Raw genomic sequence first — 144179 nt, forward strand, 5'->3', positions numbered from 1 at the left:
GAGGATGAGTCTAGTGATGATGATGAGATAGATTACTCATGCTTATTCAAGGGATTAGATAGAACCAAGGTAGACAAAATTAATGAATTGATTGATGCCTTGAATGATAGGAATATACTTTTAGAAAAGCAAGAGGATTTGTTGTATGAAGAACATGATAAATTTGTAGAAGCTCAGAAATCTCTTGCTCTAGAAATTAAGAGAAATGAAATGCTCTCTAGTGAACTATCTTCTTGTCATGAAACTATTGCTAAGTTAAAGAGTTTTAATGATGATTTAAATGCTAGACTAGAAGTGGCTAGTAAATCTAACTCTTGTGTAGAACATGTTATGGTTTGCACTAGGTGTAAAGATTTTAATGTTGATGCTTGTAGTGAACACCTAGTTTCAATTTCTAAATTGAATGATGAAGTGGCTAGTCTTAATGCCCAACTTAAGACTAGCAAAAGCGAATTTGATAAATTAAAATTTGCAAGGGATGCCTATACGATTGGTAGACATCCCTCAATTAAGGATGGACTTGGCTTCAAGAGGGAAGCCAAGAACTTAACAAGCCATAAGGCTCCCATTTCCGCCAAGGAGAAAGGGAAGGCCCCTATGGCTGGTAGTGCTAAAAACAACCATGCTTTTATGTATCATGATAGGAGACATACTAGAAATGCAAATAGAAGTTATAATGTTTTTGATTCATATGTTCATCATGACATGGTTGCTTCTAGTTCTTTCTATGAGCATGATAGGAATGTTGATCATAATATGCCTAGGAGAAATGTTGTTAATGTTCCTAGGAAAGTTAATGAGCCTTCTACAATATATCATGCTTTGAATGCTTCCTTTGCAATTTGTAGAAAGAATAGAAAGGTGATTGCTAGGAAGTTAGGGGCAAAATGCAAGGGTGATAAAACTTGCATTTGGATCCCTAAGGAAATTGTGACTAACCTTGTAGGACCCAACAAGAGTTGGGTACCTAAGTCCCAAGTCTAAATTTGCCTTGCAGGTTTATGCATCCGGGGGTTCAAGCTGGATTATTGACAGCGGATGCACAAACCATATGACGGGGGAGAAGAAGATGTTCACCTCCTACGTCAAGAATAAAGATTCCCAAGATTCAATAATATTCGGTGATGGGAATCAAGGCAAGGTAAAAGGGTTAGGTAAAATTGCAATCTCAAATGAGCACTCTATCTCTAATGTGTTTTAGTAGAGTCTCTTGGATATAATTTGCTATCTGTTAGTCAATTATGCAATATGGGATATAACTGTTTGTTTACAAATGTAGATGTGTCTGTCTTTAGAAGAAGTGATGGTTCACTAGCTTTTAAGGGTGTATTAGACGGCAAGCTTTACTTAGTTGATTTTGCAAAAGAAGAGGCCGGTCTAGATGCATGCTTAATTGCTAAGACTAGCATGGGCTGGCTGTGGCATCGCCGCTTAGCACATGTGGGGATGAAGAACCTTCACAAGCTTCTAAAGGGAGAACACGTGATAGGTTTGACTAACGTACAATTCGAAAAAGATAGACCTTGTGCAGCTTGTCAAGCAGGTAAACAGGTGGGAGGAGCGCATCACAGCAAGAATGTGATGACCTCTTCAAGACCTCTGGAGCTGCTGCATATGGACCTCTTCGGACCCGTCGCCTATCTAAGCATAGGAGGAAGTAAGTATGGTCTAGTTATCGTTGATGACTTTTCCCGCTTCACTTGGGTGTTCTTTTTGCAGGATAAGTCTGAAACCCAAGGGACCCTCAAGCGCTTCCTCAGGAGAGCTCAAAATGAGTTTGAGCTCAAGGTGAAGAAGATAAGGAGCGACAATGGGTCCGAGTTCAAGAACCTTCAAGTGGAGGAGTTCCTTGAGGAGGAAGGGATCAAGCACGAGTTCTCCGCTCCCTACACACCACAGCAAAATGGTGTGGTAGAGAGGAAGAACAGGACGCTAATCGATATGGCGAGGACGATGCTTGGAGAATTCAAGACCCCCGAGCGTTTTTGGTTGGAAGCCGTGAACACGGCTTGCCACGCCATCAACCGGGTCTACCTTCATCGTCTCCTCAAGAAGACTTCGTATGAGCTACTAATCGGTAACAAACCCAATGTATCTTACTTTCGTGTATTTGGGAGCAGGTGCTACATTCTAGTGAAGGGTAGAAATTCTAAATTTGCTCCCAAAGCTGTAGAAGGGTTTTTGTTAGGTTATGACTCAAATACAAAGGCGTATAGAGTCTTCAACAAATCATCGGGTTTGGTTGAAGTCTCTAGCGACGTTGTATTTGATGAGACTAATGGCTCTCCAAGAGAGCAAGTTGTTGATTGTGATGATATAGATGAAGAAGATGTTCCGACGGCCGCTATACGAACCATGGCGATTGGAGAAGTGCGACCACAGGAACAAGATGAACGAGATCAACCTTCTTCCTCAACAACGGTGCATCCCCCACCTCAAGATGATGAACAGGTTCATCAAAAGGAGGCGTGTGATCAAGGGGGAGCACAAGATGTTCACGTGATGGAGGAAGAAGCGCAACCGGCACCTCCAACCCAAGTTCGAGCGATGATTCAAAGGGATCATCCCGTCGACCAAATTCTGGGTGACATTAGCAAGGGAGTAACTACTCGATCTCGATTAGTTAATTTTTGTGAGCATTACTCCTTTGTCTCTTCTATTGAGCCTTTCAGGGTAGAGGAGGCCTTGCTAGATCCGGATTGGGTATTGGCCATGCAGGAGGAACTCAACCACTTCAAGCGCAATGAAGTTTGGACACTGGTGCCTCGTCCCAAGCAAAATGTTGTGGGAACCAAGTGGGTGTTCCGCAACAAACAGGACGAGCACGGGGTGGTGACGAGGAACAAGGCTCGACTTGTGGCAAAAGGTTATGCCCAAGTCGCAGGTTTGGACTTTGAGGAGACGTTTGCTCCTGTGGCTAGGCTAGAATCAATTCGTATCTTGCTAGCATATGCCGCTCACCATTCTTTCAGGTTGTACCAAATGGATGTGAAGAGCGCTTTCCTCAACGGGCCAATCAAGGAGGAGGTGTACGTAGAGCAACCCCCTGGCTTCGAGGATGAACGGTACCCCGACCACGTGTGTAAGCTCTCTAAGGCGCTCTATGGACTTAAGCAAGCCCCAAGAGCATGGTATGAATGCCTTAGAGACTTTCTAATTGTTAATGCTTTCAAGGTTGGAAAAGCCGATCCAACTCTTTTCACTAAGACTTGTGACGGTGATCTTTTTGTGTGCCAAATTTATGTCGATGACATAATATTTGGTTCTACTAACCAAAAGTCTTGTGAAGAGTTCAGCAGGGTAATGACGCAGAAATTCGAGATGTCGATGATGGGCGAGTTGAACTACTTCCTTGGGTTCCAAGTGAAGCAACTCAAGGATGGCACTTTCATCTCCCAAACGAAGTACACACAAGATCTGCTAAAGCGGTTTGGGATGAAGGACGCCAAGCCCGCAAAGACTCCGATGGGGACCGACGGACACACCGACCTCAACAAAGGAGGTAAGTCCGTTGATCAAAAAGCATACCGGTCAATGATAGGGTCTTTACTTTATTTATGTGCTAGTAGACCGGACATTATGCTTAGCGTATGCATGTGTGCTAGATTTCAATCCGATCCTAAGGAGTGTCACTTAGTGGCGGTGAAGCGAATTCTTAGATATTTGGTTGCTACGCCTTGCTTCGGGCTCTGGTATCCAAAGGGTCTACCTTTGACTTAGTTGGATACTCAGACTCCGACTATGCTGGATGTAAGGTCGATAGGAAAAGTACATCGGGGACGTGCCAATTCTTAGGAAGGTCCCTGGTGTCATGGAACTCTAAGAAACAAACCTTCGTTGCCCTATCCACCGCTGAGGCCGAATACGTTGCCGCAGGACAGTGTTGCGCGCAACTGCTTTGGATGAGGCAAACCCTCCGGGACTTTGGCTACAATCTGAGCAAAGTCCCACTCCTATGTGATAATGAGAGTGCTATCCGCATGGCGGAGAATCCTGTTGAGCACAGCCGCACAAAGCACATAGACATCCGGCATCACTTTTTGAGAGACCACCAGCAAAAGGGAGAAATCGAAGTGTTTCATGTTACCACCGAGAACCAGCTAGCCGATATCTTTACCAAGCCTCTAGATGAGAAGACCTTTTGCAGGCTGCGTAGTGAGCTAAATGTCTTAGATTCGCGGAACTTGGATTGAATTGTAGCATACATGTATTTATGCTTTTGATCATGTTCCTTTTTGCATTTTGTTGCTTATTATGGTGCTCAAGTTGTACAAACACTCCCTAGACCTCACAAGTCCGTTGCAAAGTGATGCACATGTTTAGGGGGAGATGTGTTACAACTTGATCTTTTGAGACTAACCATGCGCTTGAGTTTGATGATTTAGTCTCGAAGGAGGATTGAAAGGGAAAAGGTGGACTTGGACCATGAAAGACTTCCACTGCACTCCGATGAGAGGGTAACTTATTCCAAGTTCATCTCATGAACTCTTATTGCCATTTGATCTTAATTGAAGACTTTGGTGAGGCAATGGGGTTATAGGGCCAAGATTGATCTCGTTTTGGTGCTTGATGCCAAAGGGGGAGAAAATAAAGGCCAAACCAATAAATGGATCAGCTACCACTTGAGAAACTTTGAAAACAGTAGGATAGAGCTTTTGGTTTGTCAAAACTCTTGCATTGTCTCTTTCGTCAAAAGTTGGCCTCTTGTGGGGAGAAGTGTTGATTATGGGAAAAAGGGGGTTTGTCAAAACTCTTGCATTGTCTCTTTCGTCAAAAGTTGGCTTCTTGTGGGGAGAAGTGTTGATTATGGGAAAAAGGGGGAGTTTTTGGAATCTTGACTCAAATTTCTTTGGAAAACCTCTCTTTATGTCTCTACAAGTGCATTTGACTTAAAGATAGGATTTTGAGTTTGATTTGCAAAAACAAACCAAGTGGTGGCAAAGGATGATCCATATATGCCAAAATTGAATCAAAATAAATTTGAGTTTTTATTTGAAGTGATATTGCACTTGTTCTAGTTGCTTTATGTTGTGTTGGCATAAATCACCAAAAAGGGGGAGATTGAAAGGGAAATGTGCCCTTGGGCCATTTCTAAGTATTTTGGTGATTGAGTGCAAACACAAGTGCTTAAATGTGAATCTATGCCCATGGATGAACAAAGTGCAAATCAAGAGCAAAGGTATGTTTCTAAGTTTTAGTACATTTGTTTTGTGTACTAATATACTTGTCTAAGTATCAGAAACAGAAAGAAGAAGAGAAGAGAAGAGTTGGCTGTGTACAGCCAAGAGGCTGTTTCGGTCTGGTGCACCGGACGGTGTCCGGTGGTGCACCGGACAGTGTCCGGTGCGCCAGGCTGGCTCGAGCGAAGTGGCCGCTCTCGGGAATTCGCCGACGACGTACGGCTAAAATTCACCGGACTGTCCGGTGTGCACCGGACTGTCCGGTGAGCCAACGGTCGGCCGGGCCAACGGTCGGCCGCGCGATCTGCGCGGGACACGTGGCCGAGCCAACGGTCGGAAGGGGGCACCGGACTGTCCTGTGTGCACCGGACATGTCCGGTGCGCCAACGGCTCCCGCATCTGCAACGGTCGGCTTCGCCATTTAAGGAAGGGAATCGGGCACCGGACAGTGTCCGGTGTGCACCGGACTGTCCGGTGCGCCCGACGACAGAAGGCAAGGATGGCCTTCCAGATTTGTTCTCAACGGCTCCTAGCTGCCTTGGGGATATAAAAGGGACCCCTAGGCGCATGGAGGAGTACACCAAGCAACCTTAGAGCATTCTTGATCATCCACACTCAGTCTTTGCGCATTCGTTTATCATTCTCAGTGATTCGAGCTCCGTTCTAGTGAGAACTTTGTGATAGTCTTTTGAGCTCGTTTCTTGGCCGTGTGTGTGCGCATTTTGCTGTGGATTTGTGTGTGTTGCTTCCCTCCCTTACTCTGTGCTTCTTTGTGAACTTTAAGTGTAAGGGCGAGAGACTCCAATTTGTGGAGATTCCTCGCAAGTGGGATAAAGATAAGCAAAGCAAAACACTGTGGTATTCAAGTTAATCATTGGATCACTTGAGAGGAGTTGAGTGCAACTCTCGTCCGTTGGGACGCCACAACGTGGAGTAGGCAAGTTTTGTACTTGGCCGAACCACGGGATAAATCACTGTGTCTTCTCTGTGTTGAATTCTTTGTGATTATCGTATTGTGCAAGACCTTCTCTCTAGCCACTTGGCAATTATTGTGCTAACACTTAACAAGATTTTGTGGCCATAAGTTTAAGTTTCACAGGATCACCTATTCACCCCCCCCTCTAGGTGCTCTCAATTACGCTCCGGCGGCCCGAACCACTCTAAAATCCTCGCGTGTTCATCACTACCGGAAACGGGCGCTTTGCCAAGTGCCCGAAGCACTCGGCAAAGCCTTAAAAACACTCGGCAAAGAAGGCTCGGCAAACAGTGCATCGGCAAAGCCTTCTTTGCCGAGTACTTTTTCTCGGGCACTCGGCAAAAGGTTTGCCGAGTGCCAGGGAGCACTCGGCAAAGAAAAGCGGCCGTTACGGTGACGGGTGATGGAGACGGCGTCTTTGCAGAGTGTCACGGATGACACTCAGCAAAGGAGTTACCTTTGACGAGTGCCTTCTGGGACACTCGGCAAAGAGCCCACCAGGGAGGGTCCCCATGTCAGGCTCTTTGCCGAGTGCTCTGTGCGGCACTCGGCAAAGCCTGCCTCTTTGCCGAGTGCCAGCGACATAACACTCGGCAAAGTCCCTAAACCAGTGCCCAGGTTTTTGCTCTTTGCCGAGTTTTATGACCCTGACACTCGGCAAAGCGCCTCTTTGCCGAGTGTTACACTCGGCAAAGTGACTAGTATATACCTTTTTTATTTGTTTTTTGTATTCCATCCACATAAACAAAAGATATCACATATATATCACATATATACATCACAGATATCATCACAAACATAAATAGCCAACACAAACATAAAACCGTCACCACAAACATAAATATCCATCACAAACATAAGTGTTCAACACAAGTATCAAACACAAACATAAGTCTCAAACGTCGCAAGCTCTCACATAAGTATCAAACACAAACATAAGTATTATACACAAGTTCTGAAGTCTAAAACAATGAAAACACAACACTCATGGAGGTGGGCGGTTTGACCGGGGCTGTGTTGGGTTGAACCCTTCCGGAGGGTTGTTGGATGCCGCCCCAGATTGGCCTTGCACAGAGAAGAGATTGCATGTGTTATACCAGATGCATTACAAACATCTAACTATAATTTTGATACTCACAGGAGTGTGGAAGAGAGCAGGGTCAACTGGAGGGAACAATGGAGGTGGCGGAGCAATGCCCTGTGCGGCGCTAAGGCTCTGCATGTACTAGAACATCTCTGCCATCCTCTGATGATCTGCCCGGCGCTCCGCCTCCCGCTCCGCCATCATCCTCGCCTCCATCTCGTGACGTTCCCTCCTCTCTTCTTCTTGTTGGGTCTGTAATATTATAAGCCAACGTTATAGTAACTCAAAGAGTAGGTATATAACTCAAGGAAGGACGAGTTACAGAAGCACTAACCTCGAGTTGCTGTATGCGATGCTGTGAGCTGTCGTGTCGAGGTCGTATGGCTGGACTCGAGCCCGTGCTCCTTGCTCTCACCTGAGACAGAGTGGGAGTGGAGGACGAGTCGATTGCCCCGTCGGCAATCCAGTACCGCCCATGTCTCTTGCCTCCTCCGACCCTCATGAGCACATCGGGGTCGATCGGCTCGGTGCTCGGATCATAGTCTGGGCCATGGACCTCCTGCACCATGGTGATGTAGTCATGGAGGCGGCTGTAGATGGTAGGGTTGGTGTAGGCCTCGGGCCCGTCATCCAGGTTGTAGGTGACGTCAGACGTCACCTTACCCTTATGGGCCATAGCATAGGCCGAGAAGGTGGAGCAAGGCCGGCCACCATGTGACGCCGACTGCAACAAATACCAACGAGATAGTTAGAAATAATATCTATATATCTAAATAAAAAAGATGGCGTACCCATGCTTCGGCATATTGGCCCAGGCTCCGGCTGCCTTGGTGGTGGGAGGGGCCTTGCATCATCAAACGTCGTTCCCGGCTAGCGGTGTGCGCCTCGTCCCACTCAGCCGAACAACACCTATCCACCATCTGCTCCTAGCACAGAGGATGTGCGGCGCACAAATATGGAATCATCTACAAAGTAAACACGTAAAGTGCATATCAGAAGATAAAATAAAATTCATGCATGGAGTACTGGTACCAAACATGCATGACTTTACCTGCAGGTACTGCTCCTTGGTCAACGACATGGTTCGGGGTTGAGGTTTGGTCACCCTCTCCCCAAGGACGGAGCCGTGGTAGGTGATGATGGCCTGGATTCGGGCCTCATAGTGCATGTCCACGACGAGCTTCTTACAGCTCGTGGTGGCCACCACATCCGCCCTAGCCTCGTATCCAGCATCGCATCTGAAGAAATCCTGCATACAAAAACGATGTATCCATACATTATTTCAAGAATTTGCAACGAATGCGACATATTTTACATTATACTAAGACTTACCCACAGCTCTTGCTTCACCCGCTCTGCCTTGTTATTGAATTCCCGGCCGTCCCGGTCTACTGCATCGGGGGCGACGGCATAGTGGTCGAAGGTGAAGGCTGGGCCCGTCACTCCGGCGTACTCCACAAGTCCAGGGAAGTGTTCCCTGCACAGCATGCCGAGGATGCCATTGGGGGGGCGACGATGACCCCTAGCATAATCCAAAACCGTCCAAGACCTGTCCAAGTGATAAATAAAAAGTATTAGTTTATATTATGATTTTGAACACATAATATGAACAAGAATGAAGAACATAAAGTTACATACCTCTCCCCTTCCGGTCTAATTAGCGACCGCCTGTCCCGAAGTATGGGACGCTGAGGGAGACTCGCGGGGCCTCGCAGGTAGATGCTCCTCGAACTTGAGCCGCCTGAACCTGAGGCGTCCTGCTGTTGGTCGTCGTCGTCCTGCTGCTGGTCGTCGTCGTCCTGAGGCGCCGCCTGCTGCTGCGCTGCCTGCTCTGCCTCGTCCGCCGTCCTACTCCTCCTCCTCCTCCTCCTCCTCAGCCAACCGCCCACCATATTTGTCTAACAACCTGCAATTAAGAGTAAACAAATAAGCACATATAAAAAGATGTATTTAAAAATAGGTGCGAAATAAAAAGTCATATAGCATTACATCGATTAAAAATAATCTTCATATGTGTCGGGGTTAGCCGGATCATAACTCTCATCATCACTATCAAGCATTTCAATCTCAACACCATCGGAAGACGCAAGTTCGTCATTAATGTCATTGCCTTCAAGGATTACTAAGTCATTATCATTTTGCACCTCATCATCCTCCTCATCAACAACCATTTCAATATCTATGTCCATTCCGATAGCTTCAGTTAAGTCTATCTCAAATCGCCCTTCTAGCCCATCTTCTTGGAAGAACTCTCCATCATATGTGTCCGGGTCTAAGTTGTAATCTTCATCGTTAGGAACAGGTAACCTCCCGTGCGGCGATACCTTATACACAACATCCCAACCCTTAAGATGTTCTTTCGTTTGACACGCATATGGGAGATAATACACTTGTGTGGCCTGTTGGGCCATGATATAGACATCGTCTCCTGCTAAGGTGGAATCTTGTCGAATTTTGACTATCCCAAGATTAGAATGTGTTCGTCTCGTCACTTGAGGGTCAAACCAATGACATTTGAATATCACTGGAGTAAGAGGTTTGGAACCATAAAAATTGAGCTCATATATTTCTTCGATTCGTCCAAAATAATCGACATTGTCAAGGCCGGGCGTAAAGACTCTAGAACACGTTGTTTTCCGATTGGGCCGACTTTTGTCGTAGTTTGTTGTGCGAAAACGGTATCCGTTGACGTCATACCCAGAATATTTCTTGACCCTATAAGCAAAGTCGTTGGCTACTTGTCTCAACTCGGCACTCATAGACGGATCTCTTTGGCCCTGCAAGTATTCACAAGTTAAAAGACGTTAAATTGAGTTCAAAGATGTATCTCTTTTACAAACTAAGCACGTACCTTACGTTTGAACCAGGAAATGAAATCGGGCAACCCATTTCTCGCACCCTTTCTAAGAAGAGCGTCATATTCCTGTGGAGTGGGGTCCCTTGATCGACGCCAGAATTCATGAAGAAATTGTTCCATGTATGGCGTCACCTCTTCAAGGTTGGTCAATACGTATAGCATAATATGCCGCCACTCTTCATGTGTCAGGGTCTTGGTGGTCGAGCCACTTGCGCTTCCGAGTTGGCCTCGAAATATGCTAAGGTTCGATTCATTGTCGCCATCATTGTAACGAGGGGTGGATTATGCACGCTCGGCAGTTTGTCACTATAATAAGTTGTTGTGAAGTTTGAGACCTCCTCTAGAATGTATGCCTCTGCAATGGAAGCCTCGATTTTGCATTTATTTCTACATTTCTTTCGAATAGTCTTTAGACATCTCTCGATTGGATAGCACCAACGTCCCTGCACGGGCCCCCCCATTCGTGGCTCATAGGGGAGATGAAGAATCAAATGCTGCATTGGATTGAAGAAGCCGGGTGGAAATATCTTCTCAAGCTTACACAGTAACACGGGTGTCAATCTTTCCAAGTCTGCAACCACGGTCCGAGATAACTCTTTTGCACAAAGCTGACGGAAGAAATAGCTCAACTCTGAAAGCGCTAGCCAGACATGCTCAGGGACATAGCCTCGAACCATCGCAGGAAGAATCTGTTCAATCCATATGTGGAAGTCATGACTCTTCATCCCTAAGACTCGCATAGTAGATAAGTTCACCCCCCTACTCAGGTTAGCTGCATACCCATTAGGGAACATCAACATCTTGATCCACTGAAGTACTTCCTTCCTCTGGGCCCTGCTTAGGACGAAATCGGCCTTAGGCCTTCTCCACGTCTTTCCGCCACTTGGCGGCTTCATCTCTAGTTTTGGTCTATCACATAACGCTGCCAGATCCACTCTTGCCTTCACATTATCCTTTGACTTATCAGGAATGTCCATAATTGTTGCCCATAGTGCCTCGGCAACATTCTTTTCAGTGTGCATTCCGTCAATGTTGTGTGGAAGGAGCAGGTCGTCATAATAGGGGAGCCAAGTCAAGCCAGACTTATGTGTCCACATATGCTGCTCACCATATCCCACAAAACCACCTTCTGTATTGGCCACGAGCCCATCTATCTGTTGACAAATTTCGGCACCAGTCATCGTTACAGGTGGGAGGTCTGTCACTATGACACCTTTCGTAAAGTTCTTGATGTCTAGGCGGAATGGATGGTCAGCAGGAAGAAATTGTCGCTGTTTATCGAAGGACGAATATTTTCCACCCTTTTTCAACCAAATGAACCTGAGAGCTTCCTTGCAAACTGGGCATGGGAACTTACCGTGAACACACCAGGCACAGAATAGCCCATAGGCCGGTAAGTCATGCATGGAGTACTGGTACCAAACATGTATTCTGAAGTTTGTCTTCGTAGCTCGGTCATACGTCCATACCCCTTCCTCCCAGGCACGTACCAATTCATCGATCAAAGGCTCCATGTACACGCCCATTTTATTCCCCGGGTGTCTGAGAATTATCAACGACACAAATATATTCTGCCTTTGAAAGCACACACCAGGGGGGAGATTGATTGGGATAACAAACACTGGCCAACATGTGTACGGGGCAGCGCTCATTCCATAGGGATTGAACCCATCTGTGGCCAACGCAACACGTACATTACGAGCCTCTTCGGCTTTCTCACAGCGAATGGCATCAAAGTGTTTCCATGCTTCACCATTGGATGCGTGCACCATCTTGTCAGGATTGTATCGTTTTCCATTTTTGTGCCATGTCATCTGTTTCGCGGATTCCTCTGTCATGTACAGACGCTGGATCCTCGGTATGAACGGAAGGTGTCGTAGGATTGTCAAGGGGATGTCGAACTGCCTCTTTTGTCCATCACCAGAGTCTACCTCCATGAACCTAGACGATGTACACTTGAGACAGTACTTTGCCTCCGTGTATTCTTTCCTAAATAGCACGCAGCCCTTCAGACAAGCATGAATCTGCTCATACGTCATCTTGAGTGCACGAAGGAGTTTCTGTGCCTCGTACATGCTCTTTGGCAAAACGTGATCATCCGGAAGCAGGCTCCCAATAACCATCAACAAGCCATCGAATGCGTCTCTACTCATGTTGTACTGCGACTTGAACGCCATTACACGCCCAATGGCATCCAGTTGAGAAACCTTTGTCTGGCCGTGAAGGGGCTTCTGTGCCGCGTCGAACATGTCATAGAACGCCTTTGCAGTCGGCTCTGGCTCGTCATCCATACATCCTCCCGTGTACTGTGCCTCCTGATAGTCGTTCAACATATCTGCTACCCCCGCATCCGCGTCATAATCCTCAACACGTTGTCTCAGTGCCTCCTCTCTCGTACGATGCGCTTCACCATGAAATATCCACCGAGTATAGCCCAGCGTAAATCCATTCTTCCAAATATGTTCTACCATGGCCTTCTTTGGTTTTCTTTTCCGGTTGGCACATTTGCTGCACGGGCATGGGACTAGAGTCGCTCCTTTAGCAGCTTCGCCATATGCCCGTTCCACGAAATCATCGGTCTTTCTAATCCATTCAGTGGTGACATCGTTCCTTCCTCTACGGCCCGTGTACATCCACTCACGGTTCTCCATCCTCTAACAGAAGCCTAGCAACAGAAAATTTCGGCAGCACCTCCCCTGCACGGGGAGGTTTCGAAATCCTGCAAATAAAAGTATCAGCACGATGGCTGTCTTCCACTAATAATTCAACGGCACGATGGTCGGCAATCATATATATATATATATATATATATATATATATATATATATATATATATATATATATATATATTCAATTCAACGGCACAATGACGAGGAATTGTAGATGTTGGCGTGGTGAGGGTCGGTGCGGTGGTGGATAGGATGGGGAGTGTGTTGTGCAAGTGGCGTGGTGAGGGTCAGTGACGGCGTGGTGGATAGGATGGGATAGTGTGTTGTGGGAGTGTGTTGTGTGAGGGTCGGTGCGAGTGGCGGCGTGCGGTGGTGGATTGGATGGGAGACATATACTGAGTGATCAACACATTAATATAAACATGTGTTTATGAAATACATAATCTATGAAACATCAATACATTAATCTATAAAACATCAATACATTAATATAAACATTAATACATAATTTAATAAAAATATACCTTGAGACGGTGGCGAGCGGGGGAGACGGTGGCGCGGGGAGGAGACGGCGGCCCGGGGAGGCTGTGGCTCGGGGAGGGCGGCAGGACGGCGGTGGGGCGACGCGGCGAGCCGGCGGCGCGCGGCAGGCGTGGCTTGCGCGGGCAGGCGCGGCGGGGCGGCGACGGCGCAGGGCGGCGGCGGCGCAGGGAGGCGGCGGCGCGGCGGCTAAGACAGAGAGAGTGAGAGGAGAGAAAGAAGAAGAAAGAAGGTCGGGCGCGAAGTTTATTTTCCTTCTTTGCCGAGTGCCCGCGATCTGGCACTCGGCAAAGATTTTTTTTATTTTTAAAATAAGCTTTGCCGAGTGCCAGATCGGCGACACTCGGCAAAGGCTCCTTTGCCGAGTGTCGACCAGGTGACACTCGGCAAAGATTAATTTACACTTCTTTGTCGAGTGCCACCCAGGGGGCACTCGGCAAAGTACATTTGTATTTTTTTTGTTTTGGCCACCAAAGTTTTTGTGGTTTGTTCCTACACTATGTAGACCTACATGTACCATTTGGGGACAATTATAACTGTGTTTGCAATATCTAGTAGATTTAGTTCGTTTATTTGAATTTCTTCGGAAAATTCAGATTTGAACTGCAGGTCACTCGAAACTTGGAAAACCGTGCAAGCAAAAATGATATTCATGTTACTTAGCATAAGTTACGACCGATTCCAGGAGCGTATCGGAAACTTCGAGCAACATGCTCACTAAACATGGCCGTGAACTTGCCATCCACATGTTTAAAAATTGTATAAAACACAAACAAAGTCAGAAAATCATAAAACTTGTCCACGTGTCATGATATCATATGTACAGGCTGTGATAAAAATTTTAGAATGTTTGGAGAAAGTTGTGAGACACAATGTGTAGAAACCTAAGAGAACTACACATGAAATCATAGAGTTTCAATGTGGATCTCTTAGGTTTGTACACATAGCGCGTCATAGTTTACTCGAAAATTTTTCAATTTTTTATCACAGTCTGTACATTTGATATCATGACACGTGGACAAGTTTCATGATTTTCTGACTTTGTTTGTGTTTTATACAATTTTTAAACATGTGGATGGCAAGTTCACGGCCATGTTTAGTGAGCATGTTGCTCAAAGTTTCCGGTACGCTCCTGGAATCGGTCGTAACTTATGGTAAGTAACATGAATATCATTTTTGCATGCACGGTTTTCCAAGTTTGAGTGACCTGCAGTTCAAATCTGAATTTTCCGAAGAAATTCAAATAAACGAACTAAATCTACTAAGATTGAAAACTCTGTTATAATTGTCCACAAATGATACATGTAGGTCTACATAGTGTAGGAACATACCACAAAAAGTTTGGGAGACAAAATCAAAAAAATAAAAATATACTTTGCCGAGTGTCTAGAGAAGACACTCGGCAAAGAGTCCTTTGCTGAGTGCCCACTAGTTGGCACTCGGCAAAGAAGACTCTTTGCCGAGTGCCAACCCTCGGCTCTCGGCAAAGACTCACGGCCGTCAGCTTTGGGACGGCCGCTGATGGCCCTTTGTCGAGTGTTTCACACTCGGCAAACGTGTCTTTGTCGAGTGGGGTCATGTGCCGAGTGTCTAGCACTCGGTAAAGAGGCTCGTTGCCGAGAGCCTAACTTTACCGAGTGCGGCTCTCGGCAAAGCCTTCTTTGCCGAGTGCCCGACAAAAGACACTCGGCAAAGAGGCCGACACTCGGCAAAGCCTCGGATTCTGGTAGTGCATGTGCTCAGTCATCGCTTAGCAAGACAGGCAAAACGCCTAAGCCCCCTCCTCATCTTAGGATTTAGGGCGGGTGCAATCCGCCACCCGGCTGGAGAATTCCCTCTCCGACAGAACTGATTCTCAAAGAAGCGCATGAGATAGCATACTCTATACACCTTGGTAGTGAGAAGATGTATCAAGACCTGAAGAAAAGATTTTGGTGGTACGGAATGAAAAAAGAGAGACAATAGAGTATGTGGCTATGTGTGACAGTTGTCAGAGGATCAAAGCAGAACATCAGAGACCTACAGGTTTGTTGCAACCGTTACAGATTCCTCAGTGGAAATGGGATGAGATCGGAATGGACTTTATAGTCGGTTTGCCCCGCACTCGTACTGGTTATGACTCTATCTGGGTAGTAGTGGACCGTTTGACAAAGGCGGCCCATTTAATACCAGTTAAGACCACCTACAATAGTCCAGTGTTGGTCGAACTATACGTGGCTCAGATTGTGTGCTTGCATGGCGTTCCGAAGAAGATAGTATCGGACAAAGGCACCCAGTTCACCTCTCATTTTTTGCAGCAGTTGCATGAAGCTTTGGGCACGCATTTGAAGTTCAGCTCAGCTTATCACCTACAAACAGATGGCCAGACAGAGAGAACAAATCAGATTCTGGAGGGCATGTTGAGGGCTTGTGCTTTGCAAGACAAGATAGGTTGGGACAAGAGATTACCATATGCAGAATTCTCTTACAACAACAGCTACCAAGCTAGTCTGAAGATGTCACCGTTTGAAGCGCTTTATGGGAGGAATTGCAGAACTCCATTGCATTGGGACCAACCTGGTGAAAGACAGGTGTTCGGACTAGATATTTTGCTTAAAGCCGAAGAGAACATCAGAATGGTCTAGGAGAATTTGAAGGCAGTGCAGTCCAGACAACAAAGCTATGCTGACACCAGAAGAAGAGAACTCAGTTTTGAAGTGGGAGATTATGTCTACTTAAAGGTGTCACCCATCAGAGGAACCAAAAGGTTTGGAGTCAAAGGCAAGCTAGCACCTAGTTATATTGGACCGTATCAGATTCAAGCCAGACGTTGAGAAGTGGCTTATCAACTCAGCTTACCGGAGAATCTATCAGCTGTGCACGATGTGTTCCACGTGTCACAGTTGAGGAAATGCTTGAGAGTACCAGAAGAGCAGTTGCCAGTAGAGGATCTAGAAGTTCAAGAAGATCTGACTTATATTGAGAAGCCAACTCAAATTCTGGAGACAGCAGATCGGGTCACTCGAAGAAGTACCATCAAGATGTGCAAAGTCAAATGGGGTCATCACTCAGAAGAAGAAGCAACCTCGGAAAGAGAAGATGAATTGAAAGCCAAATCTTTTGAGTCATGACATGTTGCATCATGCTGAGCTTAAAATATTCTTTGAATTGTTGCACATGTTTGAATTTATTTGAATTTGAAACCTAGTTTGAATTTGGATTTGAAAACCCTATGGAAAAAGAAAATAGAAAAGGAATTAGAAAATCCAGAGAAAAAGAAAAAGAGAAAGCAGCCCAGCCAGGCCGCGCGCCCGCGCGTCTGCCGCCCCTGACAGGCGGACCCCGCCTGTCAACGGCAGTTCTCCCTCACGCGCGCCCTCTCTCTCTCTCGCTCGCTGCCCAGTGGGGCCGATCTGTCGGCGCCAGTTACTTCACCCGCTCGCTCTCTCTCTCTCTGTCTCGCGGGCCCGGTCCGCCTGTCGTCGAGCCATTGCCCCGAGCGTCCCTCTTTTCTCTCTCTGCACTGTGGGCCAGCCCTGTCAGCTCCGCCCTCTCCGCGCGTCGTCGTGGACCGGCGCATGCGCACTCGCGCACGTCACCGGGTTTCTCAGCCACGACGCCCACCCTCGCGTCCAGCTCCCTTCTTATAGCCCCACCTGTGCCCCGCACACACCCCTCACCTCATTTCGCGCAGCTTCACCCTCTCTCGCGCTCTGCCCTCGCCGCCAGCCACCGCCGGAGACCCGCGCCCACGTCCCCGGCCATCCAGCTCGCCGGAGTCCGCGCCAAGCCTTCCCGAGCTCCGCCCCGATGTGAGACACCCGTCCCCGTGCCCAATTTCCCTTATTGCGCCCTGTGTTCATCCAATTTCGCCTTCGCCAGTGCTCGGTCGCGGCGGTCTGCCGTGCTCGCATGGTGGCTGGCCGATTTAGCCTGGTCTAGTTCACCGAAGTAGTTCTCTGTGTCACCCCTGCCTCTGATGAAGTTAGCCAAGGCCGTAGCGTGCCTTAAGTCCCTTCCCCATGGTTGGAATGGTTCACCGGAGTTTCTCCGGCCCGCCTGAGACCTCCTCACCGCCGCTCTCCCCTCTCTGCCCGTGGATTCATGGCCTCTTCCCCGCCATCGAGTTCGCCGTGGCGCCCTCTTCCCCTCTGCCCAACTCCAGCGACCCTGGAGCCACCCTAGCTCGCGCCTGCCTCCACTCCGGTGACTTCACCGCCGCGGAGAGGAGCGGTGCCGCCCGCAGCCGTCTGTTTCCCCGGTCTTATTTCCCCCGTCCGATCTTGATCGCACGGCCCAGACCGCGGGATACCGCTTCGCGCACGCGCGCCTGACGCTCTGGCCCGCCTGTTAGTGCCACTCGCAGCTGCTCATCCTTCCCGATCTGATTTTCCCTCCGTCCGATCTTGATCGAACGGCTCGGACCCCCTTGGACCCGCTCGGACCCCCTCGGACCCGCTCGGACCCCCCCTCGGACCCCTATAGCCGTTCGTTTACCTCTAGCGCTAGGACCGCTCGGTCAGCGTGCTTTCCCCCTCTGTCGCTGACACTCCCTGGTCCGCTTGTCAGTGCTCGCCCGCCCGCGCGCGCGCCCTCGGCCGTAGATCTAATCTCGACCATTGGTTTTAGATCTGACAGTTAGATTCACTTGATACCCCTTTGCGCGGTAGTTTTATTAAAGAGACCCTCGGTTTACTAGAAATCAACCCGCTGTCCCTGGTTTTCGCGTGCAGACCCCTGTATTCTTGCATATTGAACTCTGGACTTTTAAATATTCACAGATTTAGCCCTAATTTCATATTTCAAACTTCAAATCTTGTTTATTTCATAACTTTTGCATATGAACTCCAAATTTAGTGATTTGAATTGCAAAAATGTTCATAGAATTATTCTCTGTTTAAATAAAATGGCTTCATTCACTGTCTGCACATTCTAATTTTTTATAATTAAGTATGAACTAATGTAGATGTAGTTCTATTCATTTAATAAAACAAATAAAAGGAGAACCCTAGATATTTAATCATGTTTAATCTTGTAAGATTAATAATGTGTATTACCTGAATTTATCCCTATTCTAATTTTTAGGTCATAATAAAATGAATCGAACTATGATTATGTACTTGTAAGTAACACTTAGGGAAATAGTAATCTATGCCCGAACGAAAGTAGTTTAAGTTATAGTTCACGTTATACTTTGATCTCAGTAATTCCTAATTGTGTTTTAAGATGCATTTCTATGTTTGTACATGTTTGGTGTGTTGTTCTTTCGCACTTCCCAGATGTATTGAATGCATGCTCGCTTTATTTAGACGTCGAGCAATCCGTGGTTCCTGAGTGTGTTGTTGGAGACCTCCATGAGCAACAACCTGGTGAAGGCAAGTGTCCTCTGACCAATTATGTTCTATATACGTTATAATTCATTGTCCCGCATTAATTTATGAAACCTAAGGATTGACTAGTCTGTATTCACTTATCCTTGGTTACCTTTTGGGTTATCATGGTTAGCATGTTGCTATTGCCTTAACTTAATCAATGAACATGATGTGAACCTTTATGATACGCTATTGTTATCCTGATTATGTGGATGATTTTGTGATACCTTAGGGGACTCAGGCCTTTTTCCTGAGTGCCTCTCCGTAAGGACCTATTCGTGGAGTGACCACCCGGGATAACAGTACAACCATGAGGGTGGAATGGGACGCCCTTAGTTGATTAATTAGATGAACCTAGGGTGTAGTTGGCTTTGCCGGAAGGCCATCAATGGGGACCCGGGCGTAGTGCTCGCTCTGCCAAGGTTGGGGTGCAGAGGTTCATTCGATTTGGTTTTTGTTAGTCACCCACCTTGGGGAGGTATACTGCGTTTGTACGACTGGCGAAACCTAACGAGCAGTTATGCACCAAGAGAGTCTTTGTAAAGGCTACGTAGTGAGACCCTGCTAGGTCACCTTGGAAGTGATTAATGGAGTGTCATGATCTCTGGGCAGAATGGGGATCACGACTTGTGGGTAAAGTGTACAACCTCTGCAGAGTGTTAAGAACTGGTATATCAGCCGAGCTCACGGTTAAGAGCAGCCTTGGGATCCTCTTTGATTAGAAGAACTTTGGATACTTTTATGATGATGATTAACAATGATGATATAAAATCTGATCTCTGGTATTCCCTCGTTGGAGGAAGTACCTTTGGGTAATAACTGGGTTTATTACTAAAAGTTGGCTCTACTAATAATAATAAATATTGGACTAGCCTAAAAGCAACTGCTTGACCTCAACTCCACATACAGCTAGTCCACTTTAGCCAAACGGGACATTTGCTAAGTACGTTGATGTGTACTCACCCTTGCTTTACAAACCACCCCACCCCAGGTTGTCCCCACTGTTCTTAGTACTCAGGAGGTGAAGCTGACAACATGGATGGCTTCGAGGAGTTTCATGATTACGACGAGTTCTAGTTCTTTCTTAGTGGCAAACCCCCAGTCAGCTGCATGTGTAGGCTTAGCATCTACGTTTCGCATTTCTGCACTTTGATAATTATGTTGAACAATGGTTATGTATTAGACTCTGTGGATGTCTTGGACATCTTGATGTAATAAAGTACCTTTCCGCTATTTATTTTGAGCATTGTGTGATGATGTCCAATTATGTAATCGCTGTGTACGTGAGTTTCTAATCCTGGCACATACATGGTTCGCATTCGGTTTGCCTTCCAAAACCGGGTGTGACATCATCTGTCATGGAGACTACAGATGGACAGGTCGCACGTCGCCTCTCGTTTGAGTCCTGGTTAGATAAGTCTGAAGCACTAGTTGGATCATATTCTCATGGTCTTATCACACCAACAAAAAACCGATATATGCCTACCACAGTGAGCTTTTCTTGGATTTAATTTTTGTTGACTAGTTTGGATATCAAATAATTTGATAATATAACTTGTCCATTTGTAGTATTCATCATTTATACCTGCATGTGTGGATGAAATGAATCCTACTGTTGGAATGTCCTTTGATTCTATACAAGAGGTGGAAGAGTTTTATCTCTACTACTACTTAAGTGTCTATCGTAGGCGTCCACATTGGCCAGTGGTGCACGGTTCTGCCCTGAGCGCCTGCCCACACACAGCGCTCCTTTCCATCGATGTCGTCTTCCACCTCACCCTGAGCGCTCGCCTGCCATCGTCAGCGTGCTCCCTCTGCCCTAGAAACCGCGTCGCCCCCAGGGTGCCCTTCCATCCATGGCATCGTCGTGGCTGCCCCGCAATCAACTCCCAGATCCCGTGCTCACCTCCCTGCGATCCCCTTCCACCGACGGCACTCACCTTCCATCGACAAAACGGAGGTACCACGCCTCCCTCAGGGTGCCCTTCCATCCATGGCGTCGCCGCGACCACCCCCGCAATCACGGTGTCTATCCCTCCCATCTCACCGCCGCCTCATAACACCCCCGTGTCCCACGCCATACGCCCAAGACCGAGCCGCCTGGATCCGATTGGGTTGCCTCTCGTCGCGGGGGCGAAGGGGAAGGGGAGGAAGAACCAGGAGGCGTGCGTTCGTCCAAGATGTTGTAGCTGCTGATGGCGCTGGCCTTCTCGGCAGCCCCGCTCACGCTGTACGTGCCGCCGATGCGCAGCCTTAGCTTCTTCGTGGAGGCCATGGAGGTCGTCTGCCGTGACTGCGGGCCCTACTCCCACGGCGTCGTCGCCCACTTCCGCCGCGGCCTCTCCCGCGTCCTCGGCGGCCTAGTGCGCGCCCTCCGCTAGGCGGGCCAACACTCCATCGCCGGCACCGGTTCCTCCTGCCTACAGGAGTATACTACACACGGACACGCACACGCACGTTCGGTGACCTTGTGCTCTCCCTACTTTCTATGTCCTTTTGTACTACTAGCGAGGAAGTGGTTTCTAGCGCAGCACAACAATCTACATGCTGGAGCAGGACTAGCGATCAGTTTCGAGATCTTTCCTGCTTCGTTCCTCCCTTTTTGTGCTCGCTGCGACGTCATGCCCAGATCATGTGCTCACCTCCCCGCAATCAAGGTCGTCACGCCCGACGAGGATGGTCGCCAGTCGCCGCACGGCGGTCCGGTCCCCAACGACGGCTCCGGCGCAGGCGCGAGGAAGAAGCTCCGGCTCACCAATGAGCAGTCAACGCTGCTCGAGGACACCTTCCGCGCCCACAACATACTCTCCAACGTATGCATCCCCATCCTCTCCCCCTTCCATGGTTTCCATTCCATCTCGAAGTTCGCTCATGTGCAAGTAGAAATCCTCATCCATGCATATATTAGGATTAGCCAGTAGTAGCGCCTGAATAATCTATTGTTCATGTCTGCATAAAGAATTTCTGCTTCTTTTTTTGCTATTAACTGACGAACAAATGAACATTTCATGCATTGTTGGACAGGCGCAGAAGCAGGAGCTCGCACGGCAGGTGGATCTCAGCGCTAGACAGGTGGAAGTGTGGTTCCAGAACACACATGTTCAGATAACACACATGTTCATGCTCATGCTGACCCCACACAAGTTCATATCGTCTTCTGCGTGTATGTAGTTGTTTCTTCTTCAATTCTCTTTGTGGGGAAAACGTTAATGTAAGTTATATTTTTACTTTTTGCACCTCTCACTATTGTTTCTACATCTTTCTTTCTTGAAAACTCGTGAATCTGAATTGTAATGGGATTTCCTTCCACCAATCTACCCATCATGCAGTGGGATTTTCCCAGCAATCAGCTTGATAGGCGACAACGTCATTGTCGGGGTGAGTGAGTCTACCGCTATTATTCAGTCTGAGTCCAGTAAACCAGAATTCCATAGGATATGATTATACCTATATTTCCTGAAAAGACAAATGAAACATACATCAAAAGCAAGTCACTGCCTATTATTTTTGACCTCAAGATCTTCTACTTCATTGGATTTGCATTGTTCTGCCTGGAGGCTTTTCTGAGCATGTGGGTCATTCAGGTGAAGTTACTACCCACCGCTTTACTATTCATCTGTCTTGATACTTTCAGTTGGTTGTGAACTATAAGCTTTGCGTCCTGCGGCGTGTCTACCTGTACTTCCGAGGCAGTGATGATGATTGGTTAATCACTGAGGCCTGGTTCGCCCTTTTGTTTTGCAAGCTTCTGCACCCTTCTGATCAGTTTAGAAGAGAACCTAGAGAACCATGCACTTGTGGAGTTGTTCATCTAGAAAGTGACACCATTATTGAATATGATTGGTAAGAATAATAAATTCTACATGATTGCACTGGCTCCCAAGTTCAAGGCTTCCTGCAACGAATAATCTTAAAGTAGTTTGCTATAATCTATGTTTTCATATAAGATATGTTTACAGATATATGTTTTTAAACAATACGAATAAATTGTTATTTGCTACTACAGAGTTTTTAGACCATGTAAAATTTAAGCTACCAGTGCCTGTCTCAGTATATCTTTTAATGTGAACTTAGGATTGCCTGAACTATCATGTTTTTCTTGATAGCGATGCAACATTGGTCTACTCATTTTGTCCACTACCGAATCATTATACCTATGGAATAGTTTTTCTTTGGGCACTCTTTTTTATTTAATGATTATATTGTCAATAATTCATAACAGGGAACCATAGAACTACTTTATTTATGTAATGATGCTTTGTTCATTGTATTAATATGTATTGCTTACAAGAGAAGTAATAATCTATTATAAACCAAAAAAGAGAAGATGATGTAACGACTATTGTCTTACACTCGAGTTCATTAACATGTAACAAAGCTTTCTTCTCTGAAAATATATTTTATACAATACAGTTTGTATTCAATGCCACTGGGATTGATTTTATTATGCAATATATTTCAGATCCACTTTGGGGTCAATAGTGGCGCAACAAGGTTCTCCGTTGACTCAAGAACCAAGCTGTTAATGAGGACACCTTCCGGCGTTCAGATGAGTTTGGATGGAAACCTCGGGTTGATTTGTTGTCCAATTCATGTTAATGTTATCTACACTTACAAATAAACGTTGCCGTTGCATTTTGATGAGTTTCATTTGTTCCTGTGCAGAGGGCCTCCTATTGTGCCCTCTGACAGAAGCATCTCGCGGACGAGAGAGGTAAGGATTTGATATGTTTGATTTGATGGATGCTTGTTGAATTATCTGTGCAGTCTTCGTTTAATGTGTCCAAATATTTTCTTTTTTCCATGTCGACAAATATCATGTGTTGGCACAAACCACATATGAGAGAAGCCTATTTAGCTACAGCTGCAACTATCTATGCCAGCAAAGAGGCTGCATGGGGGAAGAAGAAAGATTAACAATGGAGAAGAAACAACGGTGATGGTGGCTGGTGATGCATTCGTGAGCTAGAAGTATCTTAAGGTCTCTAGATTCATGGATGAGCTAGCAGGCCAGCACATGGAAGCACATCTTGTCTTTTCTCTATTATTTTTTCTTCCCCTTTATCTTCGGTAGATCTACATTCAGAAATAGATTAGTTGTTCCAGTGTTCATTAGCATCCTATTTTTATGCTTAAATACTTAATACTGAATCAATAAATTTAAAATAATACTCCATCTCTGGTTTCTTAGTGTACCATTTGGATCTTGTACTTACCAATATCGCTAAAAACGATTAGATTAATGTACGATTGTCGATATATTTGTGTATCATTCAAAATTCTATATTGATTCTTTAAAAATAATTTGTGCGATATCATAATGTTTGTTTGACACCAGTTCATTCTATTTGAGTGTGTGTATTTATAATAATATTACCTATTTATATCATCAATATAATATTAGTGTTACAATGATATTTTATCACACAGATTTTTTACTAGTTAGATGCCCGTGCGTTGCCACGGAAGTTAAAAATTACTATAAAACATAAATACAGAACGACAAACACCATTTTAATATATAAAAACCTATGTGGCAAACTATCAACGTAACATTAATATTTTATTGACGATATAAATATGTAATATTATTATAAATACGTCGACTCAAATAAAATGAATGATGTCGGACAAACATTATAATATAGAAAAGATCATTACAAAACATATTTCTTCTGCAATAAACATAATCAAACCACCAAACCCGTCCAGATCCAAAACTTTAGACAAAAGAAAACAATATATTGTACACATTCCTCAACACTGGTGACGGGAGTTACAATAGGAGGAAGATATATGGCCTGCTAACATAAACATGCGACAACACTAATATACAAGACCTGATAGACCATCCTCATGCGAGTAAACCCATTTCCTTCTACTTATGTTTGGGGAACGCTGTCGAGTGTACGGTGTCCTTGTGGATGTTGTTGACGAGTATGTGCAAATTGGCAATGGCACCCAATCATATTTGATGGTATTGGTTAGGGTATGCCATATCCTACCAGCAGTGCAATGGTTAGGCATCACACAAGGGTCCAGTGGCAAACTACTGTGGACCCTCACCATAAAAAATAAATTTAATATCAAAGTAGACACATGGTCCATATATCAGATATTAAACTGATAAAAGTAGATACTACACTTGATCTTAGCCAAAAGACCGAAAAAGGTATGTATTGAAAAGTAACCTACCCTTTTTTATAGCTAGCCATACACCCATGTCAGCACTTCTAACAATTGGTTGAAATGTTATTGTTTCACACTATGACTATCTGAAAGTGAGGAAAAACAATGAAAATTGTTTGAATTTTTTTCAGAATCACAACTCATTTTCAGGTTGGACTTCATAGCGTTTGGTCCTAATCCGAGCCATGGCCAGCTCTCGGGCTCCTTGATTAGTGCCACATCTGAAGGAACGGTTTGATACTATGTATTTGCATTGAGGCCGAAGAAAAACAGAAGTGCACAAATTAGTTCCAAATACAACACTCACAAAAAAAGAAATCGCCATACAGAAAATAACAATCACATCAACCGCAAATTACCGATCCTTTCTCTTCTCGAGGAAGCGGTGAAGAGAAACCTTCCTCATAACAGGCATATCTACTAAAGAAAAGACATGTTTCAATCAGTAATCGGCATAATAAAGACCAACAATCATATTTTAGAACTTCAACTAAGTAAGAGGCATACCATAAGTATTTGTGTGAGCAGGCTTCTTAGCAGCAGCCAAGCTGATGACCGAGTCCAGCACGACCTCGTTAGTAGTGACAGCAGCAGCTGCAGAGGGTTGAAGCAAAAAACCGCGTTTTATACAACTGGACTTTCCTTGCTGTCTAGCTGCATCAGATCGTTTGCCTTGTCGACAAATACCAGCACCTTCCTGCCATAGAAGAATGTGAGCTGCTTAGGCTTATCTTCTTGCTCTCTGACAAATATTACAGCTTAGCAAATCAATTATCTACTATGTTTTTTGTTAATCCTTGGCAGTTGCGGTTGTGGGGGCGGCGGACATGCGATTTGCTCGGTTGGTTGCTGCACGCCGAACAAACGATGGTCGAATGTTGTGAAGATCACGAAAGTCTCCTTTAAAAGGAGTAGAGATAGAGATGATACAGACAAAAAATCATTATTTTCGACATAGAAATAACATTAGTATATTTGTAACGACAAACTTTTCTAGATGACTACATTCTCATTAGGTTTTAACAATGAATGCTTAGAGAAAGTAGAAACTGAAGATATGGTTTGAAGACCATGTCAATTTCCAAAACATCAAATGAAAAAAGAGTAGAGGTAGTAATTTCAAGTTTGGCATGTAGTAGAAGGATAAATATTAACACAAGTACACATGACTGCAGTGAACTTCAATACTATAAACAAACAAGAGATAAAACATACATGGTTTCTTATAACAATGGTAGGAGTAGATTCTTTGGAAGTTTTCTCTGTGCCTTCTTTACTTCTGATAGAGAGCGGACCAACACCAATGTCTTTCCAACCCTTAGTGGCTTCATCATGCTGCAAAATGGAAACACATTATCATCCCCCTCCCTCCTCTTCCTCCCCTCCCTTGAGGCTCTCGGTCGGCGCCTTCTTCCTCCTCTTCGCTTTCCTCTTCCTCGTCTTCTTCATTATCGTCGAACATCACAGTATCTTGATTATCAGCTGCCTCGTCGGCACTGACTCCTTTTGCTTTTTCCTCCTGTCGTTTGGCCTCTGCTGCGATTAGCATAGCCTGAACCCATATCCAAAAATATCAGACACAGGAAATAGACACTTCAAGCAAATGAGATCAGAAGGGTAATGGGAACGTTGGAAACAAGATAAATAGGCAATAAATGCATAGCCTACCGTAAGTTCACTATCTGGCTCCAGGTAGAGCAGAGAAGCCAACTGCTCACCGATGAAAGGTTCTGAGTTCCTGGCAATCTCTACTGATCTGCGGTAATCAGAAAGTGAACTAAACTATTAAATTCTGGAAACATTTTTGCGAATGTATATATATATATTAAAGTATACGGTTGACATACTAAACATAATTTGCACAATATTAGAGTATCATAACCAAAAAGCATGATATTACAGCAATATGTTAAATAGATCAGATGGATACCTTGACATACACCTTGCATTTGGTTTCATGAACAACAACCACCTCTTTCTCTTCTGCCCTCTTTATAGAAGGGCTGCTTGGCTTCTCAGGTTCAACATCTAATCATGGTCATGACGAACAATTAAGAGGACAGAATATTGGAAATCAAGGGGTGTCAGACTTACATTACATAAAACATAAGTTAGAGGCATGGAAGATTGCGTGTTGGATGTACAATATTAGATACCTTCATTTGCATCAGTTGAAGCTTCTGAAGTATTTTGGTTTCCTGATAAAACAACACCTCTTCTAGGGCATGGTATCCGCAACTTGGTCAAAAACTACAGTAAATAATTTTAGTATGCAGTTCAAGTAGTTTCAGTATGGAGTTCTTCAGTAATGCTCTTTGGAGGATGGTAATGAGGTAATATAGTTCTGATTCCAAAGCTCATTATAGAAATCCAATAAAATTGATGGTGACATACTTCACAACTAATTTTAAATCTTGCTGAAAAGGGAATGAGATCTGTGCATTGAGTGTGTTTATTGCATATCGATAAAGGTCTTAGACCAACACCCAAATACGGCATATAGCTTGTAGCCATGATTACTGCCATTCTTGACAGTCCATGTATAACAACAACACGCAGCCTTCTCTCTTTCTCATATCTGCAGGCACAATATGCAAACGAATATTTTGCTTCTCAACCAACTTAATATATAGTATGAAGTAGAGTTTAAAATCAATTAAAGAACACAACCAACTTACAATATTGTGTTACAAAGTAGATATCAACACCAGAACATATCATTGATAGGCTGAGAAATTGCATACCTCAATAGCCATATAGCCACCTTGACCTAGATTTGGTTGCATAGCATGGACAAAATCACCAAGCAAGGTGACAATACCTTTCCCCCTAATTCATAGTAGGTGGGAGGTTGTATATATCTTGGTGAAAATATGATATGCCGCAAGCAGAATGTGCAATGGACTTCAATGCTCAGGTTAGTCTTACATTAACTGACAAATATTCAGGTGAAGCACGCTCAACTGGTGCAAACCGAAGATTATCTTTTGCAGCCACTCTTATAGAGTAGGTTGATCCAGGCACAAGTCCTCTAAGACAAAATATACCAAAAGAATTTGTGGTAGCTCCCTCATAAAAACCTATGGATTCATATCTTGCTTAAAAAAACACCCACCTTTGGTTGGCAAGTTAATAGTGTTACAGAACCCATGGCACTACATTAAAATATGATCAGAGCTAAACCCTAAACCCTAAAAATTGCAGCAAATCAAATAAATAGTTGGCACAAAAGAATCTAGGGATAAACAAATCTAGCATGTACCTCTGTTGGTTTGGAGGAGAATGAGGTTCTCATGTGAAGTAAAAAAGCATGATACTGAAATAGCCATTTGAACAAAGGACGCCGCTGGGACCTCTTCCTCCTCCGGGTTTTGGTAGATCTCCTCAGCCTTGGCAGCGGACGTGCTGCGATGTCGGGCGGAGGCGTGGTGAAGCCGTGGTGGACGCCCACGCTCCACGCTTAAGAGTAGTAGAGATACAAGCGGTCATACTTAAAATAGTTTTAAAATAGTTTGACTCAAGGTGATTTTAGTCCCAAGGATTGCTTTATTAGGAATTTAGTTCACTAATAATCTTCATTTCACTCGGTGGTTACATGTTTTGTGCAAGAACCTATGGACTCATTGCTAGGGTAAATACAGATCGAATGAATCTAAAATACAAGCATTTTTTCACTCAACCTTCCCCAAATAAAATTGTTTTTTTAAAATTTCAGCGCAACTCCTATGTTCGACACTGGGATAGGGGTAGATTTGTTAACATTGTAGAGAAACAGACAGTTCTAGTTAAGCTGTTCTTCATAGAGGAACATGGCATGCTAGCTTCTTCACAGAGAGGAACACGACAAGCCCAGACAGTAAGCTCCGGTAAGCATAGACATCAAAGCAATTGGTGAGGAAGGCACACTTACTCGAAGATGTTTGAGACTTCTTAAGCAGCTTCTTGAAATAGGTGTTGTCAAAACAATTGGACTCCCGAATCATTTCCCTCCTTCCTTTCTCATATATAGCCAGTCGAGATGAGCTCCATAAAAGAGACCAAATTTGAGAACTGGAATGCATGGAGATGGAGTACATATAATTTGAGAGAAAAAAGGACAGCTCACGAGAAGAAATGTTTGGCTGAATAATGTCTTTAAGAAAGCAGCATCCAGTGTTTCTTCAGAAAGTTTACCATTGGGCTCAGCACAACTGCAAAAGAACCTGTGTTCTTCATGAAACTACAAGTCGCCATATTATATATATATGAGTGGACATTTGGTCGGAAAGAAGTTGCAGAACTGGAACATCATCTAAAATAGTAGTTTCTCATCAAACTGTTATTAAAATATCATTATCTAATAAACAAATCTAGGCACCTTTAATAAAATAAGCAAAATACTGCAACTCATCTACGTCTATAATTCTATATTACAAAGAATTCTGTTCCTGACTCTGATCCTCATTTTTACTGGATGTAGAAACACTTAAACTGTATAATTTAGCCTTCAAGTTCGTTCCTTATTCATCAAGCTTAGTGCCTTAGTGCACTGTACCAGCAAACGATAAGTAATGTTGAGCCCACTGAGATGCATGCAGTGAAGCTTTCAAGTTTTGCTTATTGATGTTTACTGTTGATATTTAATTGCGATCTAAAATTGTGTTTAGATTCGCCTCACAACACACTGTATTAATATCATATTTTCTAGGTTTATAAATAAAGTTATAGCGAAAAGGCATCTAGCTGAGTTGGTTAGGTGGTCTAAGTAGCACTCGTCCTAGGTTCGACTCCCCGTGGGAGCGAATTTTCAGGTTGTGGTTAAAAAATCTCCTGGTCTGTCCTACGCAAAAGCACAGGTCTAAGACTTGGCCCCGGTCACAGTCGTTTTCACATGGGCTACGACGCCGTTGTGTATGGGATGGGGCATGGGTTCGGAGGGTTTCTGGACCTGCATGACTGCATGAGAAGGTCTTCTTCTTAATATAATGTTGTGGGGGCAGCTTACCCCCGCTGGACAATTTTTTTATAATGTTACAATAGAAACCAGTGGTCAAACTTGTGTTATGAGCTTATGGCCCTTTTGGCTAACATTTTGGTGTTCAATATCAAATTGTTTGTGACAGGTGGTAGTAATGATATATTGAGTAAAACTGGAAATGTGCAACATAGAGTTCTAATATAATACAAAGAAGAGTTGGATAACATTTTGTACAAAGAAGAGTTCTAACATAGAACTGGAAATGTGACAGGTGTATGCTTACTGATGTGAGAAAGAGCATACAGTGTTAAAGAAACATATTGCGACTTCATCATAAGATCTACCAATAATTTGTGTCTTCAGAGACTCTGTGATGCATTTAACAATGGTATGGAAATGTGTCTCCTGCTTTTCATTGCCATGAAAAGAAATTTTACGTTGTTATTTAGTAGCAAAAATCTAGAACAAACTTAATGATGCAACTTCACATGTCTTAATTTTCCAATAGAGTCATAAAAATTGATACCCAGATGAAAAGAGACATAAAAATGGTACACAGATTGTCGAATTAAGTGGCTACAGTACTTGTGCCTCACCTGGGTGGCGGCAGGGGTGAACATTTTGGGCGAGGCGTCGACAAGGTAGACAACCATCTCCTTGTTTGCCTCCCTCTCCTGGTTCCCCAAGAAAGCAATCCAGCACCCGTGAAAAATTGTGGTGTCACAGCATGGTCAAATAATCAAATTAGTTTTTTTCTTCAAAACACTGATCCGATAGGAGAATAGGGAGAGAACGCAGCTAAGAGCTGGTACGAACCTGGAAACTGTCTTCGTATTCATCGCTGTAATGACCCGCAAGGTGAGTAGGTATAGGGACCAAGAAAATGTAAACAATCAACTAGCTGATGTACTCATACTCAGCAGATGTCAAAATCACTCCTTCCTGGGGTACATCCAACAACCATATCTAAACAAACTAAGATGATCAAATCAACAATACCAATCCTCCTAGCAGCTCACATTCATTAAGCCAATGCAGGTTGAAAAGGATAGGTACCCTGACACACATGCAACGAAACACTCACTCTGGGTGCCGACTGCCAACACGAGCAAAATCTCTGTAACTACTACTTCCTTAACAACCCATGACATGAAACAGAATCGAAAAGCAAGCCCCGCAGTGCCGGCATTACCTTTGAGCCGACGATGACGACGCCTTAACAACCCTCGATGTGGCTCTGCAAGCGGAGGCGCTTTACGCCAAAGCCGCCCATGAACCAGTGTGCCTCCAATGGTTTTGTTGGTATTGAATCCATGGATTGCGTCAAACTGAAAACAACAGGGAAGAACAATACTATGTTAATCACTTCATATTGTACAGGTGTATGACCGTGCGTTGCATTCAGGTTATACATTCAGTAAAGAGCATGACATTTGAAAGCTCATGGGTCAGCTGTGTTGCTATTGATGCAAGCGAAGGTTGGCTGGTAACGCAACCAGTAATTAGAACTGAATAAAAAATGGAAATGCAACCAATTAAAATTAAGATTGGAAGGAGCACAAAAGAGTACATGTTCTGAATATTTTAATAGCATACATCTAACTCGCTTTCTCACAAACTGTTGCACTGTTCTATCTATAATATACAGCTCGTGTTATTTTTTAAGCTTAGTTTCACTTATTGGTCACCACAACAATCAGGCACCTACTTAACAGTTTTAGTGAGCCTGGCAACCCAAAAAAGGAAAAAAAACAAGCGTATGCAAACCCATTCAGTTAGGTTACAGAGACTATATGGGTTTCCATCTATCTTCTAACACAAACAAGTATCCTTGGTGATTTAGTTAGGTGTGATTTAAGTTATATTATTTAGCCACATGCTCTACATCGTTGTAGTCTGTAAAAAACAGAGGAACATATGCATCATGATCATCTTGTAATTAGAACTGAATAAAAACTGGAAATGCAACCTATTAAAATAAAGATTGGAATAATGAAAAGACAAACGGCTGATTAAAGTATAGTACCTTTTTTTGCACACAATCCACATTAGATAATCATAATGAAAAGACAAACGACTGATTAAAGTATAATACCTTTTTTGCAGACAATCCACATTAGATAATCACTCATAAGCATTGTTAACTTATGGTTCCAGTAAGGTATATGTTGTCCATCAGAAGATAAAGCACCAATAACATCAGCAAAAGACAAACTGATCTACTGGAGGGAAGAGAACAACCAAGTTCACGGTTAAACTTCATACCATAAACAACAAAGGATTTTATAGAACCCTTAACAACTAATATGAGCTTTGTGAGAAGAAAACAGCTAACCATTAAGGAACAAGATGCAGCTAAAATTTAGATGTTTAAAACTAAACAACTATGAAGATCAATTGCCCTACAGAACACTCTGCAACTAACTAAAATTTTGTTTGGGTGTCAGGCTTGACATAAAAACATTGTAGAGATGCATTGTCGCTGTCCTAGTGTCCTAAAGCAAGTTTTGAAGGGCTTGTTGTTTATACCTCTGCTTCCTTCATGGTCGCTTCGGTCGTCAAGGATGTCCTGCAAGTGGCAGACGTCCACGGAGATCCGGAAGCAACAGTCTCGTCCGCGCTCCTGGACCCTGAGGAGCACGTTCATGCACTTTTGCGTGACTGCGAGCTTCTTGCGCACGCGGCGGCCGCACACCAGTGTCTGCAGTCGTACAATGCCACGTAGTGCCCTCAACGCCCTCCAAGCATTAACACATCCACTAACAAGAACCGGTGAGAGGAAAAAAACAAAGGCCGTGACGGTAAGCCTACCAGGAATGCAAGGAAGGCGAACTGGATGCGGACGACAGTCCACTCCTGCCTGATGATGCGAAAGTCCCTAGGCTGCGCGTGCACGACAACCACAGCGACAGAGGTGCTGAGCATGTCAGTAGTGGACGGTGCTGCGAGGATGAGCTCCACCACAGTCGACTCCACTTCTGCCCATTCCCCGCGGTGCCGGGCATCTATCTCTCCGCGTCAGGGGCGAGCTTCTCCACCGGCGACTGATCTGTGTACCGGGCCGGCGGCGGACTCGTGGAACATGGATCTAGGCACCGGGGGAGTGCGACGCACTCGTCGTCGTCGATGGTGGTGTGGGGTGGGGCATGGGATCTAGGCACCGGGCGAGGGGCGCCAACAGCTTCTCCACCGGCGGTGTACTTGTGGGACGTGGATCTGGCCGCCGAGGGGTGCGACGCTCGTCCTCGTCGGCGAGTGTGTGTGGGGGGGATCTGGGTACTGGGGGAGGGGCGGAGGGGGGGGACGACGGTTGGGAGAGAATGGAGAGGCATAACAGGGGGAAGTAGTATACGTTTGATGTCGTGGCATGCAGAACATGGAGCGGTTGGAGCGAGAGGCGAGTGGCCGCGGAGATCACGATGGAGGGGTGTGTACCTTAAGGCTGACACGAGCGGTGGCGCCATGCTCGCCGGTGGTGGGCACCTCCTCAGGTGGCCGCGACAACCACACCGCCGCGCCCCAGGCACTTGATGGAGGAGGGCGGGTCCCCGTGCGGCCTCTTTGCGCCGACGGTCGAGAGAGAGAGTGCGGGGGCATGATCCCTCTTCTTGCGGCTTGCGGTTTCATGCGGGAGGTGAGAGGCGGCTTCATGCGAGAGAGTGGAGGAGGGGTGGAGAACGCGGTAGCGAGGAGACGGCGCGCGAGGGTGGGGGAGGGGCGGAGAACGCGGAGGTCGTGCTGTGGCGACGGGAGCGACGACGCGCGGGGGGCAGCTGAGGCGCTAACCGTGCTTCGACAGTGAGCTTTGGTTTGGGCCACAACAAGCAAATGGGCCTCCTAGAAAGCGTGTATTCCGTATTTGCAAGCCAAACTTAGTACCACATCAGGTACTAAACTGTGCACGCATCTGTTTATAAGTGCCAGTGCGGATACAACATTATGGTCTTGGTTGGGCGGCAACCTGTGTAGGCTTGGCTGTGCGCGAGCTTTTATTCCTACATAGCTAGATTTTTTGGTACAACTTGCTCAGGTGCGCGGCGCACATGTGGGAAACGACGAGGGTGTGGATGGGAATGTGGGGGAATAGGAAACAACGAGAGTGGGGACATGGGAATCGACAATGGCAGAACGCTACGGGTGGGACATGGGAATGGCGCCACGGGACATGGGAATCGGAATGACAACGCTACGGGTGGGACATTGGAATGGCGCCACGGGACATGGGAATGGGAATGGCAGAACCAGGAATGAGGCAGCCTACCCCTTAGAGTCTTAATAGGTAGTATAGATATTATAATGATGTTTGTCATTTTGTATCTATGTTTTATACTAATTTTTAACTCTCGTGCTCGTGGCAACGCACGGACATATACCTAATATAATGAATATGCACATGAAGGAGGGTTTTATTGGTTTACAAAATGTACTTTTTGGTGAGATCATAAACAAGAGATTTTTGTGTTTAAGAAACATTTTCAAGAAGGAGGAGGGGACATGTGATCTGTCTAAAAAAAGAAAAAGTCAAGTGGAGACAAGATGTGGTTGTGACACGCATATATATGTCAAGTTAGGTATGAATAAAAAAAACTACGTGTCTGTTTGGTTCGCGGCTAACTGTGCCACACTTTGCCTAAGGTTAGTCGTCCGAATTGAAGAACTAACCTTAGGCAGAAAAGTTAGGCAAAGTGTGACAAGTTAGGTAGTAAACCAAATAGGCCCTACATCTTGTCAATGGTGGAGCAACATACATTATGCACGACGAACAATTCAATCCAACCGTTCAGTCAATCAAAGGATCAAGAACACATTATTTGCATGCCATAAAGCAAGTGTAGGTAAGGTAGTGTTTGGTTGAAGAGCCAAGTAGAACGGAGTCGTTCTATCCCTGATTCTAGGAACGGAGTCGCTCTATTCTGTGTTTGGTAATATGGAACGGAGCGGCTCTGTTTTTTGTTTGGTTGCAGAGTGAACGGAACGAAGCGTGACTGTGAGAGCGGGATGGGAACGGAGCGGCTCCGTCCGGTTGATTTTTTGGAGCGGAATGGTTCCGGATCTGAGGAGAATATTCCCTAATTGGAGCCATTCCGTTCTAGTTAATTTGTAACCAAACAACAACAAAACTGGGATAGAACGGCTCCGTTCTACTTGGCTCTTCAACCAAACACTACCTAAGTCCACCAACATAATCATACATAGTTTGAAATGAGAAGGTGAGAGGGTGGGAACGCAAAATAGACAGACACCGTTGGATGGAAGATCCTTGGTCCAGATTCACAGTGTGCATTTGAGCACCAACTATTTGACCATAGTATACGCTGCCTAAAAAAACAAGGGAGCATATCTGGTGCACATGCCATCTTGGTGCACATGTGCACATATTAAATCTCAGCCCACCATCTTTGATCTAACGTCAACTGACAATTTTGCAAAGAGACCCTCCCGCAGCCCTCCATACGTTGGAAACCCCCTCGCTCTTTTCCATCTCACGGACTCGATTGGAATCTGAACGTTTCATCTTCTTTCTCAGCCTCATCGCCGCCAGCCGAGCTCCTCCTGCCGCAGCCGTGGAACTCGTTCCCTGGCACAGCGTCATGGCCACGCCTCCGGCCGTCGGACCTGGCGGAGGCTTGATGGCCCTACTGACTGCCATGGACACACACTACGGAGGCCCCACTGACGCACGCGAAGCAGGCTGTGCTGGCCACTGACGCACGCGAAGAGCCTGATGCCTGATGGCGCTATTGACTGCCATGACGCACCCTGTAGAGGCCGCCCTGACGCACGCAATGTGCTGGCCACAGCGGCACACACCTCCTCTCAATCCTGTGTTGCAACACGATGGAGCAGCAAAGCAGGCTGTACTGATCCTGTTTTCAGCCATGTAGATGACGTCCACATACCTTCTCAATTAAACTACTCGTGCAAAATTTCTGTATCAATCAGAATTCAGAAGAAATAGTACAGCAAGAATACTGATGAGAAGAAACACCAGATAATAGAACAAAATAAGTAGCAGTCAGAGAAAGTGCTGGTAGTTATTTGCCTGCGTAACTTAGTGAAGATGAGCAAAATTGTAAAACAAAACAGCAGGAAATTCATATTTTGAGGTGGCTAATTCATTGCATTCTTTCCCTTGCGTGGCTTAGGCATTTCTTTTGCTCTCTTAATTCTTTTACTCCTTCCCTTTGAACGAACTTCAGTTGGTGGATGAATCTCAACTGTTTTTGGAATTTCACAACCAATGAAACTCTCATATTCTTCTTGAGGAGCTTGCACTGTGGTAGGCATAATTTGACCAAAAGAAGCCTCTATATTCATCATGCTTGAAACCAAGAAATCTATGCCTTCATCTGAACCCTTTCCTCTTTGAATCAAATCTTCTAGCTTGTTTCGAACCGACGCTATCTTTTTCCTTTTTTCCATTTCTCTAGCATCTATGGGCTTCTCGTCCAATAAATTGCCTTCGTCATCATACACAATTTCCCTAAGGTGACACAAATAAATGAGAGCTAAGTACGACCTACAAATAAATAGGATCATCAAATCATACCAAAGCATGAATCCTGTTACCTCTTGCATCTTGTCTCCCATCTCTTCAAAATATAAGATGATGGTATTTCAAACAGATTTTCCCCTCTCAATGTCAAAATAATATGGCGGCATGGGATTCCAATCATCTCAAATAGTTTGCATGAGCAACTCCCAAATATACTCGTTGTGCACCAGTGAACCACTCTATCCCTAGTGGACGTGTCATTAATCTTAACAACCTTGACACCCTCATGCTGCACAATGCCAACAACAAAGCATTGGTCTCTAGCAGCTATCACTTCTTCTTGAAATATTTTGAACACGTTATGTGAGTACAATACACTTCCTTGTTTCTCTATAGGCCATGGTGTCATCAAGAGTGGTGTGCTATGAATGCTAATGTGATCCGCCTTTAACTCCTCATGACGTTGGCATTCCAAGGCAGTATCAAATCTAAGCCAAAACTCAACAAAACTTAATTTTCGGTGGATAAAGCGATTGAAGAATGAATTTGAACTTTCAGATCTTGAAGTGGTTCTGAGTACTCCTGCAAGAGGTATATCCAAACACACTTATTCAAATCATACCAAAACTGTTTGTTTGTATTTGTTGGAAAGCCAACCTTCTCAGACATCTTCTCCATAATATGCCACATGCAAAACCTATGAATGGTATCTGGAAAAATGGATCTGATTGCTGATCTCATGCTAGCGTCTTCATCTGTTATAATAAGTCTTGGGGCCTTTTCTCCCATTGCCGAAAGAAAAGTCCGAAACAACCACTCATATGACTCAATCTTCTCATTTACTATGAATGCAGCTCCAAAAAAGACACTTTGCATATGATGGTTGACTCCAGTAAAAGGTACAAATTTCATATTATATTGGTTTGTGCTATAGGTTGCATCAACAGACACTAAATCACCAAAATGACTATAGTTTTTTCTACTTGTAGCATCAGCCCAAAATATGTAGACCAACTTCCCCTGCTCGTCAACAACAAAGTCATAGAAAAAAGCAATATTTGCCTCTTTCTTTCTCTCCAACTGAGCAACAAATAATTCAGCATCTGCATTCTTTATTTTGTCCCTAAGTCCTCGATAATAGTTTTGAAGATCCCGCTTCATGCATCCAATATTATCAAATCCATCACTTACTTGAAGAAGTCTATATGCTTGGGAGGTGCCTATACTTGCTTTGTGGCATGTGAACAAGGTATTCTTCACCCTTTGATTGATTGAACGGTTTGATCGAAGAAAAGGAATTTTATTAGGTGAGACTAGACCATGATTATGTTCCTCAACCATTGAAGCAATATAGTACCTACTATCCGTACCCAACTTCACATATATGTGAGCATTACATCCACATCTTGTCTCTGAGCACTTCTTTGGCTTCTTCGAATTTTCAGATGGAGCAAAAATACCTCTAAGATGTTTTTTGGCTAAACCTTGTCTCGAGCACAGGAACCTCTTATTTTGAATCACATCGAGCACCTTGCTTTGAGCTCCTACACGGACAGAAAAACCAATTGCATGTGCATATGTCTTGTAGAAATCTTCAACGGCATGTAGAGAATCAAATATCATTCCAACGACGGGCTTCAGTGCATCCTCACAAGGAGGTACAAAAGAGGCATCCTGCGGTGAGAACAAGAATTAATTTATGAATTAATTCAACAAGCCAACCAATTAAACAAAATCAAAATAGCTTACTGATGGAGGAAGGATTGGATTTTTTTTTGGAGTGCTAAACCCATCAGCAGATGTGTACATGTGCACTCCTTCTGCATGGATGTTGGCCTTCTTGTCTGATGTAACATGGACATGACCAAGAGTAGTAATTTGGATGTGGGATTGGATGTCATCTTCATGGCTGGGAACAGGACCATCGTGTTGCACAGGACTTGGATTCGTTGAGAGAAGTTGTGTACCACTGTGGCCAGCACAGCCTGCTTCGCGTGCGTCAGTGGGGCCTCCGTAGTGTGTGTCCATGGCAGTCAGTAGGGCCATCAAGCCTCCGCCAGGTCCGACGGCCGGAGGCGTGGCCATGACGCTGCGCCAGGGAACGAGTTCCACGGCTGCGGCAGGAGGAGCTCGGCTGGCGGCGATGAGGCTGAGGGAGAAGATGAAACGTTCAGATTCCAATCGAGTCCGTGAGATGGAAAAGAGCGAGGGGGTTTCCAACGTATGGAGGGCTGCGGGAGGGTCTCTTTGCAAAATTGTCAGTTGACGTTAGATCAAAGATGGTGGGCTAAGATTTAATATGTGCACATGTGCACCAAGATGGCATGTGCACCAGATATGCTCCCAAAAAACAAAGAAAACCAAACGAAGCAAGACACTGTTCTGGGCTCGGGCCCACCATTTGTCCTCCTCCGCCGGCGACTCGCCGATGCCCTTGCCGGACTGCGGCCGCCGCGGCTTCCCCACCCTACCGCTCCTCCTTCTCGTCCTTCACGCGCTCCCCAGGCGGCTCCCGCGGTGCGCGGCCGAGTCGGCGACGTGCCTCGCGGTGTACCGGGAGGGGGGCGCCCCCGCGGTGTTCCAGTCCGCGCACTGCCCGCGCTGGACCCTCCCCCCGCACGACGGCCAGGGGGGTGGCGGGGGAAAGAGCATCCCTATGGGGTGCCACGTGGCGGCGGATCGCGGCCGCCGCCGGTCCCAGGAGGACCGTGCCGTCTGTGCCCTCGGCATCCGCATCCCCTTCGTAGGTACCTCCCAACTTTACAACGTGATCTGGATGCTTCAGTCTCTAGTGCTCAAATCAGCCAGTGAGTTGGATGGATTTTGTGAACTGAATTGGGGTTTCTGGATCGTTGTTTTAGCCTACTAGTCTATTGCCGCACTACACAGTTAGCACCAAGCTAGCGATATAGGCCGAAATGGTCTTCTGGAGTTATAGTTTAGGCTATAGTCCAGTGTGCCTGTATTTGCCTTATGTTGCTTGACATCTTATTTGAAGGGGTTGATAAGATGGAAAGCACCGAAGTCCAAACTGGACGCTGATTCCAGATAGTAACACCAGGAACATTCTGGAGGTTTACTGTTCAAAGATACACACCATAAGCTGGGTGTCAATCGTAACACTGTGAATTTGCTGGAGGTATTGTAGTGAAATGCACCATATATTTTATTTCGTCAATCTGAATTAGTTGTTAAAACATCTTATGCATACCAGTCTACCGCAGAGATTACATACTTCTGGTTGTGCAATGGTAATGACTGATGAGTTCCACTTGGGATGACATATGGCTGCTGCTGTTTTTTCTCTCTCGCACACACAAGAGACTTACACATATATTAAGGAAAAAAGGTGTTTAGAACCCGTACATGCCCAACATACTCACAAGCTTTACATTGAACACACACTCGTCTTTAGAAACAAAAAAACACATCACCTTGACCTAGAGATAACGGCCTCTAGTTGGCGCAAGGGCAGCTAGGTGATTCATACCTTGGGCCCCGGCCATGCTACATATGGCTGTTGCGTGCTCAATTAATAGTTCAATATAATGTTATTTCTCAATTCTCAAAAGCATTTTAGGTTGCTCTGATTGAATTCTTTACTCCATGCACTCTATTTGTTTGTAGTTTGTCTACAATTTATCTTAGCTAACTGACTAACATAATACAGAGAACATGAGAATTAAGGAGGTTGATGTGGGAGTGGTGGCAATATTTGACGGTCATAATGGAGCTGAGGCTAGTGAGATGGCTTCTAAGCTTTTTCTGGATTACTTCTTGCTCCATGTTTATTTTCTTCTCGATGGCATACACTCTCTGCGGTTCAGAAAATCTACTGGGAAACTGACATATAGGGAAGTTACTATTTTTAACAATGTATTTAATCTGTACAAGCATGGCCAATCCGACCATGCAGAGAGGTATGTCTTCCTGTTCAGTTTTTATACGCCATTTTTCGTTCATATGTTGCTTAATTGTTCATGTGTTACAACTTTCTCACTGATAAAAAATGCAGGTCATGTTGGGCATCACCAGCCATTCTAGACCGGTCATTTCATACGGAAATTCTGAAGGAATCACTAATGAGGGCAGTTCATGATATTGATTTAACATTCTCCAAGGAGGGTTTCATGTTTCACCTGTATAATTAAATTTTGTAACATTATATTCATACGTCAAAAAATGATTCTTCTTTGTGTTCAATGCAGGAAGCATTACAGAACAATTTTGAATCTGGTTCAACAGCGACCGTGGTCTTGATAGCTGATGGACAAATTATATCTGCCAATGTTGGAGATTCAAAAGCTTTTCTGTGCTCCGAAGGATATAATCTGCACCATCGAAATAGTTACGTTTCATTCTTCAGTTTTTTAGATTTCAGATGTACCAGCCTAGTTGAATATTGAAAAACCCTCGACCTGCGGGGGGTAAGACAGCCCCCAAACATTATATTAAGAAGAAGACCTTCTCATAGAGGTCGAGAAAACCCCTGAAATCCTGCCCCACCCATACACAACGGCACCATAGCCCATGTGAGAAACGACCGCGACTGGGACTGAGCCTTAGACTGTGCTTTGGCTTGGGACAAACAAGGGGATTTTTTTAACCACGACTTGGAATTCGCTCCCATGGGGAGTCGAGCTCAGGACAGTTAGAGGCCCTTTTGCCTAGTTGAATATTGAGTCACCTCTACTAGATGGTGTTAAGGCCCATAAGGCCCATATGCCTATATATATGCTACAGTACCTGAGGGGGCTCTCACCTCACCTAATCCAGGTTAGTCACATGGTATCAGAGGAGGTTAGGGTTAGGGTTTATGTCTAAACTCGATCCGGATCCAAATTTTTGGCGCCGTCGCTGTGCTGCCATCTCGTCCAGCTCTCCGGCCTGCCGTCGCGGCCACCTCTTCCCTCCTCTGCCGCCGTCGTGCGGTCTTCCCCATCCCCCATCCCGCAGCCCTCTGCCGGATCTAGGCCTGCGCCGTCCGCCGCCAGGGCGGGATCTCCGCCGCGTAGTCCGTCGCCAGACCTGCGCCGTTCGCTGCCAGAGGAACTCGGTCGCCGCTCTCTCCTTCACCGTCCGCCGCCAGGGGCCGCGCGTCCTCAGCCGGCGCCGTCCGCCGCGGCCTTCCAGTGGCAGAGCGCCATCGATCTGTGGCCAGGGATCTCGCCGTCCTCGCCGTCCTCTGCCAGGGGCAGAGCGCCGTCGATCTGCGGCCACCGGATCTCGGCCTGCGCAAGTTCTGCGGATCTGCTCTGCCGGAAATTGGCGCATCTCGCCGTCCTCTGCCAGGGACCGGATCTCGGCCTGCGCAGTCCGCTGCTAGGGACAAGTTCCGCGGATCCGCTGCTCTGTTGGAAATCTGCACCGGCCGTCGCTGTTGCGGACAGGGCCGCGGATCTGCGACGTCACTGCTCCCGCCAGCCGCTGTTCAACTCGGCTTCCGCGCCCAGGACCCCCGTCAACTCGTCCAAGTCGGGTTGCTCTGGTTTGTTTGGTCTCAGGTCTCCTGTTCTCCCTGGTTTTTGATTCAATTCAATATGGCGACAAAAGCTATTGTTGTCAATATCACTCTTGATGGTCAAAATTATCCGGAGTGGGCTTTCTGTGTTGAGACTGCACTCCCGGGACATGGATTACTCTTCCATTTGACTGATGCGGCACCTGTTCTTGCTGATGATCGTCGCAATGTTGCTGATATCAAAACGTGGCAGCTTAATGATGGTAAAGTGATGGCTGCTATGGTGAACAACGTCAAACCGTCTATGATTATGAGTTTGTCTAAATTCAAAACTGTTAAAGCCATCTGGTCTCATTTGAAGGAGCGTTTTGTTCAGGACAGTGGTGCTCTATTACACACTCTCATGCAGCAGACATGTTATTGAGCAAAATGATATGAGTATTGATGAGTACTACTCAACCTTTGATCGCCTGATGAGTGCTTTGACATCAATGGTGCCTGCTTGTACCGCTGATCCGTGTCCGGCTCATAAGTTTATTGAGAAGTTCTTCACTTACAGATTTGTTATGGGCGTTCGGGCCGAGTTTGATTCTCTTCGTGCTCATTTACTTCAGGGTTCTGACACTCTCACAATGGCTAAGGCGTTGTCTGATTTACTTGCTGAAGAGACTCGTCTTAATTCTCTGTTCTCTACTGGTGGTAATCCTCACAGTGTGTTGGCTGCTGCCCAGAAACCTAAGAATATTTTTAAGCCTTGTGATCATTGTGGCAAGACCAATCATCGATCTGAGCTTTGCTTTGTCAAGTTCCCTGATAAGTTGACTGATTTCCGTGCACGACGTGCTGCTCGTGGTCGTGGTCCAGGACCATCTAATAGAGGCTCAGTTGCTGTTGCTGCCACTTCGTCCGCCTGTACTTCAGAGTCGGCCTGGGTACTTGATTCAGGAGCTTCCTTTCATGTCACATCTGATCAGTCAAAGTTGGCTTCTACTACACCTGTAACAGATGGTGCTTCAGTGCAGACAACTGATGGTACTGTATGCCACATTACTCATAAGGGTTCTCTTTCAGATCCACACTTTACAGTACCTAATATTTTCTTTGTTCCTGAGCTATCTATGGACCTTCTTTCAGTAGGCCAAATTACGGATCATAATTGCTTTGTCGGATTTGATGACTCATCTTGTTTTGTACAGGACCTTCGCACAGGGGAAGTGATTGGGACTGGCCGTTGCCGTAGAGCTGCTCCTCGCCTCTACATCTTGGACTCTTTGCGGCTTCCTTCCTTGGCTACATCTCCAGCGCATGTGCTTTCAGCTACCGTTGCTTCTGTTGCGTCTTTTGCCCAGTGGCATCATCGTCTAGGTCATTTGTGTGGATCTAGATTGTCTACTCTAATAAAGTCAGGTTGCTTAGGTCATACTTCGGTTCAGTCTGATTTTCATTGTAAGGGTTGTCATCTTGGAAAACAAATACAACTTCCATATTTTACTAGTCATTCTCATTCTGTTGAACCCTTTGATTTGGTTCACTCTGATATTTGGGGTCCTGCACCTTTTGTGTCAAAAGGTGGATATAAATACTATGTCATTTTTATTGATGATCATTCTCGCTACACCTGGATTTATTTCATGAAACGCCGCTCTGAGCTGATTTCTATTTATAAAATCTTTGCTCGTATGATTCACACTCAATTTTCCACTCACATTAAAACCTTTCGTTCTGATTCTGGTGGTGAATATTTATCTGATAATTTCTGCCAGTTTTTGACTTCAGAGGGTACTCTTGCTCAGCTTTCTTGCCCTGGTGCTCATGCACAGAACGGTGTGGCTGAACGCAAACATCGTCACATTATAGAAACTGCTTGCACTTTGTTGATATCTTCTTTTGTCCCTTCACATTTTTGGGGTGAAGCAGTTTCTACTGCGGTTTACCTCATCAATAGACAACCGTTATCCAAACTCTGGCAAAACACCGGGTGAAGTTCTTTTCGGAACTCCTCCACGATATGACCACCTTCGAGTTTTTGGATGTACGTGTTATGTACTATTATCACCTCGTGAACGTACTAAATTGACTGCTCAATCTGTTGAGTGTGTTTTTCTTGGATACAACCCTGAACATAAAGGCTATCGGTGTTATGATTCATCTTCTCGTCGCATGCGCATTTCTCGAGATGTGAGCTTCAATGAAAATCGTCCCTTCTTTTACAACTCTTCCACTCATTCTTCTTTTTATTCCACAGAGTCTACCTCCTTCATGAGCTTTCCTCCCATCTTTGAAACTTCATCAGTATCACCACCTACTGTTTCTACCCTAGATGTCCTTATTCCCATCACACCACCTTCCACTTCCACACCATCTCAGTCTTACTCTTCCAAACCACCTGTCACTCAGACTTACATTTGTCGTCCTCGCTCTACTCCCACGGCCAGTCCTGATGATGATCCTGTTGCTGATACTTGTACTAACACTGATGACTCTCATGTTGTTTTTAATCAGGGGTTTCATCTTCGTGACCGTGGCACTATTGCAGCTCCAGATGGTTCTTGTTCTGTTTTCGTGGATGCCATTCCATTCCTTTCCTCTCGTCCTCTTCATCTCTTGATGTCATATTCCTTTTAAGTTTTAACAATATACTCCCTCCGGTGCATCAATAATCGACGTTCTAGCTTTAGTCCAAAGTGCACGATAAATTGGCGTTTCACGCGGAGCGAGCAGTCACTCTCGATTGACGCAGCAAGAAGTAAATTCAACAGGCGTCCTTGGCCTCCACGCATGCAAAATGGAAAAAATTTTTTGGTCTTGCGTGAGTCAAGAATCGAACCTGGGTCTCCTGCCTGGGAAGGAGTGAAGAGGACCACTCCGACTATTAAAGGGATTTCGCTAGGAATGGAAAAGAGTGGTATTTATTAGTTCCTTGGTATGCGAGAAGCTGTCCAAAACGTCAGTTTTTGGTACACCGGAGGGAGTATAGGTTAACAGGGTATTGACCCTTGCTTGCATTGTGAATATCAGGCATTCTTTTTCTGTGGTTTGATATCCTTAGAGGCAGTGGCGGATCTAGGATTGATCTAAGAGGGAGGCTACTAAGCTAAGGCTATAAAAAAATTAAACCAAACAAAAAAGATCTAATTAATTTTTAATATGATACAAGAAGCAAGATAATTTTATCAAATCAAACTACCAATACCTAGCAGACTAGCACAGGGTCGACAGTTCAAAGCAAAGAAAACAGGAGCAGGCAGTAGCACACGGTTCTTTTCACCTAATCACCTTCACTGGTTCAGGGATTCTGACTGGCGTTAGGTTCAGCAGCAGGCAGCAGCGTCCAGACGCCCAACCGCGTCGTGCATCCAGCGCTCAACCGTCCAGCAAAACTGCAAAAGCAAAACAGGTTCAGTCACCGGTTGGAGCAGCAAGCAGGAGCTGGCGTCTGGTGAGGGGCCGAGGGCAAGCTGCTGACGGACCAGAGGACGAACGCGTGCTGGTGCTGGCGTGCTGCCGTGTGCCCGGGGCGCGCGACGGAGAGGCGGAGAGCCGTGCTGCGCCAGCGAGGCTGCGATGGCATGCCCGCGATGGAGTGTCGCCCCGCCGGTCGCTGGGTGCCGCTGCCGACGATGGAGGGCCATGTCGAGTGTCTAGCCGTCGAGGTGTCGCCGTGTGCAGGGGTCCGAGCGGTGGCTAGACTGTCGATGCGGCTGGGAGGGGCTAGGAGCGGGGAGCGGGTGATGCTGTGATGGAGCTGAGCCGCCTGAGTGTGACCTATTTTTCCTGGACTTCGTGGACCTATTCGCTAGAACTACTGGCCGCGACCGGGGCTGCAGCCTGGGCAGCCCCGGACGTGGATCCGCCCCTGCTTAGACTTAGAGGCGTAGATTCATGTTTTTGTGGTATCAGTTTACATCATAATCACATAAGATGTGATTGTCATGTTTGGGTCCAGATTTCCTCTGTTTAGTCAGCTGAGAGCCCTTTGTGTTGTGGTCCTGTTAGCTTCCCATGGTTAGTAGGTGGCTAGGTGCTAAGTATATATGAGATTGGTAAAAAAAGTATTCTGTAATTTCATTTCTTAGCTAATGAAAATTCAGGTCCGCCTGTTGGAAAAAGATTGCCCATGTTTAGGATTTGACATCCCTGTTCATGATGCAGTTATTCTAGCAACATGGGAAAAAAGTGCATAAAAGCTTTGTTGTAAAGCCAACCATCATAACCCATCAAAGATAAATCACATTATTATTTACTTAATTCTGGCAATTGTTCATATCCAAGTCATCTGTGTAGGCTATTTCTGGTCATTGTGATGCTGTCTGCATTTTTTGTCAGTATGACCTTATTCCTGTGCAAGATTCTCTCCAACACCGCATCATATTCTATCATAGGGCCTAAAGGTCACATCCTTTTTATGTTATCAGCTAGACTTACACACCGATATATGGTGAAACAGTCCTTGAGTTGACACTGTTTATCTGCCGTTATTGGATACCTAGTTGTTCTTGTCTTAGATGCTTTATGGTGCGATAATTTCACCTTGGTCGATGGATAATGATTTGTACTCCCTCAGTTTGAAATTGCAAGGAACATTTTCTTTCACTAGGACAAGCCTTTGACGCTTTGGCCAACAATATTTCTTTGTTAATACACGGTTTTTTCAATACTAAGTTTATGTTATTATATTTGTATTGGAAAAATATTTGCGATTATGATCCGGTATCATATAAATGACATGCTCTATTGAGATTGTCAATCAAGGTCCTGTGCTTATTAGAAATATGTGTAGTAACAGATGTATATCATGTTACTTGTACTCCAAGTCATACTTGACCATGGTTATTAAAGCGGTAAAACGTTAAAACGCTATGAACCAACTTTTTAACATTTAAACGTTTAAACGAACGTTGAAACGTCTTTTCAGACTTGACATAGAAGTTCAAATATAGAATAAATTCATACATAAGTTGAGTTCACAAACCAAATAGCATAAAAAGAAACAGATCAAGTTCAACAACACAAGTTCAACCACACAAGTTACAACTTTTATGCATGCTCAGTAACCATCATTGAACTCATCAATATTAAGACCATGAGCATCCATGCCTTGATTATCACCATCTTTTCCACTATTGCTTCCTTCAATTTCATCTTCCACATCAAGATCATCAAGAATATATTCCTCATCCTCGTCATCTTCATTTGCTAAATTAGTTTCCTCTTCTTCAAGGTCTTCATTCCTTCTCACACACCCACCACCAGCTCCCCTAGGAAAATTACGACCTCTGAGATGTGCAGATGCACCAATAGCTTCATCAACTTGGTCCCATGATAAATTGAAATCATCTCCAAGAGCATTGCTAACATGAGAATAATTAGCTAATGGATCAACCCATTCATTATCCCAATCAAAGTCTTCTAAAATCAAAGTCTTCTAAAATCAAAGGATCAAAGTTTTTCCCTTCCTCACGTATTTTTTGAAACCTATCAGTCATCTTTCTGTTGTATGAAACATATACCAAGTTATTCAACCTTTTGTGCTCTAACCTATTCCTCTTTTTGGTATGCATCTACAAGTGGAAATAAAAGTAACCTATGAAGAACTGAGGATAAAAAAGTAGTGGCGAATAGAAATTGAATAATTTGACTAGCTCACTTACAAATTTAAATGTACTCCAATTCCGCTCACAACCGGATGATGAAGCACAAAGACTAACAATCTGTCTTGCAAACTTATATAATTCAATAGTACGACCACCATATGCAAGCCACCAATCAACTAAAATGGCAAGAACAAGAAGATTATATGCTACATGCTGAAAATGGAGGGAAGGCTATCAATTTTAGAATACTTACGTGGATTCCTTGTTTGTGCATTTTTTATAGCCATTGGATTTGCAAATGCCTCTCTTTGGTTCTCATAGCGTGTGATTGGTTTCCTGCATTTGTTCGGCCTGTGCCATGGATGCAATATATTTCACCTTTTCTCTTGTTTGGTTGACTGGATTGTTGACACGACGTGCATTAGCTCATGCAAAAGGTGGCCTCGGACCAGACTGCGGCCATACGCGCTAGGGTAGCTGCGCTGCGCATGCAGGCTCTGTGCATACGGGGCGAAGTTGGCCTCGCTCTCCACATACAAAAACCAAACATGCGGATAAAGAACAACTTGGGCATCAATCTTCTCTCTAAGATCCTCATCTACCACCATTTTGACAAGCGCATCATTAAAGCAACCCCTTAGCTCTCCAACATAGCCTTCATCATCACCTGCTTTGATGTTGTAGAATTTTCTAGGGTTCAAATATAGTGCTGCTCCATATAATGGGGTATCCATTTGGTTCGCCCAATGTCAATCCACAATCTAAGTAACGTTTTCCTTACCAATCCCCTCAATTCTCTTTTGTAACATAGTAGACTTCTTAATAATTAGCACATTGAATCAACCCTCGCTTTCCCGCCTCAACATAGTATGCATATTTCCATCTGGGATCATTTGACTTTGGCCTTCGTGACTGATCTTTGAGTGGGTCATAGGAGTCATTACTTTGATCGGCAGACAATGCCTCGCTATTTGTTGCCATTGAAATTCACTGTGAGCAAAATCAACAAATCTTAGGCGCTGGCTGGCTGCTGGTCTTGCGGAGGGAGGAGGGGGAGCCGCAGAGGTGAGAGGTCACAGGTCGGTGGAGGGCGGCGGCGCAGTGGCCTATGGCCGGCGGTCTGCGGCGCAGTGGCCTGTGGCATGTGGCCGGGCAGCGCGGCGCAGTGGCTTGTGGGCGGAGGGAGGGGGGAGGAGGGAGGAGGGGGCCGCGGACGTACCTGGGGGGCCGGCTGAGGGGGTGACCGTAGCTCCACGCGCTGGCTGGGCGGCCGGGAGAGCTCCAGGCGCTGGCTGAGGAAGAGGAGGCCTCCACGCGTGCTCTGGCTGTAAACCTAAAGGCCTAGGAAGGCCCACTAATGACTAGAACGTCCTCAGAACGCTTAAAACGCCATAAAACACGTTTCAGACGCTTAAACGACGATTCAACGTCCAAAATGGACGTTCTACGCCACTTTACTAGAACGTTCGGACGTTTCAGCTCCTAATCATGCTTTATCGCTTAAACGACATTTTAATAACAATGTACTTGACTATATATATGGAAGCCTCCCCCCGAAAAAAGGTGTAAGGTGTTCCCCTAATTCTCTACGGTCCTAATGAAGCAAACAAATTGCTCCTTGTAATTTCAAATGGAGGGAGTTGGTCGCAATCACCAATCACCCAGAACCAATATTGGTTTATGCATGAATTGGATATAGCAGGCTGCTTAATATTTCGTTAGTTTCAGTTTTAGGGAAGGATGCTCAATAAAAGTTATGCATTTTGCTTTGCATATTTTATTTTCCTTATTAGACTATGTTCTAGCGCTTCGGGTGAATAACAATATGAAAGCTTGCATTGTATCAGGGAAACGAAGGAGAAAGAGAAACTCAATTAATCACGAGGAATTTGCTTTGGCAAATTATGATGGACCGTTGTATCATGCAAGGGAGTTGACAAAGGACCATCATCCTAATAGAGAAGACGAGAGAAACCGTGTGGAGGCTGCTGGTGGTTATGTTCTTGAGTGGGCTGGTGTATATCGTGTTAATGGCGAGCTAGCACTATCAAGAGCTATTGGTGATGTTCCTTACAAAAGGTTAATGGCTGCCCCCATTTTGTTTCATGAATTATAGTTTTTTTGTCAAATGATCTTTATAGAATAAAATTTCATGGGGCTAAAGCAGTCATATTTCCAAACGAGTACTACAATGAAACTGTTCAGTAATAACCTATGTCATAGCAAAGACACCAAGGTACCAAAAGTACCTGAGGAAGGATTACTAGGGGAGCGAAGAGTGAGTCCTAACGTTATAGAGTATGCATACGAGATCATGACATTGAGAGTTTCAGGCCATATTGTGCGTAACACCTTACGTCCTCTTGCTGATCATGGATTATTGAGTGTATTTGGTACGCAAGATTACAAGCCAAAACCATAGAGACACAACACCTTCTTGATGGGGAGTCGTATGGGCAAGCTAGACTAACTCTCACTATTGTTGGATATTGGATTGTCTTTAACTCTCTTGGCTTAGGTTTGGTGGATCTTGTTGTGGATTCTTGTGAGGAGTTAGATGTCTAAACCTAAATTGAATGTTGCTCTACCATCTACCATCTCCTTTTAGAGGCCAAAGGGGCAGCAATTTTACATGTATACACTACCTGTCGTCCCTACCTGCCATTGGGCCAACAACCTTGTCCTATTTTGTCTTGTGACCTACAACAACATGCATCAGTGCAATCATTTGGAGGCGTGTAGCTGTGGTTATACCTAGAGTAAGGATGACGTTTTAATGGATTCTAGTACGGTTCCTTGTACCCTTTGTCACTAGTGAGGGCCTTTGTACTGCCTAGCGCCACTATAAGTATTCTCTCAATCCTCCGACAGTCAAGATCGCCTGTAAGGATACAACGATAAATACTAAAGAATGCTTGCTTAGTGGCTTTAGGTACACCTGCACCCTGTGCGCGTTGTCAAGGCAAAGGTGTGCCCGTAATGTCATGCTCACATTTAATGCAAACGTTGTCTTAGTTATCCCTTTGCAAGGTGACCGACTGATCGCCATAACGGGCTACCGAGGTAGGTGTATAACCTATGACATCGGCTTTTGCGACCCGGGCTTGCTGGCCTCAGGTGATTGGCTCTCGATACAGTCTCTTGTAGTTTATTGTATTTCTCAGTACATGGATGCGCTTGTGTGGTTATAGGGTCATAACTTGCACTGTGTAGCGGCCTCGAGTGCCCTGCAGTCTGTGTTGCGTGTCTGCATGCTGTGTCGGTTCCGTAATATCGCCCATCGTGCATTTAATTTGTTGTACTCGAGACTTATCTATTAAGATATCACTATGAGATAGTCTTCAAGGCATTTAGGTGTGGGGCTCATATCTTGGTCTGCATTGCCACTAGTGGGCCCATCACATCCCTTAGCCCCGAGACAGGCCTAGGCTGTCACTCAGAGTCCTCGATTCCTCTGGGGGCCCTCTAGCCTCGGAGGTATATACCATCAGGTGCCCCGAGGTGTGAGGGGCCCCGAGGGATTATACCGTTAGATGCGCCGGGATGGAGGGGCTCTAGTGGCTTATACCGTCAGATGCCTCAGGATGCGAAGGTCCTCGTTGGTTAATAATGCCAGGTGCCACGGGATGCGATGGGCCCTAAGGGCTTATACTGGCAGGGGTCCCGAGACACGAGGGGCTCGGGTCTTACACTGACATGTTCCACAAGACGCGAGAGGCACCGAGAGTTTATACCTTCAGGTGCCCCAGGACGCACGAGGCCCTGAAGGCTTATACCATTAGGTGCCCTGGGACGCACGGGGCCCTCAGGGGCTTATACCACCAGGTGCCCCAGGGTACGAGGGCTCTGGGGGCTTATATTGTTAGGTGCCCCAGGACACAAGGGGCCCTGGAGTAGAGATGTCAATGGGGAATTCCCTACCGGGTTATAGCATCTCATACTCATCCCCATCATGTTTGATCCATCCCCATACCCATCCCCATACCCATCATGGGTACAAAACTCATCCCATACCCATCCCCATTTCGGGTTTCGGGTCCCCAATGGGTCCCCATCCCCAATTAAGGGATAACTAAGTACTAACATGTAGCACAAACAATCTAGATTTCAGACATCACTACATCGACAAGCACTCATCCATGAACCATGTTCCATTCATCCATCCATCAGAAAAGACATAAGTACTTCGTGATCGATAGAAGAAATGAAGAAATGGAGTTTTCTCACCTTCCTTGGTCACCATCTGAGTTTGTTGGCGCCTGAGAATCCATGGTCGTCACCGTCGTCTGGGCAGGGTGTAGCATATGGCTGGTTATTTTAGGGTTTTGTTTTTTACTAGTCTGCTAGTTGCCTTGTTGGACTAGGACCTAGGGCCTGGTGCCCTGTCGTGCTGGGCTTGGTGGCCGGCTCGGCCTCAACTCATTCATACAAACACAACAGGTGTACACGTATGAAATACCCATGGGTAATCGGGTTCAGATTATTGCTTCCCAAACCCATACCCGTTTACCCAATGGGTGAAGATTTTGTCCCATATCCATACCCATGAGTACAATTTTCGTCCCATACCCGTACCCTAATAGGGGAATTCCCCACGGGTTGGCGGGTATCGGGTCCCCATTGACATCTCTACCCTGGAGGCTTATACCAACAGGTGTCCCGGGACACGAGAGGCCCCAGTGGCTTATACCGGAAGGTGTCCTAGGGTGCGAGGGACCCTGGGGGCTGGCAGGTGCCTTAGGATACGAGGGGCCTCAAGGGCTTATACCGTCAGATGTCCTAGGGCGTGAGGATTGTTGAGGTCTAGGGCTTATACTGTCAGGTGCCCCAAGACACAAGGGCCCTCGGGGGCTTATACTGACAGGTGCCCCGGGACGTGAGAGGGCATGAGGGTTTATACCGGCATGTGCCCCGGGGCGCGAGGGGCCCTGGGGCTTAAACCGTCAGGCGCCTCGGGACATGAGAGGCCCCCGAAGCTTATACTGTCAGGTGCCCCAGGATACAAGGAGCCTCGAGGCTTATACCAACATGTGCCTTGGGGCGCTAGGGGCCCATGGGGCTTATACTTGTACACCATATTATGTGGTCCTAAAGTCTTTTTTTTTCTCGAACACGCAGGAGAACTGCGCATCATTATATTGAAAGAGAGAAAGGTCCGAAATGGACCAAAGTACAATGCCATAACAGGCAAAAATAAATAGAAAATAAAACAGTGCAGCCTCATGCACTAGGAAAAGCCCTAGCCCCCCCTAGCAAATGCAGCCAGAAGCCCAAGACTCTCGAGCTGCTTCGCACCAGCCATAAACCAGCACTCCACCTCATCCAAGAAAAGCCTCTGAATGGTGCTTAATGACGGGTTGACACCATCAAATACCGCCTTATTGCGATGCAGCCATAAACACCAGGCCCCCAGAAAACCCTAAAGTCTTAGCTTAGGGGATACCCTTGTTCAAACCTACTCAGTGTCGGGACTTTTTCCTGCTGGGACCAAGGGTGGTCCCCAGGCCATGGGGCCCTGGGGCAGCGGCCCTGGGGCAGCGGCCCTTTCACTATGGGACCCAGAAGTCAGTCTCTTGCGTCAGGATCCAAGAGTGCGTCTTGGCAGCAGCTGGGGATATGCCCTTCCCCGGGCACTGACAACCTGCATGGGGGATGCATTAGAGATTCAGACTCGATAATAGCTGAAGTTCTAAATTCCAAGATAGCCAAAATGGAACATATTTAAATATCTAGCTAGTGAGGAGCATCTGTAGGTTACTCGTTATATAATGTGATTTTGATCGATAACAGATATAAATTTCCCTGCGGCAGAGTGCTAGTCCCATGCTCAGATAGAGTTTCTTGAAATGTTGATATAACATGCTATTTTTCCATTCGGTAGAGTTGCATGGAGCATGGACAGTCTGAAGTGATCCTTATAATTATTTTGCAGATACGGTGTAATATCAACACCTGAATTGACAGGCTGGCAGATTCTGTCAGAAAATGACAGTTTTCTTATTGCGTCATCTGATGGGATCTTTGAGAAAATGACTATGCAAGATGTTTGTGACCTAATGCTGCATGCAAAAATTCGTGTTAAACATGATTTTGGATCCTCTGCCATAACACAACGTAATTTGGCAGATTACGTAGTTCATGTTGCTTTACAGAAAGGCACAACAGACAATGTGGCTGCTGTGGTTGTTCCATTGGGATCACCTGGTAGCACTGGTACTACATTAAAAGATTCGTCCCAGTTCGAAGAAGATCTCAAGATATCTATTTCTCCAATGTTGAATGTTCCATATGGATTGAAGCCTGGTAGTCTTGCTGATCATTGACTGTATTTTGTTAATTGTATTTGTAAGCACTCCATAAGTTTGTGCGTTTCCATATTATGTAATTGTGTAGTAAATGAATTTGTTTATAATTTGGGTTTTTAATAGTTGCAAATGGCCAAACAATTTGCTGATATTGTGCATTGTATTTTCTAAACAAAGTCTACATTGTAGCCAGTTGATTCAATCCTTATTATTAACAATATAGGAGCAATCTTTATATGCATGTCAAATCCTCACAGGAGAGCATTCATGCCCCTTTTATCATAATTCTGTATTGGTATCCCTCTTCACTTTTCTGTTGCTGCCATGCTGCCCTAGTTTTTCTATGCTCTTTCCATATCTGCAAATCCTTGCTCCTTACTCCACCTATTCGACTATGTCACTATACATGGTACACCTTAAGTTGAGGCCAAGCTCTCTTCTGAAGTCATTGTCCTTAGTTTTACTTACATGTATTTTATTTTATGACTAGTTGATGGAATCTGTTCATCTGTTATTGGCAAGGAGTACTTCAATTGCCCATGAACTCCTTATAATTGGTTTTTACTTGTGTATTTTCGAATGGCTAGCAGATCATGGACATAGTTCAGCTGTCATTGACATGGAGTATTTCAAGCGCTCATCAATAAAGTTCCAGAGGTTCTTGGTAAGCGCTCATCAATACAAATGCATTATACAATTTTATGCCATGTGAGTTCATCTTTGTTGTTATTATCTGTTTCATTTAGTATATAATTTCTTGTTTAAGTTTCTTGTGACGAGTTGGACGATGCTATTTGAGTTCATTTGCATACTCTGTAATTAGGTTGAAGCAAAACCTAAGAAACTTGGTTGTTTCTATTTATCCGAGAGTCTGGATGAAGATATGGACTATATATTTAGGGTGCCGGAAGCATACCAGCGTGAAGAAGTCCATGACTTCAACCACATACCAGCTGAGACTGCCTTATATTCTGATGGTTAGTAGTCTGTTTTTAGATACTCATGGATGGGTCTTTTCATCAATAAATCCTTTCGGTTGTTCCTTTTTCTTTTGTGTGTGTATATGTGGTGGTGGTGATGGGGGTGGGGTGGGTTAGGTAGCATGTTGGAATCTGTAACTTTCTTGTTTGAATGCCATATCATCCAATGATCCAATCTTAACTTGAGGACCCGGTTGACACTCGGCTTGCTGCCCTCAAACCACACGAGTTTCTGAACTTCAAAATCTCCCAAGCCACTATGATGAAAAGAATGTTAAGCCCCTTCCGTACTTCTGCATACCTCCAGGAGCTTTCTAGCAGGTTGCAGGCCCCAGCCGCCTAGGTTTGGTGGTCCGGTCGTGTCCCTTCTCCTGTGAGAAGTCCCTAGTGTGTTGTGTTCGGGATGGGCTTCTTATGCCCCATTTTACTTGACTCTTTCTTTCTTAAATGAAATGACACGCAGTTCTCCTGCGTAGTTCGAGAAAAAATATCATCCAATCTTAACTGTTATAATATTCATCTTCGAAGACTAACCATATTATACTTGCCTTAATTAGGGGGACATCCAACACCATTGGGCACCTTCTAGAAACAGTTAATTGCTGAAATTGGTGCAAGAGAGGGCTGTGGAATTCTGATGTAATGATTGATTTGTTTGATAATGTCTTTATCTTTTTCATGACTTTGGTTGTTCTCTTCATTTTTATAAGGTAATCTGGAAAAATACAAGGACAAACACTTTTGCTTGTACCTTGGTCCCGAAGATGGCGAAATGGGACAGTGCAATGGTCCTGAAGCTTTTGCAAACTTTTTTGGTCTACTTGACTCCCTTCCGCATAATGGAAGCAAACCAAATGGTTCACACTCCTTTGGCAACACGATCGATTTCAGGTACCTTTCCATTTCTCAAGGAACATTTTGAATACATGTTTTGAGGGAAAAGTTCTGTGTAGTTAATATGTTTCGAATTGGATAACCTTTTGTTCCTTCTTTTATCATGAATCCATGATGTAAGCATACCTGATTATCACCTATCCGTGGTCTGTTTGGTAGAGCTCTAGCTTCAGTTAAAACAACTCTAGTTGTGGCTTTTCTGTCGAAACAACTTTTTCTAACTTCAGCTTCACTAGCTAGAAAAACGTTTGCTAAAACAACTTCAACTTCTCCTAGACCTTGGAAAGGGTAAAAAGTCCATAATGCTGAAGAGAGCATGTGTTGGTTGTCTGCTTGCACGATCTCATCAATCCTGCACAGCTGGCTGCTCGTGGGCTCCGCATCTCTGCCTCACACCACGTGAGCCTGGCTCTGCGGAAACAAAGATTTTTTTTGCATTTGCGGAGCCAGGCGCGATGACCCCTTTTGCATTTGCGGAACCAGGTCCACTCGCTCCTCCAGGCATCCAAACGCGACGAACCTGCATTCGTCCGACCTGGTTTGGTTCTCATGCAGCCAACCAATCACACCCTTAGTTGCTTCCTATCTATTGGACTTTTTACATACTTAAATTGATGTCGAATGAATGTCAAACTTGGTTCTATGTCAACCAACCTTGATCCATTTTGACATTTTTGTAGTTGCATTATCCTCTTCCTCTAACGGTAGCGATAATTTCTTGTCAGATCATATGCAAAACTATTAGCTATGTATCCAAATGGAGGACCATGTTTAGGGGGTAAACAACGAGTGTAGAGCATTAGGAAACACTTCACAACCATTAAGGGAGGAGCGACTTTCATATATATAGCCATGATATTTGGAGCATAAGATAAGTTACATACATATCTCTAGACTATACATATCTCTAATACTCATCCACAGTCACAAGGGGAGGGAATTGGATGCAGAGACCGGCCCAAAAGTCACTAAACAAATGTAGATGCAATCTCTTAGTCATGATGTTCGTGAACTGATGTGTAGATGCGACATGTAGCACTTGAACTTGCCTTAAAGCAACCTCACGGACGAAGTGGATGTCGATCTCAATGTGCTTCGTGCGACGATGATGAATTGGATTGGCAGTCATATCGACTGAATTGACAGTAGACAATAGTCGCAGAAGGAATCCGGACATGAAGCTTCTAAAGCAACTATCATAGCCAGCAACACTCCACAACTGAAACAGGACATTGTAGTCTGCCACTTGGAAGACCAGGAGACCAAGGTGTCACTGAGAAAGGTGCAGAAGCTCAAGGTAGAACACCGGGAGTTTGGGTAGTCTGTCTAGTCGACATCAGAGTAGGCAGCGATGGATGACACACCGCTAGTGCCTAGGTGAAGACCGACATCGAGGGTGCCCTTCTCCTAGCATAGGATGTGCTAGATCAGTGCGAGGTGGGGCTCTTGTTAGTCATGTTCGAAGAGACATACTTGCTAAACGGCGTAGGTGAGGTTGGGCTATGTCAGCGTGATTGTGTGAGGTACTGTAGAGCGCCAACCAGACTCCAATAAGGGGTCAGCAATAGGGTCACCATCAGTCGTAGACAACTTGGACTTATAGCCAACTAGAGTCGCCGTGGGATAATACTCAACCAAGTCATCTGGAGCCATCGTGGGGTGACACTCAGCCATGCCAACCCACTGGAGCAGAATGACGGCGTACTATCTTTGTGACATGAGCAAGTCGTTGGAGCAGCGCATGATAGAGATGCCAAGGAAGTGTTGGAGAACGCCAAAGTTTGTCATGGCGACCTCAGAGTTGACCCAATCGATGATGCGCTATAGTAGAGCAGGAGAGGACACCTACAATACAATATTGTTGATGTCGCGTAGTAGGTAGACAACATCTCAATCTTTATAAATAGACACGTGCCAGACTACGCTATAGAGAGCTATGCTTGCAAATGTAGGTAGCAAACCCCTGGTGCTATATGTGAGGTGCTTGCTTGCGGCTGTACAACGACTTTTTTTTTTCTCTCGAAACCCAGGAGAACTGTGGCTCATTATATTAAGAAGATAGGAAAAAAAGGCTTGAGAAGCCCAAATACAAAGGTCTCCTTACGGAGGCCAAAAACACAAAAAGCTGAAACAATCCATCAGACACACACAACCATTCAAAGGATGTTAGATCTAGGGAAGGAGGGCAGCAAGGTAGGAAAGCCCTTTAGCCCCTGCCATTTCCCAAAACAATCTGTCCTCCCCTACTAACCTAAGAGATAAGGCCAAACTTGGAGTCCATCCATCGAATACTTATCTGTTTCGAAGCTTCCAAATTGTCTAGGCTCCCAAGGCAATTAAAGAGTTGAGGCCTTTTCCAGGTAAACCAGCCGTGACTCCTGGGATCTGCTCCCACCAGTTCATGAACGAAGGCATCCCTGGCTGTGGAGCCAGGCTTTCCAAGCCAAAAGGCTAAAGATGAAACCAAAACTCTGTTGCAAACACACAAGAGACAAGGAGATGGTCCAGGGTTTCTTCTTTCTAGTCACATCAGAGGCATCTTGTCGGGTGATCCATCCCTCTCTTAGCAAGTCGGTCCGCAGTCCAACATCTCTTGTGAGCAACTAGCCAAAGGAAGAAACAACACTTGGGGGGGGGGGGGGGGCTAAGTTTCCCACACCAAAGGATAATGGAAAAAAACTGTTGAAACTGCAAAGAAACCTTCATATGCTGTTTTGGCCGAGTATTTGCCGTCTCTAGCTAAACTGAAAATATGTTTATCCTCTATTTCAGGCTGTAGCACCACTTCTGATAGCAAATTCCATAGCTGCAAGTAGTCCACTATGGCTCCAACTGAAAGAGCCCCTTTGATGTCAGAGATCCATTTTCTGTTGGTTAAAGCCTCTAGAACATATCTATTGTTTGCAATTCTTTATGGTATAATTGCAAACAACCTAGGAGCCAGATCACTTACTCTCTGACCCAAGAGCCACTTGTCTGTCCAGAATAGAGTGCGGGCTCCATTCCCCACTTCTGAAATCAGAACAATGTCGAAGAAAGCCTTTGCCTTTCTTGGAACTTGGATAGGGAGGTTTGCCCAAGGACGTCCTGGATCAGATTTAAGCAACCAAAGCCATCTCATGCGAAGGGCCCAACACAACTCCTTTAAGCTAGAAATTCCAAGTCCTCCTAAATGTAGAGGTCGACACACCCTTCCCAGGCTATCAGACAATGTCCACCCTTGGCATCTTTGCGACCTCTCCATAGAAATCCCCTTCCGATCTTGTCAATAGCATGTAAAGCCCAAGGAGGAATATCAGTGGCCATTGCTAAGTAGACAATCATGCCTGTAAGCACATGCTGCACCATAACTTTTCTCCCGGCCCTTGTCATAAGGTTTGCTTTCTAGCTTGGCAGGCGGTTAGCAAACCTATCGATGAAAGGCTGAAACTGTTCTTTGGTCAATTTGCGAAGGGAGAGAGGGATTCCAAGATATCTGCAAGGGAAATTAGACCTCTCACAAGTTAACAAGTTCTGAACCACCATCAGGTCATCCTCGGAGCACTAGAACGGGAACACATTGGATTTCTGCTCATTATTATGGAGCCCTGAAGCTTTGCCAAATAAATCCAAGAGATTCATTGTAATGGAAATATCCACTGCAAAGGGGTGAAGAAAGAGGACAACATCATCGGAATACAAAGAGATCCTATGAAATTTAGTCCTTCCTACAACTTCTTCAGCCCTAGAAAAGAGACGGCTCAGAATGTCCATCACCAAAATAAATAACATCGGGGAGAGGGGATATCCCTGCCTGAGCCCTCTTCTGTGTATAATATGCTTCCCAGGAAAACCATTAAGCAAGACTTGAGTAGCAGAGGAGGCCAGTAAACCACAAATTATATCTCTCCAAATTTGTCCAAAACCAAGTTGCTTCATGACTTCAATAAGAAAGGGCCACGATACCGAATCAAAAGCTTTAGTGATATCCAGTTTAAGAAGCAAACACCAAACACCCATTCACTGCACCACTGACGTTGAACACCCAAGGATGCTGCCAATTTTTTTTCTTAAACGCGCAGGAGAGCTGCACATCATTAAATTAAGAGAAGAAATCAGTCCAAAATGGACCAAAGTACAATGCCAAAATAGGCAAAACACAAAACACAAAACCACCAACTTCTGCTGCGCACAAAACTGCAGCCTCCATAAATGCGCCTGGAAACAGCAGCACGCAATAGGAGAACGAACAGCAAAAAGTGCCAGCAGACCACACACACCTGCTCTTCACTAATCACCCAAAAGAACCCTTGACCTAAAAATTCCAGCACCAGGAACCAAAGCCTCAAGATGCCTAGCACCGGCAAGCCTCCAGAATTCAACTTCATCCAAAAAAATTGCCTTTATGCCAATAATTGAAGGACTGACACCATCAAAAACCACCTTATTACGATGAAGCCATAAACACCAAGCCCCCAAGATGATGATACTGTTAAAGCCTCTTCTTTTGGATTTGTGCACTTCAATGTTTACAAGTCGGGCGACCAGCTGGTCGAGTGAGAGGGGCGACCAGGCGACTAATCGCGATTAGGGCGACGATTAGTCGACCTAATCGGTCCTGGTCGACCTTTGGTCGTCCGTTAGTCGTCCTATGGATTTAAGGACATATGTATATGTATATAACTATATATTAACTATATAAACACTGCATTTCTGCAATAATATAGGCATAATTAGTAGCAGACTAGCAGTAATTCAGTAAAAGTGTAAAACTGAATCCATCCAAAGTCTAAACTGAAAGTAATATTACCTGCTGGCTGCTACCTAGAGCAGATCAGGTAACAGAGGGAAAGGGAAGGTTGGGAAATAATCAGAGAAGGGAAAGGGAAGGCTGGGAAATAATCAGAGAAGGGAGAGCAAGTGCTACCTTCAGATGACGAGCTCATCTTCAATTCTTGACTAGCTGAGTAGCTGGCAGACGCCGGACGGCTGGAGCACTTGGAGGCCTGACCGCTGGAGCAGAGACGCCGGCAAGGACAGAGGAGAGGAGAGAGATGTCGGCAAGGACAGAGGAGAGGAGAGGATTAGGGTTTTCTGGCGGCTAGGAAATGTTCTGGCGGCTGGAAGGCCTTGGCGGCTGGGAGCCTGGGGGGTTTCTGAAGGGGCGCTACTGTAGATGGGCCAAAAACCAGAGGGAAGCCCAGTACCAAAAGTCCAGAGCTGAAACGACCAAAAACGACTAGACTGCGCTCGACCAGACGACTAATCGCCCAGGTCGACGACTAGTCGGACGACTAGGACGACTAGAAACCCTAATCGCGTCGTCCTCCTAATCGCCCATCTCCAGGCGACTAGCCCGACTAATCGCGATTAATCGCGATTAGTCGGACGACTTGTAAACACTGGTGCACTTGCTTACTTACTTTCGCCCACCAGTCAGCAAAAGTGGACTCATTAGAGTCAGGAGAAAGATTAGCCATCCCCAACGAAGAAACAATGTAATACCAAAACTGCCGCGAAAAAACGCAAGTGCAAAGGAGGTGTTGGATATTTTCCGGCTCTTGATCACACAACGGACAGACCTCAGGATGATCTAACCCTCTTTTCTGCAGTCTATCCGCTGTCCAACATTTATTCCTTATTGCCAACCAAATAAAAAATTTGCATTTGGGTGGAGCCCAAGTCTTCCACAGCCTCTTCCACGGTTCAAAAGTAATCGAACCCAAGAAAAAAAGCCTTATAACATGATTTAGAAGAGAACTGTCCAGAGGAAGAATGAATCCACACATGTCTATCAGCCTCCTGAGTCAGCACCACTCCCCTCAATGTGTCCCAAAGGTTCAAATATTGCTGCAGCCCAGACAAATTAAGAGGAGTCACAATGTCGCTGACCCACTGCCAGTTCTCAAGAGCATGGGCCACTGTCCTGGAAGAAAGGGCCCGTTTTCCAACATTAGCCACCACAGCAGGGGCAAAATCCTGGATACGAGACCCATCCACCCACCGATCTGTCCAAAATAGAGTATTACACCCATTGCCAACCATGGTAACAATTGAGGAAGAAAAGAAGCTCTTGACATGCTGCTGAATAGGAAATTCCAGACCAGACCATGGTTTGCTAGGATCTGTTTTTTGCAACCATAACCATTTAGCTTGCAGCGCCCAACTTTGGTACAACAGATTAGAAATCCCGAGCCCACCGAGATATAAAGGCCTTGTGACAATGTCCCACGAAACAAGGCAACTACCACCATTTACCTCCTTTCTTCCTCTCCAAATAAATCCTCTTCGAATCTTGTCTATGGAATTGATCACCCACTTGGGGATTTTCATAGCAATGAGAAGATAGACCGGGATGGCTGAAAGCACAAAGCGCACCATAGCTGTCCTGCCAGCAAGACTAAGCAACCGAGCCTTCCAATTAGGAAGTCGGTCCGCAACTTTGTCAACCCAAACCATGAGATCAGATTTTCTGAGCTTCGTGTCTGAAATTGGCAGCCCCAAATAAGTGCACGGAAAAGTGGATGAAGTGCACTGAAGAATATTGCAGCCCATCTGCACCGCCTGATCATTACACCTGATTGGAATAACGAAACTTTTCTGCAAATTAGAGACCAATCCCGTGGCTGAACCAAAGCAATCCAATATTGTTTTGACGCATTGAAAGTCCTCCTCAAACGGCTGAACAAAAAGGACCACATCATCAGCATAAACAGACAGTCTGCTCCGAATATTAGCACCCTCCAAGCTATGCAGCAGCCCCCTTCTTTCAGCCAGATTAAAAAGACTATTGAGAACATCCATAACCAAGACGAACAACATCAGAGAGAGAGGATCACCCTGGCGAAGCCCTCTCCGATGCCTAATAGGAATACCAGGGGACCCATTCAAAAGTACTTGCGTAGAGGAAGAGACCAAAATATTAGATATCATATTCCGCCACACAGGACCAAAACCAAGATGTGAAAGCACTTCAAACAAGAAGGCCCAAGAGACTCAATCAAATGCTTTGGATATATCCAACTTCAAAAACAAACTAGAGACTCTCTTCTTGTGGAGAGACTTAATTGATTGCTGCACCAACATGAAGTTGTCATGGATTGATCCATGGATTGATCTGCCTCTCACAAAGGCACTCTGATTAGATGCCACCAATTCCTGAAGGTAAGGGCCCAATCTATTAGCAAGCATTTTGGTGACCAACTTAGCAAAACTATGAATTAAGCTAATTGGTCTAAAATCTCTTGCAGACAAAGCAACATCACTCTTAGGGAGGAGAGCTAAATAAGCTGAATTCAGCATCCCCAACTTGTGAGCATTTCCTTGATGGAGGGAATTCAAGGCTGCAATCATATCTGACTTTATAATATGCCAACAACATTTGTAAAATTTTCCAGTGAACCCATCGGGACCCGGAGCCTTATCAGACGGGAGAACACCAATAGTGTCACGAACCTCCTTCTCTGAGAAAGGAGCTTCCAGTGAGCTTAAATCAATAGCATCTCTGTGACAAGCAATCAGATTAAGAGAGAACGGTCTCTGAACATTGGAACCCAAAAGGTTATAGAAAAAATCATCCAGGACCTCCTGTATTTCTTCATGACTGGCGACAGTTCTTCCCTCACACTCCAAATAGGAAATAAAATTCCTCTTTTTGCGGAGGCGAGCCTGTAAATGAAAAAATTTTGTGTTGGCATCTCCATCTCTCAAGTAATGCAACCGGGAACGCAAACGAGCAACTGTCCTTTCCAAAGAAGCAAGGACAAGGCAGTGCTGCTTCAATTTCTGCAGCAGCCATACTTCTTCAGTAGACAGCAGCCTGCTGTCCTGCGCCACCTCCAACCTGTGCAGCACCTCGCGAGCCAGCCCCAGCTGAGAATTGACATTTCCAACCGCCTTATGCCCCCAAGACTGTAACCTTCGTGCCAATCTTTTAAGCTTCATCGACACCCTCTCCAAAGGGCAAGAAGAACGAACCGACTGATCCCAAGAAGCAGCAACTTCTTCCAAAAAACCCGGGAGCTTAGGCCAGAAGCTCTCAAAATGAAACCTACGCCTCCCTTTAAGATCCGCATTGAGCTTAAGGATCAGAGGACAATGGTCGGAGACTCCAGAGGCACTGCTATAGAGAAAACAATCCGGGAAAGCCTCCTCCCAACATGCAGTGCAAAAAACATGGTCCAGCTTAACAAGGGTGGGAACTATCCTCTGATTGGACCAGGTAAATCTTCTACCATTCAAATGTATCTCTTTCAGATCCAAGGAGCCAATAAGACCTCTGAAATGGCCTAAAAGAGACCTGTTAATATTAGAATTATTCTTGTCTTCTGACTTGTAAATTTGATTAAAATCACCAGCCACCATCCATGGCCCCACACATGTATTCCTGATATCCCTTAATTCCTAAAGAAAGGCAGATTTCAAATTGTCTTGATGAGGCCCATACGCCCCCGTGAACCACCACTGAAGACCATCATCACCTTGCAACTGAACCGAAACAGAATTGTCCTTGATTATTGAGGCTGCTGAAACAAAGGAACCATCACGCCAAGCAACTAAAATACCTCCTCTGGACCCATGGGCAGGACTAAAAACAAAATTACTGAATCCGGACCCAAGAATAGAAAGAATGTTGAAGTCTGAGATGGAGACCATTTTGGTTTCTTGAAGACATACAACAGCAGGTCTGAGGCTTACAACCAACGACTTTTCAGAGTCTCTCTTAGCACGACTGTTGAGGCCCCTAACATTCCAAACCAAAAAACATCCAGGCTCCATGGAGAAACTAAAGCCATCTACCAACACGGGGACAGAACCAGCTCAGGCCTGCACCCCAGGGGGCACCTCCCAGCCAAACAGGGCCGCCAGAGCAGCAACATGATCACTGGACAGGGCAGCATCAAACAACCTAGCATACTTCCTGGCATCTTGGAAAGAAATATTTTCCTGATCATCACAGAAACCCAAAAGTCTGCAAACTTTAGCAGCAGATTCAGACCCCAACTCAGGGGGAAACTTTGCAACCCTTCTGCTACGCCGAGGCCTGAAATTGCTCGGCAACAACTTTCTGCGCTTAACGCTGAGAGGAGGATTAGGCAACAGCTGAGCCGTTGGCAAAATAATATCATTTCTGAAATCCTGCAATTGGGGTGACAGCACCAAATTTTCAACCGTCAATGTCTTCTGCCTTCTGGAGTAGACCTTGAAACATGGCGGCTTGGCACTCAACCAGCAATTCAGCAAAGGCCCAGCCCTCCCATGCAGATTTAGGGAAGGACCAAAGGGATCCGCAATGTTGACATCAGCACCCCCCAAAACTGTAGGGCAAAAATTGGAATCAACAGCAGCAGCCAGATCACTCGGGAGAGTTACGGCATCAACTGGTACAGCAGACCCAGGCGCCAGCGACTCTACAACCGAAGCATCCAAGACATTTGGGAGAGCTGCAGCATCAACTGGTTCAGCAGACCCAGGCGCTGCCAACTCAACCGTACTTGGGAGAAAAACAGCATCCACTGGTACAACAGACCCTGGCACTGCCAACTCATCCACTGGTACAGCAGACCCAGGCACTATCAACTCATCAACCGAAGCACTTGAGAGAAAAACATCATTCGCTGGTTCAGCAGACCCAGTCACAGCCAACTCAACAGCCGACACCATCTGAAGTGTTGCGACATCAACCGATCCAGCAGCCGCCGAAGAAGAGACCCGCGGCCCAAGCCTCGAAAGCACCGAGGAACGGGCCGAAGAAACCGAATGATGTCCAAAAGGCCTCCGCCTCTGCTGGGACTGATCCGAATCATCCTCGTCATCGACAACTGGAGGCAAAAACTCAGACATGCTCACTTCCGGGGAATCGCCAGGAGGAATAGCCTTCACCGAAATGGGATAAACCAAAGTGCGAGGGACAATGGTTCCGTCTTCCGCAACAACGGTAGGTTCCTGGACATGAAGCTCCAAAACCGCTGGCAAACCATCCGGAGAAAAACACCACGCTCTGATCCTGAGAACAGACAAATCCACACTGCCCACTGAATCTGGATGAAGACCCCGAACCATGCACAGGCCATCCAATAGAAGCACAGCAGTTTCAACCCCCCAGAGGTGAGCAGGAACCCCTTCCAGTTCGATGTCCATAAAAATTGGCAAACTGCCCCCGCCAGAGGCCGAAGCCTGTCGAGACCAACGCCTGAGATGCAGCCGGACAGGGGGAACGAAAAGGGATTGTCCACCAAGCAGTGCCCGCGAAGCCAGGTCCTCCGAGGGGAAGAACACGAAAAATGAGTTCGACGCAGCACGCTTGATGTGGAGTGCGTCAGCTTCAAGAGAAACCCTTGAAGCGAGCTTCTCCAACACCACCGCGGCGCAATCAGAACTCCCCGGGCCAAGGACATTGACAACCAGCACCCGACGAAGGTCAGCCTCGGCCTGATCAACCTCCCTGGAGCGCCGAAGGAACCTCACCAGGCGAGCAGGCGCCACAGGCAAAGACCCGGACGCCACCAGACCGGAATCCACATGCATGCCTCCAGCACCCTTCCTCTGACCTCGACGAGTGCGCTTCTTCAGACCACCAGGAAGGCTCGTCTCCATAGCACCAGTAGGGGTCACCGCCGAAGAGGAAACCCACGAGACCGGACGCCACTCCTGAGCACGTCCAGGAAGAGGAGCAGCAGCCTTGACGACCGGACGCCACACCCGAACAGGGCGAGGGAGGGACAGGGACGACCGCCGGGAGGGGCACGAAAGCACCCGGTGACCAGGCCGCCGACAGGAGAAGCAGCGAACCGAGCTCCGGCACGCAGCAGCACGATGGGAAGAAGAAAAGCAGTTAAAACACTTGCCGCGCAGGTCGACCGGGACAGGCCTCGGCGAGAGCTTCGACAAACCGGCAGCACCCCGCCGAGCCCGGCGACATTCCACCAGTATCCAACCGCCGGCGGCGCCACCAGGGGAGGGAGAAGCCAGCAACACCTCCTTGAAAGAACGCCGAGCCGCACCGTGCACCAGAGCACCCGCCGGAGAACGTCCGCCCTCGTCACACCAGCGCTGGGCCTTCGTACGCCCACCCGGACCGGAACAGGGAGATAAGGGAGCGACGGCCGACGCCGGGGAAGAAGGTGAGGTGGCCGCCGGCCTTGGAATAAGAGCCGGCGCGAGGCTGGTAGAGGAAGCGGCAGGGGCGTCGGCCAGAGAGGGAATTCGAACGAGTGGAGGGGGCGGGAGCCGAGGAGACGGGAGGGGAAGCATCGCGCCCCGCCACCCTTGATCTCAAAAGGTGACCTCTCGATGCTGCCAATTAGGGGCCTTCAATCATCCAAGAAGCCGGTGGTATACTCACGAAAAAGGATCAACAGAAGGGACAAGTCTGGAAACATGAATGAAGAACGGAGTGGGCCAAACGCATCTGTGATGAGGGGGATTGATACTGATGAAAATGCAGTGCCCACGGTGAGAGAAGTCAGCCCGGCTGTTATTACTGATGATAGTCAGTCAGCTCTGCAGGAGACTCAAACAAGCAGTACACAGCCTATGAACAAACAATTCCTTGACAAGCTTTCCAAAAAGATTTCAGGCCTCCTTGCAACACCAGAGGACCCCCCCCTTTTTTGACGTTGAAAAATGCCCAGGTCGCAAAAATTATCCCACGCCGCAGCCGTCGAATTGCTGGCGTGGGAGTTGAATTTGACAAGATGGATTTATGTTCAAGTTCAAGAACCACAAAGAAGGTCATGCAGGCCTTGAAAGTAATTGGGGACCCTGGGGCAATTACCCAGCAAGCCAAAGAAGACTATCTGAAAGTTTTCTCCACTGAACTTCCTCTTTCACACATTGAAGCGCTGGCGTCCTTTTTTGGATGGGTGGTGCCAGATGATCTCAAGTTGGGCAGTATTAGCGTTGGCATTAGTGCCTGTTGAATTGCTGTTTAGGGATCGCTGATGTAAGTGGTTTGTAATGGATCCAAAAAAAATCTTGAGCTGGAATGTAAGGGGTCTCAATTCTGCATCTAGACAAAGTTCTGTTAGAACATGTATTGATGCTTGTGGTGCAGATGTTATCTGTCTTCAGGAAACAAAAATGTAGGAAATCAACAAAGGAAAGTTGCTGGCTATTTTGGGAACAAATTTCAATCAGTATATAATGCTGCCATCCGATGGAGCTAGTGGGGGAATTCTGATTTCCTGGAAAAAGCATATAAAGGTGACATGGCTTAACAGAGTGGATTCCTATAGTATCTCCTTGCAATTTCAGAGAATTAATGGGCAGTCTTGGTGGTTGACATGTGTCTATGGACCCCAAAGTAATAATGAAAATATCCTTTTTTCTCCAAGACTTAAGGCATATCAGAAGCATCTGCTCTGAGCCTTGGGTTATTGTGGGAGACTTTAATCTCATCTACAAGGCTGAAGACAAGAATAATGATAATATAAATAGATCTATGATGGGTCGCTCAGGAAATTTATAAATGATGTTGGTCTGATTGATACTCCCCTTATTGGCCGCAAATATACGTGGTCTAATCATCAAACTTCACCAACATTGGTCAGACTGGATAGAGTTCTCTGCACTACTGATTGGGAAGCACTGTTCCCTAACCATCTCCTTCAAAGTGCTGCATCAGAGGACTCAGATCACTGCCCACTGATTCTTGGGCTTAATAGTAAGTGCTCTGGCAAGCGTCGGTTTCATTTTGAATCCTTCTGGCCAAAATTGGAAGGGTTTCAAGATGCAGTTTTGGAAGCTTGGACTTCGGTTAGGGAAAGAAGCTGCCCTTTCCTGACATTCGAATTGAAATTGAAATCAACTGCCAAGGCTCTGCAGGGATGGAGCGCTAAAAAGGTAGGCCATGTGACCTCCCAGTTGGCCCTTGCTAGAGAAATTCTTCATCAGTTGGAGATCGCCCAAGACTCTCGACTCTTGTCACCTCTGGAGATATGGCTCTTGAGAGGTGTTAAAAGCACTCTTTAGCCCTTGCCTCCCTCAAACGCACTATTGCCCGCCTACGGTCTAGAATTAGTTGGATAAAGGAGGGCGATGCCAATTCCAAACTTTTTCATATGCATGCTAGGCACAGGCAAAGGAAGAACTTTGTTGCCAAGATTGTGTCAGGGGTGGACACATTCACTGACCACGATGAGAAGGCCAGAGCGGTAGATGAGTTTTAGGATCTGTTTGGTTGGGCTGTGGCTGTAAAAAAAGCTGCTGTGAGCTGTGGAAAAAGCTGTTGTGGGCTGTGAGCTGTTAAAAAGCTAAAAACCGTTTGGTGGAAACCACTAAAAGCCGTTAAAAGTTCTTCAATATATGTTTTCACAGTTCCATCCGAAAGCCACTAAAAGCAGGTCCAAGGGTGCTTTCAGTTTTGCACTGCGAGAAAGTCAGCTTTTAGAAAAAGCTGCTTTCTGGATCCAGCCCTTTGGTTTGGCTTTTGGCTTTTAGGGGGCAAAAGCCAAAGCCAAAAGCCAAACCAAACACACCCTTACTTCAAGCTTTTGGGCTGCAAGGCGAACAGATCCTTGACTGTTGATTTGGAATACCTGGGTCTACCTTCTCATGACCTGTCTGATTTAGATGCGCAGATTGATGAAAATGAGGTTCTGGAATCCATAATGCAACTACCTTCAGATAAGGCTCCAGGACCAGATGGGTACACATGTAGATTTTATAAAGTTTGTTGGCCAATTATTAAAAGGGATGTGATGGCTGTTATTGCTGCAATTTGGTGCAGAAAATTTGGGCAGTTTGGAAGACTTAACACTGCATTTGTTACTCTTATCCCTAAGAAGGAGGGGGCTTAGGAGGTAAAAGATTTTCGACCTATCAGTTTGGTACACAGCATTGCTAAACTTGTCACCAAGTTGATGGCCAACAGATTGTCCCAACGACTGCATGATCTAGTTTCTCTAAGGCAGAGCGCCTTTATTAAAGGTCGTTTCATCCAAGACAACTTCATGTTGGTCCAACAGACTACTAGATTGCTTCACCAACAAGGCAAACCAAGGGTACTTTTGAAGCTTGACATCACTAAAGCCTTCGATTCCGTCTCTTGGCCTTTTCTGCTTGAAGTCCTCCATCATTTGGGTTTTGGGCAGATCTGGAGGGATATCTTAAGTGGACTTCTAGCAACTTCCTCCACACAGGTTCTACTCAATGGAGTTTCGGGGGGCATCATTCACCACAAGAGAGGGCTGCGGCAAGGGGATCCCCTCTCCCCTATGCTTTTTATTTTAGTGATGGACATCCTTGAATGCATTGTGGCTAAAGCTGATGAGGAGGGGCAGCTACAACCTCTCTCCTCTCAACCACTACACCACAGGATTTCGCTGTATGCTGATGACACGGTTCTTTTTTTTCCACCCAAGGGAGAATGAAGTCCATACTGTTCTAGGTATTCTAAATTTGTTTGGAGAAGCTTCGGGATTAAAAACTAATATTCAGAAAAGCAGTGTTTATCCAATTCGATGTGGTCAGGAAGAGCTGGTGACCCTCCATGATTGGCTTCCATGCGAACTCTCGTCTTTCCCCTGCAAATACCTTGGTTTGCTTTGTCTTTAAAAAAGCTGTCCAAAAATCAGGTGCAGCCTATTATTGACAAAGTGGCTGATCAACTTTGTGGGTGGAAAGCGGATCTCATGACAAGGGCAGGCGAAGAGTGCAGGTTCAGTATGTGATGACCGGCATGCTTATATATCTAGTCATGGCAGTCGACATACCCACATGCTCGCTCAAAGCTATCGACAAGATCAGAAAAGGATTTCTCTGGCGTGGAAGGAAAGAGGTTAGAGGAGGACACTGTTTAGTGGCTTGGGGAAGAGTTTGTAGACCTCTTGAAATTGGCGGACTCGGGATCTCTAGTCTTAAAGAACTAGGATGGGCCTTAAGAATGAGATGGCTGTGGCTGAGCAAAACGGATCTGGATAAGCCTTGATCCTCACGGCCTATGCAGATATCCAACAAAATAAAGGCCTTTTTCTACACTGCCCTGCTCACTGACATTGGGAATGGGTCTTCAACCTTATTTTGGCAAGATCGTTGGGTCCACGGAAAGAGTATTGAAGACATTGCTCCTCGACTGCTTGCAGCTGTGCCAAAAAGGATTAGGAACATCAGAACTGTGCTTGAGGCCTTGACAAACAGAAAATGGTTAACTGATATTAAAGGGGCCTTGACAGTAGGTGTCTTTGCTGACCTCCTTGATCTCTGGGATGAACTTCAAAGTATCCAGCTTCATCCAGACAGGGAGGACAAGCATATTTTCAGGTTCGCTACTGATGGAATTTATTCAGCTAAAGCAGCTTATGATGGCCTCTTCATAGGGTCGACCATGGCTAAGTATTGGGAATTAATTTGGAAAACTTGGTCCCCTCCCAAGTGTAAATTCTTTTTATGGCTTGCTGATCTTGGAAGATGCTGGACAACAGATCGTCTGCAGAAGAGAGGCCTAAGCCATCCTAACAAATGTGTCCTTTGTGACCAAGATCAAGAAACCATAGATCACATTTTGGTGGGGTGTGTTTTTGCTAGGAGTTTTTTGTTTCAGCTGCTGGGACAGGTCAACTTGTCTGCCTTTGCTCCTATGGTGGGAGAAGCTAAAATGATGGAATGGTGGAGCAGAATCAGTGAGCAGTTGCAGGGGATTGCTAAAAAGGGCTCAATTCCTTGATTACCCTTGGGCTTTGGCTACTAAGAAAATCCTCGAACAACTGATCGAGCCTTATGGCGGGCAAGCGCACCATTAGAGTGGAACTTGTGCTTGTATATCCACTTGCTCACTACAATGTTGGCGCCAGGGTATCGAGGTACGAGGCGCCAAGTGCTATTGTCGATGAACACCCGATATTTGTCCGCTGCAGTAGCACACCAATTGGGGTCAACCAATCAGCTATGATAGTTACTAGGAAGTGGAGATGTCGACATGGCAGAGAGACCCTTGTTGCACAATGCTAGTCTGTTACCAAGTCAGCACCAGCTAGAGGAGAGGTGGTGGCGTGGTGCCCTGCATGGGCTGTGGTCAGGTGGCATAGGCGATTGCAACACTCTAGATGCGACCCTCCGAGAGGGCAGAGATGCATGAACCGTGTGGGTAGCAGAGGCTGGCACACAGTATCACGAAGAGGCTGACCAAAGGTGTTGGTCGGTATGGTGGCAGTGGACAGTCCCACCCCGTCCGTAGCAGGCGAAGAGGGCGAAGACGGATGGCTTTGTAAACCTTGCCATTGAATCGTTGATCAACGGGAGGTAGCGACGACCATCATGGGTAGACGATACCAAACCTAGAGCTCCTGCTCAGAGCTGCAACTGGTGCAGGGCCGGTCGACTGGGCAGCAACGTTGGCCGGCTGGGCAGCGTAGGCACAAATGAAGCCTCTGTTAGGATTCAAACTCGAGACCTCTGGTTTTGATACCATGTTACACTTCAACACCCCCACTCACGTGCATCCAGAGAGAAAGGCGCAAACATGGAAATAAAGAGGGCAGAGGTATAAATGAGATCTCTATCAAGATTTGAACTCGAGATCTCTGGCTCTGATACCATGTTAGAGTAGACGTACTAACCAATTCAGCTCAAAAGCTTAAGTTGTTCGGAGAAGGTATGCAATCCACTTATACACTTCCACATATAGTTCCGTCGATGTGGCCGAGAACGCCAAATTTTCCCATCATGGACTTGAAGAAAGGCGTCCAATCATGGAAGTGGGATATTTAGTTCGAGGAAAACCGAAACATAAGAGTGGACATTTATCATTACATAGGGAGCAACGCTGATTGTCACATGAATACTCCCTAGGGCGCCGGTGGGGGCAGAGGAGGCAGTGGATTCTGTTAGAATTGTATTAGGGTTTGGGGTTTTCCCTATACATTTACACTCTCGCCCCTCTGTAATGGGCTAGGCCCAACACCAAGTCTATTAATATACAGCAGCACCCTATACTATGGTCAGGGTTTCCTATATGGTATAGAGCCTAGTTTGTTTCTCCCTCCCCACCCAGTCGCCGCCGGCTGCTCTCCCTAGGCGCCGCCGGCCACCCTCCCTCTCCTTCCCAGCTGCCGGCAGCCCTGTCGGCCTCCTCCCACCCCCACCCGCGCCGTCGTCCCTCCCTCTCGGCCACGCCCTCTGGTCCCGGCCGCGCCCAAGCCTCCCTGCCCCACGCCATCGTCCACCACGCCTGGCCTGGGTCCGCACCACCGGTCGTCGTCGTCAGTCGCGCCCGACCCTGCCCTGCGCCGCCGTCGTCCTCCGCGCCTGGCCACGATTCGCGCCGTCGCCGTCCTCCGTGCCCGGCCACGATTCGCGCCGTCGCCGTCCTCCGCGCCCGGCCACGATCCGCGCCACCAACAGCGCCCATGGATCGTCACGACGCCGTCACCTCTGCTGCCCTATGGGCAGCCACTCCCGCCACCACCGTGGTCGCGCCCCTTGACGCCGTCGCTGCTACCACCGGCGCCCACACCGCCGACCACATCGTATCCAGCGCCACCACGCCCAACACTCTCGTGGTTGGACTCCTCCCCAGCAGCCTTTACGACAAACTGGGACTCCCCGGCTACCCCGCCTCCATGGGTGACCTCGGTGCCCCTGCGGCCCCCGGGACTCTCTCTGACTGGCTTCTCTAGGCAGCCTCCCCTCAGCTTCACCGCTCCTCGCCTGCCCAGTGTCGACACTACTTGGGACCCGCCACGCGTTGTCGCGCCGTCCACAGACTACGCGCTGGTCGCCGCCATCGCCACCATCCAGGCTGCCCTCGCTGCCTCACAGGCGCGTGGGCGCGCCGCGTCTCGCGCTTTGGAGCAAGAGCGTGCCATGGGTGCCACTCTGACAACATAGATGGCCACTGCCCAACGCCTCATCCGTGGCCCTGTCGCGGCTCCTCGTCAGGCTTCCACCGCTGATGGTAACCGTCGCCCCCGCAAGGGCGGACGCGGGGGCGGCAACTCCACCCGTGGCGGTTCCATTGGCCGGGGTGGTGGCCAGAGCTGGCCGTCGTTCTACAACCCCTGGACCGACACCATCTCCATGTGGCCTGGTCCGGCCCCCAGTGCCTCCCGTCCTCCTGCGCCGGCGCCAGCTCTCTTGACGACGCCAATCTACGGCACACCTCCGCTGCCTGCCTACAGCATGCCGCCGTATGGTGTGCCACCGACGACTACGGCCCTGCCTCCGCTCCCGCCTACGGGGACCCCCACCACGACATCCTGTCCCCCGTTCGCTGGAGGCTGGGACCCAGCCTCTCTCGCCGCCGCCTACAACACCATGGCGTTGGCTCCACCATCTTCTGACTGGGTCATCGACTCCGGTGCATCCTACCACACCACCCCCAACACAGGCATGCTATCTCACTCACACCCATCTCCTTCCACACACCCTACCTCAATTGTCGTTGGAAACGGATCCACACTGCCGGTCATCTCAGTAGGTGCCTCGGTGCTCCCTAGACCATTGTATCTCAACGACGTTCTCGTAGCCCCACATATAACTCACAGTCTGCTTTCGTCCGTCGGTTCACCATTGACAACTCTTGTTCCATTGAATTTGACCCCTCTGGTTTTTCTGTGAAGGATCTGGCCACCAGGACCCCTCTTGCCCGATGTGACAGCGTCGGACCCCTCTACACGCTCGGACCCTCTTCCACCGACGCGTCTCCACCTCCCGTCCTGGTCTCCACCACCACTTCCACCACTTGGCATCGTCGTCTCGGCCATCCAGGACCTGACGTCATGACCAAGATTTCCAGCAGCTTAGATTCTTCTTGTAATAGGGGACATTTTGAGGGCCTCTGTCATACTTGTCAGCTTGGCCGACACACTCGTCTCCCTTTTACTACATCTCCTTCTAGGGCTGAGTAGGCTTTTGACCTGGTTCATTGTGATCTCTGGACCTCACTTGTACTCAGTCTTTCTGGCTATAAATACTATTTGGTGATTTTGGACGATTTTTCACATTTCCTCTGGACTTTCCCTCTACGGTTGAAGTCCGACACTTTTACCACCCTCACCCACTTCTTCGCCTGGGTCTCCACCCAATTCCGTCGCCCAGTCCGTGCATTGCAGTGTGACAACGGCTGCGAGTTCGACAACCACGCCTCTCGGTCATTCTTCCTCACCAGTGGCGTTCAGTTGCGTCTCTCGTGCCCCTACACCTCCACCCAGAACGGTCGGGCAAAACGCATGATTCACACCACCACCAACATGATCTGCTGCCTTCTCTTACAGGCGTCTCTCCATGCCAGCTACTGGGAAGAGGCCCTGCACACCGCCACCCACCTCCTCTGTAAGTAGAGGGACTCTAACTCTCATCAAGAGGATGACACTATGAGTTGGGGCAATTTTCTGTTTTATTTCTTCAAACACTACACAATGCCATACCCTTAGAGGGGTTGGGGACACATATTTATAGCCCTAGGGGCTGCACTACCACACCTTCTCACACACACTACACAACCGAATTGTCCTCTAGATGCTAAAGAGACTACAGAGGACAGTCAAAAGCGACTGTTGTCCTCTAGATGCTAAAGCGACTACAGAGGACAGTCAAAAAGTGACTGCTGTCCTCTAGATGCTAAAGAGACTACAGAGGACAGTCAAGCTGTCCTCTAGATGCTAAAGGACTACAGAGGACAGTCAAAAGCAGACTGTCCTCTAGATGCTCAAGACTTATTCCATCATTCTCCCCCTAAGTCTTGGGCGTCGTCTTGTGAGAAAGTTGGGCCATCCCGGACCTGGAGCAAAGCTCAACAAACTTGATCTTCCCAAGGGGCTTGGTGAGCAGGTCTGCAAGCTGATCCTTGGTGTTGATGTAGCGCGCCTTGATGCTCCCTTTTGCCAAGCAGTCTCGGATGAAGTGGTATCTCAGCCGGATGTGCTTGCTCGTTCATGGAACACGGGGTTCTTGGCCAATGCCAGAGCGGACTGGCTGTCCACCCTGAGTTCCACCGCTCCAGTGTCTCTCCCGAGGAGATCACCGAGCAGTCGAGCCAGCCAGAGTGCCTGAGTCGAAGCAGTGGACGCCGCTATGTACTCGACCTCGCAGCTGGACATGGCCACCACCTGCTGCTTGACTGACTGCCAGCTAATGAGGCACTTGCCGAGGAAGAAGAGGATCCCGCTTGTGCTCTTGCTAGTGTCGATGTCGCCGGCGTGGTCGCTGTCGCTGTACCCGACAAGGTGTGCCCCCCAGGGCACCTCGGGTAGTAGAGACCTGGTCGAGAGTCCCCGCAACATAGCGGATGATCCTCTTCACAGCCTGCTCATGCTCCGTCGTCGGTCGCTGCAGAAACCGACTAACGTAGCCGACGGAGTATGCCAAGTCAGGCCGTGTGTGGACGAGGTAGCGAAGGCTCCCCACAAGACGCCGGTACTGTGTAGCGTCCACCTCCTCCGTCGTGCTGTCGCGACTCAGCTTCAGCCTCTCCTCCATTGGAGTGAGAGCTGGGTTGCAGTCGGTGAGCCCAGCCAGCTCAACAATGCGCTTGGCGTAGGCAGTCTGGCGAAGTGTGATCCCGGAGTCTCCCTGGTGCACCTCAATCCCCAGGTAGAAGGAGAGATGCCCCAGGTCACTCATTTGGAAGGTGGCCTTCATCTCTTCCTTGAACGCTGCCACCTCTGCATTCTTGGCGCCGGTGATCACCAAGTCGTCGACGTAGACACCCACCAGCAGGGCACTTCCTCCATTGCCCCGCCGATAGATGGCCGCCTCGTGCGGGCTTAGCATGAAGCCCATCCTCTTGAGCGTGGAATCCAGCTTGGCATTCCACGCCCTTGGTGCCTGTCGCAAGCCGTAGAGGGCCTTGCGCAGGCGCAACACCTTGCCCTCCTTGCCAGGGATCGCAAAACCTGGCGGCTGGTGTACATAGACCTCCTCCTTTAAGTCGCCGTTAAGAAACACCGACTTGACATCCATGTGATGAACATGCCAGCCCTCCAGGGCTGCCAGCGCGAGGAGGAGTCGCACGGATTCCATCCGTGCTACCGGGGCGAAGGCATCGTCGAAGTCGATCCCCTCCTGCTGCAAGAAACCACGTGCCACCAAGCGAGCCTTATGCTTGACGATGGCGCCAGCTTCATCCCTCTTCAGTTTGAACACCCACTTAAGGGTGATCGCGCGATGACCATGAGGGAGATCAGCGAGCTCCCAGGTGCGGTTCGTCTCAACCGCGTCCATCTCCGACTGCATCGCGGCACGCCAAGCCGCATGTTTCTCGGCCTCCGCGAAAGACCGAGGCTCACCATCGTCGCATGCAAGATGCAACTCTCCTGCCAGAATGCGAGATGCAGGGCCTGGCACCGACGGGTCGATGAGAAGGCCCTCCACCCGTCGATACCGCAACGGGCTCGCCGTCGTAGCACGCGTCGACGCGCTCCTCGTCGCGGGACAGAGGGGCCACGAGCTCCACTGGGTCGTGCTCGACACGAGCTGGTGTCGGAGAGGACGTTCCCGGAGAGGGTACCGTCGGTGCTGGAGTACGTGGTGGCGAGGAGCTCGTTGTAGCCGGAGTCATGGCTGGAGTGCGTGGTGGTGAAGAGCTCGTTGTAGCAGGAGCTGGAGAGTTTGGCGCTGGAGTCGGTGGAGACTTAGGGGCTGGGGTAGACCTGCTCGGAGAAGAGTTGCCTACTCCCCCAGCTCCCTCAAAGTGGACGTACTCGATGGTGAAGTCGTACGTCGGAGTCGTGTCGTTGTCCACCGCCTTGTCCCACGCCCATCCTCGCCCTTCGTCGAACACTACGTCGCGCGCCGTGCGCACACGCTGTGTTCTTGGGTCAAGGATGCGGTAGGCCTTCGAGCCCTCCGCTAGCCAATGAACACCCACGGGGTGCTCCTATCGTCGAGCTTGCTGATGTGGCCAAGCTCCTTGGTGAACGCGAGACAACCGAAGACCCGTAGGTGAGAGACCGCCGGCTTGCGCCCATGCCAAGCCTCGTACGGTGTCATCCCGTTGAGAGCCTTGGTGGGCGAGCGGTTGAGGATGTAAACCGCTGTCACCACCGCCTCTCCCCAGAAGACAGCTGGCATTCCTCTCTGCTTGAGGAGAGCCCGAGCCATCCCCACAACCGTCTGGTTGCGCCGCTCGACGACGCCGTTCTGCTGCGGGCTGTACGGCGCGGAGTAGTGGCGCTGAACGCCCTCATCCGCGCAGTACGACGCGAACTCAGCTGCCATGAATTCGCCGCCGTGGTCGGTGCGCAGCACGCGCAGCTTGCGGCCGCACTCCGCCTCCGCAGCGACCTGCACACGCCTGATGGCGTTCGCAGCCTCTCCCTTGCTGCCAAGGATCATCACCCACATGTAGCGGGAGAGATCGTCGACGAGCAGCAAGAAGTAGCGTCGTCCTCCTGGTGTGGCTGGTGTCACCGGGCCACACAAGTCCCCATGCACGAGCTCGAGCCTCTCCTTGGCTCGGAAGCTCGACTGCTGGGGAAAGGGGAGCCGTCTCTGCTTTGGCAACAGGCAGACATCGCAGAATTGCTCCACATTGTCAAGGCACGGCAGGCCTCGTACCATCTCCTTGGCACTGAGCCGCTTCAGGGCCTCGAAGTTAAGGTGCCCCAAGCGCTCGTGCCACTGCCATGCCCCGTCGTCTCGACGAGCAGCAAGGCAGCAAGGTTGTGCCACCTTCACATTGAGGATGTATAGCCGATTTGGACTCCTGCGTACCTTGGCAAGAAGGCGACGAGAGGGATCCCAGATCCTCATGACTCCGTGCTCGACCTCCACGCGCGAACCGTTCTCATCCAGATGTCCCAAGCTGATGATAGAGTTCCTCAACGAGGGGATGTAGTAGACTCCGGTGAGCAGCCTGTGCTCACCAGACGCGGCGGTGAAGACGACTGAGCCGGCACCCTTGATCTCTACGCCGGAGGCGTCCCCAAACTTGACAGAGCCTCGGACGCTAGAGTCAAGCTCGGTGAAGAACTCCCGTCGGCCGGTCATGTGATGAGTGGCGCCGGTGTCGAGGCACCATCCTTCGATCATGTCCTTGTTGGAGCCGTCGCCAAGGAAAGCGCGTGCTTTCGACTCATCAAGGTGGAGGAGTGTCGCTGCGGCCGGTGCCGCTGGAGATGGCTCGATGCTTGCATGTGCTAGGAGCAGAGCCTCCTCCTCCGCCTCCGCCTGTGCGACGTTGGCCTGGCCACGTCGTGGCTGTCGACAGTCCCTGGCCCAGTGGCCAAGCTTGCCGCAGTTGTGACAGCCGTCGTCTCGTGCCGGCTTCTTGTTGCCGACGGCGCCGCCTTGGGCACCTCCACAGGCACCACCCTCAGCATGTCCTCGCGTCCTGGCCTGGGCGCCTCCACGCGCCTTGCGCGGCTTGCCGCGTTTGCGGCCTCGTGTCGAGGAGGACTCCCCCTTCTTCTGGTCACCCTGGCAGGCCTCCCACTGCTCCCGTGTGAGATGTAGCTTCCCGCCAATAGTGATAGGGCCAGAGGGAGCCTGTGGTTCGTCGCCGTCGACCACCTTGAGACGACCTATCGCCTCTTCGATCGTCATCGTGGAGAGGTCTAGCAGAGACTCGATCGAGCGAGCGATCTGCTTGTACTTCTCGGGGATGCAACGGAAGAGCTTCTCAACAGCTGTCTCCTCATCGTAGGTGTCGTCGCCGAACTGCACCATCTTCTGCAACAGAGTGTTGAGGCCGAGAGCAAAGTCATCAACATCCTCACCTGGCTTGAAGGCCAGGTTCTCCCACTCCTTGCGAAGTGCCTGCAGTGTGGTCTTGCGGGCACGGTCGCTGCCGATGCGGGTCGCAGCGATGGCGTCCCAGGCCTCCTTGGCAGTCCGCTTCTGGGAAAGCGAAAACTGCATCTCAGACGGGACTGCAGCAATGAGGGTATCCAACGCACGCCGATCCTCGTGGTAGTCGACGTCGCCGTACCGAACTGCTTCCCACATTTGGCGAACCTGGAGCCGTACCCTCATCACCGCGGCCCACTCAACGTAGTTGGTCTTGGTGAGGGTAGGCCACCCACCGCCGGGACCGATGCCCTGACAATGGCCTGGGCCATGCGGCGACCATGATACCGATCCGGGGAGGGAGAGTCGCGCCGCCTGTAGAGGCCGCGATCTCCGTCGACCCGGTCGCCACCGCCGGGAGCACCGCCTGCGCGTCTACGCCCGTCTGGGCTGCCGCCGCGTGCGCCCTCGCCCAGAGCGCCGTCAGCGCGTCGACGCCTATCTGGGCTGCCGCCACGCGCGCCCCCATGGGGGTGCGCGGCTGCCCACTGTGCAGCCTGCTCTCGCGCTGCTTCCCTCGCCAGCCTGAGCTCTTCGTCGGTGTTGTCGTCGACAGAAGCAGAGCTGCCAGCTCTACTGCCGCGCAGAACCTCGAGCTCTGCTGCCGCCGCACGTGCAGCATCCGCCGCCTCCGCTGCTTCTACTTCCGCTCTCGCCGCTGCCAGTTCCGCCGCCGCCAACCGTGCTGCCCTCGCCGCTGTCGCTGCAGCCGCTGCTGCTCGCTCGCGTTCTTGTGCCGCGGCGACCTCGGCCTCCTGCTGGCGCCACGCACTCGAAGTGGCCGAGCGTAGGGACATGGTGGGCTAGTGAGGGGTCGCTGCGTGTGGAAGAGGCTGTCTCAAACGAAAGGCTGCTCGTCTGAGCAGGGGAGGAAGAAACAGTTGGAGCTCTTGCTGCCGACTGAGTGTGGGGAGAGGCACGGGAAGGAGATGAGCACGAGATGTTTAGGCTGCAGGATAGTTTGGCTCTGATACCAATTGTAAGTAGAGGGACTCTAACTCTCATCAAGAGGATGACACTATGAGTTGGGGCAATTTTCTGTTTTATTTCTTCAAACACTACACAATGCCATACCCTTAAGAGGGGTTGGAGACACATATTTATAGCCCTAGGGGCTGCACTACCACACCTTCTCACACACACTACACAACAGAATTGTCCTCTAGATGCTAAAGAGACTACAGAGGACAGTCAAAAGCGACTGTTGTCCTCTAGATGCTAAAGCGACTACAGAGGACAGTCAAAAAGTGACTGCTGTCCTCTAGAAGCTAAAGAGACTACAGAGGACAGTCAAGCTGTCCTCTAGATGCTAAAGGACTACAGAGGACAGTCAAAAGCAGGCTGTCCTCTAGATGCTCAAGACTTATTCCATCATCCTCTACCGCCTCCCATTGAAGGTAGTGAGCCACCCCACCTCCCACTTCGCCCTGTACGACACAACACCCTCCTACGACCACCTCCGCGTGTTTGGCTTTGCCTGCTACCCCAACACTTCCGCTACTGCTCCTCATAAGTTGTCTCCACGCTCCACTCGTTGCCTCTTCCTTGGCTACTCTCCTGACCAGAAGGGGTATCGTTGTCTTGACCTCACCTCCCATCGCATCATCATCTTTCGTCACGTCGTTTTCGACGAAGATGTGTTTCCCCTTGTTGGCTCCTCCCCACCCACCGATCTCGACTCCCTCCTTGAGTCTGATCTGAGTACACATCCCTCCCCGGCACCTCGCCTCGCACCTCATGCACCTTCACCACTTGTGGTTTCGACGCCCCCGCTCGCACGTCTGCCTGCGGCACGCGCGGCCCCGTCGACCTTGCCTGTGCCACGCGCAGCCCCGTGGACCCCACCCGGCGACTCCGGCCCCGTCGACGAGCGGGAACCGCTTCGCTGATCCCGTCCTCATCTATCACCGCCGCGAGAGCGCACCTCCCTCGGCGCTCACGGACCCGGGCCCCTCAACGAGCTCGATCAGATTCGCCGACCTCGCCGTCGTTTATCATCGCCGCGGGCCGGCCACGCCTGCGGTCCCTGAGCCGTCGGTGTACCACCCAGCCACCATTCACCGTGACCCCGGACACATTCACCCGAAGGTGACTCGTCGCGTTGTCGGTGTACTTCGGCCTGTCGACAAGCTGATCTTGGCCGCTGATATGACCACTACTCCACCGGACGCCTCTCCGGTCCCCTCCTCCATTCGCACCGCCCTCGCCGACCCTCATTGGCGTCGGGCCATGGCGGAGGAGTACGCGGCCTTGCTGGCCAACCACACCTGGGACCTGGTGCCGCGTCCACCCGGTACCAATGTGGTCACCGGCAAGTGGCTCTTTCGCCACAACCTGACTTCGGATGGCTCCCTCGACCGCTACAAGGCCCGCTGGGTCCTTCAGTGCTTCACCCAGCGCCTTGGAGTGGACTATGATAAGACCTTGAACCCCGTCGTCAAGTTTGCCACCATCCGCGCCGTCCTCGCCCTCTCTCGAAACTGGGCGATCCACCAGCTCGACGTCAAGAACGCCTTTCTCCATGGCACTCTGACGGAGACTGTCTACTGCAGCCAGCCCACCGGCTTCATCGACGCCGCTAACCTGGACCTGGTCTGCCGGCTGAACCGCTCCCTCTACGGCCTCAAGCAGGCGCCGCGGGCGTGGTACAGCCGCTTCGCCACCTACCTGGCCTCCATCGGTTTCGTCGAGGCCAAGTCGGACACATCACTCTTCATCTACCGGCGGGGCGAGGACATCGTCTACCTCCTCTACGTCGACGACATTGTGCTCACGGCATCCACCGCCGATCTCCTACAACGAACGATTACCGCCCTCCAGCGGGAGTTTGCGATGAAGGACCTGGGGCCTCTCCATCACTTCCTCGGCATCATTGCCGAACGCCGGCACCAGGGTCTCTTCCTGCACCCGCGTCAGTACACCATCGACATTCTGGAGCGGGCTGACATGTCCGACTGCAAGCCTTGCTCCACACCTGTTGACACTCAGGCGAAGCTCTCTGAGGACGACGGGCCCCCGGTCACCGACGCAGCGTCTTACCGGAGCCTGACAGGCGCGCTCCAGTACCTTACCTTCTCCTGGCCCGGCATCGCCTACACCGTTCAGCAGGTGTGCCTTCATATGCACACACCACGAGAGCCCCATCTCACCGTTCTCAAGCGGATTCTGCGCTACCTCAGGGGCTCCCTCGACTACGGCCTCCTCCTCCGACCATCATCGACGTCGGAACTTGTGGTCTACACCAACGCTGACTTGGCCGGCTGCCTCGATACGCGCCGGTCCACCTCCGGCTATGCCGTGTTTCTGCCAACCTCGTCTCTTGGGCCGCCAAGCAGCAGCCTGTCGTCTCCCGCTCCAGCGCAGAGGCCGAGTATCGCGCTGTGGCCAACGGCGTGGCAGAGGCATCCTTGATGCGCCAGCTCCTACACGAGCTCTACAGCCCCCTCCAGCGCGCCACCCTGGTCTCTTGTGACAACGTCAACGCCGTCTACCTCTCCACCAATCTTGTGCAACATCAGCGCACGAAGCATGTGGATATCGACCTGCACTTTGTCCGCGAGCGTGTCGCTGCAGGTGATGTTCGGGTTCTCAGTGTCCCCACCATGCTGCAGTTCGCTGACATATTCACCAAGGGGTTACCGATGAGTGTATTTCTAGACTTTCGGTCCAGTCTCAACATCTGTACAGGCTAGAGTTGCGACTGCCGGGGGGTGTTAGAATTGTATTAGGGTTTGGTGGTTTTCCCTATACATTTACACTCTCGCTCCTCTGTAATGGGTCAGGCTCAACACCAAGTCTATTAATATATAGCCCCACCCTATACTAGGGTTAGGGTTTCCTATAGGTTCCATAGCCATCTTGGACGCGTGCGAGAGGGTAGATGGGTTAGGGCAAGGGAGACACGTGCGCGAGCAAAGGAGCCCTGCACGTAGGGGATAGGGCGGCACATGATGGAGATTGCGCGTGGCGTGGGGAAAACCACCACGTCGGGGGAGGTGGGGCACGCGAGGGAGAAGGCGGGGCGCGCATGGCCGAAGAACGAGACAGCTAGAGGAGTGTGGGGGGACATGTGGGGAAGCGCACGTGCGGCTGGAGTAGGAGGCCGGGGAAGGGGGGTAGGCACGCAATCGGGATTTGCCGGTGTGGGCAAGGAGCTAGGACAGGGAAGGTAATCGGAAGGTAACCAAGGCGATTGATTCCATGTACGGAATTAGGTAACACCTCACACCTTAGGGACTGGTGACTTTCATATATATAGCCATGGTACAACTTGGGGTACAAGATAAGATACATACGTATCTCTATACTTATCTCTAATTGCGAGGCAGAAAAATCGTTGTTGTCTATTGTCTCAGCGTAACATTTATGAAATGACTATCCTTTTTCCTTGAGTGAAGTGGAAGATAAACATATTTCTAAATGGAAGAGTTGTTGCAAGGGTTACTTCTTGCAAGCTTTATTGGTCTGATTAGACATATAGTTGATATGAGCTGTAAGGTAATGATTTAGTCCTTTGCAACCACATACCTGGAATGTGCTTTGACGTTCTTTATATTTAATAGTGCATTTGCACATTATTCAACTACATTGCTTGGTATAACATACAATGTCATGATAATAGTTCAAGTCTTTTTATTCACTAAAAGGAGATTCCCTTTTTTAACCATGTCTAGGTACAAGCTCAAGAGAAGGTTTGATCGTGGGTCGTACGGTGAAGTCTGGTTGGCATTTCATTGGAATTGTTCTGAAGATACAGATGTTCATAAAGAGCCTCCACACTTTACAAATATATCTCAATCAGAGATGTATAATTGCACAAGTTCAGGCAGAATGTCATCTGATGAAGATCATGGTTCAGGCACAGTAAATGGTGATTTATTCATACTGAAGCGCATAATGGTAAATTAAATCAATCGAACACTTGTCTTTATCGCCTTTTCCCATCTAGGGTTCCCTACAGAAGCCCCACATCTGCATTACAGTAGATATGTTTAAAGAAGAAAACTTCCTCTTGTGCATTAATCAGTAACAAACTTGAAAAATACTCCCACATCTAGCAGCTCAGCCTCATAGTGCATGCAGTAGGGAGGAGCATTTGCCAGGTCTAAGGCAAGCTGCTCTTGCTTATTACCTTTTGGCTGGGCCTTAAAACTTCAAAAGTATTGCATCCTACAGAAACCTTTCAAATATGCTTGTGGCCATTGCATGTAAGCTTTAGGCTTCATTTGTCCACTCGGGAAAGAGTTGCCCCTTGACCAGCAAAAAAATTAACAGAAAAATCACTTGTGACGGAAAGTACATATGTTCTGCCCCAGAAGGGTACTCAGCAGTGTGGTTCAATCCAGAAACTACCACATCAATTCCTTTTAGCTACTCGCTGATGCTGGGAAAGTGCCAAGGAAAACATATAATTATTATTGTCCAAGCCTAAAGTTTTATGTGTTTTTGTATTTTTTTTATCTACTCTTGGATTTATTGCAATTCAGGTTATTTGTGATTCTACTGTGTCTAGATTATTTATTCTTAATCAGGTTAGCTGTGCAGTAAACAAAATTGTTTTGTATTCCAATTCATTTGACTTAATGGATTGTTTTATACTGGACCATCTGTTATATTTTGAACTATTTTGTTATTCACAGAGCAAATATTTGCTGAAAAAGCAAACATAACAAAGAAATTTGGATTTCTCTGAAACAGTACTAATACTAGAAGAGCTTTATTGTCCTACGGTCCTACCTTAGACTTGATTGAAAACTGCAGGTGGAGAGGGGAAATGCAGCTTACTTGAGTGGATTGCGGGAGAAATACTTTGGGGAATTATTTTCAAATGCTTCCAGGACTCTTGAAGGTTTGTCGAGGATAGAATCATCGACTATCTCAGTGGACATGCTATATGATCCTGATATCCATCTAGAAAAGAACTTGTCAGCTACTGAAGAACCACTTAAGCATGTGGCTAGGTTTATAGAATCTTTTGAATCAGAATCAAGGGAAATTTGGCTGGTGTATCACAATGAAGGCCACTCATTATCAAAATTGATATATACAGCTGAAGAAACGAAGTTAGTCACTGGCAACAATAATGAGAGGGTCAGACATATCCAAGTTTTGCACCCATCGAAGTGGTGGCATTGGCTAAGGACAACAAAAGCTGGGCTAAAGCAGATGCAAAACCTCTTATGGCAGCTGGTATGTTTATGCTGACTCTGGTTCTCCTGTGAACTGAATGCTATGGAGCAAGGTTTTTGAGTCGAGAAGTCGAGTCGAGTCGTGCAGTTACTGACTAGTAGACTAGTCGTGACTAGTCGAACATAAGTCAATGATTATAGTTTTATAATTGTCTATATATATGTTAAGACTAAACTCACTAAAGGACATGCTTGAACACAAAAAAGGGTGAAACAATGAACCTGGAATGGCTGGAAATGTGGACATATTTCTGCTCCTGTCCTTGCAGCGGCCTGAAAAGGACAAAAACAAAGAATTGTTAAATGTTTTCTGCAGAAAATTAAAGAAACAACAGTGGTGTATCAACCAACAAGTCATTATGCATATTGAAACAACACATTCAGCTAGCAGCCCAGCACAAATCAACAAATTAAAACAGCAAGTCAGCAACATCTAGAAGCAAATGTCATATTACAGTCCAAACTGAACTCCAAACTCCAAAGTTCCACCTTCTAAATAGAACAACAAAATAAAAACTGGGAGACTGGCCAGCATCACACAATCCAGGTCACAAAATGAAATCTAGGTGTTGGACAAACACCACAAAAACAGCCAAAATTTTATTCTTGTCTCAAACATCCAATTCATCGGACACTTGAAATCCCACAATTGTTGTTGCTGCACTAGAGGTCTTCATATCAGCATCACTTCCATATCAGCATCACTGTTCATCTTATCGGGTATCATAATTAGAGGTACCCAGATTATGCCCCTAAACACACTTAAACACCTAAAAAGATCGTAATACACATTCCTCGAGGTCAATAAAAGATGAGCCACGATTTGCCCGAGACCTCGCACGGTGGTCGCTCGAAACTCCGCCTCACCCGAGCCTGTCCTCGCGCGAGGGCAGCGCTCGGGAAATCCTAGTCTCGCCCGAGGTCCCCTCTTCACGAAACGACAATTTACGCCTCGCCCGAGCCCATCTCGAACAGGAGGACGACCCCGAGCCCAGCCTCGGTCAAAGGTCACGGGAACCACGGGGACATGAGCATTTAATGCGAATACCTACCCCACGTGACGCCGTAGTCAAACAGGGAGCGACGGGACCGCGGTCCCATCCACTTTCACCAACTACGATGGCGCAGGCCCGGGGATAACGACCACTGCTCCCCCACGTTGTCTGCTCCCCACGCTGTCTGCTGTACTCAAGTAACTCCGGACGAGATGTGCGTACGTCAGGGCATGGTCTCACCCTCAGGAGAGAGTTCCGCCTTGCCTGAAGTCGGCCTCAGCCTCGGAGAAAACTCCGCCTCGTTCGAGCTTGGCTTCGGCCAACTGCCCCAACAACAACTCCCTGCGAATCCTGCAGGAGGCCACTCCGACAACTGTGCTACCTCCTCCTTATACGGCCCCCAAGGCAGGCTCGGCCAAGGCCTCGGAGGAACCTCCATCTCGCCCGAGCTTGGCCTCGGCCTAGATAACATCGACTAGAGGACATCACCAACTCCTCCGCGAAGGCTGCTGACAACAGGATGGCTATAGGATCGACGTCAAGTCTGCTTTACACCATATGGGACGGATTACCATGCGCTTTTTACCATGCTTATCACTGTGGCAACAACTACGACTCAGGCAACGCCTTCATCAGGCAGGCTCAAGTACGTGTTCGAGCCCCAGACGCTGGCCTCGGCTCTCTGCTCGGTCAAAGATGCAAATACAGGGAACGGACAACCACCTTCGGGTTCAAGTTAGCAACAAGTATGAAGGCCATATCGGCGACCATACTGACTACAGGGGCTCAGACATGCCTCCTCTCCTATACGCAACAAACCATGGCGCTACTGGGAGCCCTCCTTGAGGCTATAAATAGAGGAGCCTAGGGCTTCATTCAGGGAGGGTAACACTTCACAGTTTTTCACCTCCACGACCGATATTGGCACTTGCCTCAATCACCACCAGGGACTTGGGATCCACTCCCTCTCTCGGCCAGCTTGTACCCCCTACTACAAGCACTTAGGTGCAAGTAATATAAGTCTCATCCCCCTCTGCTGGAAGTAGGGCTTTCTCTTGCTCGAACCAGGATAAAGGCTTGTGTCATCTTGCATCACCCATCTGGGTCTAGGCACGCAACACTAATTCACTAGTTGGTTGAGGAACCCCCCCCGGGGGGGGGGGGGGGGGGAGGGGGGGTTCAAAACACCGACACATCTCATCATCTGTTATCTTCTCCAACTCCAGTAGCTGTATGTTAGCCTCATTCCTTGAGAAGGGCCATCACTGCTCCCTCAGTGATATCGGGCTGATCTACCTGAGTCTCATATGCTGAGTTCTCATTCACACCATCAAGATCAAGTTCACATTTAAATTTCCTTGAATTAGACTTCAATACTCACTCATCTCTTGCCTGATTTTTGCAGTAGCTTTTGGGCATTTCCCTACATCAGGATAACCTCCACAAAGGTGCCGCTTCATTCTCCCTACTCCAACAAACACTTGCTAGTTGCACAAAGTACATTGGAGGAGATCCTTTGTTATGGTCGCTAGATCGGTGAGGGATTGAAGAGGGGTATCGATGGGCAGGAACGTCGGCCGGAGGCCTCTGCCCATGGACGAGCAAGAGGAGGGTTTCTCCCTTCTAATGTTTGCCCACTTTATTTCTCATCTATTGATTACATAAATAGGCCGGCTGACCGCCCCTATCTAGCTAGAGATCCTTATCTCCTTAAAACTCTCCTAAAAACTCTCAACAAACTAATTGATAACCTTCCTAGATATTCTCCACTAATCTCCTAAATAATCTCAAGTAATCTTATCTCTAACTATCCTTATCTAATCCCCCTTGGAGGGCCCATGGCTGCTGCTCCCGCAGTCCCTCCGTGGGCCTCCTTTGGCCCTGACATCCTTCTTCTCCAATTTTGACCAAAATGCATACTTCCATGCTGGATCCTTGGGTTTAGCTGGCTTTCTCAATGGGTCCTTGGATGGATCATATGGAACACTTGATTCCCTTGGCTTGCTGCCTGTATAATAAAGACGATGGCAGGGAGAGGAAGAGTGAGAGATGGCTTGAATGAACATGTTCCATGTAGCAGAGCAGAGGGTACAGACTACAGAGCGCGCAGGAGAGGCAGCAATCAAACACGAAAGGGAAGGAGCAGGGGAGGGAGGAAGGAGGATGGGGATTGGGGACATACCTCAACGTCAATAGGAAGAGGTGGATCACCAGCGGCAGCCATATCCGGCGAGCTGGCAGGCGGCGGCGTTCTGCTCCTCGGCGAGTGCAGGGGCCACGGGGCTCTGCTGCGTGGCTTGGGGGGGGGGTCTCTGCTACATGGCGGGGGTGGGGCTCTGGTGGGCGCCGGCACTCCGACTGGCCGGTGGGCAGCGACGCTCCGGCTGGCAGGTGGGCGGCGGCGCTTTGGCTGGCCGGCGGCCGCGTACGTGCTCTGCACGTGCTGGCGGTTGCTAGATAAACTGAACAGTAGGTTTAGGGTTTTACCCTTTATAACTGAGAAGACTGTGTGGGCTATTGGGCTAATTTTTTACTTGGCCCAAATAAGTCGACTGACTTAACTGCACCGACTAGTCATGACTAGTCGACGAGTCGAGCGACTAGGAATAAAAGTCGAGTCGTCCATCCCGACTAGCTCATCTGCACCGACTTCTCGACTAGTCGCGACTAGTCGCTCGACTTTAAAACATTGCTATGGAGGCATTTTAGTTTCTTTTAGATGTAAGCTACCATCAACAGTCTAATAAGTAAAAAGAGCAACACTTGTTCTGCAAATTGCTTCTTATTGGTGGTTTAGTATATTAACTTATTTTATTTTTTCCCTTAGTTGATGGGACTGAAGGCTTGTCATGATCGTAATATCACCCACCGGGATATCAAACCTGGTAGAAATGATGTCGCTGCCTATTTTTTCCTTGTTTTCTATACTTCTTGAATCCTTTTCTGTTAACAATTTCTATTAACTAGTCATGTTAACATTGCTTATTTTTACGCCATGGAAGAGAACATGATCATTTGCTTTGAGGACATGGAGACTGGAAAGTGTCTAAGAGAGGTTCCATCTGAAGCAAAGCAAAATAAGCTGAACATGTAGGATTCAAGTTCTTATACTCATGTCCTTTTTACAATTTGCCAGTGTTTAATTTTTACATAGGAGTTTAATGATTATTGGTAGATAGCTGTTGAAATATTAGTAATCTATTATTTGGTAGCTGACTTTATTTGCAGAGGCATTTTTGCAGCTGCTGAGCCAAATGTAAAAATTTTGTGAAACACCCAACACTGAGTGTGTAAGGTTAACAGAATACATATAAGAGCTGAATCCATATGTATTTCAGTCTAGCTCTGCATCTAACCTTAAGGATGCTGAACAAATGTGTGTACTGTAGCAGTAGGATTATGGAAGGGGTTACCATCTAAAATAAGGAGCCCTATTTCCTAGGATAATTTGTTACCAAAGATAATTTGTCACCTTCCTATTTAATTGGTGCCTTACCAACTACCAATTGATTAGGAAGGTTACTGGTTTAGTAGGAAAGCAAAGATTGTATTATCAAGTGTCAAGTTATGTGATCAATCACTAATTGAGTAATTGTTCATGGTGTATGTCAAGGACCTCCCAACCTAGGGTAGCTGGCCCCTGACTACGGAGTTCGTAGCCACGGTCCGTCGTCGCCGGTGAGGTTTTTCCCCTCAACCGTCGGCTTGTTTAGAGAGAGAGAGATTAGGAAATAATAATCTTGCTTGCCTCATTCCCTGCTGCCATGTGGCTTATAAATAGCCCTATGGCTAATCAACTTCTCCTATAAACTGTCAACTAACTCCTATTTTCTTGGACTTATCTGCTACCAACTAACTCTCCACAATTCTCTCATCTCAATCTTATTCTCTAGCCTTATCTTTATTTCTAAATCTATCCACTGGTTGTGGCCTCCTCCTGTGCGCGTTCAGCGCGCTCTGCAGCGCGGCGTGCGTCACGGCGGCGCCTATATGTGCGCCCGCACATGACATCTCTCCCCCCTCGAGACCCAGCTCGTCCTCGAGCTGAAAGTCTGGGTACTTGCTGCGGAATTCGTCGAGGTCTTCCCAGGAAGCAGACTCGGCCGGTTCGCCCCTCCAGTGGACGAGAACTTGACGCACGCCTCGTGCCAAGCGTGCCTGAGTAACCTGCATCGGCTCAGGGACCACGGCGCCGTTGTGGATGATTGGTAAGGCAGGCGGGGACGCTGGTGGAACACCGACAAACTTCTTGAGGACACCCACGTGGAACACATCATGGAGGCGCGCCCCTGGCGGCAAGGCCAGGCGAACGGCGACGTCGTTGATGAGCTCGACGACGCGGTAGGGCCCCACAAAGCGAGGCTTGAGCTTGCCCGTGGTGGTCCTGGGCATTGAAGAAGCTGCCCGCTGCCGAAGACGAAGGAGGGCCCAATCCCCTGGCTAGTAGGAGACTTGACGGTGGTGCCGATCGTAGTAAAGCTTCTGGGTCGCCTGGGCCTGCTCTAGGCGGTACCGGACCTCCTCCAGGAAGGCCTCCCGAGCCTCCATGTCCCGGGCGACGGCTGCCACCCTCGTCTCCCCCGGCTCATAAGAGCGGATGGAAGGTGGCTCTCGGCCATACACCACCCGAAACGGTGTGTCCCGAAGCGAAGTCTGGTACGCGGTGTTGTAGGTGTACTCAGCTCACGGCAACCAGCGCAGCCATTGGCGGGGGCGATCTCCAGTGAAGCAGCGCAGGTACATCACTATGACTCGGTTGGCGGCTTCCGTCTGGCCGTCCGACTGGGGATGAAAAGCGGACGCCATGTGAAGCTTAGTACCCATAAGCCTCATGAGCTCCTGCCAGAACGTCGAGGTGAACACGGGGTCGCGGTCGGAGACGATGGACTGCGGAACGCCGTGGAGGCGCACAATGTCGGTGAAGAATGCCTGTGCCACCGTCTCTGCCGTGTACGGGTGCGCGAGTGGAATGAAGTGGCAGTACTTGCTGAAGCGGTCAACCACGGACAGGATCACCGTCTTCCCATTCACGCGGGGTAGCGCCTCCACAAAGTCCAGCGCGATGTCAGCCCAGACCGCCGAGGGCACGGGTAGAGGCAAGAGCAACCCTGCTGGATGGAGATGCTCGGACTTGTACCGCTGACAAGTGGAGCACGCCCGCACAAATTCCTGCACCAAACGTCGCATGTTGGGGAAATGGAAATCACGGCGGAGCCGGTGCAGTGTACGGTGGACGCCCTCATGCCCGTCGCCGTGGACGGCCTCCAAAATTTCTTGCAGTAGTGGAGAGGCGGGGGGAATGTATAGGCGCCTCTCGTAGGCGACCATGTCGTCGACGACCGACCAGGGCGCGGTGCGGGTGCCTCGGCGCACCTCGTCGTGGATGGCCACCAGTGCCGGATCGGTAGCTTGGGCGTGACGCAGGCGGCCGATGAAGTCAAAGCGCGGCGCAGAAATTGCCAACACGGCGCCCTCCTCAGTGTCGCGGCGGGAGAGGGCGTCGGCCACCGTGTTCGTGGAGCCTGACCGGTACTCGACGGAGAAGTCGAACCCCAGCAACTTGCCGACCCAATGGTGCTGCGGAATCGTGGCGAGGCGCTGGTCGAGCAAGTATTTGAGACTATAGTGGTCTGTCTTGATGGTGAAACGCCGCCCCCAAAGGTATGGCCGCCAGTGGCGAACGGCCTGTACCAGGCCGATGAGCTCCTGCTCATAAGCTGCGAGGGAGCGGTGACGTGGAGCCACCGGCCGACTGAAGAAAGCAATGGGGTGGCCCTCCTGGACGAGCACCGCGCCGAAGCCGTACGTCGAAGCGTCGCACTCTACGACGAACTGCTTGGTGAAGTCAGGGAGCGACAGTACGGGTGCGGATGTCACGGCCTCCTTGAGAGTACTGAAGGCCCCCGATGCGTCGTCGTTCCATCGGAACCCCTCCTTTTTTAGGAGAGCGGTGAGGGGGGCTGCGATGATGCCGTAGTTGTGGACGAATTTCCTATAGTAGCCTGCGAGCCCGAGGAATCCACGCACCGCCCTGGCCGAGCGCGGTTGCGGCCAATCACGGATGGCCTGCACCTTGGTCGGATCCATGGCCACGCCCGACGCCGAGATGGTGTGGCCGAGGTAGGCGACGGTGTCCACGCCAAAAGCGCACTTGGAACGCTTAACGAAGAGACGGTGTTGTCGGAGCACCGAGAGGACGACGCGGAGGTGGCGCAAGTGGTCCGCCCAGGATGAGCTGTAGATCAGAATGTCGTCAAAGAAGACAAGCACAAACCGGCGGAGGTAAGCGCGCAACACGTCGTTCATGAGAGCTTGGAAGGTGGCTGGCACGTTGCAGAGTCCGAACGGCATGACCAAAAATTCGAAGAAGGCGTCATGCGTCCGGAATGCTGTTTTGTCGATGTCGGCCAGCCTCATGCGGACTTGGTGGTATCCGGATCGGAGGTCGAGCTTGGTGAAGAAGCTGGCGCCATGGAGCTCGTCAACGACCGGGATGGGGAACGCATCCTTGATGGTTATGGCGTTCAGCGCGCGGTAGTCGACGCAGAATCGCCACGAGCCGTCTGGTTTCTTGACCAAGAGCACCGGAGACGAAAACGCGGAGCTGCTGCGCCGAATGAGCCCTTGGTCCAGCATAGCTGTGCACTGACGCTCCAGTTCGTCCTTGTGCAGGGCGGGGTAGCGATACGGGCGTACTGCCACTGGCGGTGCCCCCGGCACCAGGGTGATGTTGTGGTCCCGACTGCGTGGGGGAGGTAGGCCGCGAGGCTCGCTGAAAACGTCGTCGAAGTCCGCCAAGAGCTCGTCGAGGAGCGTACTGGTGGCGGTGGTTGTGCTGACAGCAGCCGGTCGGTAGGCCGCGAGCCCCTGCCAGCAGAACGCCCTGCCCTGGAAGGTGAAGGAGATTGCGTGGTTGCTGAAATCCCACATGATCGGTCCCAGCGCTGCCAGCCATCGGGTGCCCAGGACCACGTCGTAGCCCGCCAAAGGCATGACGTATAGGTCAGCAGGGAAGCAGTGGCCGCCGATGTCCAGTGGTGCGTTGCGGATGACGACCACACACGCGACGCGCTCCCCATTCGCGACCATTGCCGTGAGGCGTGGCCGGTGTTCGAGGGGCAGGCCCGTGCGTGCAGCCGCGGCTTCCGATATGAAGTTGTGGGTGCTGCCCGAATCCAGCATGGCGACGAGGGAGGTGGCCCCTAGCGTGACCTGCAGCTGCATCGTGTCGGTGAGCGTCACGCCCGCAAGAGCTTGGAGGGAGAATACCGGGGTCTCCTCAGTCCCGGCATCCTCGACAGCCTCATCTTCCTCCTCAAGGCCCTCCAGTAAGAACAGCCGCTTACAGATGCGATTGTGGCCCCTTGTGAATTTGTCGTCACAATTGTAGCAGAGGCCAAGGCGGCGGCGCTCTTCTTGTTCTGCCTGCGAGAGGCGCTTGATGGTGCGGCCTTCGACGGTAATGGTCCCCGGCGCAGCCGGTTTGGCTCCTGGCGGCGCGGGTAGGGCCAGCCGGGCGGCAGGGGCCGACAGTAGAGGACGCCCAGGAGCGCGCGCGGCCGGGGCGACAAATTGCTCGCGCAACTCGAATTGGCGCGCTAGACTCATGGCGGCGGCCAACGTCTGAGGATTCTGGATCCTGACGTCGATGCTGAGTGGCGGCTGGAGTCCGCCGACGAAGAGTTGTACCCGCTGCGCCTCCTGGAGTGGTCCCGCGCGAGGAAGCAGGGCCTGGAACCGGTCTTGGTACTCGGCAACCGTACCGGTGCGCCTACACTCCGCTAGTTCGGCCAACGGCGCGGAACGCAGGGGCGGCCCGTACCGAAGGTGCAGCAGCTCCGTGAAGCGGCGCCAGGAAGGCGTGCCCTCGTCCTCCTGGACCATAAGGTACCACATCTGTGCGCCCTCCTCAAGGTTGTAGGAGGCCATCCATACCTTCTCCTCCATGATGCGCTGCTGATGGAAATACGATTCGCACCGACTGGTGAAAATCAGTGGATCAGATTTCCCATCATAGCGGGGGAAATCCATCTTTTGAAAGCGCGGCGGTCGATCATTGTGGTGCTGCCCATCATTAGTCCCATGGCCGCTCGACGAGGTCTTTCCCCTCTGGAGCTCGGCGACAGAGGATTGGAGGGCGGCGACCGTTGATGTCAGGGTCTCGATTATCTTGGCCAAATCAGAGGTGGTTGGCTCGGCCATGGTAGAGGTGGTGTCGGCGTAAGGCGGCAAGGTTGGTGGGCTTGGCTGGGATTGCGGGTGGGTGGAAGAAGTCGAGGAACGACTGGATCGCGATACCAGGTTGTCAAGGACCTCCCAACCTAGGGTAGCTGGCCCCTGACTACGGAGTTCGTAGCCACGGTCCGTCATCGCCGGTGAGGTTTTTCCCCTCAACCGTCGGCTTGTTTAGAGAGAGAGAGATTAGGAAATAATAATCTTGCTTGCCTCATTCCCTGCTGCCATGTGGCTTATAAATAGCCCTATGGCTAACCAACTTCTCCTATAAACTCTCAACTAACTCCTATTTTCTTGGACTTATCTGCTACCAACTAACTCTCCACAATTCTCTCATCTCAATCTTATTCTCTAGCCTTATCTTTATTTCTAAATCTATCCACTAGTTGTGGCCTCCTCCTGTGCGCGTTCAGCGCGCTCTGCAGCGCGGCGTGCGTCACGGCGGCGCCTATATGTGCGCCCGCACATGACAGTGTAAGTGGCTAAGCGCCACGGTGAGATGAGGAAACAGCAGCAGAAACTGCAGTAGTTGATTCATTTCCCGCACTTATCCTTGACCAGACTGCTCGAACCTCCCTTGTGGAAAGGGACCTATTCTTAAAAACTCGACCCGCGGGGGGTAAGACAGCCCTCGGGTATTATATTAACAGGACATTCTCACATAGGTCGAGAAACCGCCGAACCCCTACCCCACCCATACAGGCCACCGTAGTCCATGTGAGGACGAGTGTAATGGGACCGCGCCCTAGACCTATGCTTTGGCATGGGAGAGACGAGGGAATTTTTAACCCCTGCCTGAAATTCGCTCTCACAAGGATACGATACGAACTCAGGGATACTCAGGACTTCAGAAGTGCTACTTGGACCACAACCAACTCAGCTAGAGGCCCTTTTGTGGGACCTATTCTTAAAGAAACATGAAGTATTCCAAGTTCAGGTATGATCAAAATCTACGAATGATCAGGAGATAGGGCCAAACCCTACCTCAATGAGAGCAGCCTCACCCTTATCCAGCTCCTCAGGCCATTCCCCTATCAGTTCACATTGCCAATTGAGCTGTTCCAAATTACCACAGCAAATTATTGGAGAAATTTGCAACTTCGTGTTAGATAAATTTAGGCTTCTACGTTAAATATAAGATCATTTTTTTTCTCGAAAGTGCAGGAGAGCTGCACACCATTATATGAAGAGAGGAAAGGTCCAAAATGGACCGAAATACAAAGCCCGGACGGCAGAAAACAAAAACTGGACCTAAGCACCAAGATCCTAACTCCCATGCCTCCTCTCCAACAACATAAGAGGAGAACCAGAAGCAAAGGAGAAGGCCGACTAGACTCTATTTAAGGCAACAATAAGCCCAAACTCTCCAGATGCTTAGCACCCGCCTTATCCCAACAGATCAACTCATCTAAAAACAGTCTCTTGACAGAGCTAATGGAAGGATTCACTGCATCAAAAACAGCCTTGTTACGAATAAGCCATATGCACCAAGCCCCTTGAATTATCACGCTATTTAAGGTTTTTTTCCTGGTCCTGTGCACTTTTTTAAGAGCCTTTCCCCACCATACAACAAAGGAGCTTTCATCAATCATAGGAGTGAGATCAACCAGCCCTATTAGCGACAAAATATGATGCCAAAACTGCCTGGTAAAACTACAAGTGCAAAGGAGATGCTGGGCCATTTCTTGCTCTTGATCACAAAGAGGACAACACATCGGGTACTACAAACCTCTCCTTTGGAGTCTATCAGCAGGTCAACACTTATTCCTTATTGCCGACCAAAGGAAAAACTTGCATTTTGGGGGAGCCCAAATCTTCCACAATCTTTTCCATGGCTCAATGGGTACTGACCCCATTAAGAAGGCTTTATAACAAGACTTGGACGAGAATTGTCCGAAGGCAGTGTTACCCCCTCAGAGCATCCCATAACTTCAAATATTGATGTAGCCCAATTGGAGAGAGAGGGTTCACAATATCATTAACCCACTGCCAGTTATCAAGCACCTGAGCTACAGTTCTGGTGGAAATGGCTCTTCGGCCAACCATACAGACCACAGCTGGTGCAATTTCCTGGATGGCACTTCCATTTAACAATTTTTTTCTCGAACAACGCAGGAGATCTGCGTGTCATTTCATTAAGAAGAAAGAGAAAGTACCACATACATCAAACGACCGAAAACAACCAAAACCACAAGACCTTTACCCCTACAGCTAGGGACTAGGCAACTGAAAACTTTGACTGTTACAACGGTGACACCTAGACCATTTGAATACAAACACCACAGAGGGGTAGGCCATCAAGACCTACACATTCGTAGCTCGTGCCCAGACCAGGAAGTCTTGCAGTTTGGAGGCCCCAGCCCACCTCCAAAGCCGACATTCCTAAACAATCTTTGTGATCAAAGTGAGTGTGTTAGGCTCTGAATTCTCAAAGACACAAGAATTCCTGTGCTTCCATATCTCCCAGGCTGTTAAAATGGTAAGGGAATTCAGCCCTTGCCTCCTTTCTTTTGGTACTAACTTGACCACCTTCCTCCACCACTTAGGAAAGGAAGTTTCAGCAATATTGGGTGCCAGCTCTAGCATCTTTATAGCCTGGAAAATATAAAACCAAAGTTGCCTGGAGAAAACACAGCTCACTAACAGGTGCTGAATATTCTCATCCTCTTGATCACAAAGGGGATAGGCATTGGGATGGGGCAGCCCTCTTTTAGCCAGATTGTCCGCAGTCCAACATCATTTTTTAAACACCAACCAAATGAAGAATCTGCAGCGCAGGGGCGCCCTACTTTTCCAAATCTTTTTCCATGGGTCATAACGAATTGATCCCATGAAGAAGACCAAATAGGCTGACTTGCTGCTATAATCCCCTGATTGTGTTAGTTTCCACCTGAAAGTGTCAGGGTTTTCAGGCTGTAAAATAACTCCTTCCACCTGGTCCCATATCATAAGATACTCTTGTAAGACTTGGACAGTTAAGGCCCCTTTTATATCTGATATCCATCTCCTGTTGTTCAGTGCCTCAGCAACAGTTCTCTTGTTTATGGTTCTTTTGCCAATAGTTGTGATTAGATGGGGTGCTAGTTCAGCAATGCATTTCCCTTCTAGCCACCTGTCCTTCCAAAATAAAAAAATTTCACCATTACCAATGATGGGGATTTATCAATTTATCTGACCAAAAAAGAGTATTGGTCCCATTACCTACCACAGATAAAACAGACAATGCAAAGAACTGTCCGACTTGCTGCTTTACAGGAAGATTCATCCCATGCCAGGGCCTGGACGAATCAGTTTTCTCCAGTCATAACCATTTAGCCTGCAAAGCCCAACTTTTGAATTGTAAATTAGAAACTCCAAGCCCGCCCAATTTTAGAGGTCTTGTAATTATCTCCCATGAAACAAGACAGCTTCCGCCATTAACATTCTTCCTTCCTTTCCATAGAAACCCCCTCCGGATTTTGTCGATAGATTTGATCACCCATTTGGGGACATTTATAGCAATAAGAATATAAACCTGAATGGCCGAAAGCACATGTTTCGCCATTGCTCTCCGACCAGCAAGACTGAGTAGCCGAGCTTTTCAATTAGGAAGCCGATCAGCTAGCCTTTCCACCCATAACATAAGATCACTCCTTAGCTTCTTATCAGAGATCGGCAGCAGCCTCAGATAGTTGCAAGGAAAAGAACCAGAGCTGCATTGCAGAAGATTGCAGCCATCTTGAACAACTTGCCCGACACACCTTATTGGAATGACAAAACTCTTACGCAAATTCGTTATCAACCCAGTGGCTGCATCAAAGCAGTCCAAAATCAGTCTAACACAATTAAGATCCTCAAAATGCAACCATATAATGAAGATGGGGTCACAGTTTTCTTATTTGATTTTCTGCTTTAATTTCCTAGATCTGTTTCTCATTCATTCAATTATAAGTAATATTTTGTATATTATTTGTCTCAGTTTCATTAGGTAACAAAATGATGAGACCATACAGAGGTTAGAGCAATTAGATTGAACGTGCCTTCCAGCGCTTGTTTTTGTTTTGTGGATTGTATTCCAACTTGAGATGCCGTTTTCTGAAACTGCAATGGTCACTTTCCCTGTCTTATAATTTAAGAAGGGTGTTGCATTCTTCTGTTGATAAAGCACAACTTCCTGTACACAGGCGTCTGATTGACTTCGGCAGTGCCATTGATGATTACACGTTGAAGAATCTTTATGGTCCAGGACCTACTCGGTGTGTGATATTTTGCTTCCCTTCCCCCCTTTAGACCTTGTTCGGTTGCATGAGGATTGGAAGGGATTGAGGGGTATTAAATCCTCTCCTATTTAATTTTGAATAGCAAGAGATTTAATCCCCTCAAATCCCCCTCAATCCACCCCTAACCGAACAAACCCTTAGTATTTAGCTGCAGCATAAAATTAGCATCTTGATTTGAGTAGTAGAATTATGCAATTTATGATCAAGAGTAGTTTAGGGTATCTTACCTGGATTTCGTAATAAGTCCAAGGGGTCATTATTTAAGTTTTCCCAAGTCATTTTTTTGTCCTATTCATTTACCCCATCAATGCCAATGTTCCACTGTAAATTACATCCTTTCTGTATCAACTTGAGTGGTTTTCTTCCTGACAGACATGTTTGATCCTTTCGTAATATGCTTTTGTACTCAAATGATTGAGAATTAAGGCCAGCTAAACTAACTGAAACAGTATTTGTCTAACATTTTTTAATCTAACAACATGTGCCAGTGTATAAAAGAATGCTTTCCTTGCCCCGGGTTCGATTCCCCTCGGGGACGAATTTCGGGCTTGGTTAAAAAAATCCCCTCGCTCTACTCCCGGTTTACGCCCTGCGTGCCACCCTACGGCTGGGCCGTTAAAGAGTGGGCGGTGACGTCCCACTAGTGACGGGGTCAGGGTTTAGGGGATTTTCTCGACCAGGACCATGTCTTAGTCTCTTCTTAATATAATACCGGGAGGGCAGACTTTCCCTCTCCGGCCGAGTTTTTTACATTTTTCTGATATGTTTTTTCTTCAAGTGACGTTAGACATGGGTTGCATGGCACTACTTTGACTTGTTTTGTTCCATTCTAATTCAATTGTACTGCAACTCCAGATCTGAACAGACATTTGAGTACACTCCTCCAGAGGCACTCCTTAATTCAAACTGGTTTCAAGGATCAAGAAGTGCAAGGCTTAAGTATGTCTCTTTTTCCCATTTCTCTTCTACGAATTCTGGTATGTGCCACTGTGTTTGACATACAGCTGCACTGTGATTCACTGAATTTCTTGTTTAACTATGCACAGGTATGACATCTGGAGCGTTGGAGTTGTCATGCTAGAGTTGATGATGGGTTCTCCCCATGTTTTTCAGATAAGTGACCGTACACGCATTTTAATGGATCAGCATCTCGGAGGGTGGAGTGAACAAACAAAGGAGCTTGCATACAAGTGAGACAATGTTTAAATTTCTCCGTGAAGTCTGGATTAGCAAAGCTGATACAATTTGCATTTCATGTTCTATTAGCAAACTTGAGAACATCACAGAAATTCCAGTTTTAATTAAGTATTATGAACTGCAATTTCCCCTATGGTTCTTGGGGTATCCCAAATTATTGGTACTGATGAATATCATAAATCTACTGCCTTCTTTTTTAGGCGAACAAAACACTTGAAATTTTTGGTGCTCTTGTTATATATAGGCAAGAAGCAACCTCACGCATTGATATTTGCTATGTTGATATGACATATTGACATAATGTAGCATTATCTGGTCCTGAGTCCTCTCTAACCATCATAGTCAATTGGCTATATTAAATGAAATTAGGAAGTGAGGTGTTCCAGATAGGCCTGCAGTATGAATGTTTAGAGTATTCTAGAGAGAAAATGACTGCCATAGCTTTCCTTGGTTTCCTGTTCTGATGTTAGGTTGAGGTCATACATGGAGTTGTGCATTTTAGTCCCAGGGATTTCCTCGCAACATCATGGCAGTGGTAGCCCAGAACAGGTCAGCAACTCTATTATCTGCTTATTACTGCATCTTATAATTCTACTGTATATTCATGTGCACCATCAATGTTTCTCTTATTGTAAAAAATGTAAGATAAGTCCACATTATTGCGTAGTTTCATTTCCACAATGTAGTTCATATGGTGCAAAAAGGACGTATTTTCTTGGAAGAAAGAACGTATTTTGATGCTCCTTAACATTGAACGATGACCCCCTGAAGCCCTAATTAAATATCTGCCCTGGTATGTAGCAGAGGTTTCATGGCCGTGACAGCTGATGTTGTGATTCTTTTTTACTTTAAGGGTCAATTTGGGTTAGCTTCTTGGAAATGCTCTGAAGAATCATTTGCACATCAAGTGAAGATCAGAGATCCTCTCAAGATTGGGTTGGTGTTTCTATTCTTGTCCACATCTTCATTGCCCCCAGAATGCTTGGATCATCACCATTTTCATATCTAATAGCTTCATCATTGCTTATGCTTCCAGTTTTCCTAATTTATGGGCGTTGCGACTTGCACGCCAGCTACTTGTGTGGCATCCTGTAAGTTTCTTGAACCCTGCTCCATAGAACTATTTAAGTCCTGTAGTTAAGACGAGAATAGTGGCATCCTGACATGGTTCTCAATCTTATTTATACAGTTCTTTTTTTTCCTTGTGTTCCTATTCCAGTAAATACTTATCCTATCTTGCAGGAGGATCGGCTAAGTGTCGATGAAGCACTAAATCATCCTTACTTCCAGGAGCCAATGTAATGTAAGGAGAGGAGATTAGTGATAACTAACCGACGAATCTTCAGCTCAGTCCTTTCAAGTTCAAGCCGCATGCATTTGGTTAGAGGAATTCATGAATCGTTTGTAATTTACCATCCTAGCTGTGTCATAAGATGTTGTGAATATAACATGAAGTAAAAGATAGTAGCATAAGTGAAATTACATGTGTAACGACTTTGCCCTTACAAGCTACAGCATTAGGCCAGACTGCCTTTGGTTGCAATCACTAATGAGGAAGAACGTTATCTATTTGTTAATGTAAACAGCTAAGGGTGTCCCTTCTCAAAGACAAGATGAGCAAACTAGACATGTAGATGAACATTACCCTGCTGGTCATGACGAACTGGGCCGCTCAGCCAGGGGCCAAAACAGGATTCAGCATGCTACATTATTCTTCATCACAATTCAGCAGTTATAACGTCATTCCTCATAAATGCAACATCGGCTGTGTTAACAGACATGATAAAACATGCTACAAGAGAGAATCACACATCAGTTGTGCACGGAGAGCACATAGCTACATCAGCACCGGAACGAATATGCTTCGAAAAACATAAAACGCTCTGCATATATTGGATCAAAAGTAAATGAACATCTGCATATCAAGCAGGTCAAATGAGAAGAAAATCATCCGAGAAACATGAACATGAAGTAAACCAATGGTTTTAGTTAAGATCATATACTAGCCTCTGCAAGAAAATCAACATATCAATCACGGACTGGCCTCTGCAAGAAAATGATACTTTGCAGGGAGAAATCTTATGTGTTCCCTACAAGTTCCTTTGCTTGAGAAGAGATCGACCAGCAACATTGTGGTTAAATGTTCAAGTGAGAAATTCCTCTCGTCAATCTTGGACAGGTAAGCTCCAGCCCTGACTATTTCATTTTTCTTTAGTAATTCCCTGACTACATGATTCAGCAATCGAGAATTGGGCTCACAGCCAGCATTCTGCATGGATGAAAACATATCTTCTGCCTCTTCCACCAATCCTTCTTTTATAAGATTTGTGATCATTATATTGTAAGTCACAACACTAGGCACCAGCCCACTTCTCGAGATAGAAGCAAACAGATCCTTAGCTTCTTCAACTCTCCTGGTTTGAAACATTCCAGCTATCATGGTATTGAGAGTTATGATATTGATCTTTACATTCATTGCACGTAATTCTTTGAAAAGAAAGATTGCTTCATCAAAGCATCTATTTTTAAAAAGTCCACGAAGAACTATGTTGTATGTACATATGTCCATAGCGATACCACTTTCTGTCATTTCATGGAATTTCACCTTTGCAGGAACTGTTCTCCCATCCTGAAATAACCCATCAATTATGATGTTGTATAAAATAGTTGAAGGCTTTATTCCCTTTTGCAGCATTTCTCTGAAAAGACTCAATCCTTCATCAATCCTTCCAATTTTACAATAGCCATTAACAAGTGTACCATACACTACATCGTCTGGTTCAATGCCAGCTGACACCATAGCATCAAATACTCTTAATGCTTTCTCCATCTTGCCAACAAGACAGTACCCATCCATCAGCATACTATACACCACAGCAGTAGGATGCAGACCAACATTTACAGTTAAGTCAAATATATTTTGTGCCTCCATTACCCTTCCCAGTTTGCAAAGGTTGTTAATTATCGAACTGAAGAAAACAATATCAAGACGCATGCCATTATTCATTATTTCCAAAATCAATTCCTTGGCTTTCAGTAAACTACCATGAGTACAAAAACCTTGAATCAGGCAATGGCATGCATATTTATCAGGTGCTACTCCTTGATCAATCATCTGATTAAATTTTTCCATAGCATCATCCATCTTACCGATTCTGCAGAGGGCAGCAATCACTGTCGTATAGGTTACCACATCAGGTTTCACTCCATGGTCTCTCATTTCATTGAAGATGATCATAGCCTTATCTAGCATTCCACAGTTTGCATATGCCTTGATCAGCACATTAAAAGTACAAATGACAGGTGCAATACCGTCACCTAGCATCAAATCGAAGAGATCTGTCATATCAACTAGACATCCTTTAGTAGCGTACCCGTTGAGCATAATGGTGTAGGAGAAAACATTAGGATTTTGGCCCTTCATTGCCATTGTGTCAAAAACATCTCTAGCTTCCTTGATTTTTCCATACTTGCAAAGGGAACCCATCAACATGCTCAAAGTAACAACATCTGGTAAGATGCTGTGTCTTCTCATTTCTTTAAATACCCTAACTGCCTCCTTCCACTGTCCTGTGGAGGAGTATCCATATATCAAGTTATTATATGTCCAGTTATTTGGCAGAACACCTTTATTGACCATTTGTCGAAGGAAAGCCTCTGCCTTGTCCATTGCTCTTGCCTTACACAGGGCATGAACCACAGAGCTATAAGTCACAAAATCAGGTGGAATGCCCCGCTGTACCATTTCTTTGAATAGATCACATGCTTTATTTACGTCACCCTCCTTAAAGAAGCCGTCGATTACTGTACTGTAGGCAACCACGTCGGGCGAGCAGACAGCTCCCCCTTCAGCCATCATCCGTAGCAAATCATCTGCCTGGCCACTCTTTCCTTGGTCGCAGAGGCTCTTCAGAAGTATGCTGTACGAGAAAACATCGGGCACACAGCCCAACTCAGGCGTTCTGTGGAGAAGGATGTCCAAAGCCTCGTCTGTCCGCTTCGCTTCACAAAAGCCCTTGAGAAGGTGGTTAGCGATGATGATATTGACGCGCAAGCCTGTCCTGAGGAGCTGGCCGAAGAAGGCCAGCGCTAGCTCTGGGCGGTGCGCGCGGGTGCAGCAGTCCATGAGGATGGCGTAGGTGTGGGATGTGGGGGACAGCACCCGCGGTCCTTGAGCCCGAGACGCCGCGCGGTTGAAGAGCGCGACGGCGAGGGCAGGGCCACTCCTGCAGGCGGCGGAGGACGGCGCACGCGCGAGCGCCGCGAGGAAGCCGTTCAGATCGCGCTCGAGAACGGGCGTGCCTCGACGCTGCAACTCGTCGAGCAGGTCGTGTGCTTCCTCAGGGCGGAGCGTCCCCTCCCGCACGCGCGCCGTGGCGGCGGCGAGGCGGCGGCAGCGAGGAGGATGCGGCGGCGGCGAGGAGGAGGATGCGGCGGCGGTGGAGACGGCGGAGGAGATGCGGGCACATGACGGCATTGCCGCGCTGGGGGTGGGGGGATTTTTGGGCGTCCGGGTTCCTCCCTCCCTCGTTCCGTGCGTTGTTCGTACGGGGATCATTATCCAATTCCTGTTATAGACCTAACAAGCAGGCAGTCATGTTTTTGTGGTGTCCCCAAATATTCCCGCGAGGAGCAGATGCCTTTTGTTCGGTCCCGCTCGCCATCGTCCGTCCCATAGTTAAATTGTGATCAACGTGATCTTATCGCTCATTAGTCTTCAACCCCAATAACCCGGCTTCTTGTGTTCACCTATACTAGCACACACTAACTAATTAAGGCGGTGTTTGTTTGGATTTTTAATCTACCTAAATTATATAGTCCAATAATTTTTAAAATAACACTTAGGTCTAGTTTGGAAACCAAATTTTTCAAAGAAAATTAGTTCATTTTCCTTTAAAAAATAGAAATCTCATAGGAAAATAGAGTTCCCAAACTAACCCTTAGTTTAAAATATGGAGGAGATGAGAGGAGATGAGAGGAGGGCGCGGGTGGAGCCCACACGCGAGTGAGAGAGAGGGGTAAGCAGGGGGCGGCGGCTAGGGGAGGGAGTAGGGCGCGCGTGGCTTGCTTGTTGAGCCCCTAGTGGGCTTTAGGGTTAGGGTTTAGTTAGTTTTTTTTTAATTTCTTTTTCTAAATTCAAAATATATTTTTAAATAACCCTAAAATTCATAATAACTATACCAAAATTATTTATAAATAAAATATTTATTTTTGGACTAATAATTATTATATTATTTATTTGGATTTTTATTTAAGAAGAAATACTATTAAATATTCAAAAAAAACTTATGAGCAATAAAAAAATCATTCCGAATGTAAATAAATAACAAGCATTTAAAAGAAAATTTATTACCATAAATGTCATTAATAACTAAATGTATTGTTTTTATTTAATGATTTTTATGGTGTTACAAACCTACCCCTCTTAAAAGAATCTCGTCCTCGAGATTAAGGAAGGTTAGCACGAAAGCAAAGGAGATACATGGTTATTTGTAGGTTCTTAGTTCTCATTGAACTCTTCTAACATTAAGGAACTTCCTTACTACTTCGCTCCACAATGTATACTAATCAGGCAACCTTCATCATCGTACTTATAAAATGGTTGGTCTTCTGAATTATTGCTTAGGTCATGCTTGTCAGCTTTCTTTTCTAGTCGGTCTAGACACTTCTTGGGGCATTCGCGAATAACATGTCCTTCATTTTTGCAGTAGTAGCAAGCACCTCTTGCTTTGAGTTCTTTGCGAGTCAACTTTGCTTCACCAACAGGGGGTGAGGGTTGATTGGGTGTCTGTATCTTATATAGCTGAGTCTGACTTAATTCTTCTGTTTGGGTATCCATGTGTTTCTTGGCTTTTGCTTGTGGTTGAGGTGGACTAATCATGTATCCAAACATTTTTCTATTCCTTTTGTTGTTCTTCATTCCATTCATCGAATATCTCTGTGACTCATTTTTCTCGTTCATAGTTGTTAAGGTAGGAATATTGTCGTTGGCATCATTTACTTGATTTCCATTGGGGTTCATCATCTAGTCAGAGGGTAAAAGAGTTTAGTGAGACAGACTGCATAAGAGGCTTGTATGACATTAAGATAAAGTGTGAACACAACATTTTGATTTCCAATATAAGATTAGTTAAGGATGATTTCCGATTCCGCATAGCTTCATCATACTACAAGAGTGTACAAGTGTTATAATCCTTAACAGAGATCTTTTCAACTTTATAGATTTCAGAGCATGATATCCAAATCATCTTTCTGATCCAATAGTATTTCTTTGAGCACAAATTGAGAGAAAGACTTGAGCGGGACTTTAGGGCAACTAGAATAGAGCATCACATTGTTTGCATATAGCAGATGACACCATACTTTATTCTCTTATAAAGAGGCAAAACACAATAGGTGCGAGAGATTCTCCAAATTTATTCATATATCACTTAGCACAATTACAAATCATGAAAGGGGCAACACCTTGACATTTTTTTTCTTCGTGAGACATACTCCTTCTAGCTAAATGACATATTATTCTTCCTTGTCAGATGCACCAATCAGAGCTGGAGGTCGATTGTCTTCAACTACTATTCTTTCTCCAGATGGGGTTTCCAAACACATGGTTCTCTCAGTATGTTGGATTACTGCCTTAGTTCTTTGTAACCAATTCTTTCCAAGAATCACATCATTTCCCATTGATTCTATCACTATAAGATCAGCTAGAAAATCTATCCCACTGATTTTAACACTCACATTTGGACATATGTAGTTTACTATCATTTTTCTTTCGGGTGCATTGATGGTAATCCTTGATCTCAAGGGACACTTAGATACCATACTTTGTTACAAACTGGGCACTGATAAAAGAATGTGTTGTACGAGGATCATACAACACGGTGGCGATGGTCGTGTGAATGACTAGTGTTCCAAAAATTACGGCATTATTATACGGAATGGTTCCTATCACTGCATAACTTATCCTTCCTATGGACTTTTTCCGTTGTTTATTCTTTGTTGATGCATGAGTTTGAGAGTGTTGTCTTTTCTTTTGGACCTTATTGATCTCCACATCTTTCTTAGGACAACTATTAACAAGATGGCCGGTATCACCACAGCCAAAGCAAGCACGACTTGATAAGTTACATGGTGGAGTTGTCTTTACGGTGTTGGTAGAAGTTTCTGTGCATTTTTGTTCACATTCCATGTCGGAATACTGAGATAGCTTTATCTTGGAGGTGATCTGTAGTGAACTCTTCTCAGGACAGTTACGAAAGTAATGACCTTCACGTCCACATTGATAGCAAGCTTTTCTTGAAGTTATTTCTTGACTTTTTCCATGTTTCCCTTTTCGTTTCTTGGACCTGATGCGACCACGAGGCTGAAACTATGTGCAAGTAATGGTCCATCCATCAATGTAACACTCATGTGTTTCTTCCTGGGGCTGGGCATCCTTGTGATGTTTCCTTTTTGGAATATTTTGCAATTCATCAACTGACAGTGCATTAGGTATGAGAGACTCTGCTATTAGTTGTTCTTGGGGAGACATCTGTCTTTTTATGCCAGAAAATAAATTCTGGTTCTTCTGTTTTGTGGTTTCACTTTCGTTTGTACTGATCTAGCGACAAGGAATTCCATAGTACTTACAATAACAACATGTTCCAAGGTCACTTGTCTATTGGTTTGGTTGTGCATCCTTTTGTGTCTTGAATTTTTGTTCATCAGCTGTTTTATTTATAGTGTTGTTTTGACTTGCCAACACACCACATTCTTTGCATTTAGTGACATCACTTGTAGTTGACATTCCAAGGTCTGTCATCTGTATGGGTATGGAAGAATGGAAGGGACGAAAGGGTTGAGCAAAGACAGATTATAGAGAGCAGAGAAAACCTATCTATCTAAGGTTTTACCTAGCTAACTGATGCCATTGTGGACAAAAGTCACACAATACACCAACAATCATTTCAAAGAAGCAAATCAAACATGAACACAAAGGACAATGAACTCAAGCATACTAGCACAACACAATCCTATTCTACTCATTCAACCAAAACAAAAGGTGAGACAAGGTTTGGAATAAGAAAGATATTATAACATCAAGGAGTTGGGTAAGAATTATCAAGGAGTTAGACAAGACATATTTGTCGGTGGCCATGAGTGAAATAATATAACCATGAACTATTAAAGTGAGGATAAATAATACAACCAAGGATATAAAGTGAGTTAGGGAGAAAGCATTATCAAGGAGAAAAGTAGAGAGGCAAAGGTTTAATATATCAAGGTAGATATTGCGCAAGGGTGGCAATACAATGGCAAGAAAACAAAAGTATAATAAGTCAAGGGTTATATAGCAATATTAGAGATTAGAAAACCAATATATAATATAATATCGCCCTTACCGATCTAGTCGAAAATCTTAATACAAAAGAACAATCCTATCAACCTAGCCAAGAAGTCTGGTAATAGATCCAAAGGATCCATAGCAAAACTTCTTGCGGAGTGGGGATAAGACAGAGAATAGGGCATCGTCGATAGCTTCGAAAAGGTTTCTTCTAGCAAACTTCACTTCAAGTTCCGCAATCCTGGCTTGATCATCTTGCAATGCTTCTCATTAGAACCTTCTGATAGACGAAGAATCAGACAAGAAGGGTTGAAGATAAAAGGACGAGGTTTGATATAAAGTAAGTTTTTATGAAGACAATTAAATCAAGTTTTGAACGACTGACTGGGCTTTCCATTTCTAACTAATCTAGCGACCTACGATCACATTGCCTTTGATACCACTTCTGTCACACCCGGTTCCAGAGGGGCAGAGCCGAGTGCATAACATATGTGTGTCAGGATCTATTTCCACACATATGTTGACGTCACAAGTGTAATATATCAAAAGAACAATGCATAAAAGCGTAAATAACGATTATATTAACATATTACACTTCGAACAGACATAATGTCTTAACCTTTATTCATCAAAGTACAGCAAAACATGGATATCCATCCACAGGAAGATGACCGGGGGTATCACTAGACTAGCATGCATGGAGTTCAGCATCATAACTTCATCTGCAAACTTCTGATCAAAATTTAAGCAAGGGTGAGCTCACTTATGGTCAGAGCTCAGCAAGTGGGGGGAAAATTAATGTAAGTTTAACAAGGTGAGGCTAAGGTTGAGCAGTAAGCATTTTAGTTGGTCAACATTTTATTAACAACACCTGTCTTACTAATAAGTGTGAATCCCAAGTATTCCCATTAAACAAAGGTTTAAGAGTATATAAAAAACACTTAAATGAAACCACTTAAGCAAACCATTGGTAGATCATCGGATCTCGATTTATTTCCATCTTCAAGTTCAATTATCATGTGAGGAGTCCAGGCTACTCATAACCGTGAGCACGGCTGATATATCAGTTTTACACTCTGCAGAGGTGGCGCATCTTTACCCATGAGTCACGATTCCCTTCTAGCCCGGGTTAGCTAGACCCGTATTCACTTCCGAGGTGAATGGCTAGGGTCTCACTACGAGGCTTTCCCCTAGAGTCCTCATTATGCAAATGCTGGAAATGGTCAACTGCATAAGGTACACCTAACGTAACCATCGTATAGTCCAGACTACAGGGTAAAGCTTTGGGAACTATGCCCGTATCCAATCTGCCTGAGCCGAAACTATAAGCGCTTGACAGATGCCCCCGTTCCGGTCGACCACGACCAGCACCCAACATAAGACTTCCCTAGTTATTTAGCCAAGGGCGTCCCATACCACCCTCATGGTAGCACTGTTTTCCCGGGTGGTCACTCCATGTTCCAATTAATATGCAATAATCTTGTTTAACCATCGGGTTAACAACAATAAAGTAAACTTACCATTTGGAACATTAATATCATAAATAGGAGTGACTGCATAAATTTAAAGTTGTAGCAATAGCATAGCTACTTGATTAGATCATAATCCTAGGTTAAACAAGGAATAAGGTTGGAAAGGTTAGGGGTATCTAAATAGGTAACCCATCGAATTATATATATATATAATATATATATATATCGAAGAATAAACTTTATTAAATGTATTGTTTGGGTTCAAACAGAGTATGCAGAGGGAGAAGTCCACTTCCTTGCTTATAGAAAACTTGAGGTTCTTCCACGGATAGGAATAGATCTTGATTCTTAATTACTAGATCAACCACTGAATATCACACAAACAAACACCACTCAATAACATACAACATTCACCATACGTAAAGGTAAAAGAAAGCCTAATGAAAAGAGCGTTCGCTTTTCAAAAACATTACACGCACGGGTTATAATAAAAAGGTATTCTTTTCAAAAATATGTGGTCTATATTTATAAAACAAGACATGAGCTTAAAATATCTTAATTAAAATATACAGATATTAGGTTCACTATAACACCCTGAATTTGGCGGTATAAAATTTTCTTTCTAATGATCACCCAAATTCATGTGTTACTCTTCTCTCTCTCACCCTAGGTTTTATCTCTCTCTAGATCCTCTCTTCCTTTTTTCCCTTTTAAGTAGAATTAGCTTAAAGTTAGGGGGATTTAATTATTTATTTTTACCAAAACATTATGGGTCATGACATGTTGCATCATGCTGAGCTTAAACTATTTTTTGAAGTGTTACACATGTTTGAATTTATTTGAATTTGAAACCTAATTTGAATTTGGAATTGAAAACCCTATAGAAAAGAAATAGAAAGGGAATTAGAAAATCCAAAGAAAAAGAAAAAAGAAAAGCAGCCTAGCTCAGCCCAGTTAGGCCGCGTGCCCACGCCGCCTGACAGGTGGGATCCACCTGTCAGCGGCGGCTTTCTGTCCCGCGCTCTCTCTCTCGCTCTCTGCCTGCTGGGACCGACCTGTCGGCGCCAGTTGCTTCGCCCGCGCGTGGCCCTCTTCTCTCTCTAACTCGTGGGCCCGTTCTGCCAGGCGCTGAGCCGTTGCCCGTGCGCCCCTTTGAAAGGGAAATAGGCTTACATCTTTTCCTAATTGATTTTGGTGGTTGAATTGCCCAACACAAATAATTGGACTAACTAGTTTGCTCTAGATTATAAGTTTTACAGGTGCCAAAGGTTCACAACAAACCAATAAAAAGACCAAGAAAGGATTCAAACAAAGAGAGCAAAAGACAACCGGAGTGTGCTCTGGTCTGGCGCACCGGACTGTCCGGTGTGCCACCGGACAGTGTCCGGTGCACCAGGGAACCCGACTCCAAACTTGCCACCTTCGGGAATTCTGGGAGCCGCTCCGCTATAATTCACCGAACTGTCCGGTGTAGCACCGGACAGTCCGGTGCGTCAGCGGAGCAACGGCTACTTGAAAGTCGCCTAGAGGGGGGGGTGAATACGGCTAGTTGAAAGTCGCCTAGAGGGAGGTGGTCACAAAGACCGGGTCTCTTTCAACCCTTTCCCTCTCTCAAACGGTCACTTAGACCGAGTGAGCTTCTCTTCTCAATCAAACGGAACACAAAGTTCCCGCAAGGACCACCACACAATTGGTGTCCCTTGCCTTGGTTACAATTGAGTTTGATCACAAGAAGAATGAGAAAGAAAAGAAGCAATCCAAGCGCAAGAGCTAAAATGAACACAAATGTCGCTCTCTCTAGTCACTATTTGATTTGGAGTGATTCCGGACTTGAGAGAGGATTTGATCTCTTTGGTTGTGTCTAGAATTGAATGTTATAGCTCTTGTAATGTGTTGAAGGTGGAAAACTTGGATGCCATTGAATGTGGGGTGGTTGGGGTATTTATAGCCCCAACCACCAAAATATGGCCGTTGGAAGGCTGGTGTCGCATGGCGCACCGGACAGTCCGGTGCGCCACCGGACACTGTCCGGTGCGCCAGCCACGTCAGCGAGCCGTTGGGGTTCGACCGTGGGAGCTCTGACTTGTGGGGCCTCTAGGCTGTCCGGTGGTGCACCGGACAGGTACTGTAGACTGTCCGGTGCGCCAATTACGCGTACTCTGTCCTCTGCGCGAGCAGGCGCGCATTAAATGCGTTGCAGTCGACCGTTGCTTGTGAAGTAGCTGTTGCTCCGCTGGCACACCGGATAGTCCGGTGTGGCACCGGACACTGTCCGGTGCTTCACCGGACAGTCCGGTGAATTATAGCGGAGCGCCCTCTGATTTTCCCGAAGGTGGCAAGTTCAGCTTCGAGTGTCCTAGTGCACCAGACACTGTCCGGTGGCACACCGGACAGTCCGGTGCGCCAGACCAGGGTGCCTTTTGGGATGTCTTTAGCTCTTTTTGTTTGAACCCTTTCTTGGTCTTTTTATTGGCTTATTGTGAACCTTTAGCACCTGTAAAACTTATAGACTAGAGCAAACTAGTTAGTCCAATTATTTGTGTTGGGCAATTCAACCACCAAAATCAATTAGGAAAAAGGTGTAAGCCTAATTCCCTTTCAATCTCCCCCTTTTTGGTGATTGATGCCAACACAAACCAAAGCAAGTATAGAAGTGCATAATTGAACTAGTTTGCATAATGTAAGTGCAAAGGTTACTTAGAATTGAACCAATAAATATTTTCATAAGTTATGCATAGATTGTTTCTTTATTTTCATCATTTTGGACCACGCTTGCACCACATGTTTTGTTTTTGCAAATTCTTTTGTAAATCCTTTTCAAAGTCCTTTTGCAAATAGTCAAAGGTAAATGAATAAGATTTTGAGAAGCATTTTCAAGATTTGAAATTTTCTCCCCCTGTTTCAAATGCTTTTCCTTTGACTTAACAAAACTCCCCCTCAATAAAATCCTCCTCTTAGTGTTCAAGAGGGTTTTAAGATACCAATTTTGAAAATACTACTTTCTCCCCCTTTTGAATACAATAAGATATCAATTGAAAAATTCATCATTTTAAAACCTTTTCTTAACTTCAATTTTGAAATTAGGTGGTGGTGCGGTCCTTTTGCTTTGGGGCTAATACTTTCTCCCCCTTTGGCATGAATCGCCAAAAACGGATACTTGAGTGAAATATAAGCCCCTTTTAACTACTTTCTCCCCCTTTGGTAAATAACATATGAGTGAAGATTATACCAAAAACGGAGAGTTGCTCGGAGTGACGGCGAAGGATGAGTAATTGCGATGGAGTGGAGTGGAAGCCTTTGTCTTCGCCGAAGACTCGAATTCCTCTTTCAATCTATGACTTGGTTTGAAATACACTTGAAAACACATTAGTCATAGCATATAAAAGAGATATGATCAAAGGTATATTAATGAGCTATGTGTGCATAATATTAAAAGAAATTCCTAGAATCAAGAATATTTAGCTCATGCCTAAGTTTGTTAAAAGTTTGTTCATCTAGTGGCTTGGTAAAGATATCGGCTAATTGTTCCTTAGTGTTAATATATGCAATCTCGATATCTCCCTTTTGTTGGTGATCCCTTAGAAAATGATACCGAATGGCTATGTGTTTAGTGCGGCTATGCTCAACGGGATTATCTGCCATGCGGATTGCACTCTCATTATCACATAGAAGAGGAACTTTGGTTAATTTGTAACCATAGTCCCTAAGGGTTTGCCTCATCCAAAGCAATTGCGTGCAACAATGGCCTGCGGCAATATACTCAGCTTCGACGGTAGAAAGAGCCATAGAGTTTTGCTTCTTTGAAGCCCAAGACACCAGAGACCTTCCCAAGAACTGGCAAGTCACCGATGTGCTCTTTCTATTAATTTTACACCCTGCCCAATCGGCATCCGAATAACCAATTAAATCAAATGTGGATCCCCGAGGGTACCAAAGTCCAAAGTTAGGAGTATAAACTAAATATCTCAAGATTCGTTTTACGGCCGTAAGGTGAGCTTCCTTAGGGTCGGCTTGGAATCTTGCACACATGCATACGAAAAGCATAATACCCGGTCGAGATGCACATAAATACAGTAAAGAGCTTATCATTGACTGGTATACCTTTTGATCTATGGATTTACCTCCTGTGTCGAGGTCGAGATGCCCATTGGTTCCCATGGGTGTCTTGATGGGCTTGGCATCCTTCATTCCAAACTTGGTGAGAATGTCTTGAATATACTTTGTTTGGCTAATGAAGGTGCCCTCTTGGAGTTGCTTCACTTGAAATCCTAAGAAGTACTTCAACTCCCCCATCATAGACATCTCGAATTTTTGTGTCATGATCCTACTAAATTCCTCACATGTAGATTCGTTAGTAGACCCAAATATAATATCATCAACATAAATTTGGCATACAAACAAATCATTGTCAAGGGTTTTAGTAAATAAAGTAGGATCGACCTTTCCGACTTTGAAGCCATTAGTGATAAGAAAATCTCTTAGGCATTCATACCATGCTCTTGGGGCTTGCTTGAGCCCATAAAGCGCCTTAGAGAGTTTATACACGTGATTAGGATACTCACTATCTTCAAAGCCGGGAGGTTGCTCAACATAGACCTCCTCCTTGATTGGTCCATTGAGGAAGGCACTCTTCACGTCCATTTGATAAAGCTTGAAGCCATGGTAAGTAGCATAGGCAAGTAAAATGCGAATTGATTCTAACCTAGCTACGGGTGATAGGTTTCACCAAAATCCAAACCTTCGACTTGTCAATACCCCTTGGCCACAAGTCGGGCTTTGTTCCTTGTCACCACACCATGCTCATCTTGCTTGTTGCGGAAGACCCACTTGGTTCCTACAACATTTTGATTAGGACGTGGAACTAAATGCCATACCTCATTCCTAGTGAAGTTGTTGAGCTCCTCTTGCATCGCCACCACCCAATCCGAATCTTGAAGTGCTTCCTCTATCCTGTGTGGCTCAATAGAGGAAACAAAAGAGTAGTGTTCACAAAAATGAGCAACACGAGATCGAGCAGTTACCCCCTTTTGAATGTCGCCGAGGATGGTGTTCACGGGGTGATCTCGTTGGATTGCTTGGTGGACTCTTGGGTGTGGCGGCCTTGGAACTTGTTCATCTTCCTCATCTTGATCATGGGCATCTCCCCCTTGATCATTGCTCTCCTCTTGAGGTGGCTCAACTGCTTGATCTTCTCCTTTATCATTTTGAGCCTTATCCTCATCTTGAGTTGGTGGAGATGCTTGTGTGGAGGAAGTTGGTTGACCTTGTGCATGTGGTGGCTCTTTGGATTCCTTAGGACACACATCCCCAATGGACATGTTCCTTAGTGCGACGCACGGAGCCTCTTCATCACCTATCTCATCAAGATCAACTTGCTCTACTTGAGAGCCGTTAGTCTCATCAAACACAATGTCACAAGAAACTTCAACTAGTCCTGAGGACTTGTTAAAGACTCTATATGCCCTTGTGTTTGAATCATATCCTAGTAAAAAGCCTTTTACAGCCTTAGGAGCAAATTTAGATTTTCTACCTCTTTTAACAAGAATAAAACATTTGCTACTAAAGACTCTAAAATATGAAACATTGGGCTTTTTACCGGTTAGGAGTTCGTATGATGTCTTCTTGAGGATTCGGTGTAGATATAACCGGTTGATGGCGTAACAAGCGGTGTAGACCGCCTCGGCCCAAAACCGATCCGACGTCTTATACTCATCAAGCATGGTTCTTGCCATGTCCAATAGAGTTCAATTCTTCCTCTCCACTACACCATTTTGTTGTGGCGTGTAGGGAGAGGAGAACTCATGCTTGATGCCCTCCTCCTCAAGGAAACCTTCGATTTGTGAGTTCTTGAACTCCGTCCCGTTGTCGCTTCTAATTTTCTTGATCCTTAAGCCGAACTCGTTTTGAGCCCGTCTCAAGAATCCCTTTAAGGTCTCTTGGGTATGAGATTTTTCCTGCAAAAAGAACACCCAAGTGAAGCGAGAATAATCATCCACAATAACTAGACAGTACTTACTCCCGCCGATGCTTATGTAAGCAATCGGGTCGAATAGATCCATGTGTAGGAGCTCGAGTGGCCTGTCAGTCGTCATAATGTTCTTGTGTGGATGATGAACACCAACTTGCTTCCCTGCCTGACATGCGCTACAAACCCTGTCTTTCTCAAAATGAACATTTGTTAGTCCCAAAATGTGTTCTCCCTTTAGGAGCTTGTGAAGATTCTTCATTCCAACGTGTGCTAGTCGGCGATGCCAGAGCCAGCCCATGTTAGTCTTAGCAATTAAGCAAGTGTCGAGTTCAGCTCTATCAAAATCTACTAAGTATAGCTGACCCTCTAACACTCCCTTAAATGCTATTGAATCATCACATCTTCTAAAGACAGTAACACCTATATCTGTAAAAAGACAGTTGTAACCCATTTTACATAGTTGCGAAACTGAAAGCAAGTTGTAATCTAAAGAATCTACAAGAAAAACATTGGAAATGGAATGGTCAGGAGATATAGCAATTTTACCCAATCCTTTGACCAAACCTTGATTTCCATCCCCGAATGTGATAGCTCGTTGGGAATCTTGGTTTTTCTCATAGGAGGAGACATCTTTTTCTCCTCTGTCATATGGTTTGTGCACCCGCTATCGATGATCCAACTTGAGCCCCCGGATGCATAAACCTACAAAACAAGTTTAGTTCTTGATTTTAGGTACCCAAATGGTTTTGGGTCCTTTGGCATTAGATACAAGAACTTTGGATACCCAAACACAAGTCTTTGACCCCTTGTGCTTGCCCCCAACATACTTGGCAAGTACCTTGCCGGATTTGTTAGTTAAAACATAAGATGCATCAAAAGTTTTAAATGAAATTTTAGAATCATTTGATGCAATAGGAGTTTTCTTCTTAGGCAATTTTGCTCGGGTTGATTGCCTAGAGCTAGATTTCTCACCCTTATACATAAAAGCATGATTAGGGCCAGAGTGAGACTTCCTAGAATGAATTCTCCTAATTTTGCTCTCGGGATAACCGGCAGGGTATAAAATGTAACCCTCATTATCCTGAGGCATAGGAGCCTTGCCCTTAACAAAATTGGACAATCTTTTAGGAGGGGCATTAAGTTTGACATTGCCCCCCTTTTGGAAGCCAATGCCATCCTTGATGCCAGGGCGTCTCCCACTATAGAGCATGCTTCTAGCAAATTTAAATTTTTCGTTTTCTAAGTCATGCTCGGCAATTTTAGCATATAATTTTGCTATATGATCATTTTGTTGTTTAATTAAAGCCATATGATCATGAATAGCATCAATGTTAATATCTCTACATCTAGTGCAAATAGTGACATGCTCACTGGTAGATGTAGATGGTTTGCAAGAATTAAGTTCAACAATCTTAGCACGTAAAATATCATTGTTATCTCTAAGATTGGAAATGGAAGTATTGCAAACATCTATTTCTTTAGCCTTAGCAATTAATTTTTCATTATCATTTCTAAGGCTAGCAAGAGAAACATTTAATTCTTCAATCTTAGCAAGTAATTCAACATTATTATCTCTAAGATTGGGAATTGGAGCATCACAAACATTTGAATCAACCTTAGCAATTAAACTAGCATTGTCATTTTTAAGGTTGGTAATAATATCATGGCATGTGCTTAGCTCGCTAGATAATTTTTCACATTTTTCTACTTCTAGAGCATAAGCATTTTTAACCTTAACATGCTTCTTGTTTTCCTTAATTAGGAAGTCTTCTTGGGAGTCCAAGAGTTCATCCTTCTCATGAATGACACTAATTAATTCATTTAATTTTTCTTTTTGTTGCATGTTTAGGTTGGCAAAAAGGATACGCAAATTTTCTTCCTCATCACTACAATTATCCTCATCACTAGAGGTTGCATATTTAGTGGAGGATTTTGATTTTACCTTCTTCCTTTTGCCATCCTTTGCCATGAGGCACTTGTGGCCGACGTTGGGGAAGAGGAGTCCCTTGGTGATGGCAATGTTGGCGGCGTCCTCGTCGGAGGATGAGTCGGAGGAGCTCTCATCGGAGTCCCACTCGCGACACACATGAGCATCGCCGCCCTTCTTCTTGTAGTATCTCTTCTTTTCTCTCCTCTTTCCCTTCTTGTCGTCGCCCCTGTCACTGTCACTAGATAGTGGACATTTTGCAATAAAATGACCGAGCTTACCACATTTGTAGCAAACTTTCTTGGAGCGGGATTTGTGGTCCTTCCCCCTCCTTTGCTTGAGGATTTGGCGGAAGCTCTTGATGATGAGCGCCATCTCCTCATTGTCGAGCTTAGAGGCATCGATGGGTTGTATACTTGATGTAGACTCCTCCTTTTTCTCCTCCGTTGCCTTGAATGCGACCGGTTGTGCTTTGGGCGTGGAGGGGCCATCTAGCTCGTTGATTTTCTTTGAGCCTTTGATCATCAACTCAAAGCTCACAAAGTTTCCTATCACTTCCTCAGGAGACATTAGTGTATATCTAGAATTACCACGAATTAATTGCACTTGTGTAGGGTTAAGAAAAACAAGTGATCTAAGAATAACCTTGACCATTTCATGGTCATCCCATTTTGTGCTCCCGAGGTTGCGCACTTGGTTCACCAAGGTCTTCAAGCGGTTGTACATGTCTTGTGGCTCCTCCCCTTGGCGAAGCCGGAAGCGACCGAGCTCCCCCTCGATCGTCTCCCGCTTGGTGATCTTGGTCACCTCGTCTCCTTCGTGCGCCGTCTTGAGTACGTCCCAAATCTCCTTGGCGCTCTTTAACCCTTGCACCTTGTTATACTCCTCTCGATTTAGAGATGCGAGGAGTATAGTGGTGGCTTGGGAGTTGAAGTGTCGGATTTGGGCGACCTCGTCCGAATCATAGTCTTCATCCCCCGGTGATGGTACCTGTACTCCAATCTCAACAACATCCCAAATGCTAGTGTGGAGTGAGGTTAGATGATGCCTCATTTTATCACTCCACATATTATAATCTTCACCATCAAACATAGGTGGTTTGCCTAATGGGACGGAAAGTAAAGGAGTACATTTGGAAATGCGAGGGTAACGTAGGGGAATCTTACTAAACTTCTTGCGCTCATAGCGCTTAGAAGTTACGGACGGCGTGTCGGAGCCGGAGGTGGATGGCGACGAAGAATCGGTCTCGTAGTAGACCACCTTCCTCATCTTCTTCTTCTTGTCACCGCTCCGACGCGACTTGTTGTGTGAAGGGGATCCCTTCACCTTGTTGGCGGACTCCCCGGATGGAGCCTTCCCGTGGCTTGTAGCGGACTTCTCACCGTCGATCCCCATCTTCTTGGCGTGATCTCCCGACATCACTTCGAGCGGGTAAGCTCTAATGAAGCACCGAGCTTTGATACCAATTGAAAATCGCCTAGAGGGGGGTGAATAGGGCGAATCTGAAATTTATAAACTTAAGCACAACTACAAGCCAGGTTAGCGTTAGAAATATAAACGAGTCCGAGAGAGAGGGCACAAAACAAATCGTGAGCAAATAAAGAGCAAGACACGATGATTTGTTTTACCGAGGTTCGGTTCTTGCAAACCTACTCCCCGTTGAGGTGGTCACAAAGACCGGGTCTCTTTCAACCCTTTCCCTCTCTCAAATGGTCACTTAGACCGAGTGAGCTTCTCTTCTAAATCAAACGGAACACAAAGTTCCCGCAAGGACCACCACACAATTGGTGTCTCTTGCCTTGGTTACAATTGAGTTTGATCACAAGAAGAATGAGAAAGAAAAGAAGCAATCCAAGCGCAAGAGCTCAAATGAACACAAATGTCGCTCTCTCTAGTCACTATTTGATTTGGAGTGATTCCGGACTTGGGAGAGGATTTGATCTCTTTGGTTGTGTCTAGAATTGAATGCTATAGCTCTTGTAATGTGTTGAAGGTGGAAAACTTGGATGCCATTGAATGTGGGGTGGTTGGGGTATTTATAGCCCCAACCACCAAAATATGGCCGTTGGAAGGCTGGTGTCGCATGGCGCACCGGACACTGTCCGGTGCGCCAACCACGTCAGCGAGCCGTTGGGGTTTGACCGTGGGAGCTTTGACTTGTGGGGCCTCTGGGCTGTTCGGTGGTGCACCGGACAGGTACTGTAGACTGTCCGGTGCGCCAACTGCGCGTACTCTGTCCTCTGTGCGCGCAGGCGCGAATTAAATGTGTTGCAGTCGACCATCACGCGTGAAGTAGCCGTTGCTCCGCTGGCACACCGGACAGTCCGGTGTGGCACCGGACACTGTCCGGTGCTTCACCGGACAGTCCGGTGAATTATAGCGGAGCACCCTCTGATTTTCCCGAAGGTGGCAAATTCAGCTTCGAGTGTCCTGGTGCACCGGACACTGTCCGGTGGTGCACCGGACAGTCCGGTGTGCCAGACCATGGTGCCTTTTGGGATGTCTTTAGCTCTTTTTGTTTGAACCCTTTCTTGGTCTTTTTATTGGCTTATTGTGAACCTTTAGCACTTGTAAACTCATAGACTAGAGCAAACTAGTTAGTCCAATTATTTGTGTTGGGCAATTCAACCACCAAAATCAATTAGGAAATAGGTGTAAGCCTAATTCCCTTTCACTACTCCACGCCAACGATCGTCTGCAGAGAGCAGTTAATGCGCTACAGTGCGCGCAGAAGTTAGAGCAGAGCCAGAAGGCGCACCGGATAGTGAACAGTGACTGTCCGGTGGCCCAGATGTCAGAAGCTCCAATGGTCAGAATCCAACGGCCGGGTGATGTGGCTGGCGCACCGGACAGTGTCCGGTGGCGCACCGGACTGTCCGGTGCGCCATACGACAGCAGCCTCCACCAACGGCTCTTTTGGTGGTTGGGGCTATAAATACCCCCAACCACCCACCATTCATAGCATCCATGTTTTCAGCCTTCAAACACCTTACAAGAGCTATAGCATTCAATACAAGACACAAACAAGAGATCAAATCCTCTCCCAAGTCCAAAGACAATTCCAATCAAATAGTGACTAGTGAGAGAGTGATATTTGTGTTCATTTGAGCTCTTGCGCTTGGATTGCTTTTATTCTTCATTCTTTCTTGATTCCAACTCAATTGTAACCGAGGCAAGAGACACCAATTGTGTGGTTGTCCTTGTGGGGACTTAGTGTCCCGTTTGATTGAGAAGAGAAGCTCACTCGGTCTAAGTGACCGTTTGAGAGAGGGAAAGGGTTGAAAGAGACCCAGTCTTTGTGACCACCTCAACGTGGAGTAGGTTTGCAAGAACCGAACCTCGGTAAAACAAATCACCGTGTCTCACTCTTCATTTGCTTGTGATTTGTTTTCGCCCTCTCTTTCGGACTCGTTTATATTTCTAACGCTAACCCCGGCTTGTAGTTGTGCTTAAGTTTGTAAATTTCAGATTCGCCCTATTCACCCCCCTCTAAGCGACTTTCATTTGGTATCAAAGCCCGATACTTCATTAGAGCCTAACCGCTCGAAGTGATGTCGGGAGATCACGCCAAGAAGGAGATGGTGATCGGTGAGAAGCCCGCCACAAGCCACGGGAAGGCTCCATCAAGGGAGTCCGGCAACAAAAAGAAGGAAGGATCCCCCTCGCGCATTAGGATACACAAGGATGGCGAAAAGAAGAAGAAAATGAAGAAAGTGCTCTACTACGAGACCGACTCTTCATCGCCATCTACCTCGGGATCCGACACCGTGTCCATCACTTCTAAGCGCCAAGAGCGCAAGAAGTATAGTAAGATCCCCCTACGCTACCCTCGCATTCCTAAACATACTCCATTACTTTCCGTCCCATTAGGCAAACCACCGACATTTGACGGTGAAGATTATTCTAGGTGGAGTGATATGATGAGATATCACCTAACCTCACTCCACAAAAGCATTTGGGATGTTGTTGAGTTTGGAGTACAGGTACCGTCCGTAGGGGATGAAGATTATGATGAGGACGAGGTGGCCCAAATCGAGCACTTCAACTCTCAAGCAACTACTATACTCCTCACCTCTCTAAGTCGAGAGGAGTATAATAAGGTGCAAGGGTTGAAGAGCGCAAAAGAGATTTGGGACGTACTAAAGACCGCGCACGAAGGAGATGAGGTGACCAAGATCACCAAGCGGGAAACAATCGAGGGGGAGCTCGGTCGGTTCATGCTCAACCAAGGCGAGGACCCACAAGCCATGTACAACCGGCTAAAGACCTTGGTGAATCAAGTGCGCAACCTCGGGAGCACAAAATGGGATGACCATGAAATGGTCAAGGTTATTCTTAGATCACTCGTATTCCTAACCCTACTCAAGTTCAATTAATTCGTGGTGATCCTAGATATAAACTAATGTCTCCCGAGGAAGTAATAGAAAAATTTGTGAGCTTTGAGTTGATGATCAAAGGCTCCAAGAAAATCATCGAGCAAGGCGCCTCCTCCACACCCGAAGCGCAACCGGTCGCATTCAAGGCAACGGAGGAGAAGAAGGAAGAGACTACATCAAGTAGACTTCCCATTGACGCCTCCAAGCTCGACAACAAGGAAATGGCGCTCATCATCAAGAGTTTTCGCCAAATCCTCAAGCAAAGGAAGGGGAAGGACTACAAGTCCCGCTCCAAGAAAGTTTGCTACAAGTGTGGTAAGCCCGGTCATTTTATTGCAAAATGTCCACTATCAAGTGACAGTGACAGGGGCGACGACAAGAAGGGAAAGAGAAGAGAAAAGAAGAGGTACTACAAGAAGAAGGGCGGCGATGCCCATGTTTGCCGGGAATGGAACTCCGACGAGAGCTCCACCGACTCCTCCTCCGACGAGGATGCCGCCAACATCGCCGTCACTAAAGGGCTCCTCTTCCCCAACGTCGGCCACAAGTGCCTCATGGCAAAGGACAGCAAAAAGAAGAAGGTAAAATCAAGATACTCCACTAAATATGCAACCTCTAGTGATGAGGATAATTCTAGTGATGAGGAGGATAACTTGCTCACTCTTTTTGCCAATCTTAACATGCAACAAAAGGAGAAATTAAATGAATTGATTAGTGCTATTCATGAGAAGGATGAACTCTTGGATAGCCAAGAGGACTTCCTTATTAAGGAAAACAAAAAGCATGTTAAGACTAAGAATGCTTATGCTCTAGAAGTAGAAAAATGTGAAAAATTATCTAGTGAGCTAAGCACTTGCCATGATGTTATTTCCAACCTTAGAGATGATAATGCTAGATTAATTACTAAGGTTGAGAATTCAAATGTTAGTGATGATTCTCTTGTCAACCTTAGAAATGATAATGCTAATTTGCTTACTAAGATTGACAAATTGAATGCATCGCTCTCTAGCCTTAAAATTGCAAATGAAAAATTGATTGCTAAGGCTAAATATTTAAATGTTTGCAATGTTTCCATTTCCAATCTTAGAAATGAGAATGACATTTTACATGCTAAGATTGTTGAACTAAATTCTTGCAAACCCTCTACATCTACTGTTGAGCATGTTACAATTTGCACTAGATGTAGAGATGTTAACATCGATGCTATTCATGATCACATTGCTATGATTAAACAACAAAATGATCATATAGAAAAATTAGATGCTAAAATTGCCGAGCATGAGTTAGAAAATGAAAAATTGAAATTTGCTCGTAGTATGCTTTATAGTGGGAGACGCCATGGCATCAAGGATGGCATTGACTTCCAAAAGGGAGACAATGTCAAACTTAATGCCCATCCTAAAAGATTGTCGAACTTTGTTAAGGGCAAAGCTCCCATGGCTCAGGATAACGATGGTTACATTTTATACCCTACCGGTTATCCCGAGCACAAAATTAGGAGAATTCACTCTAGGAAGTCTCACTCTGGCCCTAATCATGCTTTTATGTATAAGAGTGAGACATCTAGTTCTTGGCAATCAACTCATGCTAAACTGCCTAAGAAGAAAACTCCTATTGCATCAAATGAACCTAGTATTTCATTCAAGACTTTTGATGCATCCTATGTTTTGACTAACAAATCTGGCAAAGTAGTTGCCAAATATGTTGGGGGCAAACACAAGGGGTCAAAGACTTGTGTTTGGGTACCCAAAGTTCTTGTATCTAATGTCAAAGGACCCAAAACCGTTTGGGTACCTAAAATCAAGAACTAAAATTGTTTTGTAGGTTTTATGCATCTGGGGGCTCAAGTTGGATCATCGATAGCGGGTGCACAAACCACATGACAGGGGAGAAGAAGATGTTCTCCTCCTACGAGAAAAACCAAGATCCCCAAAGAGCTATCACATTCGGGGGTGGAAATTAAGGTTTGGTCAAAGGATTGAGTAAAATTGCTATATCACCTGACCACTCTATTTCCAATGTTTTTCTTGTAGATACTTTAGATTACAATTTGCTTTCCGTTTCACAATTATGTAAAATGGGCTACAACTGTCTCTTTACGGATATAGGTGTTACTGTCTTTAGAAGAAGTGATGGTTCAGTAGCATTTAAGGGAGTGTTAGAGGGTCAGCTATACTTAGTAGATTTTGATAGAGCTGAACTCGACACTTGCTTAATTGCTAAGACTAACATGGGTTGGCTCTGGCACCGCCGACTAGCCCATGTTGGGATGAAGAATCTTCATAAGCTTCTAAAGGGAGAGCACATTTTGGGACTAACCAATGTTCATTTTGAGAAAGACAATGTTTGTAGCGCATGTCAAGCAGGAAAGCAAGTTGGTGTTCATCATCCACACAAGAACATCATGACGACTGACAGGCCACTCGAGCTACTACACATGGACCTATTCGGCCCGATTGCTTACATAAGCATCGGCGGGAGTAAGTACTGTCTAGTTATTGTGGATGATTATTCTCGCTTCACTTGGGTGTTCTTTTTGCAGGAAAAATCTCAAACCCAAGAGACCTTAAAGGGATTCTTGAGACGGGCTCAAAATGAGTTCAGCTTAAGGATCAAAAAGATTAGAAGCGATAACATGACGGAGTTCAAGAACTCACAAATCGAAGGCTTCCTTGAGGATGAGGGCATCAAGCATGAGTTCTTTTCTCCCTACACGCCACAACAAAATGGTGTAGTGGAGAGGAATAATAGAACTCTATTGGACATGGCAAGGACCATGCTTGATGAATACAAGACTTCGGATCGGTTTTGGGCCGAGGCGGTCAACACCGCTTGCTACGCCATCAACCGGTTATATCTACACCGAATCCTCAAGAAGACATTATACGAACTCCTAACCGGTAAAAAGCCCAATGTTTCATATTTTAGAGTCTTTGGTAGCAAATGCTTTATTCTTGTTAAAAGAGGTAGAAAATCTAAATTTGCTCCTAAGGCTGTAGAAGGCTTTTACTAGGATATGATTCAAACACAAGGGCATATAGAGTCTTTAACAAGTCCACTGGACTAGTTGAAGTTTCTTATGACATTGTGTTTGATGAGACTAACGGCTCTCAAGTAGAGCAAGTTGATCTTGATGAGCTAGATGATGAAGAGGCTCCGTGCGTCGCGCTAAGGAACATGTCCATTGGGGATGTGTATCCTAAGGAATCCGATGAGCCTCCACAAGCATAAGATCAACCATCTTCCTCCATGCAAGCATCTCCACCAACTCAAGATGAGGATGAGGCTCAAGATGATGAAGAAGAAGATCAAGAAGATGAGCCACCTCAAGAGGAGAGCAATGATCAAGGGGGAGATGTCCATGATCAAGACAAGGAAGATGAACAAGATCCAAGACCGCCACACCCAAGAATCCACCAAGCAATACAACGAGATCACCCTGTGAACACCATCCTCGGCGATATTCAAAAGGGGGTAACTACTCGATCTCGTGTTGCTCATTTTTGTGAACATTACTCATTTGTGTCTTCTATTGAGCCAAACAGGGTAGAAGATGCATTAAGGGATTCAAATTGGGTGGTGGCGATGCAAGAGGAGCTCAACAACTTCACTAGGAATGAGGTATGACATTTAGTTCCACGTCCTAACCAAAATGTTGTAGGAACCAAGTGGGTCTTCCGCAACAAGCAAGATGAGCATGGTGTGGTGACAAGGAACAAAGCCCAACTTGTGGCCAAGGGATATTCACAAGTCGAAGGTTTGGATTTAGGTGAAACCTATGCACCCGTCGCTAGGCTAGAATCAATTTGTATATTACTTTCCTATGCTACTTACCATGGCTTCAAGCTTTATCAAATGGACGTGAAGAGTGCCTTCCTCAATGGACCAATCAAGAAAGAGGTCTATGTTGAGCAACCTCCCGGCTTTGAAGATAGTGAGTATCCTAACCATGTTTATAAACTCTCAAAGGCGCTTTACGGGCTCAAGCAAGCCCCAGGAGCATGGTATGAATGCCTAAGAGATTTCCTTATCACTAATGGCTTCAAGGTCGGAAAGGCCGATCCTACTCTCTTTACTAAAACACTTGCAAATGATTTGTTTGTATGCTAAATTTATGTTGATGATATCATATTTGGGTCTACTAACGAATCTACATGTGAAGAGTTTAGTAGGACCATGACTAAAAAATTCGAGATGTCTATGATGGGAGAGTTGAAGTATTTCTTAGGATTTCAAGTGAAGCAACTCCAAGAGGGCACCTTCATTAGCCAAACAAAGTACATTCAAGACATATTCACTAAGTTTGGAATGAAGGATGCCAAGCCCATCAAGACACCCATGGGAACCAATGGGCATCTCGACCTCGACACGGGAGGTAAATCCGTAGATCAAAAGGTATACCGGTCGATGATAGGTTCTTTACTTTACTTATGTGCATCTCGACCGGATATTATGCTTTCCGTATGTATGTGTGCAAGATTCCAAGCCGATCCTAAGGAAGTTCACCTTAGGGCCGTAAAACGAATCTTGAGATATTTAGTTTATACTCCTAAGTTTGGCCTTTTGTACCCAGGGGATCCACATTTGATTTAATTGGTTATTCTGATGCTGACTAGGCTGGGTGTAAAATTAATAGAAAGAGCACATCAGGGACTTGCCAGTTCTTGGGAAGGTCTCTGGTGTCTTGGGCATCAAAGAAGCAAAATTCTGTAGCTCTTTCTACCGCCGAAGCAGAGTATATTGCCGCAGGCCATTGTTGCGCGCAATTGCTTTGGATGAGGCAAACCCTTAGGGACTATGGTTACAAATTGACCGAAGTTCCTCTTTTATGTGATAATGAGAGTGCAATCCGCATGGCGGATAATCCCGCACTAAACACATAGCCATTCAGTATCATTTTTTAAGGGATCACCAACAAAAGGGGGATATCGAGATTGCATATATTAACACCAAAGGACAATTAGCCGATATCTTTACCAAGCCATTAGATGAACAAACATTTACCAAACTTAGGCATGAGCTAAATATTCTTGATTCTAGGAATTTTGATTGATATTTTGCACACATAGCTCATTTATATACCTTTGATCATATCTCTTTGTGCTATGACTAATGTGTTTTCAAGTGCATTTCATGCTAAGTCATAGATTGAAAGGGAATTGGAGTCTTCGGCGAAGACAAAGGCTTCCACTCCACTCCATCGAATTACACATCCTTCGCCGTCGCTCCACACCACTCTCCAACTTTGGTATAATCTTCACTCATATGTTATTTACCATAGGGAGAGAAAGTACAAAGTGCTTATATCTCACTCACAAGTATCCGTTTTTGGCGATTCATGCCAAAGGGGGAGAAAGTATTAGCCCAAAGCAAAAGGACCGCACCACCACCAATTTCAAAAATTTAGTCTTTCAATTTGTATTTAAAGAAGTTCTTCAAAAGAGTTTCAAATTTGTATCTTATTTTTGATAGAATTTCAAATTGGTTCAACCCTTTCAAAACTAACATCTAAAACCCTCTTGAACACTAAGAGGAGGATTTTATTAAGGGGGAGTTTTGTTTAGTCAAAGGAAAAGCATTTGAAACAGGGGGAGAAAATTTCAAATCTCGAAAATGCTTCTCAAAATCTTATTCATTTACCTTTGACTATTTGCAAAAGGACTTTGAAAAGAATTTACAAAAGAATTTGCAAAAACAAAACATGCTGTGCAAGCGTGGTCCAAAATGTTAAAAATGAAGAAATCAATCCATGCACATCTTATGAGAATATTTATTGGTTAAATTCTAAGTAACCTTTGCACTTACATTATGCAAACTACTTCATTTATGCACTTCTATATTTGCTTTGGTTTGTGTTGGCATCAATCACCAAAAAGGGGGAGATTGAAAGGGAAATAGGCTTACACCTTTTCCTAATTGATTTTGGTGGTTGAATTGCCCAACACAAATAATTGGACTAACTAGTTCCTCCGGTCCGTCCGAGGCCTTCTCCCCGCCGTTCTCCCCTCTCTGCCCTTAGATTTGTGGCCTTTTCCCCGCTACTGAGTTCGCCGTGGCATTCTCTCCCTCTCTGCCCAATCCCGGCGACCCTGAAACCACCCTAGCATGCGCCTGCCCAACTCCGGCAACTTAACCGCCGCGGAGAGGAGCGGCGACGCCCGCAGCCGTTCACCCCCCCGGTCTGATCTCCCCCGTCTGATCTTGATCGCACGACCCAGATCGCGGGATACCGCTTCGCGCACGTGTGCCCTGCGTCCGGGCCCGTCTGTCAGCGCCCGCTCGGTCAGTGCGCCCTCCCCCTCGGTCGCTGACGCCCCTTGCCCGCCTGTCAGCGCTCGCCCGTCCGTGCGCGCGTGCCCGCGGCCGCAGATCTAACCTCGGCCGTTGGTTTCAGATCTAACGGTTTGAATCGTCCGATACCCCTTCGCGCAGTAGTTTTATTAAAGAGACCCTCGGTTTGTTTAGAATCAACCTACCGTCCCTGGTTTTCGCGCGTAGGCCCCTGTATTCTTGCAGATTGAACCCTTGACTTTTAAATATTCATAGAATTAGACCTAATTTCATATTTTGAATTCCAAACTTGTTTATTTCATATCTTTTGCATATGAACTCCAAATTTAGTGATTCAAATTGCAAAATATTCATAGTATTATTCTCTGTTCAAATAAATTAGTTCCATTTACACCCTGTGCTTCCTAATTTTATGGATAACTATTAACCAGTATATGTATAGATTTGGTGTATTTAATAAAATAAAAAGGGAAAACCCTATAGATTAAAACATGCTTAATCTTGTGAGATTAATAATGTGTATTACATGAATTCATCTCTGTTCTAATTTTTAGGTCACAATAAAATAAATTGAACTATGTTATGTATTTGTGAGTAACACTTAGAGAAATAATAATCTATTTCCAAATGAAGTTAGTTTATGTTATACTTTGAACTCATTATCCCTTATATAGTATTGTGTCTTTTTGAGATGTATTCCTATGTTTGTACATGTTTGGTGTGCTGTTCATTTGTACTTTCCAAATGTATTGAGTGCATGTTCGCTTTATTTAGACAACGAGCAGTCCGAGGTTCCTGAGTGTGTTGTTGGAGACCTTCCTGAGCAACAACCTGGTGAAGGCAAGTGTCCTCTGACCTATTATGTCCTACATACTTTATGATTCACTGTCCTGCATTACATTATCTAAATCTAAGGATTGACTAGTTTGTATGTACCTTATCCTTGTTTACCTTTTGGGTTATCATGGTTAGCATCTTGCTTTTGCTTTACTTTAATCAATGAACATGATGTGAACATTTATGATACGATACTGTTATCCTGATTATGTTGATGATCTTGTGATACTCTAGGGGGCTCAGGCCTTTTTTCCCGAGTACCTCTCCATAAGGACCTGTTCGTGGAGTAACCACCTGGGATAACAGTGCAACCATGAGGGTGGAATGGGACACCCTTAGCTGATTAATTAGATGAACCTGGGGTGTAGTTTGCTTTGCCGGAGGGCCGTCAATGGGGGTCGAGGTGTAGTGCTGGCTCTGCCAAGGTTGGGGTGCAGAGGTTCATTCGATTTGGTTTTGTTAGTCACCCACCTTGGGGAGGTGTACTGCGTTTGTACGACTGGCGAAACCTAACGAGCAGCTATGCACCAGAGGAGTCTTTGTAAAGGCTACGTAGTGTATCCCTGGCCATTCACCTTGGTAGTGAAGTGTAACACCCTGAATTTGGGGGTATAAAATTTCTTTCTAATGATCACACAAATTCATGTGTTACTCTTCTCTCTCTCACCCTAGGTTTTATCTCTCTCTAGATCCTCTCTCCTTTTTTCCTTTTAAGTAGAATTAGCTTAAGGTTAGGGGGATTTAATTATTTATTTTTACCAAAACATTATGAGTCATGACATGTTGCATCATGCTGAGCTCATTTATTCTTTGAAGTGTTGCATATGTTTGAATTTATTTGAATTTGAAACCTAATTTGAATTTGGAATTGGAAACCCTAGAGAAAAGAAATAGAAAAAGAATTAGAAAATCCAGAGAAAAATAAAAAGGAAAAGCAGCCCAGCAGCCTAGCTCGGCCCAGCCAGGCCACGCGCCCGCGCGTCGGCGCCGCCTGACAGGTGGGATCCACCTGTCAGCGGCAGCTTTCTCTCCCACGCGCTCTCTCTCTCGCTCGCTGCCTGCTGGGGCCGACCTGTCGGCGCCCGTTGTTTCCCCCTCCGCACCCCTCTTCCCTCTCTGCCTCGTGGGCCCATGCTGCCAGGCGCTGAGCCGTTGCACCCGTGTGCCCCTTTTCTCTCTCTGTGTGCCGTGGACCCACCTGTCAGTTCCGCCCTCCTCGCACCCGCCGTGGACCGGCTCGTGCGCACTTGCGCACATCGCCGGAATTCTCGGCCACGACGCCCACCCACGCGTCCTAGCTCCCTCTTAGAGCCCCTCCAGCGCCCACACTCACTTCCCCGCCTCATTTCGCACAGCTCTGCCCTCTCTCGCTCTCTGCCCACGCCGCCAGACACCGTTGGAGACCCGCGCCTGCTTCCCCAGCCATCTAGCTCATGGGAGACCGCACCAAGCCACCCCGAGCTTTGCCCCGAGGTGAAACACCTTTGCCCGTGCTTAATTTCCCCAATTTCGCTCTGTGCTCGGCCAATTTTGGCATCGTCGGTGCTCGCCTGTGGCGGTCCGCCGCGCCCACGCGGTGGCCGGCCAGTTTAGCCCGGTCCAGTGCCCCGGTGTAGGTCCCTGTGTCACCCCTGCATCTTCTGAAGCCTTCCCAGGCCTTAGCGCGCCTCAAGCCCCCTCCCCGTGGCCGGAATCCCTCACCGGAGCTCCTTCGGTCCGCCCGAGGCCTTCTCCCCGCCGTTCTCCCCTCTCTGTCCTCGGATTCGTGGCCTTTTCCCCGCCACTAAGTTCGCCGTGGCATCCTCTCCCTCTCTACCCAATCCCGGCGACCCCAGAACCACCCTAGCATGCGCCTGCCTCAACTTCGGTGACATCATCGCCGCGGAGAGGAGCAGCGCCTTCCGTAGCCGTTCATCCCTCCCTGGTCTGATCTCCCTCGTCCGATCTTGATCGCACGGCCCAGATCGCGGATACCGCTTCGCGCACGCACGCCCGACGCCCCTGGCCCGCCTGTCAGCGCTCGCCCACCCGCCCACGCGCCATCGGCCGCAGATCTAATCTCGCGCGGTAGTTTTATTAAAGAGACCCTCGGTTTGTTTAGAATCAACCTGTCATCCCTTGTTTTCGTGCGCAGGCCCCTATATTCTTGCAGATTGAACCGTGGACTTTTAAATATTCATAGAATTAGACCTAATTTCATATTTTGAATTCCCAAACTTGTTTATTTCATATCTTTTGCATATGAACTCCAAATTTAGTGATCCAAATTGCAAAATATTCATAGTTTTATTCTCTACTCAAATAAATTAGTTCCATTTACACCCTGTGCTTTCTAAATTTATGGATAACTATTAACTAGTATATGTATAGATTTTGTGTATTTAATAAAATTAAAAAGGAAAAAACCTAGAGATTAAAACATGTTTAATCTTGTGAGATTAATAATGTGTATTACATAAATTCATCTCTATTTTAATTTTTAGGTCAACATAAAATAAATTGAACTAGGTTATGTAACTGTGGGCAATACTTAAAGGAATAATAATCTATTTCTAAATGAAGTTAGTTTGTGTTATAGTTTATGTTATACTTTGATCTCATTATCGCTTATGTAGTATTTTGTCTTTTAAGATGTATTCCTATGTTTGTACATGTTTGGTGTGCTGTTCATTTGTACTTTCCAAATGTATTGAATGCATGCTCGCTTTATTTAGACAACGAGCAGTCCGAGGTTCCTCAGTGTGTTGTTGGAGACCTTCCTGAGCAACAACCTGGTGAAGGCAAGTGTCCTCTGACTTATTATGTCCTATATACTTTATGATTCACTATCTCGCATTACATTACTTAACCTAAGGATTGACTAATCTGTATTTACTTATCCTTGTTTACCTCTTTGGGTTATCATGGTTAGCATTTTGCTATTGCCTTAACTTAATCAATGAACATGATGTGATTATTTATGATACAATGATGTTATCCCAATGATGATATTGTGATACTCTAGGGGGCTCAGGCCTTTTTCCTGAGTACCTCTCCATAAGGACCTGTTCGTGGAGTGACCACCCGGGATAATAGTGCAACCATGAGGGTGGAATGGGACGCCCTTAGCTGATTAATTAGATGAACCTGGGGGTATAGTTGGCTTTGCCGGAGGGCCATCAATGGGGGCCGAGGCGTAGTGCTCGCTCTGCCAAGGTTGGGGTGCAGAGGTTCATTCGATTTGGTTTTGTTAGTCACCCACCTTGGGGAGGTGTACTGCGTTTGTACAACTGGCGAAACCTAACTGTTGGTGACTTGTTCTCAAATGCTATGAATTAAGAACAAGGCAACACAAAATAGGTTAATGTTTAATGCCCTTCTTCCTTCGAAGCATTATTTCCATGAGGATATAACGATCTTCGGACGAAGGTTATGAATGACGTACCTTGATGATTGCAACATAAATCAATGAAAGACGAAGCATATAAAACATAGTAACATGGATAATTACATGACATCATAATATATCTTTCTTTTTATATAATTAGGAATGAATAAGAACAATAACAAATTATATTTGTACCTTTGGCTTGATTGAAGGCAAGGGTACAAGCGTGACGCACAAGCGAGTACAAGCGTGACCCTGCTTTTCATATTATGTACAGTTTTACCCTAAGTCCGAAGGTTCCTTAACATATATTACACTTGGGAAACATTGTTAGTCATGTTTTTGAGGACCTTCGGAGGACGAAGGCCCCCCAACAGTAGCCCCTCGCAGTATTAATTTGTTATAACAACGAATTCAGACTGCGACATGAACGAAGGCCTTAAGCCGAAGGTCCAAAAAACACCTTCCCTTTGCTAGAATAGCAATAGCCAATGATAGACAAGGCCCACCAAGTTGCAACGCACTGGGCATATAAATATAAACCATATAGCGACAACATTTGGTACGGTATTGCCGCTATTTGCGTTATTTTCTCAAACTTTTTAGCTCTTGCTCACTAGCTCTCGCCTGATTTCCAAGCTTCTTGAGCTTCGGTTTAAAGTCACATTTTCACCATGTCTGAGGAAAAAATATCCAAGGAAAAGAAGGTTGTTGTGAAGACGAAGTTGACTGAAGAGACGAAGCTATTTGAGGAGAAAAAGGCTGTGGATCCTTATATTGCTGGATTCGTCGAGTCGATGGCAAAGACAAACACAGAGAAGATTACTAAGGAGATACTGGAAGGTTTATCTAAAGATACTGGTGGTAGTGATAGCTATGATGTGGAAAGTGGGGATGAAGATTCTGAAGATCGGCCCTGGCGACCAAGCCATTCTGTCTTCAGAAAATCAACCATTAAGCAGAGTCATCTTGAGAACATGAGAGGAAGGTACTTTCAGGACATGTCTATTGTGAGGGCTGGCAGAGACAACAACGTCCCTGCCCCTGAGGAAAACAAAGTTGTAATTTACCGAAGCTTCTTCAAGGCTGGACTTCGGTTCCCTTTGAGCAAGTTTGTAGTTGAAGTGTTGAAAACCTACCAGATCTTCCTCCATCAGATCACCCCCGAAGTCGTAATAAGGATGGGGATTTTTGTCTGGCCAGTAAGGAGTCAAGGGCTAGAGCCAAGCGCGAAATGCTTCTGCAACATGCACGAACTTTTATATGAGACGAAGGCCATTGGTAAAGAGCAGTACCACAACAACTTTGGTTGTTATGGATTCGTTGCTCGTCCCAACGCAAGCCACCCAGTGCCAACATTTCGGAAGAGATGGCCCGGGGCCTGGATGGAAGAGTGGTTTTATGTGAAGAATGATCTGAAGACGAGAGAAGACAAAAAAGAAATCATCATGCGCCCCATCTGGTCCCGCTTCGGCCTTCGAAGGTCGAAGGTCAAAATTGATGACGCCGCCGAAGCGTGTCAAAAGGCCTTCAACACTGTTTGCTCCTTCATTGGCACAAGGGATTTAATTCAAGAACATATAGCCTTTAGGGTATGGCCGCTTGTGGAAAGCTGGGAAATGCCGAAGGAGACCATTACTGACTCTAGCGAAGGTGGTTTGGTTCGACTGAAGTACACCTTCAGGTTTGGGGATAAGTTTGATGAACCAAATGATGACTGGCTGAAGTGCATTGAAACTACTAGCGACGAGTTACTTGGGGCGTATTCCAAGATCGAGGACAATGCCTTGTCCGCAGCCTTTGGGGGTCAGAGTAAGAAAAGATTGAACAGGGTATTCGATGCTATTGGTTTCGTATACCCTGACTATTGTTACCCGCTGCGAGGGCAAGGGGTAAAAAGAAAGATTGCTTCTTCGGGAAAAGTTGCTGCTTTGGCGATCACAGCTAAGCCGAAGGGCAAGAAGATGAAGGTTCTGACTCACCGGTCGCGTTACATTGAACCGACCGCGATACTTGAATTTGGCGAAGGGGCCACTTCAGTTGCCAAAACAAAAGAAACTATTCCATCTACGCAGAGCACTGAAGAGCCGACTCTAATACCGAAGTTACCTTTAGTCGAGCTAGTTGAGACGAAGGCTGATAAGGCTAAAGGGCCAAAATTTGAAGAAATAACGAAAATGCTAGAGATTTTGAGCCCTCCAATAGAGGCAACAGAGCCGAAGGCGCAAAAGGGTTCCGCCGCAACTCCTAAGAGGAGAAGGATGGCGAATGTGCTGGATGTTGTGTTAGAAACAACAAAAACCTTGAGTCCCGCTCCCGCAAGGAAAATTGCCGAAGTTGCCAAAGCGCAACCCAAGGCTGATACTAAGCATGCAGAAGTTGAAACTGCAACAATTCAGGCTGAAGCCGAAGCTGGGCCTTCAGAGCCCACGGAGATAGAGCCTGCTAACCACAAGGAAAAATCAACAGGGCGGATTTCAACTGAAAAATCGAAACTCCTGCTCCTGAAGCTTCGAACAAAAGTATTGACTACATTATTTGTCATGCTTTGGGAAAGGTACTATCCCAAGAAGAGATGTTAGAAGCGCAACACTATGCCCAAAAATTGAAATATCCGAATGGGGCGCTAGTGTTTAATGGGAGTGGCGAAGAAGACTTTTTGTACTGTCTCCCGGATAACAAAGAAATATCCGTTTACCGAGAGATAGGTAAAAGCATCGGATTCCCGAAGCTGGAAGACGGTCTTTCGATTTTATCGAAGGACGAACTTGCTGACAGCCTAGCATACAATAGCATAAAGGTATAAAAGCTAATTTTGTACTTGAAAATGAAATATTTTTTGTGCTATGCTCAATTCTGTCCCCCTCTTGCAGGGCTTAATTCTAAGCAATGCGCTTAGGGCACAAAAAGATATTGAAGATGAAGGCTATACGATGGCTCTGAACAACCTTCGCTCAGAGGTGATCGAATTAAGAAACGAAGGTCTTGAAAAATAGAAAATCTTAATTTCATTGGTAAACAAAGTGAAAGAAGACGAAGCTAGTTACAAGGCTCAAGCCGAAATCCAAAAGACTGAAATTGAAGACCTTCGGAAACAGCTGTCAGAAGCTAAAGAAAAATGCGCACTCGCAGAAGCTAACCGAGATATCAGCAAATATTGGAGAAATTATTTAGAGAAAAATGTTGAAGAACTTCGCACATCCAAGGAAAGATGCTTTGAAAAATCCTTGGAGTGTGTGAAGAAAATAAAAGGCAGTTTCACCAACGTGGGTGCCTATTCTACCGAAGAAAACTTCATACGAGGCGACCCCGAAGGTGTTATTGAATGGATAAGTTGGGAGGATGAGACCTTTGAAGAAATCTTGAGTGATCGCGGGGATATCTATGCATTTTCCGATGCGCGGGGGATTTCGGCTATCTTAGAGAAGGCGGGATGTGATCACATCAAGGCCATGGCCCAGGCTGAAGTTGCCTTCTCTATAGATGACACAAAGGATCCTTCAGCTGAAGCGACCTTAATGGGCGGAAAATTCTATAATGATGTCTGAGTGAATGGTGGCCAAGAGATGGCTCATGAAATTATAAAGAAAAGTGAAAAAGACACCCATGACGCCCGGATAAAAACGAGACAAGCTGAAGAAGCTGTAGAGCGTGAAAGACGTATATGTAATATCTTTTGATGTTCATCTTCGGCATTTGTTTCTGTGGCTTCGGACTAATTAAATTTTTCCCACTTCAGCTGAATTATCTCCGCCACCGGAACCATTCGATCTCCTGGCCGATCCAGAAACGAAGGAAGCACTGGAGATCATTAATATGGCTGAATCTATCGTTGACGAAGTCGTTAATAAGTTGCTAAATGAAATTGCGGAGAAGGTCCTGAAAGAAGACTAGCACTTATTGCGAAAACATTTTTAAATGGTCAACGCAAGAGACACTAGAATAGACATTGTGCTTTTATTGTAACGAAGCTGTAATATTTGATGTGTGTAACTTTGAATTGAATATGTAAATTATTGTAATTTATTTCTTTACGATGCATAAAACTTTCATACATACCATTTTTGAGCCTTCGGCGAAAAAACACCTTCCCTTCTTTTCATGCTTCATGAAGAAAGAAGATCCGTGGTTCACAAAAATATAGATATCCTTGCTTCGCAAAGAGAGATCCCTCTTTTACGTGTAGGCTGATGAGGCTGTAATTCAAAGCTTACTTCGTATAATTTTGACAGAATATTTTCCGAAAATCGGCTCCGTATTCCATTCTTGTGTCATTGATGCAATATGATGTATGATGTGATGCTATGTGAAATGATGTGATGATATGATGCAAAATGATAATGATGCTGAGGACCCATACTCACACTCCCACAATGGAACACACAATCTCTGCATTCCCTTAGGAACGACTAGAATCTCTTTGCCGTTTATTTTTCGGCTTCACCATTTATTTTTCGGTGTAAGTTCTGCATCCCCTTAGGAACGTCTTTTGAACTTCTTCACCTTCTATTTTGGCGGTATAAGTTCTGCATCCCCTTAGGAACAACTTTTGAACTTCTTCGCCTTATATTTCGGCGGTATTTGGTTCTGCATTCCCTTTGGAACGACTTTTGAGCAGAAAACTTACACTGTGTTCCCTTAGGAATGACTTTTTTTGTAGCTTCGGCAAAACTTACGCTGCGCTCCCTTAGGAATAGCTATTTGTAGCTTCGGCAATTTTTAGCTCTGCATTCCCTTGGGAACGACTTTTGAGCTTCAACAATTTTTAGGTTTCGTAAGTCTGTGAAGAAGATATATTCCATCTCGATAGAAGCAAACATTATTTCATGAACTTAAAACTAGATTTACATTGTTTATTCCTTACTAAAAAACAAAATGACATAGAACATAAAAGTATTTCAGAGGGAGGATATTGCTCAATAAATGTGCTTTGATTCTGGCACAATACTGTTGACTGTACGAGCTTCGGATTCCTCCCTGAATTCGCGTTGCTGTCGAGAGTGCCGGCGCCCTTCTGGCTGCTGGCTTCGAGAATGTGTAGGTTGCAGTGGTGGTGGTGGTGGAAGCTGAGGCCAAGAAGCCTGAGAATGGCTAGCCGAAGCAACAGAGGCTGCAGGATGATTGCCCACATATTCTGGTATGTAAGGAGAGTGGCACAAAGAAGTGTGTAAGACCTGCTTCGGCTGATTCTGCCGAGCTTCGGCTTCTGCAATCTCCTTTTACTTCTGGATAGTGATTTGGCACATTCTTGTAGTATGGCCCTTGTCCTCACTACAGAATAGGCAATAGACTTTCCTGGGCGGATCCCCATATCTTCCTCCGAAGCCCCTAGCGCCTCTGTCCCTTGGAGCTGGTGGCCTAAAGGAGCCTTGCTGCTGCCCCGAAGACTGTGAGGTGTACTGTGGCCTCTGAAGCTGGCTTCCTTGGTCGTCATTCTGACTGGAGCTGTGGATTGATCTGACATGCCTAGGGTGGAATCTTCCTCCGAAGCCCCTGGTCATCTCAGAGAATCTGTAAGCTTCCTCCCTTCTTTGGCGGAAGTTGTTGTCAGCCCGGATATACTCATCCATCTTCTGAAGCAGCTTCTCCAAAGTTTGTGGGGGCTTCCTGGCGAAGTATTGAGCCGTAGGTCCTGGCCGAAGACCCTTAATCATGGCCTCAATGACAATTTCATTGGGCACTGTGGGCGCTTGTGCCCTCAACCGCAAGAACCTTCGGACATATGCCTGAAGGTATTCCTCATGGTCTTGCGTGCACTGGAACAAAGCCTGAGCTATGACTGGCTTCGTTTGAAAGCCTTGGAAACTGGTAACCAGCATATCCTTGAGCTTCTGCCACGACGTGATTGTTCCTGGCCGAAGAGAAGAATACCATGTCTGGGCTATGTTCTGGACTGCCATGACGAAGGACTTTGCCATGACAGCTGCATTGCCTCCGTATGAGGATATTGTTGCCTCATAGCTAATCAAAAATTGCTTTGGGTCCGAGTGCCCATCGTACATGGGTAGCTGGGGTGGCTTGTAGGATTGTGGCCATGGGATAGCCTGTAATTCTGCTGCCAAGGGAGAAGCATCATCAAAAGTAAAGGTATCATGATCATACCATCCATCTTCGTTGAATAAGCCCTCTTGACGAAGCTCCCTGTATTGAGGCCTTCGGTCTTGGTCATATTGAATAAGATGACGCACTTCATCAGTAGCTTCATCGATCTTCCTTTGAAGATCGGCCAGTCGAGCCATCTTCTCTTTTTTCCTTTGCAGTTGTTTATGGATGATTTCCATGTCCCTGATCTCTTGGTCCAACTCCTCCTGGAATGTTGGACTGGTGGCCTTTCTCTCCTTGCTTCGAGCCTCTCGGAGAGAGAGAGAGTCTCCTGGTTTGTGTCCAGTGGCTGCAGTGCAGCAGCCCCTGGCGCTGTTATCTTCTTCGGCGGCATAACGAAGGTCAGTGCTTTGTCGAAGGTTGTGGAAGTGAGTACACCGGAGGTGGGCGCCAATGTTGGTGACTTGTTCTCAAATGCTATGAATTAAGAACAAGGCAACACAAAAATAGGTTAATGTTTAATGCCCTTCGTCCTTCAAAGCATTATTTCCCTGAGGATATAATGATCTTTAGACGAAGGTTATGAAAGACGTACCTTCATGATTGCAACATAAATCAATGAAAGACGAAGCATATAAAACATAGTAACATGGATAATTACATGACATCATAATATATCTTTCTTTTTATATAATCAGGAATGAATAAGAAAAATAACAAATTACATTTGTACCTTTGGCTTGATTGAAGGCAAGGGTACAAGCGTGACGCACAAGCGAGTACAAGTCAGCATGAACAGTACGGGAGTACTGTTCATCTATTTATAGGCACAGGGCGCAACCTGTGTAAAATTACATTGATGCCCTTTTTACTATTGACTTAATAACAATCCAACGAGGACTAGATAGCCTTTTCCCCTTTAAGTCGGTTCCCCTTTCTGTCGTTGAGCCGAAGCTTCCTTGCGCATAGCTTCGGAACTGGTTCATCCTTCATCCTGACCCTGCTTTTCATATTATGTACAGCTTTACCCCAAGTCCGAAGGTTCCTGAATATATATTACACTTGGGAAACATTGTTAGTCATGTTTTTGAGGACCTTCGGAGGACGAAGGCCCCCAACAATAACGAGCAGCTATGCACCAGGGGAGTCTTTGTAAAGGCTACGTAGTGTATCCCTGGCCATTCACCTTGGTAGTGAAGATCGGGTCTGTACAACCCAGGCTGGGAAGGGATCATGACTCGTGGGTAAAGTGTGCAACCTCTGCATAGTGTTAGAAACTGGTATATCAGCCGAGCTCACGGTTAAGAGCATCCTTGGGATCCTCTTTGATTATAAGAACTTTGGATACTTTTATGATGATGATTAACAATGATGTTATAAGACTGGTCTCTGGTATTTCCTCTTTTGAGGGAGTACTCTTGGGTAATAACTGGGTTTATTACAAAAACTCGGCTCTACTAATAATAATAAATACTTGACCAACTAAAAGCAACTGCTTAACCTCAACCCCACATACAGCTAGTCCACTTTAGCCAAACGGGACATTTGTTGAGTACGTTGATGTGTACTCACCCTTAATTTACAAACCACCCCCACCCCAGGTTGTCCCCATTGTACTAAGTGCTCAGGAGGTGATGCTGGCAGCATGGAGGACTTCGAGGAGTTCCAGGATTACGACGAGTTCTAGTTTATTCTTAGTGGCAAACCCCCAGTCAACTGCCTGTGTAGGCTTATCATCTACGTTTCATTTCTCCGCACTTTGATATTTATGCTAAAGACAATGGTTATGTAATAGACTATGTGGATGTCTTGGACATCTTGATGTAATTAAGTACCTTTCCGCTATTTATTTCAAGCATTGTGTGATGATGTCCAATTATGTAATCGCTGTGTACGTGAGTTTCTGATCTTGGCACGTACATGGTTCACATTCGGTTTACCTTCTAAAACCGGGTGTGACATGAAGATCGGGTCTGTACAACCTAAGCTGGGAAGGGATCACGACTCGTGGGTAAAGTGTGCAACCTCTGCAGAGTGTTAGAAACTGGTATATCAGCTGAGCTCACGGTTAAGAGCAGCCTTGGGATCCTCTTTGATTAGAAGAACTTTGGATACTTTTATGATGATGGTTAACAATGATGTTATAAGTCTGGTCTCTGGTATTTCCTCTTTTGAGGGAGTACTTTTGGGTAATAACTGGGTTTATTACTAAAACTTGGCTCTACTAATAATAATAAATATTTGACCAACTGAAAGCAACTGCTTAACCTCAACCCCACATACATCTAGTCCAGTTTAGCCAAACGGGACATTTGCTGAGTATGTTTATGTGTACTCACCCTTGCTTTACAAACCACCCCCACCCCAGGTTGTCCCCATTGTACTCAGTGCTCAGGAGGTGATGCTGGCAGTATGGAGGACTTCGAGGAGTTCCAGGATTACAACGAGTTCTAGTTTATTCTTAGTGGCAAACCCCCAGTCAACTGCCTGTGTAGGCTTATCATCTACATTTTGTTTCTCTGCACTTTGATATTTATGCTAAAGACAATGGTTATGTAATAGACTCTATGGATGTCTTGGACATCTTGATGTAATTAAGTACCTTTCCGCTATTTATTTCAAGCATTGTGTGATGATGTCGAATTATGTAATCGCTATGTACGTGAGTTTCTAATATTGGCACGTACATGGTTCGCATTCGGTTTACCTTCTAAAACCGGGTGTGACATAAGTGGTATCAAAGCATTGCTGACTGTAGGACCGCTAATCTAGACTAGAATGGTCGCCCTAAAGACTATAGACCCCTACTCTTACCTTGCCCTTAGAGTTCTTTCAAAAGTTAGTCATCTTGACCAATTCTATGTTATCCACTTATCTCAAAAAGTTTTGTCTCACTTTTCTTTCTGTTTACTTTCTGGTCTCATAGTTCTACTCTTACTCTTGTGCTTACAATGTCTTTTGTAGATGGCCCGTATCAGGTGCACTGCACGTAAGTCTGTGATCCCCTTTTTGCCTTCTCGCCTGGCGGAGCGTCCACTGCGTCGCATGGTGCCAGGTCAGTCTAGTCACCTGGAGAGACTGCATCATCGCCTGCACGAGGAGCAGGAGTGCCGACGCCAAGAGCAGGAGCAGCAGGACTCCTCCCCCTCTCCTCAGCAGGAGGTGGAGTCTAAGAGGCCGCCTTCCCCTGCACCTCAGCCAGAGATGCCCCCTGCACCACCACAGGGCATCCCGGCTGCTGGAGGAGACCCTGATGGAGACGGAGATGACGACGACGCCGGTGGCAGTTCAAGCCATGGTACGGAGCTCTCCGAGGAGCCAGAGCCAGAGGGATGGATCACTAGACCCATCATTCGTGACGCCGCTCGCGGGTGTCACTTCCACGACGCTCTCGACACCCTGCTGCGTCGAGCCTTCGACCGACACACTTGGTCCATCGAGTACTGTTGTGTAGTCTACCAGCATCGTCGCGGGTTATACCCAGACCAGTGGGAGGCTACTTGCTTGGTGCGCTGTCCGGACGATGATCTCCGGGGTGCAGAGGCCTTCTCAGAACACTATTCTATTTCTGAGAGGGATACTGTCGAGGCAGCCATGCAAGATGCAGCACGACAGGCACTTTCTCAGTATTTCTCGTTGTTTAGCGGGGTAGCTGATGGCCTCGACCTGAAGTACTACCCTCGCCGTTCGACCGGCAGTGCTGGAGGTGTGATTGCCTCGCCAGTTGGTGCGGGCAATCCTAGGTTGAACAGCATGGTCAATCTGGCTGCCGTGCTCAACACAGAGTTGGACCATGCCCTTGACGAGGTAGGCAAGGTTCAGGCGGAGGTTGCGGAATTGCGTGCTGAGTGCGCAACACGCCGCTATCTGGATGGTGGTTCTCCCACCCCTGTCGGGATTCAGCACCCTTACTGTTCACCGCCCCGTGGTCGCTTCGACTATGGTACCCCAGACTACAGGACCCGGATAGATTTGGATCCCTAGATCGACAGAGTCGGAGTCTATAATAATGCTTAGTTCAGTGTCTTAGTCTAGTCTATCTTAGTTAGAGTTAGTTTGCTTATCTTATGATGGATGCTTGTTATGATGGACATGTACTGAAGTTGGATCTTTGTAATGATTTTCACCAAGGTGTGGGTATCCCCTGCAACTTGGTGTAGTTATTAATAAAGTCAGTTATTTAGTTGGGTAATCCATTTATTCCCACTTTCCTCTTTATCTGAGAAGCTGTCAGTGAAGATGGTCATTTATTCAGTGCTATGAGGATTTTCTATACATCTTTTCTTATGCTGAAAGACTCCAGAGTCAGATTTGATATATGTGTGCGATTTCTACAGATGTCTGAGAACAGGCGCAGAGGTGCGAGGCGTGCTCAGCCAGAACAGCAGGCACCCCAAGAGGAGGCATCACCGTAGCAGCATTTGCCACCGCCACCCCCGATGACCATTAAGCAAATGTTCTTGATGCAGACTCAAGCAGTCTAAGCAATTAGACAGACCCTAGCAGCGATGCAGCAGGTGCAGCAGCAGCTACCACCGCCTCAGCCTCAGGTGCAAGTCCAGATGCCACAAGTGCCTAGAGACAAGCGGGCAGAATTCATGAGGGGCCATCCCCCAGTCTTTGCTCATTCTGCTGATCCCATGGATGCCGAAGATTGGCTATGTACCATGGAGCGTGAGTTGCACACTGCCTAGTGCAACAATCGTGAGAAGGTGTTGTACGGTCCCCGACAGCTGAGGGGAGCAGCCCAGTCTTGGTGGGAGTCTTACCTCGCCACCCATGCCAACCCTGAAGCCATCACTTGGGAAGAATTCAGAGACAACTTCCGTCGCTACCATGTGCCCGAGGGACTGATGATAGTGAGGAAGGAGGAGTTTCTCGCCCTGAAGCAAGGTCCCCTATATGTTAGTGAGTATAGGGATAAGTTTTTGCAGCTGTCCCGTTATGCCCCAGAAGACGTCAACACGGATGCTAAGAGGTAGTACCGCTTTCTAAGAGGATTGGTTGATCCCCTCCACTATCATCTGATGAACCACACCTTCCCTACCTTCCAGCATCTGATCGACAGAGCAATCATGACTGAAAGGAAGCGTCGGGAGATGGAGGACAGGAAACGCAAGATTGGTGGATCTTAGGCTGGGAGTAGCAGCCGTCCTCGCTACTCAGGCAACCCACCTCGGCCATTCAAGCAAGGTCACCAGCACCAGCACCAGCATCAGCGTTAGAACCAGCAGTAGTTTCCTTAGCAGCAGCGGCAGTACCGTCAGAACAACCAGCAAGGAGGAAATCAATACCAGCGTCAGAGCAACCAGGCAGCCCATCTTCCTGCCCCAACAACCAACCAAAACAACCAAGCAGCGCCAGCGCAAGGAGGGAGTCATGCATGTTTCCACTGTGGGGAACATGGCCATTAGGCGAATCATTGCCCAAAGAAAGCAACTCAGCAACAGCCAGCTCCCAATGCCC

General features: G+C 46.6%; 4 protein-coding genes, 1 non-coding gene and 1 pseudogene across 11 annotated transcripts; 4 read left to right on the plus strand and 2 right to left on the minus strand.

Moving 5' to 3' along the window:
* The first annotated feature begins 20015 nt into the window (after positions 1–20015).
* LOC109944439 (uncharacterized) lies at positions 20016–22504 on the plus strand. Its single transcript, XM_020549202.1, has 8 exons — positions 20016–20147; positions 20227–20456; positions 20551–20682; positions 21287–21470; positions 21682–21800; positions 21987–22035; positions 22176–22241; positions 22403–22504. Exons 1-8 carry the CDS (start codon positions 20016–20018, stop codon positions 22502–22504), a joined length of 1014 nt encoding a protein of 337 aa, XP_020404791.1.
* On the plus strand, positions 20838–21038 carry LOC118476435 (uncharacterized; annotated as a pseudogene).
* Positions 22505–24642: 2138 nt separating the features above from the next.
* LOC111590953 (U2 spliceosomal RNA) lies at positions 24643–24833 on the minus strand. Its single transcript, XR_004856744.1, has one exon. It is a non-coding gene; the product is annotated as a U2 spliceosomal RNA (small nuclear RNA).
* Positions 24834–38603: 13770 nt separating this feature from the next.
* On the plus strand, positions 38604–101724 carry LOC103648097 (uncharacterized). Of its 7 annotated transcripts, none has more exons than XM_008672605.3 (21): positions 38640–39046; positions 39298–39438; positions 39970–40219; positions 40315–40424; positions 40512–40646; positions 49202–49433; positions 53287–53657; positions 54247–54323; positions 54483–54636; positions 55350–55530; positions 83910–84135; positions 84997–85425; positions 89247–89304; positions 89422–89509; positions 98818–98889; positions 99769–99852; positions 99960–100103; positions 100581–100659; positions 100964–101046; positions 101147–101201; positions 101353–101695. In XM_008672605.3, the coding sequence occupies exons 3-21, from the start codon at positions 39975–39977 to the stop codon at positions 101410–101412; spliced, it is 2883 nt and encodes a 960-aa protein (XP_008670827.1). In that variant the 5' UTR covers positions 38640–39046; positions 39298–39438; positions 39970–39974; the 3' UTR covers positions 101413–101695. The 7 variants fall into 7 exon arrangements, with proteins under 7 accessions (XP_008670825.1, XP_008670827.1, XP_035821441.1 ...); XM_008672606.4 differs by having other exon boundaries at positions 38965–39042; XM_008672603.3 differs by lacking the exon at positions 39298–39438 and having other exon boundaries at positions 38604–39042.
* Positions 40512–43366, plus strand: LOC103648096 (uncharacterized). The gene is made up of 2 exons (XM_008672600.4): positions 40512–42792; positions 42957–43366. Exons 1-2 carry the CDS (start codon positions 42195–42197, stop codon positions 42998–43000), a joined length of 642 nt encoding a protein of 213 aa, XP_008670822.1. The 5' UTR covers positions 40512–42194; the 3' UTR covers positions 43001–43366.
* A 226-nt stretch (positions 101725–101950) lies between the features above and the next one.
* LOC100502534 (PPR-814a) lies at positions 101951–104657 on the minus strand. The gene has a single exon (NM_001197009.2). The coding sequence runs from the start codon at positions 104585–104587 to the stop codon at positions 102143–102145; it is 2445 nt and encodes an 814-aa protein (NP_001183938.2). The 5' UTR covers positions 104588–104657; the 3' UTR covers positions 101951–102142.
* Positions 104658–144179: the final 39522 nt, after the last annotated feature.

This window comes from Zea mays, chromosome 2 (genome assembly GCF_902167145.1).
Source record: "Zea mays cultivar B73 chromosome 2, Zm-B73-REFERENCE-NAM-5.0, whole genome shotgun sequence".
Lineage (NCBI taxonomy): Eukaryota > Viridiplantae > Streptophyta > Magnoliopsida > Poales > Poaceae > Zea > Zea mays.

Excerpts from the sequence above, each read along its gene's own strand:
- LOC109944439 (XM_020549202.1), top strand. The coding sequence starts at position 20,016 with ATGGAGACTACAGATGGACAGGTCGCACGTCGCCTCTCGTTTGAGTCC. Across the intron at positions 20,148-20,226 it reads ACCGATATATGCCTACCACA|TATTCATCATTTATACCTGC; the intron begins GTGAGCTTTTCT and ends GTCCATTTGTAG. Across the intron at positions 20,457-20,550 it reads CTGAGCGCTCGCCTGCCATC|ATCCCGTGCTCACCTCCCTG; the intron begins GTCAGCGTGCTC and ends ATCAACTCCCAG.
- LOC103648097 (XM_008672603.3), top strand. The coding sequence starts at position 38,607 with ATGTGCACCAAGATGGCATGTGCACCAGATATGCTCCCAAAAAACAAA. Across the intron at positions 54,637-55,349 it reads GACTGCCTTATATTCTGATG|GTAATCTGGAAAAATACAAG; the intron begins GTTAGTAGTCTG and ends CATTTTTATAAG. Across the intron at positions 101,202-101,352 it reads AGCTACTTGTGTGGCATCCT|GAGGATCGGCTAAGTGTCGA; the intron begins GTAAGTTTCTTG and ends CCTATCTTGCAG.
- LOC103648096 (XM_008672600.4), top strand. The coding sequence starts at position 42,195 with ATGAGTATTGATGAGTACTACTCAACCTTTGATCGCCTGATGAGTGCT. Across the intron at positions 42,793-42,956 it reads TTCAGTGCAGACAACTGATG|GACCTTCGCACAGGGGAAGT; the intron begins GTACTGTATGCC and ends TGTTTTGTACAG.
- LOC100502534 (NM_001197009.2), bottom strand. The coding sequence starts at position 104,587 with ATGCCGTCATGTGCCCGCATCTCCTCCGCCGTCTCCACCGCCGCCGCA.